This window comes from Acomys russatus, chromosome 17, assembly GCF_903995435.1.
Source record: "Acomys russatus chromosome 17, mAcoRus1.1, whole genome shotgun sequence".
Taxonomy (NCBI): domain Eukaryota; kingdom Metazoa; phylum Chordata; class Mammalia; order Rodentia; family Muridae; genus Acomys; species Acomys russatus.
The window spans coordinates 61315341-61431367 of NC_067153.1; the positions used below are offsets into that span (position 1 = coordinate 61315341).

Below are 116027 nucleotides of genomic sequence, written 5' to 3' on the forward strand. Positions count from 1 at the left end.
GCACGGGGAACGACCACCTGCAAGGCCACCTCTCATTTCACTGTCTGCACCTGGGTCTTTTCCTCTGCACTGATGCCCTTGCCTTTAATCTCATGGCTGCTGCGTCAGTCAGTGTCTGCTGCTGGCCTGTAGTCTGTCCCTCAGGCTGTAGTATGTCCCTTTCTATTTCCTAGATTTGGAAGAACATTTTAGCTCTGATTCCAAATGTGCAATCTATAAAAGAATAATATATTGGTATTTACTATAATTACAAATTAGCCAAACCTGGTGGTTCCTAGAAGCCAGCCATGGCTACAAAAATGATACTCTCACTCAAAAAACAAACAAACAAACAAACAAAACCCCAAACAAAACAAAACACAAACAGCTTTTTCCCCCTCTAGGAATTCAGCCCAGAGACCTCAAACATACTACGTATAGTTTTCTTTTTAATGACTCAGGGTTTTTGTTTTTTGTTTGTTGTTGTTGTTGTTGTTGTTGTTTTTGTTTTATCTTTATCTATGTATCTATCTATTTTTATTTAATTTACTTATTTTTTCCCAGGCAAGATTTCTCTGTGCAACACCTCTGGCCATCCTGGAACTGGATATGTAGACAAGGCTGGCTTTGGTCCACCTGACTCTGCCTCCCAAGTGCTGGGATTAAAGACATGTCCCACCACTGCCTTTAGCCAAGCGTGGTGGTGCACGTCTTTAATCCCAGCATTCAAGGAGGTAGAGGCAGGTGCATCGCTGTGGTTCAAGGCCAGCCTAGTCTACATATCGAGTTCCAGGACAGCCAGGGTTACACAGAGAATCCCTGTCTTGGAAAAAAAAAAAACACACACACACACACAATGAAAAGCAAGGCACGCAACTCAATGTTAGCACTTTTGCCCCTTGCCCAACATGCACAAGGCCTTGGTTTTGAATCTAGCACCATAAAAACCAAAGACCTATTTAGTCCACTTACAATGAGCTAACACTGCAAATCTAAAAATTGAAAGTCTGACTGTACCGTTAGTGAATCTATACAGAAAGAAGTTAAACTTCTGGGACCTCCTTGTGTAAAAGTGTAAAATGATACAGCCCCTCTGGGGAAAGTGCTTGGTGGCTGCATAGAAGCTAAATATATGGGGCTGGAGGGATGACACTGAGCTTCAGAGCACCTGTTACTCTTGCAGAAGACTTGGCTCTGTTCTCAGGACACATGGTGACTCAATAGCCTCTAACTCCTTTCAGGGAAATCCTCTGCCCTCTTCTGCCCTCCATGGGTACTGCATGCACATATATACATGTAAGCAAAACACACATGTACATGTATATATACTAAATATATATATTTAATGTTAAAAGAAAATAGTAGGGGCTGGAGAGATAGCCCAGAGGCTAAAAATCTTTGGCTACTCTTGCAGAGGGCCCAGGTTCAGTTCCCAACACCCACATAGTGGGGTTATCAGTTACTTTTCTATTGCTGTAATAAAACACCATGACCAAAGCAACTTCCAGAAGGAGTTTATTTGGGCTTATACTGGGAACTAAGTACTCAAACATCTGAGCCCACAGGGACAGTCCTATTCAAATGCCACTTTCGCCCGGCTGTGAGTTTAAGGCCAGCCTGGCCTACAAAGAGAGTCCAGGACAGGCAAGAGTAACACAAAGAAACCCTGTCTCGAAAAACCCAAAAAAACAAAACCACTTTGGCTGGAAACCATCTGTAACTCTAGTTCCAGAGGATTCAAACGCCCTTTTCTGGACTCCTCAGGCACTGCACACAGGTGATACACAGACACACAGGCAGGCAAAACATGCATACACTGAGTGAAAACAAGGGTCTTTAGAAGCTAAGCATCTATCTTTCATAGAATACAGTCGTTTGTCTTTGTTTCATCTGTTTTGGTTTTGGTTTTGGTTTTGGTTTTGGTTTTGGTTTTTCGAGACAGGGTTTCTCTGTGTAGCCTTGACTGTCCTGGAACCTGGAACTCACTGTGTAGACCAGGCTGGACTTGAACTTACAGAGATTCACCTGCCTCTGCCTCCCAAGTGCTGGGATTAAAGGCGTGTGCCACCACCGCCCAGCTTGTTTTGTCTGATATTGACCCAAAAGAAGACATACATACATATGCCCAAAGACTTGTAACTGGAGGGATGTGAATCCTGGTATTTGATCACAGAGCCAGGCAGGTCTCTCAGCCTGATCTACACAATCAGTGTCAGGGCAGCCAGAACTCCATACTGACACTGTCAGAACAAATAAACAAAACAACATCTGGGAAAGATGCACAAGTCCTGCCAGGCAGTGGTGGCGCATGCCTTTAATCCAGCACTCAGGAGGCAGAGGCAAGCGGATCGCTGGGAGTTCGAGGCCAGCCTGGTCTACAAAGAGAATTCCATGACGGCCAGGGCTACACAGAGAAACCTTGTCTTGAACCACTCCCCCCAAAAGATGTACAAACCCACCAATAGGTGAGGAGATAAATATCTCCTGTCATCCATATAGTAAAGCAGTGGACGCTGTGCTATAGCACAGCCGAATCGTAAAACAGTCCTGCCCAGTCAAAGAGGCCAGTCAAAAAGTGAGTATGCTGCATGGTTCCACTTACATAAAATCCGAAAACCATCCAAATTAATCTATCGTGATAAAAGCACACCAGCGATTGCCTGGGGTCGAGGAGGATGGAGGCAGCAGGGTTTACAAAAGGGTGTAGAAATGCTGGGGGCATAGGGCCATGATCATATTCCCGGTCAAAATTCACAAAACTCCAGTTTACATATATTTTATGCTTTTCTATGTGTTCATTATGCCTAAATAAAACTATTTTTTTTTTTTTAAGGAAGCTGGGATGTGGTGGCTTATATCTTTAATCCCAGCACCCAGGAGGCAAAGGCCAGCCTGGTCTACAGAGCGACTTCCAGCACAGCCAGGGCTACACAGAGAAACCCTGTTTTGAAAAACAAAAACAAAAAGGAAGGCAGAGTGATGTTCATTATTTTGTGTTTGAGAAGGGAGGGTATGTGGTGTGTGTTATGTGTGTGGTGGTGTGTTGTGTGTGTGTGGTAGTGTGTTATGTGTGTGTGGTGTGGTGTATGTGTGTATGGTGTGTGTTATGTGCGTGTTATGTGTGTGGTGGTGTGGTGTGTGTGTGCGTGCATGGTGTGTGTGTGTGGTGTGTGTGTTATGTGTGTGGTGGTGTGGTGTGTGTGTGTATGGTGTGTGTTATGTGTGTGGTGGTGTGGTGTGTGTGTGTGTGCATGGTGTGTGTTATGAGTGTGGTGGTGTGTTATGTATGTGTATGGTGTGTGTTATTGTATGGTGGTGTGGTATGTGTGAGTGTGTGTGTGTGAGTTTGTGTGTGGTGTATTATGTGTGTGGTGGTGTGGTATATGTGTGTACATGGTGTGTGTTATGTGTGTGGTGGTGTGGTGTGTGTGTGTGTTTGTGTGTAGTGTGTTATGTGTATGGTGGTGTGGTGTGTGTGTGGTGTGTGTGTGTGTGTGTGGTGTGTGTGTGTGTGTGGTGTGTGTTATGTGTGTGGTGGTGTGGTGTGTGTGTGGTGTGTGTTATGTGTGTGGTGGTGTGGTGTGTGTGTGTATGAGTTTGTGTGTGGTGTGTTATATGTATGGTGTGTGTGTGTGTGTGTGTGTGTGTGTGTGTGTGTGTGTGTGTAGCGTGGGGTGCTCCTAGGGCCTTATGCCATGGAGCTAGAAGAAGAAGAAAAGTATGAGTTCCTAGAAACAGTGAAGGAGCTGACCTGAAGCTCCGCCAGGACACGGGAAGAAGCTGCTTACTCATGAGAATGACACATCTATGATAGCTTCTTTAGAAAACTCCCTAAATGGCCAAGAATGACCTCGAGGGGCTGGAGAGATGGCTCAGAGGTTAAAAGCACTGACTGCTCTTCCAGAGGTTCTGAGCTCAATTCCCAGAAACCACATGGTGGCTCACAACCATCTATACTAAGATCTGGTGCCCTCTTCTGGCAAATAAATTTTTTTTTTTTTATTAATTTATTCTTGTTACATCTCAATGTTTACCCCATCCCTTGTATCCTCCCATTCTCCCCCCCCCCCCATTTTCCCATTATTCTCCTCCCCTATGACTGTGACTGAGGGGGATTACCTCCCCCTGTATATGCTCATAGGGTATCAAGTCTCTTCTTGGCAACCTGCTGTCCTTCCTCTGAGTGCTACCAGGTCTCCCCCTCCAGGGGACATGGTCAAATGTGAGGCACCAGAGTATGTGAGAAAGTCATATCACACTCTCCACTCAACTGTGGAGAATATTCTGACCATTGGCTAGATCTGGGAAGGGGTTTAAAGTTTACCTCCTGTATTGTCCTTGGCTGGTGCCTTAGTTTGAGCGGGACCCCTGGGCCCAAATCTGCCTATCATATTGTTCTACTTATAGATTTCTAGGACCCTCTGTATCCTTTTATTTTGCTATTCTCCCATGCATCTCTCATTTAGAGTCCCAATAGGATGCCCTCCCCTCTGTCCCAGTTTCCTGGTAAGTGAAGGCTTTCGTGGGACATGCCCCTTGGGCTAGTATGCAGATATAAGTGAGTATATACCATTTGAGTCTTTCTGCTTCTGGGTTAACTCACTCATTATGATCATTTCTAGCTCAATCCATTTATCCACTGGCAAATAAATCTTAAAAAAAAAAAAGAGCCGGGCATGGTGGCATGCACCTGTAATCCCAGCACTAGGGAGGCAGAGACAGGTGGATCACTGTGAGTTCGAGGCCAGCCTGGTCTACAAAGTGAGTGCAGGACAGCCAAGGCAGGCTACACAGAGAAACCCTGTCTCAGAAAAACAACAACAGAAACAACAACAACAAAAAAGCAACAACAACAAGAATGGTGGCTGCAGGGCATAGTGGCATATGCCTTTAGTCCAGCACTCCGGAGGCAGAGGCAGGGTGATTGCCAGCAACCACATGGTGGCTCACAATCCATCTATAATGAGATCTGGTGCCCTGCGGGTGTATATGCAGGTAAAGCACTATATATAAAATAGTAAATACATCTTTTTAAAAAAAGAAAAGAAAAGAAGAAAAGAAGAGAAAAGAAGAAGAAGAAGAAGAAGAAGAAGAAGAAGAAGAAGAAGAAGAAGAAGAAGAAGAAGAAGAAGAAGAAGAAGAAGAAGAAGAAGAAGAAGAAGAAAAGGACATGCCTAAGAAAAAAAAAATGACCTTAGGGGAGCCATGGTGTTCTGACTTACTGGAGGTTAAGTGTAGACTAGGACCCCCCACCACCACCAATTGTCCTGAACTGGCCCTTGCTTGTCTTTTCTGTCCTGGTGCTACACTGAGATTTCAAGCTATTTTGTATCTTCTGTGCTCCACGCCCTGCTCCCTAACTTCAGAAATACTGACCCTGGGGGTGGAGGGATGGCAGGTGGTTTAGGCCCTTCTGCTGAGGACTGGGGTTACTTTCTCAGCATGGCAGCCCATACAACTGCCTACAACTCCAGTTCCAGGGGGTCACGCTCTCTTCTGACCCCTGTGGTACCAGGAACACATTTGGTATATATAATACATGCAGACAGACACTCATACTCATAATTAAAAAAAAATTGTTTTTGTTTGTTTTTCAAGACAGGGTTTCTCTGTGTAGCCATGGCCGTCCTGCACTCGCTTTGTAGACCAGGCTGGCCTTGAACTCACATCAATCTGCTTGCCTCTGCCTCCCAAGTGCTGGGATTAAAGTCGTGCGCCACCACGCCCAGCTCTGTGACTCTCTTCTTACCCCCTCTCCTGATCTCTCTTCTCCTGGCAAAGTTAAGCATAGCTACCATTTTCTTATGCAAGTTTTATTTGTTTTTTAAAATGCATAGGAGCCGGGCAAGGTGGCACACACCTTTAATCCCAGCACTCGGGAGGCAGAGGCAGGAAGATCACTATGAGTTCGAGGAGGCCAGCCTGGTCTACAAAAGTGAGTCCAGGACAGCCAGGACTGTTACCCAGAGAACACCTGTCTCAAAAAACAAACAAAAACATTTTTTAAACTTAAAATTCATAGAATGTTATAAAGTTATATTAGCAATACTGTGCTGTGAGCAGTGTAACTAATGTGTGTAATAATTAACAGCCTGGCACCAGAACAGCTACGCCCAGAGCTCAAGTTAGGTTCCGACACTGGGCAAACTACTTAAGCCTTTTCTAATCTGTAATAGAATTATTGTTCCTACCTTGAAGGGTGAGTGCAAGGACTAAATGTTCTACATATAAAGACCATGAATATGTTGAAAAATGTACCCAACAGATGTTAGCTGGTGTTGTTATAAAAAGCAAAACCAAAAAAGAAAAAAGAAAAGAATTGAAGGAGAGATAAACATGGGTTTGGTTTTTTTTTTTTTTTTTTTTTGCCTTTTTTTTTTTTTTTTTTTTTTTTTAGATCACAAGTGGGGGATGACAAAAAGACTTGTAGACTTGTAAGAGAGCAGGTGATGTTTATCCCCTTAGAAGTCGAACCATTGTGCGGCAGAGATTGGTTGTTAACCAGCTAAAAAAAATCCTTAAACAAATTCTGAGAGGAGGTATAAATGTGAGCCAAAAACAGGAGGCAGGGCCTTTAGAGACTTGGGACAGTTTTGGCTGTTCATTGCTCCTAAAGAGAAGGGAAGGCTTCGGGGCTCTGGGCTCTGGCTGAGGTTCCAGGTTCTGGTTGCTCCAGGTTCCAGCAGAAGAAATCCCACTGATTACATCAGGAGAATCGTTCCTTGGAACTGATATCCTTACAGTTTCATTATTGTGTTCTTTAATCTTCTTTTCCTATTGTTTAGGTTAGTCGGGTTATAAGTGAGATACTCTTGGTAATAAGTTGGTAATAAAATATAATTGTTAAGAAAATTGAGTCTACGAGCCGGGCGTGGTGGCGCACGCCTTTAATCCCAGCACTCGGGAGGCAGAGGCAGGTGGATCGCTGTGAGTTCAAGGCCAGCCTGGTCTACAAAGCGAGTCCAGGATGGCCAAGGCTACACAGAGAAACCCTGTCTCGAAAAACCAAAAAAAAAAAAAAAAGAAAGAAAGAAAGAAAGAAAGAAAATTGAGTCTACAAAATATAATTTAGTGGTTTGGCTCAGTGGTAGAAAGCCATGCACAAGGCCTTAGCCTTGAGCTCCAGCACTGTAAAAAAGATAAATAAAAACAAAAATGAAATTATATATATATACTTTTTTTCAAGACAGGGTTTCTCTTGTAGCCTTGGCTCTCCTGGACTCACTTTTGTAGACCAGGCTGGCCTTGAACTCACAGAGATCCGCCTGCCTCTACCTCCTGAGTGTTGGGATTAAAGGTATGCATCACCACACCTAGCCCCCCGCCCCAAATTTTTTTTTTGGTTTTTCGAGACAGGGTTTCTCTGTGTAGCCTTGGCCATCCTGGACTCACTTTGTAGACCAGGCTGGCCTCGAACTCACAGCGATCTGCCTGCCTCTGCCTCCCGAGTGCTGGGATTAAAGGCATGTGCCACCACGCCCGGCTCAAAAAATATTTTTTAATTGTCTTAGATTTGTTTACTTTTTATGTGTATGAGTGTTTTGCTGCATGTATGTATATGTACCACGTACATACCTGGTATCCATGGAGGTGTCAGATCCTTTGGAACTGGAGTCACAGAGGGTTGTAATGCCACCGTGTGGGTGACGGGAATCAAGCCAAGCTTGTGCAAGAGCAAGAAGTGCACCATCTCTCCAGCTACACACACACACACACACACACACACACACACACACACAAATATTAAGAAGAAGAATAAACTGTCAGGTGTGGTACTAGGTGCCTCTAATCTCAGCACTCAAAGGATAGAGACAGCCAGATCTCTGTGAGTTCAAGGCCTGCCTTGTCTCTGTAATGAGAACCAGACCAGCATCGAGCTGGGTGCAGTAGCACACGCCTGTAATCCCAGCATTCTGGGAGGCAGAGGTAGGTGGATCTCTGTAAATTTGAGGCCAGCCTAGTCTACAAATCTAGTCTAGGACAGGCTACATAGAGAAACTTTGATTAAAAAAAACAAAAAACAAAAAGAGCCAGGCAGTGGTGGCGCACGCCTCTAATCCCAGCACTCAGGAGGCAGAGGCAGAGTTTGAGGCCAGCTTGGTCTACAAAGCAAATCCAGGACAGCCAAGGCTACACAGAGAAACCTTGTCTCAAAAAAACAAAAACAAAACAAAGTGAATCCAGGACAGCCAAGGCTACACAGAGAAACATTGTCTCAAAAAAACCAAAACCACGCCTTTAATCCCAGCACTCGGGAGGCAGAGGCAGGCAGATCGATGTGAGTTCGAGGCCAGCCTGGTCTACAAAGTGAGTCCCAGGATGGCCAAGGCTACACAGAGAAACCCTGTCTCGAAAAAACAAAACAAACAAAAAACAAAAACAAAAAAAAAACAAAAGAAAAAGGAAAGGAAATTTGAAAAATTGAGACAGAGGGTCATTATGTGTTTGCAAGGCTTGATCTTGTGGGTCTGAGTGACACCCACCTCTGCATCTTTAGTAGCTGGGCCTACAGGAACATAGCACTATTCCTGACTTACAGATACTTACAAAAGTCCAACAGCTTGTAATCGCAAGGTTGTAATCTGCCCACTAATGGGAAACAGATAAGGGTCTCAAGTTACAAATAAGAGGAAGTTACAAAGCTTAAGGGACTTTCCTAAGCCTTTAATTTTGTCTCCCCTTAACTCACATCTGTGCTCTTTCCAAATGATTAGAAGCTCCACAGATGTGCCCCCAAAGCCCTTTCGGTACAGCAGCTCTCCAGCTTTCTCCTGCTGTCGTCTGATCTCTCCACCCAGCTCCACCCTGAGTTTAGGGTGGCCAACTGTTCTAGCTGGCCTGTCCCAATCCTAGCAGTGGGATTTGGCATTCCAGGGTCCTACATTCCTTGCCAACTTCGAGCCCAGGCAAATGGATAGTTGGTTACACGTGGCTCTACCAGTGGATCCTAACTTGAGCCTGGACATCAGACATGAAGAATATCCAGAGCGGTCTGGTGGCAGCCATTCCCTGAACGAGCACTCCGCCTATAGCACACAGCTTCTGTGGAATGTTGCCTAAGCCTGTTTTTATGATTTCTGAAAAAAACAATTTCCAGGATCCTATGGGGAATGACATATATAAATTAGCTTGATATTCTGCTGTTGAAAAATAGCAGCTAGGTGGACTGGAGAGATGGCTGAGCAGTTAAGAACACTGGCTGCTCTTTTAGAGGTCCTGGGTTCAATTCCCAGCAAAGGCATAGTGGGTCACAACCATCTCTGTCTGATGCCCTCTTCTGGCCTGCAGGTGTACATGCAGGCAGAACACTCCTCCATGAAAACAAATAAGTAGGTTTAAAAAAAAATAATAGCAGCTAGCGTTGGAGTCTAAAAATAGACAATGGTGTGGAAAAAGAAAGATTTTTTGAATCTTGTGAGGTATTTATTTATTTAATTATTTATTGGCTTTTTGAGACAGGGTTTCTCTGTGTAGTTTTGGCTGTCCTGAGCTGGCTCTGTAGACCAGGCTGTGTTGGGACATTAGCGGCCTTGCCTCTAGGTTGCCTACCAACCTGTGACATCATCACAGGCCGACCACCACCAGGTGTGTGCTTCTCTCTCTCTCCTCTTGCACTTTCTTTCTTTCCCTCTTCCTCCTCCTCCTCCTCCTCCTCCTCCTCCTCCTCCTCCTCCTTCTTCTTCTTCTTCTTCTTTAAAGGTTTTTCGAGACAGGGTTTCTCGGTGTAACAGTCCTAGCTGTCTAGCTGTCCTGGACTCACTTTTGTAGACCAGTCTGGCACCACCAGGCCTGGCTTAGAGAGTATTAGCCAGCCATCGACTACATTGGGTGTTTGGGATCCCAGTGTTGCACTGGGTTTTTGTCAACGTTAGCTGTTAAACACAAAAAGAACATGTTCTAGGCTGACATACTTGTTAACAAGGACAGCCAGGCAGAAGCAGAACCACAGAAGCCAAGAGCGAGGTTAGCACATTTAGAGACGTTTCCAGAACTGTGGACGTTGATGGATCAGGCCTTTATTTCAGTTCTGGCAGGTGGTACTGTCTGCGTGCTGAGTTTTACAGCCTGACTGGCAATTCCGTCATGGCATCAGTTGTGCTAAGGTCTGGAGCCCTGTCACAATGCTGAAGGCTGCACGCCTTTAATCCCAGCACTCGGGAGGCAGAGGCAGGCGGAGATCACTGTGAGTTCGAGGCCAGCCTGGCCTACAAAGCGAGTCCAGGACAGCCAAGGCTACACAGAGAGACCTTGTCTCGAAAAAACAAAAAACAAAAAACCCAATGCTGAAGGCATAGTGGCATGTTGGCTCCACGGAGGTGGGGGCGGGGGGAGCATGTGGCTAAGACTCCTCACTTCCTCACAGCTTAGCGGAATAAGGACTGAGAGAAAGAGAGAGAGAGATGGAGTGGGGGAAAGCTAGAGAGCTACAAGTAGGGTCTAGCTGCAACACCAGAGACCTAGGCCTCACTTCCTAAAAGCTCTGTAGCTTCCCAGAACAGCTCCACCAGCTTGGGACCAAGGGCTCAAATATGTGAACCTATGGGGAATATTTTTCAGGAAAACCAAAATGCTACCCTTTAAAAGGTATAAAGTAATTTCCCACTCCTCAGCAATGAGAACAAAGCTATAGATTTTGTTTTGAAAAGGTTTGCCTAGTTTTATTCGTGTCTATAGGTGTTTTTCCTACATGTATGTCTGTGTGTTACATACATCCACTACCAACCAGAGCTAAAGGAGGGCATTGGCTCCCTGCAACTGGAGTCAGAGACACTTGTGAGCGGTCATGTGGGTGCTGGGAATCGAACCCAGATCCTCTGGAAGAGCAGAGCCACTGAGCCATCTCTCCAGAATTCATTTTCTTTTAAACTCTAAATTGTTTATTTTGAGATAGGGTCTATGTAGCCCTGGCTTGCCTGGCACTCACTATGTAGATAAAGCTGGCCTCCTGGGGATCTGCCTCCCTCGGGCTCCGCCTCCCTCAGACTCCTGGGGCTCCGCCTCCCTCGGGCCCCGCCTCCCTCAGACTCCTGAGTGCTGGGTTTAAGGCCTACACCATCATGCTTCTTAGTTTTTTCTTGTTAATTTTCACTTTCGTAACTAATTTGGATCTGGCAGGGACGATCCTGATGTTTTGCCGGGGTCCAGCCTCGGGTGAGGTCAGGGCCTGAAGAAGGGTGGATGCAAGAGCGTCAAAGGAGAGATGAGTCAGGCACCAGGACCGGGAGGAGTTGTGCAGCCTGACTGACTGGCAGTCAGAGTGTTTATTTATACAGAACTTGGTAGGCAGGGGCAGATGCATGTTTTTCCAAAACATAGATCATATCGTTTTTGTCCTTGGACATGTGTTTTAACTTCCTCTTGGTCATAAGTTTAGTCATTATTGATAAGCCATGACAGAACAGAATTATCTTTTACAATCATTTTCCTTCATCAACCCCACAACCAAACTTTTAACAATATTGAAGTTTCAAGGGCATATTTTGCCAAAGCATGACAGCCTGTTAGCAGGCTGGTAGCTCTTGTGTTTTCAAGGGCACTAGACAGAAATTCTCCAAGCCAGCCCGGGCAGACTGTTGTGTCCCAAGCAGTGTATTATCAATTTTTAATAGTCAGGGTGCTAATTGTCTTTAGGCCCAAGAAAAATCTATAGGCCAAAGTTGTTGCAGTTATTATACAGTTTTTGCCTAATACAACACTTATGTTTTATATATTTGTAGAATTTGGGGTGGGGGGTTGAGACAGGACCTTTCTGTGTAGCCTTGGCTGTCCTGGACTCACTTTGTAGCCCAGGCTAGCCTCGAACTCACAGAGATCCACCTGCCTCTGCCTCCCGAGTGCTGGGATTAAAGGCGTGCGCCACCATACCTGGTTTGTTGATGCTCTTTTTTTAAACTCTGTTATTATGGGTATTGAAGCCTCTACCTCCCTTCCACCAACCCCTTAACCCTGGGTAAGAGAGTGAGAAGGCTAGTGTGGGAAAGGCGGGCACAGACCCCTTTACTTCTCCTAGCTGTCTAGGGTCCATGGGTTCTTTAGGGGCGAGACCTATCTCTGTTAACAGCAAACACAGCAAGCAGTCTCCTCCCAGCTGCTGCACTGAAACGTTTTTCTCTATCTATCTACAAGCCACCATGCCATCTGTCTCTGGTCGCGCCACACTGCTGCACATCATGGCCACACGCCACGCTTTCTCTCTCCAGGCTCTCCTATTTGTCTTCTCCAGCGTCTTAGACCAGGCCCCTCTCCATGCTGCATGAGGCAGGCTGTTACCAGCTGGCAAAAACCATGCCCTGCATGAGACAATTATTAGCTGTGAACAAACTAAACCCCAAACTAAAATCCCACACTTGGGATTAAAACAAAAACATAACTGAGTTTACAAAAAACCCAAAACTTCCATTCCAGCCCTGCACGAGCTAACTTTGCTAGGGAAGGCGGGTTGTTAATACTTTGTTCTTTTTATCGTTTATCCATACCATTCTTTGTCCATCAGTATAAAGAGGAGGCTTCTGATTTGCTCTGCTGCCAACTTCTCGCCTACAGAACATTGTTTACGTTTTTAAGTTTACTTTGTTCTGAGGATCTTGTTCCTGAGTAAGTGCAGAGGCAGTGAAAAGAGGATCTTTGAGTCAGACTCACAAGGGGTCTCTGGCATAACTAATTGAGTCACAACCTCCAGGGCATAAGGAGGACCTTCAAGTAGGACCAGATAAGGATATCTCCCTAAAAGTGGGAGGGGTAGAATGGTCTGGACATTCCTGGGGACTCTTAGAAGCAATGTTCCTGGGAGAGGGCAAAACTGATTCATAAGAAAATTTCCATCGGGGGCTGGAGAGATGGCTCAGTGGTTAAGAGCACTGCCTGCTCTTCCAGAGGTCCTGAGTTCAATTTCCAGCAACCACATGGTGGCTCTCAACCATCTATAATGTGATCTGATGCCTTCTTAGGCAGATAAAACACTCATATACAATAAATAAAATAATAAAATCTTAAAAAAAAAGAAAAAAGAAAAAGAAAATTTCCATCAATCCAATATCCCCAAGTTGTACAAACAATAAAAGTCCCCCCAAATATGCAACACATAGAAATCAAGGCCAAAGTGTGGGGGATCACACCATAGCGATTGCATCACTCGGCTCAGCTTTGCTGGAGCATTGTCAAACAGCTGTGCTGGCTTTATGACTTTCAGTGTTCCCATTAGATATGGCTGTGCCAATGTTTAAGTTCAGGCTTCCAGAGGCTTCAGATCCTCCTGCCTCTACCTGTAGAATGCTTGCTCGCTTCCCCCACAGCACCTCCTTCCTCTCCCTCCTCTCTCTGTCTCTCTGTCTTCCTCTCCAAGGTTTCTCTGTGTAGCCCTGGCTGTTTTGGAACTTGTTCCATAGATCAGACTGGTCTCAAACTCAGAGATCTGCCAGCCTCTGCCTCCTGAGTGCTGGGATTAAAGGTGTGCGACACACACACACGCACTCACATACACAAAAGCTCCCTCACACCCCCTCTCCTTTTTCTCTTTAAATTATTAGTTCTTTCACTGGTTGTCTTCCTGCTAGGGACACGCCCTAAGAGGGAGAAAAAAAAAAAAAAAAACCTGCCTGCTCTTTGACTTCCTTTGGCAAGATCTCCAAAGAGCTGGTTAGGACTGTAAGACCAGGTCTTTGCTGCCCTGTCACACCTGACCTGCTATGCTTTATAAAGAGCCACCCACTTCCATGCAGATGGACAGGGAAGTGAACTTTGTAGCCTGTTTGCTTTGGACTCCGGGACCACCATGTGGCCTTAGAGCCTCCAGGCAAGGGTCCCTGGACAATGGTTGGACCTTTAAAGGCGCTCTAAAGTTTAAGCTCCATTATATTCACTATTAAAAGGTCCTAGGGAAGCTGAGAATTGGTGGCGCACGCCTTTAATCCCAGCACTTGAGAGGCAGAGGCAGGTGGATCTCTGTGAGTTCGAAGCCAGCCTGGTCTACACAGTGAGTTCCAGCACAGCCAGTGCTGCACAGAGAAACTCTGTCTCCGAAAAACAAGAGGTTTCCGGGAGGGAATTTTGGTGGTCTGCCTCGCTTTTCTTCCTTGCCATTCTATGAGTAGCCAAAAACCAGCATCTTGGGACCTTTTAGTGTCACGGGGGTTCTCACTTGACAGCCGTCTCAGGCAGACACACCCCACATCACTTTCTCCACTCGGTGGACATCAGACAGACATCCTTTCTTCCTATAGGGAAGAAGGCGGAGGCCTATCGCTAAGGTGCCGGTTGGGGGCCACAGTCTTGATTGACAAGGGAATTAGCCGATGACGCTGACGTAAGCGGCTGCTGTTTATGAACGTACAGCCAATGGTGAGGCAGCAGTGTAGCCAAGGGCCAATGAGAACTTGCCTGGGCGGGGCTTCTCGGGGAGGTGGGAGGGGCGGCGGTGGGTAGACTTCTAGAGCCAACCCCCAGAGACTCAGAGCATATCCGGTTTTAGCAGAGCTGGGAGGCTCCCGAGTGGCGTGCTGAGAAGGTACGTGCGAAGCTGGGACTAGGCAGCCCCGGAGTGACGGCTGCTGAGAGGGCGAGAGCGGGACTGTGTGGTAGCTTCCGTTTTCCGACAGTTGAGCCCCGTAGGGAACCAGGCCCGATCTGCGACGAGATCGAAGGGAACTGGGCGGGGAGGGACGCGGAGGAACTGGTGCCGCGCATGCGCAGCAGCGGGGGCGGGGCGGGGGCGAGTCTGCGGGGTCTCCCGGGCATTTGGGCCTGGGTTTGCGGCGAAGGCCTCTTAGCCAACCTCCTTGGCGCCCCTTTCCACCGTCTTCCCCTCAGCCAAGTCCAGGGCTTGAATTCGGGACAGGTTCCCTCCCGCCCCAACCCCCCGCCCACTCCTGACTTTTAAGGTAAACGAAAGGGAAAGCGCTGTTGTTTGTGATCACTCCCTCCCCCCCCCCCAACCCAGCGATCGCGGCTGGGCTGTGCGTTCTCGGGTTCCTCCCCCTCGCCTGGGTGAGCCGTCCGGGGTCGGGGACTCGATTTAGGCCTGGCTAGGCAGACTGCCCTGTCACGGCGGGCCGGGTGATGTCACACTCCTCTGTGACACGCGAGATGCCTTAGTTACTTGGAAGCCAACGGTAGAGGCCGGAGGTGGGACGCCCCGGGCTGTCCTGGCTCGCCAGTCCCACGGAGCAGCCCCACTCTGATCTGATTGGTTACCTCTGGACAGGTGAGGTGGCCTTGATTGCTTGGTCCTGTGGGAGTCCCAAAGTCTGCTCCGGAAGGGCGGCGGTGGGCAGTTTTTTTCCCTTGGCCCGACTGACTAAACTTCTGATAAGTAAGCTTTGGCCTTTCCTTCCGTCCCTGCCCGCCCCCCTCTTTCTCTTTATTTCTTTTCTTTTATTCCTAACAAAAACAAGTTATCTCGTGCCAGGCCACGTTGCATTGCCTGTCCAGTTAGGCTGTTGGCCAAACAGCAACGAAACCACTTTGAACTTGAGACTTTTGAAGTAAACAAACACCTGTGAATGTGTAACGCTATAGAAGAGCTGACTGCCCTGAAACACAGACAAGGATTTTAAGGTTGAAGGTCAACGGCAGACTTCCTAGTTATTTATTGAGCTTTATGTGTAGTTAATTTTGAGACTCTATGGTTAGTTTAAGAGATACGGTTGAAGAAAGATTTTCCTGAATTTCATAATCACGTTTTTTTCAGGGCTTCTGCAAACACATGTTTGTAGTTGTTAGATTTATTTTCTTTGGTGTTCCTTCTTTATTGTTTTTGTTTTAGGGTTGAAGATGATTTGACAGTTTGTCTTTGGTTTTCCTGCAGTGGAGAATGGCCTGGGTCCTTGAGAAATGTAATTTGTGACTTGGATCCACATATTCCTCCCTTCCATCATATGGAAATACAGTTTCCCACCCTCCTCTCCCTGGTCTGAATGAGGCTTTGCTTTCCTAATGACTACGAGAAGGAGAAATTAATTCGGATACTTATCATTTCCAGTTTTTCCTCCTTGTAACAGATCTAGTTCGTGTTCTTGATAGACGCTAAAAAAAATACACAAGCGTGGTAGGAATCAACATATGTTTTGGGGAGTTATGAAACGGCCTTATTGAGAGCTTGCTTTTCACTGTGGGCGAGGTGGCAGTGTGCTGTAAAGGTCAGGAGACCCGAAGCTGCTTCTGACTTTTGTTGTTCTAGCCTGCTGATGCTGGTCAAATAGGTACTGATGTCAGTTTAGCACCTTACAGAGAAATCATACACGTTTTTTCTTATTGAGAGGGATAATCATTTGCTACAATTGCAGAGGTGGGTGAGATTAAGTGAAATTGTTTTCTCAAGGTTATGTGGTAAAAAGGTGGGATTTAAAACTCTGTGTCTGGTTCTCTCGCCTATATTACATTGCCATTTAAAAAAAGAAAATTTTAATGTGGCACTCTAATAGGGTTTTGTCTCGGTGTATATAGTTTTACAACTAAGCTAGCAAGTCAGAGAAACACTGTACACATTTAATTAAGTACTAGGCTGTGAATTCCCTGTGCCACCCCCCACCTTATGCCCCTTAATTCAGCCATCTTGAACCCTGCCCCTGCACATCCAGAAGGGATCCCATTGATAACATATTATCGTTGGAGGCAGTGCACTGACCTGAACAGTTTCATTTTATTTCATAACCACCCAGGGGTATTACTCTCCTTTGGGGAACCAACCACTCATAATGTTCTCTCTTCTAAGTTTTCTTGCTACTCTGTCCTGCATTTGGATCCTGGTACAAATGTCTTCCAGCTCATACTGATCTGTTCTGGGAGAGTTTCTAACCAGATTTCATGGTCCGTCTCCTAAATACAGCGTTCAAGACTGGAAAGAAAGGCTGTAGCAAGTGGATTACATTTGAGTAGTTTGCACTCTGAATGGGCTAGCTGAGGAATGCTGAAGTTCAGGACTCTCGTTCCTAATAAATTTTTGCTCTTTTGTATTGGGGGGGGGGGGGGGGGAGGTAAACAAGGTGTTATGGGGGAGGGATTACTGCCTTCTTATGGAAGGTTATGTATTTAGAACATTGAAACCTTACGCTTCTCTCCTGCCCAAGAGTTGTGGTTTTAGAGATGGAGATTTAGTGGTTTCAGAGTTGGTTCAGAAAAGAAAGTAATTTGAGCCAGGCTTAATGGCACACACCTTTGATTACAGCACTCAGGAGGGAGAGGCAATCTGATCTCTTCAAGTTCAAGGCCAGCCTAGTCTATGAGTTCCAGAGTGGCCACAACTAGAGAGAGAGACCCTGTCTCAAAAAAAAAAAAAAAATTGCACATGATAGGCATTCCTTCAGCAATGACTGTTTTGGTTCTGAGGCAGCCCTCTCCAGAGATAAATGCAGTGGTCGCTTAGCCCCTGGATTTGGTTCAAGTCAGAGCTCAAAGGCTCCAAGCTAAGGACAGCAGGTCTGACCCCAGGGTTGGATGGCCCTTTCACAGGGTCACATATCAGATACTTAACACCACGATTCGGAGCAGCAAGATTACAGCTATGAAGTACCAACAAAATACTTTGATGGTTGTGCTCCCCACAACGTGAGGAGGGTTGGGAACCAGCCACTGTGGCGTAGGATGTCTTGAAGCTGAGCTGACCACCTCCTAGGACAGCAGGAAGAGCATCAAGCTAAGAGTGTGTTCAGCTGTAGCAGACTGCCTCGCAGCTATCACTTAGTAGTTGCAGGAAAGGTAGGCCATTTCAGCAAAAGCAGTTTTAGCTAGGACTAGGTTTTATCAAGTCCTTCAGATTCTTAGACTTCCTCCTCATCTACTTAACTACTTTCTTGTGTAGAGAAGTATTAATAAGTCTTCATGATAAAATTATAATTCTCCCAGTGGTAGGTAGGGCCTTTTACATGCTGTGGAAGCAGTCCTCATTGAGCTTGAGTGCCAGTGCTGCTGCAGGGCGTGCACACACACATGTAGATAATAATCTTTTGTTTTAGGGCTAGGGTAAGAAGGGTGCCTGGAACGGAAACAAGGGATTTAGCAAGACAGGACAAGCTTTATCCTGCCAAGCAAAAGGAGGTCACAGAAATACCTGGCTCTTTCTTGGTAAAAACTGTGCAGTAAACGTAGGGGTGTTTGTTGTGCATGCCTGTGTGTTTGAGTCCTGACCACTGAGTGTAGGGCCTTGATCACATCAGGCAAGCGATCTGTCGCAGAGCTGTGCCCTCAGGCTGGGATGGTTTTGTTTTTAGTTTTGTTTTCAGTAAGTCCCAACTATGAAACCCAGGACACGGCCAAGAGCTTCCTAGCCTGTTCTGCCCTCCAGAATGCTGGGGTTCAGCTCTTGCTTTTTACTTTGTAGTTTGGGGTGGCTCTGGCACAGGAGGCCCGCCCTGTCATCATGGTTTTGGTGACACTTAAACAAAACTGTAGCAATATGTGCATAACAAAATTTGATAGATTCTGTTAGTATTTGGAGTTCCTGCTGCCTTAAAGATGTAGGCTTAAAGGCAGACAGTAGTGGTACGTACCCTAAATCCCAGCAGGTATATCTCTGTGAGTTTGAAGCCAGCATGGTCTACAGAGCAAGTTCTAGGACAGCCAAGGCTCCACAGAGAAAACCTGTGTGTCTGTGTATGTGTGTGTGTGGCGGAGGGAGATACAGGCATAAAATGAGGCACTTAGTGAAAGGCTTTTGGTTGAAACACCTGGGGATTTCGGGGTGTTGTTTTTGTTGATTTGTTTTGGACTTCGTTTTCTATACATACAGTATAAGCAAATCTCCCATGACCCCAGAAAGCGCTGCCATTTAATTTTGTGTAAACAATCCCTCATGCTACTTCAGAGTTGAGTATTTCTAGAACTGGGGATCTGTTCCTAGGTTTCTGTATAAACTAGAGCTCATGATGAGATGGACTGGAGAGACGGCTCAGCGGTTGGGAGCATTGTCCTGCTCTTCCAAAGGTTCTGAGTTCAGCTCCCAACAACCACATGGTGGCTCACAGCCATCTATACTGGGATCTGATGCCCTCTTCTGGTGTTGAGATGTACATGCAGAGAGACACTAAGCTTCTCTATATAGCCTGGGCTACCCCTCAAAGTTAAATTTATCCTACCTTTGTCTCCCAAGTGCTTATATTACAGAGGAGTGCCACCATACCTGGCTTGTTAATTTTTGTAATAGTTTTAGTTGTATATCAGAGATACAGGGAGTTTTGGAGCAGTTTGGACTCCTGCATACACTGGGGTGCTGTTTGTTTTTGTGGTAGCTGGGGTTGAGCCTAGGGATTCACTGTGCTCAGCAAGTGCCCAACCACTGGGCTGCACTCCAGTCCAGTCTTTCCTCCTTGGCAAAATGTAAAGTATGTACGTAGTGTTCTGCCTGCGTGTACACCTGCAGGCCAGAAGAGGGCACCAGATCTCATTATAAACGGTTGTGAGCCGCCATGTGGTTGCTGGGAATTGAACTCAGGACTTTTGGAAGAGCAGAGAGTACTCTTAACCTCTGAGCCATTTCTCTAGCCCCAAAGACTGCATCTTTAAAAACAGAAAAATCCAACAAATTGTCTAATACAGAAGAGGATCTGGTGCTTTATAAAAATCCTACTTTACTTTTTTGTTTTGCTTTGTTTTGTTTTGTTTTTGGAGACAGGGTTTCTCTGCATAATAGCCTTTGCTGTCCTGGACTTGCTTTGTAGACCAGGCTGGCCTCAAAACTCGAGATCAGCCTGCCTCTGCTTCCTGAGTGCCAGGATTAAAGGTGTGCGCCACCACGCTCGGTGCTTTCCTGCATTTTAACATTCTAAAAGGAAATAGGGCACACACATTAAGTATATAAATATTACTCCTTTAAAAAGAGTTTAGGCTGGGTGGTGGTGACATACGCCTTTAATCCCAGCACTTGGGAGGCAGAGGCAGGCGGATCGCTGTGAGTTCAAGTCTCAAAAAACCAAAAAAAAAAAAAAAAAAAGAAAAAGAAAGAGAAGAAGGAAAGAAAAAGTTTAAAGATGTTTATTACTGTGTGTGAGAGAGACAGAGACACGGGTGTATGTGTGACCTTAGCATTTGTGTGGAGGCCAAAGGACACCTTGTGAGAGCACTCTTCACCGAGGCGTCTGAGGAGGAACCTAGGTTGTTGGGCCTGCAGAGCAGGTGCTTTTGCCCAGTGAGCCACCTCTTGGACCCTTCATTGCTCTCCCACCCGCTCTGTGACAGTATTCAAATAGAGGTAGTTAACATATTTTGATTAAATTTTGAAATAGGCTGGATGTGTTGCCGAACACCTTTAATCCAAAACAACCAGGGCTACACGGAGAGACCGTGTTGTCTAAATTAAAATAGGTAGTAAAACAAAACAAGGGACCTTTTAACCTGGTGTGGCCCAGGCCTTGGGGCCCTGAGGACTGAAGGGCTGGCTTACAAGTGAGAGCACATCTCAGCACTGCAGCAGGGGGAGTCGGGAAAGCCAAGTGTTGGCATGCACACACACTTCCCTTCTGCTTTTTTCTTTTTTTAAGCTGTGTATGCAGATGTGTCTATTTACCACATGTGTGCTTGGTGCCTTCAGGGTTTAGAAAAGGGCATTGCATCCCCTGGAACTGGACAAAGCTGTAGGTCAACATGTAGGTGCTAGGATAGAGCCTGGTCCTGTGAAAGAGCCCTTGCTAGCCTTTGTTTTTTTATTTTATTTATTTTTTTCCTGAAACAGGATTTCTCTGTGTAGCCACCCCCCCGGCCCCCCCCCCCCCCCCCGGCTGGTCTAGAATTCACTCTGTAGACCAGGCTGGCCTCTAACTCAGAGATCCCCTCGCCTGCTTCTGCCTCCTAAGTGCTGGGATTAAAGGCATGCGCCATCACAGCCCTTGTCTTAATGTTTTTTGTTGTTATTTGGTTTTCGTTTTGGTTGTTCAAGACAGGATTTCTCTGTGTAGCTCTGACTGTCCTAGACTTTGTAGACCAGGCTGGCCTTGAACTCACAGAGATCCACCTGCCTTTGTCTTCCCAGTGCTGGGATTAAAGGCATGCAGTACCGTGCCCGGCTTTATTTTTTGTTTTGTAATCAACTGAAAGCCCCAGAAAGATACAGGCAGTACCTTCTGGAACATTTCAAAAGAGCAGATTGGGAAAGAAGAGTTTCCGCCTTTGTGCTCTGTCAGTCTCCTCAGAAGGTCTGCTTACATGACTATTGCCCCTTTCTGACTAACAATCCCCTGGGTGTTTAAGGGCTCCTTCCCCTGTTGGTGCTTGAAATTGGAGGCAAGAGGTACTTCAGCACTTGTATGGCGAATACTGAGAAACTTGGCTGTGTAGGTTGCAAGTCCTCTCTGGGGATGTCATTAGGAGTGTTAATGGACGCCTTAAAGACACTTTCCACTTGCTGGAGTGTACTGTCCTGTAAGTGTGCTCTCTGGAGAATGCACTCATCAGGGTTGTGGAAGGCTGTGCTTGGCCGTGCAACAGCCTGCAATCGTTGCACCATCTAGATCAGGAGGGCACAGAGGCTGGTGACCGGGAGAGGAGAGCAGCGGCTTAGTGGGTTCTGCAGCTTCTCACCAGATCTCTTCTTAAAAGCTGAAGTGAAGGAGTCAGGTAAGTAGGGTTGTGACGAGAAAGGATGCAGTGTGAGAGAGCCAGCAGTCACCTTTGTGGTGTACCCTTTGAGGGAAGAGAGCCTCCACAAAGCCTGGAGTCCTGGGAGTGTGCCCTTCCAATTCCTCAGAAGTCGATTGCAGGTCGGCTCTTCCTCCTCCGCCCTCTGGCTGATTAAGAATAGAATGGGCACTGTGTATTTAGTGAGAACTTGGTGGGAGGTAGGAAAGATGAAAGCTCTTGATCAGCCTGTAGACTGCTGTGTTGACTTAGGATTGCATGTGAGATACAAGGAGCAGACTTTAATCTGGCTTGATGGCATTGGTGTGATATAACCTGGATGTGGTTTGGTTGGGTTTTGGGTTTTTGCTTTTAAATTTTTGTTCTGTGAAAAGCCGAGCGTGGTGGCGCACACCTTTAGTCCCAGCACTCACGGAGGCAGAGGCAGGTGGATTTCTTTGAGTTCGAGGCCAGCCTGGTCTACAAATTGAGTCCAGGACAGTCAAGGTTACACAGAGAAACTCTGTCGTAGAAAAAACAAAAAAGAAAAACCTCACCATAACTAACAAAATTTCTGCACTGCCCCCTCCTAGGGCCACAGTGGAAAGGGGGTGGCAGACGCTCTGCTTCCGTTCTGAGATGGCACCTCACATGTTGGGATGGGGGGGGATATGAGTAAGGCCTGTAATCAGATGATAACATTGCATCATAAGTTTTCTGGTTTTGATGAATGTTTTCAGGATGTATGTATGTATGCATACATGCATATATATATATATATATTTAAGTATTAGAGCATTTTCTCTACAGTTTAGGGAAAACTTTTAAGTCTTTATATTAAATATTGCTATATGCAGAGGAAGGGCAAAGCAGACATTAATATTTAGGAAATCTGAAGTGAGAATAGCAGGGGGTCTGATTAGGTGGCTCTGTGGTAATGTTTCCATGGAAATGTTAAGGACCGGAGTTTGAGTCCTCAGAACCCACCAAAAAGCCAGGCATGGTTCCTCCTACCTGTGATCCCAGTGCTCCTGTGGGAGATACGAATCAAAGAAAGATCCCTAGAAGCTCACAGGCCAGCTAGCCAGTATTGAACAACAAAATGACTATCTCAAAGTGAAGGTGAGGCCCAAGACCCAAGGGTATCGTCTTCTGGGCTCAGCACAGCTGTGGCAAGCACATGCTCACAGCTGCACACATTACCATTGTGAGAACATACACACCAATACATAGATTTAAAAAAGGATATGAGGGAATATTTATACAATTACAATCTTCCTATAAGAAAGGTTCTAAGGAAGCCATGTGTGGTGGAGCACACTTTTAATCCCAGAACATGGGAGGCAGAGGCAGTCAGATCTCTGAGTTTGAGGCTAGCCTGGTCTACATAACAAGATCTAGTCTAGTCAGAGCCTCTTGTAAGAAAGGTTTGGAGGGAATGGGAGAGATGACTCAGCAGTTAAGAGCACTTTCAGGTCTTTGAGATCTGTTTGGTTCCCAGCACCCAAATCAGGTGACTCACAATGCACTATATCCCCAGTGCCAGGTAACTCAGATGCCCTTTTCTGGCCTCCTTGGACACTACATGCATGCAGTGCTCATATATGTCACATGTATATGTATGAAAGGTGCTTATGTTCTTATATGTCCTGGTGTCTCTAAAATCAGTGTTTCTCCTTGCTTCTCAGTGCAGGCTCTGCTGAACAGACTTTGGAACCATGAACATATTTGATCGGAAGATCAACTTTGATGCCCTCTTAAAATTTTCCCACATGTAAGTGATTTCATCTTTTCTGATCATACCGAGCTTCTTCGCTTAGTTGGGTAACATTTGTATGTATCAGTACACTAAGTGGCTAGATTCCAGAGAAGCCTAGCATAAGTGTGTCAGGCTCTAGCTCTAGGGCTGTTGGGTAGTCACTGGCAAGTCATGGGTTCCAGTTTGAGTACTGAGTATCCACTGAAGAGTCTGCGAACCCATTTTCCAAACATTGGTTGGTTTTTTTTCTTGTTGTTGGTCACCCCCCTAATCCCCACCTCCACCCCTCACCCCCCACCTCCGAGATAGGATTTCTCTGTGTAGCCCTGGCTGTCCTGGACTCACAGCGATCTGCCTGTCTCTGCCTCCCGAGTGCTGGGATAAAGGCGTGCGCCACCACGCCCGGCCGTTCTTTATTTTATTGTTATTCCCAAAATATGCCAAACTGTTTATAATACAGCTTTTGCTTACTCCTCTGGCAAGGGAGAGATAATTTATAGCTTAGAGTTAAGTCCAGATATGACGTGTTACACTTCTTTCTAGAACTCCCTCGACACAGCAGCACCTAAAGAAGGTCTATGCCAGTTTTGCACTCTGCATGTTTGTGGCGGCAGCAGGGGCCTATGTCCATGTGGTCACACATTTCATTCAGGTAAGAACAGTTCTGTCTGGGTACAGTGGCACTGACTCTCGTTAGGAAGGAGACAGCTTATCAGGGTGGCCTGTCCCTGTGCCCTCCCTGATGTATTTATCAGGAGCTTGATATCAGAACTCAGCCAGCCAGTAACTCTGGACATTATTAAACCATTAGGCTATCTGGCAGCTGCTTCCCTCTAGAAACTGAACATAGAAATCTCTTGCACTGAAGGCATGTGGCTGGTGTCGGCTGACATACAAAGCCCCCGTCCTCAGACATAAGCTAGGTGCTTGCGCTCCTTGGCGTGGTAGCTGTCCCACCTTTTCTTTGTTGCCTCCGTGGCTGGGGCCCCCTTGGAACAAAGCATATATAACTGTCACCTTCATGGTTGGGCGAAACCGTCAGCTCACTGTCCTATGGAGAGGACTTTGGGTTGGACCAGCAGGACTGGAAGGGCATTTTAAATTTTTATTTAAAGAATATCCAAAAAGCCGGGCAGTGGTGGCACACCCCTTTAATCCCAGCACTTGGGAGGCGGAGGCAGGTGGCTCTCTGTGAGTTGAGGCCAGCTTGGTCTAAAAAGAGAGTCCAGGACAGCCAGGGCTACAAAGAGAAACCCTAACTCTAAAAACAAAAAAAAAGAATAACCGAAAAGTTTAAAGTTCCCCTAACAGCCAAGGTTTAGAGTGCCTATGTTTAGCATAAATACAGAGGTATATTGTGTTGACATTTGCCACTGTAATGAGTTGTCCTTTTGTCCAGGCATCTCCTGCCAAGGGTTATGTGAAAAATTGCTTCAGGCACTCAGAGGGCAAGGCTTTGATCCTTGAGTTCAAAGCAAGTTCTAGGTGGTTCTGTTTTCTGGTTGGGCTTTATTTATTTATTTTATTTTATTTTTTCTTTCTTTCTGTTGCTTGTTTGAAATAATGTGAAGTGCGGTCTGCTCTCAGTAGGTACAGACTGCTTGGGGACTGTGGGCTTTGGCGAGCAGGTAAAGCAGTGAGCATTTGAGTCACCTTCCCTGCCACTCCCTGCAGGTTAGGGACAGGCTTCACTCGTGTACCTCACAGGCTTCCTGCCACCTTTGTGCTCTTTGTTCGCTGTGATTGAACCTAGGGTTTCATGCACCCTCTTTCAGCCTGGTTTATACTGTCTCCTTACGTAGTCCGAGCTGGAAGTTCGGCCTGTTTCTGCTCCTCAGTGCTGCAGTAAAAGTGTGTACGAACTGCCTCATTTTATATTTTTGTTGTTGACTTTGCTAAAACAACATGGTGCTGAAGTGCCATCTAGTATGGTGGTTGCTTTACTTCAGGGGGAAGATATGCTTGTCTTACCAGCTTTGTGAATCAACAGCATATGACAAGTTAGTGCCCTTAACAAGAAAAACAAGCTGGGCAGTGGTAGTGCACACCGTTAGTCCCAGCACTTGGAGGCAGACAGGAGGATCTCGTGAGTTAGAGGGCAGCCTGGTCTACAAAGAAAGTTCCAGGATGGCCTGAGCTACATAGAAAAACCCTGTCTCAAAAAAACAAAAAAGCCAACACATAAAGTAAGGCTATGTATTAGTCATCTTGTGAAACTGTAACCAGAGGATACTGAACCCTCCCAGGGAGCGCTCCACTGGGTGGCCTTCAGCTGCTCTCCGTGGTGAGGGTGAGCTGTGTGTCCAGTGCCAGGAACCTGAGTGCCTCGGATTATCCTCAGTGGGGCCTCCTAAGATCTGGGGTGGGTTTTCTCTTTAAAAAGTAAAAAATAGGCCGGGCGTGGTGGCGCATGCCTGTAATCCCAGCACTCGGGAGGCAGAGGCAGGCGGATCGCTGTGAGTTCGAGGCCAGCCTGGTCTACAAAGTGAGTCCAGGACAGCCAAGGCTACACAGAGATACCCTCGAAAAACCAAAAAAAAAAAAAAAAAAAAAAGTAAAAAATAGCTGAGTGATTTTTAAACCTCTAGAACCCCCAAGCCTCTAATCCCATCAGCGTGTGCACACAGCCCTGGGTGTGCCAGCGTGTGCGTGTTTCTTCCTTTAACCGCTGGGTCCTAGAACAACTCAGATCATGGGCTCTTTCTTTGTGAGTCACACCCCCCACCCCCTTTTCTTTTTTCTTTTTCTTTCTTTCTTTCTTTTTTTTCTTTTTTTTTTCTTTTTTTTTCCTTTTGGTTTTCAAGATGGTTTCTCTGTGTAGCTTTGGCTGTTCTGGACTAGCATTGTAGACCAGGCTAGCCTCGAACTCAAAGAGTTCCACCTGCCTCTGCCTCCCAGAGTGCTGGGAGTGTGTGCCACCATGCCTGGTTCCCTTTTCTTTTAAGTGAACAAAAAGGGGTCATTTCCACTTGTTTCACAGATGGAATGTGCTTCTAGCACCTTTCAGTTTGACTTGTCTTTTCTGTTTGACGTGGGGAGTTCTATAGCTGATGGACCGTGAAGAGCCTTTGCCCTCCACCCTGTCTTAGCCCTCACCTTCAAGGCTTCAGGCTTCTCTCCCCCATTCTCTGAGAACACACTGCCTTTTCCTCTGCCTCTAGGTTAAGAAGCAAATGTTAGAAATGTCAGATGGCGGTTCTCAGTAGCTCGGACTGGAGAGATGGCTCAGAGGTTAAGACCACTGCCTGCTCTTCCAAAGGTCCTGAGCCCACATGGTAGCTCACAACCATCTATAGTGAAATCTAATGCCCTCTTCTGGCCTGTAGGTGTACATACAGGCAAAACACTGTATACATATTAAATAAATCTTTGAAAGAAAGATGTTTCAGATGAGTGTTTGGACTTCCTACGCATGGCTCTTTGAACTGTGTCTTCTGACTGGCTCCACAGGCTGGCCTGCTGTCTGCCTTGGGCTCCTTGGGCTTGATGGTGTGGCTGATGGCAACACCTCACAGCCATGAAACTGAGCAAAAGAGACTGGGACTTCTCGCTGGCTTTGCTTTCCTGACAGGTACGTGAAGGGGTTGTCTAATGGGGCAGGAGGGGGTGTTGATACCTAAAGTACTTACACTAAACCCTGTGTAACTGACACATGTTTTTTGTCTGTACAATTCTTTCAGAACAGTTCTCTCTATAGAGTTTCTAAATTCCATTACACTGCTGTGATTTCTCCCTCCTGCTCTCCTTGACTCACCAGTTAGTCTTATTTGAAGTTTTTGTTCTGTTGTGTTTGTGTTTGTTTCTGCTTTTGCTTTGTAGCGCCTCCTTGTTTCATGCAGTCCATCTTGTACATAGGGTTTAACACCTTGTAACTAGCAGCTTTGTGTAGTTGGCCCTTTTGGCTACTTTATTTCAGTTCCTAGATCTCCCACCCTTCTCCACTCAATCCCTTCCAACCCCCAACACTGGGTAGGTGATAAAGAAGGGGACAGGGGTAGACCTCTTTAGACGGTTCCTGCTGATTGGGGCGTCAGTTCCTTGGGGATCAGAGTGCCGGCGCAGCAGGCAAGCACTAGCAAAAGCAGTATCAGGGAGCAGCAGCCATCACAGGCCTCCCAGGGCTCTCACAGTTACACCCTCTCAGGAACCCCCAGAATTCCAAATGTAAACTCTGTGCGGCTGGTGAAAAGCACGCCCTCCTAGAATACTTGACAAATCGTGGAAGCTGTGCACAGTGTGAAGCAGCCCCGTGTCCTACAGCTCACATCGCATGTCTAGGTTGTTGGTTGTTGGTTTTTTAGGTTTTATTGTTTTTTGTTTTGAGACAGGGTTTCTCTGTGTAACAGCCCTGGCTGTCCTGGAACTTGCTCTGTAGACCAGGTTGGCCTTGAACTCAGAAACCCGCCTTTCTGTGCCTCCCAAGGTGGTATGCATCACCACCACCTGGCATATAATTGGGTGTTTTGTTTTGTTTTGTCTTGTTTTCTTGTTTTTCTTACTTAACCTCTGAGCCATTTTTCTAGCCCAGGTTCTTGACTCTTTAAATGGTAGACATGAACTAAGAGAATCTGGAAAAGTTCATCTCTCTTGGGAGTGGAGGTGCACTCAGGCAGATCTCTGTGAGACCAGCCTGGTCTGCAGAGTGAATTCCAGGACAGCCAAGGCTACACACAAAAACCTCTCTCAAAAAGAAAAAAAGCACTGTAAAATGCATTGTGCTCATTATGGATCTCGGTGACAGGCTAATTTATGCAGTGTTATGGAGATTTTAGAAGGGGTAGGCTCAGGGAATGCTAGTTTTTGAAGCTGTTAGGGGTAGATTCTCAGGAGGGGAAATACAGTAGAGGAGGTGTTGGGTGGAACAGTTGCTCTCCTGTTGCCACATGGTCACTCACAAAACTGGTCTGGCTGCCCGTCACTGCCGAGGGGTTGGTTGATCCTGTGGGGTTGTGAGGTTGCTGCCGCCAGGCCCTGCCTACTGTTATCCTGTTCTTAATTGTGGTCTGGCCCACAGTACAGTCTCAAAAATAATGACGTTTGACATTTCTCCTTTTTTATTGTTCCTAACTTCTACTCTTCTTGAAGACACCCATGGTTTTGAGCTAAGAGGACATATGTTTATGAATTAATTTAGTTATATGTTCTCTTGGAAACAAAAGGATAGAGTAAATGGAATTGTCTTGGTTCCTATGTTTGTTTTGTTAATATGAGCAGCCTTTGGATGAGGGTCCTCTTCAGAACTGACGGTAGTTTTGTGTTTCCCAGGAGTTGGCCTGGGCCCGGCTTTGGAGCTGTGCATCGCTGTCAATCCCAGGTAACTATTGTTTATGTCTTTGTACCTTTATGAATATGCCTTCTAAATGCAGGCCACAACAGGCTAAGTTGAGGCCTCACTCAGCTCATGGCCTTTTCTTTCCCAGCATCCTCCCCACTGCCTTCATGGGCACGGCCATGGTCTTCACCTGCTTCAGCTTGAGCGCACTCTACGCCAGGCGCCGGAGCTACCTGTTTTTGGGAGGTATGGACTGGGACGACGCTCTGGGCCCTGCTCTAGCAGCTCTGTCACTAGGCCGCCTTTTCCACCTCGGGTCTCAGGGGCTCTTGGGTTAAAATAAAAGCCTTCATAAGCCAGGCGAAGTGGCGCACGCCTTTAATCCCAGCACTCGGGAGGCAGACGGAGGTTGGTCTCTGTGAGTTCAAGGCCAGCCTGGTCTACAAAGTGCGTCCAGGACAGCCAGGGCTACACAGAGAAACCCTGTCTTGAGAAACCAAAAAAAAAAAAAACCTTCACTCGGGGGAGACGGTTAGAAATAGCCTCAGTGTTGGCTGGAGAGATGGCTCAGAGGTTGGGAGCACTAGCTGCTCTTCCAAAGGTCCTGAGTTCAATTCCCAGCAACCACATGGTGGCTCACAGCCATCTGTAACGATGCCCTTGCCTTCTCCTGCAGGCAAAACACTGTATACATAATAAATAAATCTTTTTTAAAAAAAGAAAGAAAGAAAGAAAAGAAATAGCTCAGTGTGACTGCTTTGCTCTGCTTTGGCTTTTCTCATGATACCTTTGCTGTGTCTTACAGGTATCTTGATGTCAGCCATGAGCCTCATGTTCCTGTCCTCTCTGGGGAACCTTTTCTTCGGATCCATTTGGCTATTCCAGGTGAGATTTAATGTAGAACTTTAATGTAGCACCTATTAGCCTCACACAGTTTTCTTACATAATTAAATCAAAGGCGGTGAATCCTCAAGAACACTGACTTTGCTGGGCGGTACCTGCAGCCCTCCTGAGTCTTCCACACAGAGGAGGACACAGGGTTAGACGCAGCTCAGAACAGGCTTTGCTAGGCCAGATTAATGACCTGAAGGAGTGGAGCAGAATTGTGTTTAGGGAGGTCGTCTTCTGGGTTAGCACGCGGTATGTTTTCAAAGCAGGCAAGAGGCAGAAAACCAGCTGTTTTCCCGCTACTACAACAGCCACGTGTAACTTCCTCTCTCTCTTGTTAGGCAAACCTGTACCTGGGGCTGCTGGTCATGTGCGGCTTTGTCCTTTTTGATACTCAGCTCATTATTGAAAAGGCTGAGAATGGAGACAAGGATTACATCTGGTAAGTGTGAGAATCCCATAATTGCACGTACGTGTGAGCTGTGTTCATTTAAGAGGCAAGATCTCATGTGGTCCAGGCTGGCTTTGAAGGCACTATATAGCTGAGGATGACCTTGAACTTCTATACTCTGCTTCCCGGGTGCTGGGATTATAGGTGTGCACCAGCAGTGTGTCCGTGCTGAGCTTGGCCCCTGGCGCACAGCAGCGGGAGTAAGGGGCTACATTTCAGCGGAGTAGGAGGGTGTGCACAGTCTGTTCAGGGCTCATCACTAGTTATTGGCACTTGGTAGTTCAGGTTCAGACTTGGTCTCTGTTCAAAGCACAATCTCCTGATGCCTGGGGGATTTGTTGAGTTGAAAGAATCCCAGGCTGTTACTTGGTGGGTGGGGTGTTGGAGAAAGTGACTCCCAGGTTAGTGGTTATCTGGGGGCTCCCCGGTACAGGGGATGAGGAGGTGCTGCGAGTGACCTAGTTCTTGTCTTTCAGGCACTGCATCGACCTCTTCTTAGACTTCATCACACTCTTCAGGAAGCTCATGCTGATCCTGGCTTTGAATGAGAAGGTCAGTCAGCCTGCGGCCAACATCTGTGTGGATGGGAGAGTGTGAGAAGTTGGTTGTACACTATAGAGGGCAAGTGGGAAGGGCAGGCCCCTCAAGCAAGAAAAGACCAAGTAAAAACACTTTTAAAATCTAAACTAATCCTTGAGGTGAGTTTCAGATGGCAGACAATTTGGTGCCTCTGAAAGCAGCACATGTTAAAGTTACGAAGATTGTTAGGACTCAGGGAAAGGTATTGTAGAAGACGTAAAATGACAGTTGTCTTTTATGAATGTCAGAAGTAGATCTGTTTATCTACTTGTTAATCTCTTTCCGTTTTTAAACTTCTATGAATACGTATGAGTACCTGCATATATACATGTATACTGCATGCATTCATGTGTACTGCATGCATTGGGTTTCCTGGAACTGGAGCCTCCATGTGGGTCCTGGTAGTCAAACCCAGGTCCTCTGCAAGAGCAGCCAGTGCTTTTCACTACTGAGCGGCTCTCCAGCCCCATTCATTTATTAATCTTAATTTCCTCCTCTAAGAAGCAGTTTATTAGTCAGTCGAGTCCAACAGTAGAGAAACCAATGAACCTGTGAACTTTGCTTTTATCAGCCTGAGTTAGGAATGTATGACAGTGAGTGCAGTGGGCTGGAGGTGGTGACAAGATGGCGCTGGTGGTTCTGTCTGGCTGTGCACAGTGGATGGTGGAGCAGCGTGAAGATGCGCAGGTCCCCTCAGCTGCTGAGCTCTGTCCTTCCATCTTCACCCAAGGCTGGAAGGGCTCGCTCATGCTGAGTTTTCCTCCACATCCTTCGCCAGCACTCATGCACTTGGGTTTGTATGTCAGGGGAAGTTAACTAGGTGATTTTTTTTTTTTTTTTTTTTTTCATTTGCAGGACAAGAAGAAGGAAAAGAAGTGAACTGGCCGCCAGCCTTCCCCGCGGGACTCTTCTCCCTCTGCCCCTCGTTTCTTTGCGCCATCCCAGGTGCCGTGTTCTGTGATAATGAAAAGCACCAGGAAAGCTTTTGTACTTTGTGGTTTTCTCTATTTTGAATTTTTTGATCAAAAAACTGATTAGTGACTATAGTTTGGAGTTTGGCTTCACATTCCTGGGGTTCTTCCACTCCCTTTTCTGTCAGCTCATCCATAGCCGCTTGCTCTGCTCAGGCAGCCAGTCCACCAAGATGAGAAGCCAGGAGCAGGCCCCTGCACTCCGCAGGCCTCCACAGCCGGCCTACACTGCTGCCGCCGCTTGGGCCCTGTGGTTGGTTCTCACAGTCCCAGCGAGACTGAGCCGGGGGAAGGAGCTTGCCTGTCCTGAGTTGTCCGCCTGCCACAGAGTGGACTCAGGCGGGTGCTTTGCTTCCCCGGCTGCCTAATTCAGTCTGGTAAATGCCTTTCTGCCTTGCCATGATGAAGGGAATATGGATTTGTGGGTGCTCTTTTCCCACTCGTGAGCAGCCCTCAGAGAATTTACCTGCTTCCCATCTGTGGGGTGGGAAGACTTGAGCACTGAGGGAAGACCAGCCTGACAGGCGCTCATGAAGTGGTCTGAGGAAGCACGACAAGGTACAGACAGCAGTTCTCAAGTCTCCCTAGCGCATTTTTCTTTGCTGGTTTTTAAATTTTTCAGCCTTTGTTACTGATTGGCCTCCACTAGGTGGCTGTGGTTAAAAGTCCCCGGGGAAGATAGGAAGGAGCGGGCTTGAGCCTCAGGGCTAACTGTGTGGAGCCTTGTCAGGCTCAGGTAAGGGCTGCAGCTCGGGGACTCTCCACCAACTGAGCGCTTCCAGGCCTGCAGGGTCGCTGAGGTAGGGCTGTGGTGACTTGAAGGCAGCACTCTAAACAGCTCTCAGTGCATTTTTGTGTGTCATCCTTGATGCCAGAGATTTGAGGCAGTAGGTAATGTTCACTAACAGACGCACTTTAGTTATTTTGGTTTCTTCACCTGTTCCCATAAGGTTTTGGTCTTCTGGGCAGAAGCCCAGTGACCAGACTGTGGGCCACCATAGTCTGCACAGAAAGGTGGCACCCGGAGTGGTTGTGACCCTGGCTACCAAGCCACTGACAGCCCATTACCAGTAGGATGGTGTCTTGGGCTTTTCCTGCTCACAGCCTGCTGCCTCCGCCCTGGCCTGAACTTACCTACCGGACATCAGCAACTCTCCAGAAAGATGATTCTCTGTGAGGCCTTGGGAGCTGACTGGGTTCCATCTCTTGAAGCCAGACTCCACCTCTTGTGCTTTTTTGCTTGGGATAAAGGAGTTTTTCTTTAGAAACAGTGCCAAGAATGATAAGATGCAAAACTACTTTTAAAGAAAATCCTAACAGGTTTAACGTAGCTGTCACTGTCGTTTCCACTTTGTTCCCCAGCTTTGGTTTTTCAGCTCAGGCTGCGTTCTCTAACTCATACTGTGAAGACAAAGGTGTTTTTGATTAAAAAAAAATATATATATCTACATAGTCTTAATTTGTAAAAAATAAAGAAAATTCCTTAACCTTTCCTGATGTTTGTTAAATCGAGGCCAGGCTGGGTTGGGGTTGGGAGTTTGCCGGACCCAGTGTGTTCTCCACATAGAGACAGAAGCAGAGACCACACTTAGGCCTTCCTGCTTGGGAACCCCAGGATTCCACGGCCATCTCCTTACCTGACCTTTGCTTTGGTTGTCTATGGTAGTGGCTGGTATAGTTAGGGTGTGTACCAGCTTCAAGGTTGGGGGGTGCAGAGCACTCATCTGCAAGTACATGTGCTCACCTGTGGGCAGGCTCCACCCCAGGTGCACCAGTGACTGAAAAGCCCTAAGTGTACGTGGGACATGAGGCCAGTCTGCTCCGCTTGCCCTGTTCAGCTGACACAAGTTCTATTCAGTGTAGGCCGGAGGATAGTTCTCTCACCCATCCATATTGCTTAGTGTGACCTAGTTGGGCCCCACAAATCACCAATCTGAATTATTTTTCTGTGCTGTGATAAAACACCGTGACCAGGGCAACACAGAGGCAGAGGGGCTATCTGAGCTTATAGTCACTGGAAACAGAATCAAAGCCTGCCTCCAGGGACAGACCTCCCAGTGTGATCACAAGCTCCAGCTGAGGGCCACATCCATCATTCCTACAAGGCCATGTTCACACTGCCACACATGAACCATCCTAGCTAAAGGAGGACGTGTTCACACCGCCACACACTGACCATCCTAGCTAAAGGAGGACGTGTTCACACCGCCACACAATAACCATCCTAGCTAAAGGAGGACGTGTTCACACCGCCACACACTAACCATCCTAGCTAAAGGAGGACGTGTTCACACCACCACACACTAACCATCCTAGCTAAAGGATGTGTTCACACCGCCACGCAATAACCATCCTAGCTAAAGGAGGACGTGTTCACACCGCCACGCAATAACCATCCTAGCTAAAGGAGGATATGTTCACACCACCACACAACCTTCCCAGACAACCTGGGAAGACTCATCACATGTCTTCTCACTGAGCAAAGGCTTATCTTATCCTAAGGACTTTAACACAGTGTTCTTCTTGTGTGGGAAGGAGGCACAGGCATCTTTTGCTTCACGAGTTGAGCCCCTGGAGCCGAGGTGACTGTTGTAACTGCTTGATACGGGTGCTGGGAATTGAGCTCGGGCCTCTACAGAAAGAGTGCTTCTGACTGCAGGGCGTCTCCAGCCCAAGCACGCCACACTGACAGCTTACAAGATGTCACATGCTTACGGATGTCACGTGCTCCAAAGTGACTTGTAAGTGTGCCTGTGAGGCGGTTGTTTTTTAAACACCATGTCCTTCATTTTTAAGTGCTTTAAGCTTGTGGGGGGAGGTGCTGTGGCACATGTTTGTGGTCAGAAGACCACTGGAGTGCGTTCTCTCCACCTTTCTATGGGTCCTAGGCATCTAACTTGACCCACTGGGCCATCTCACTGCGCTGCCAAAGAGGGCGACAGACACATTTACTACATGGGACCAAGTTACTTCAGAGTCCCTGTCTCTCTGTACAGGTAACGCTGAGGAAGGTTCTGAAACGCTGCCATCCTTCCTGTCCTGGGCTAAAAGTTGCCCTTCGGGTGAGAGGGAGAAGTGCATCGATTTCAGCAAAATCTCTTCACCCCAATGGCAAGAGCAAACACCCTTGTCAGCTTCCCTCAGCGGCATGAGTGGGAGTGTTGCCCAGCCAGAACCAGAGTGAGGACGGCGTGTGCTGCAGCAGCCTACGGGGGTGCTTCTGCACTGGAAGGCCTTCTGCAGTACAGTGTTTGGATTGGGGTGTCTATATCCCAGTGTGGGCCTCTATTAAGATGATTCCCAGCCGGGTGTGGTGGCGCAGGCCTTTGATCCCAGCACTCAGGAAGCAGAGGCAGGCGGATCGCTGTGAGTTCGAGGCCAGCCTGATCTACAAAGGGAGTCCAGGACAGGCAAGGTTACAGAGAAACCCTGTTTCAAAAACATCAACAACAACAAAAGAAGGAGGAGGAGGAGAAGAAGAAAGGAGGAGGAGGAGAAGAAAGAAGGAGGAGGAGAAGAAAGGAGGAGGAAGAAAGATGGTTCCCTATTGGGCAGTCAGGAGGCTTAGTGGGTCAGCGCTTACAGTGCAAGCTGGGTAGAATTCAAGTCCTCAGAACTCCTGTGAAAGTAGAATTGGCACAGGCAGGCACTGGCAAGATGGCTCAGAGGTTAAGGGCACTGGCTTCTCTTCCAGAGGATCCGGGTTCAATTCCCAGCACCCACATGGCAGCTCACAACTGTAACTCCAAGATCTGACACACACACAGGGGGTGGGGGAGATGCAGACAAGCCACCAATGCACATAAAATAAAAATAAACTTTTTTTCGAGACAAGGTTTCTCTGTGTAGCCTTGGCTGTCCTGGACTTGCTTTGTAAACCAGGTTAGTCTCGAACTCAGAGCGATCAATCTGCCTCTGCCTCAATCCAAGTGCTGGGATTAAAGGCGTGTACCGCGTCACTGCCACCACTGCCAGGCCAAACTTTTTTTTTTTTTTTTTTATCCAAGACAGGGTTTCTCTGTGTAGCCTTGGCCATCCTGGACTCACTTTGTAGACCAGGCTGGCCTCGAACTCACAGCGATCCCCCTGCCTCTGCCTCCCGAGTGCTGGGATTAAAGGCGTGCGCCACCACGCCCGGCCAAACTTTTTTTTTTTTTTTAATTGCCTGTGGCATGGGCAGCCCCTGGGAGGCAGAGATGGAATCCCTGGGGACAAGAAGTTGCCTGGGTAGAATGGCAAGCTGTGGATCTGCCTCAGTAAAGTGCAGGGCAACTGAAGCCACCTGAGTTCAGTCAAGGTGTGATGTAATGAAGATGTAATGTCCCGTGCCAGCGCGAAGGCTTCAGGCTAAGGAAGTGACAGGTGCCACTCAGCACAGACGGACAGCGCAGGGGTTGCTGGCTTTAGGAGAGCGGAGCCCCATCACCTTAGTCTAGGGTCAAGGGCCAGCCCAGGCTATATAGTGAGTTCTATGAAGGACATCTAGCATCGGTCAAAAGGACTCCGAGGCAAACTGCAGGAAATACTGCTAGCTCCACATGAAACAATTTCAGCATCAGTAAGAATTATAATGGGGCACAACTAAGAAGAAAATGTTTTGTTCTGATTTATTGGTCATTTTGGGTTTTTGAGACAGGGGTCTGCTGTGTAGTCCAGGTTGGCCTTGACTCCATGGTCGCCCTGCTCCAATCTCACAAGCGCTGGGATTACTTAGTTCATGTGTATGAATGTGTTGCCTGCAGGTGTGTGTATATGTGTGTATGCACGCATGCACGTATGTATGTGCACCCTATGCAGACCTGTTGCCAGTGGATGTCATTGAGGATGTTGGATACACTGGAATTGGATTTACTTGCTCCAGCTTGCTAAACTGCCTAGGATGGCCCTGGCCTTCCTGTTCCTCCTGCCTCCACTTCCCAAGTGGTGTGACTATAAGCATTTGCCACGACCACATCTGGTTTTATTTGGGGTTGGGGTTTGAACCTGGAGCTTTATGTTTGCCAAGAAAGCACTCTACCAACTGTACCAGCTACACCCTCAGCCACAGCATTTTGTGTGTATATAATTTTTTTTTTTTTTTTAGTTTGGTTTTTGGTTTTTCAAGACAGGGTTTCTCTGTGTAGCCTTGGCTATCCTGGACTCACTTTGTAGACCAGACTGGCCTCGAACTCACAACGATCCACCTGCCTCTGCCTCCTGAGTGCTGGGATTAAAGGCGTGCGCCACCACGCCGGGCGCCCCAAAGCAACTCTTATCGTCACGGCGGGAAGCATGGCAGTGTACAGGCTGGCATGGTACTGGGGAAGGAGCTGAGAGCTCTACATCTGGATCCGCAGGCAGCCAGGCGGAGATGGGTACTACCTTGAGGATTGAAGACCCCAAAGCCCCCCTCAGAGCCTACAGTGACATACTTCCTCTGACAAGGCCACGCCTACTCAAAGAAGGCCACACCTCCTGATAGTTCTACTCCCCATAGGCTAAGCATTCTAACACAGGAGTCTATGGGGGCCATGCCTATTGGAGCCACCACTGTATGTATATGTATGTGTGTAGTGTGTATGTATGTGTACATACATGTAGGTATCTAGCGCAGAGCCACAGGCTCGCTCCTGAATTACTACTGGAGAGAAGGGCCCAGCCTCTACAATACTATTTGGCAGCTTCTTGTAAAAATCAAATATAACTTAGACTGTTAACTCGGGACCCTTATGAGACTGATGGGAGTATTTCCTAACTGCTAAGAGGTCACTTAAAAGAGGGCTGCAGGGGGCTGGAAAGATGGCTCATTGGTTAAGTGCACTGGCTGCTCTTCCAAAGGTCCTGTAGTTCAATTCCCAGCAACCACATGGTGGCTCACAACATCTATAATGTGATCTGATGCCCTCTTCTGGCCTGTGGGTATACATGCAGGCAGAACACTGTATACATGATAAGTAAATAAATCTTAAAAAAAAAAAAAAGACTGCAGAGTGCCGGGTGTGGTGACACCTTTAATCCCAGCACATGGATTGCTGTGAGTTCGAGGCCAGCCTGGTGTACAAAGTCCAGAAAAGCCGGGCGTGGTGGCGCACGCCTTTAATCCCAGCACTTGGGAGGCAGAGGCAGGGGGATCGCTGTGAGTTCAAGGCCAGCCTGGTCTACAAAGTGAGTCCAGGATGGCCAAGGCTACACAGAGAAACCCTGTCTCGAAAAACCAAAAGAAAAAAAAAAAAAAAAAGAAAAACAAAGTGAGTCCAGGACAGCCAGGACTACACACAGACCCTGTCTCGGAGAAAGAAAAAAAAGAGCCTGCATTGCTCTTGCCAAGGACATAAATTCTGTTCTTAGCACCCATGCCACACAGCTCACAGCTGCCTTTAACATTCCCAGCTCCAAGGGATCTTCTTTATTTATTTATTTATTTTTGTTCTTTGAGTTTCTCTGAGTAGCCCTGGCTATTCTGGACTTGCTTTGTACACCAGGCTGGCCTCAAACTCACAGAGATCCACCTGCCTCTGCCTCCTGAGTGTCACCATGGCTGCCCCAACCGCACCCCTTTAAGGCACTTATATTAACCATTTAATCCGGCAATAGAAAAATTAGGTATCTGAGAGAAAAAGAAACTACATTCTCACAAAAGCAGTATACCACCCCTCATGCGTGCCTGCGTGTGTGTGTGTGTGTGTGTGTGTGTGTGTGTGTGTGTGGGCGCGCGCGCGCATGCGCATGCCTGAGGAAGCCTGAGTTGTCAAATCCCCCGTGGAGCTGGAGTTACAGGCAACTGTGAGCTGACACGTGTGAGTGCTGGAAATCAAAGTCAGATCCTCTGCAAGAGCGGTGTGTTCCTCTAGTTGCTGGGTTGTCCTTCCAGCTCCTTCCTCCATCCTGAGACAGGGTCTCTTACCGCCCAGACCAGCCTCAGACTCTCTACGTAGCTAAGGACGACTTTGGGATTCTAATCTTCCTGCCTCCCTCTTACCAGTTCCGGAATTACAGGCGCTCGCCGCCGCTATGTTCTGTCTCACGCAGGGCTGGAAACTGAACCGGGCTCAGGCTTTGTGCCATTTTCAACAAGTGTTCTGCCAAGTGAACTTAGCTCCAGCTTTAGTTCTAATAAATAACCTAAAACTGGAAAGAATGAGTTAGTCTTCCTTTTTGTTTGTTGTCTTGAAACATGGTTTCTCTGTGTAGCCCAGGCTGGCCTGGAACTCACAGCGATCCTCCTGCCTCTGCCTCTGGAGCCCTGGAATCAAAGGCATGCGCCACTGTCACTGCCTGACATTATCTCCTGTTGTTGCCTGAATAAACAAACTAAATTCTTTCTACGGTGTTGACTCTGTTTCTTAGCAATTAAACTTTATTATGCAACCCAACTAGCTTAAACAAGAAGGAAAAAGGTTAAAGGGACAAAAGAGTGAACCTTCCGGTAGCCGTTCCACGGGACGGATCCTTAGGTGTCTCTCTGGCTGGCGTGCTGATCCAGCTTGTCCGCTGCCCCTGCACGCTCTCCCTGCAGCTGACTTTGTTATTCTCTCTTCCCCAACTCCCTCAGTCACGTGGGAAGGACCGGCTCCTTCTCCCGGTGAGGGTCCATTAGAAAGACAATAGTCCAGGTGGAGTTCCCAGGTCTGCTTCCTGAATTCCAGACCCAGGATGGCTCCACTCAGTCTGTCACAAGGTTTTCATGGGGTGCCCCAAGGGTAAAGCCCGCCAAGACTGCCTCCACCTGTGACGAAGCTTACTCCTTCCCACACTACGGAAATTAACCGTGGCATATGCAACGACTTAGACGCATCCGGATGCATTTCTGTCTTATGACTTGCAGAAGGCTGAGGATGTGAGGGCACTTTACAGGGGAAAGCGGAGAGGGGCACACTCTCACCACTCTGAGGCCCCACGAGCTGATTTAGTGGTTGATGTTGGTGCCTTTACCACACCCTGGTCCTCAGCGCCACTCGCACTCAGCATCCACCCAAGGACTGCCCAGTGCTTCCGACCTACTGGGTGCCCAGTGAGAGTCTGTTGTGGATGCAACAGAAGGCATGAAAGAACAGATTTGGACAGGTCACCTGCAGATGTCCTGACCTCACAGGTTGGCAAGAGAGAGGAACATGGCAGAGCTGTCCAGCTTCATTGCCAGCCCATCCAGCATTGAGGTTGGCTGTAGGAGATGTGTCTCCGTGATGCGAGGCTGGAGGGGAGAACTGGCAGCGATAGTCCCAGTCCTGTGGCGTGGGCGGGAGCTTCCATTCTTATACTCTCTGCGCTTCCTCCGAAGCCACCTAAAGGCGCCATCTTCTAACCGCTCGGTGGCAGTGCAGCCCCGCAAACAGTGAACCTGCCTCCCTTGTGCCATCTACTGGCAGCATTTTCTCAATTGGAAAGAAAGGAGTCTTTTTTTTTTTTTTAATTGTTGCTTAGAAAAAACAGGAGGTTTGGTATCTTAGTATCAGCGGCCATGTACTTTCAGGCCTGAAGAGACCGCAGCAGGAGCAGGAAGGTGGTCATGAACTTAAGGCAAGCCTGGGCTACACAGTGAGACCTTGTCTCAAAAAGAAAAAGAAAAAAGAAAAAGCCGGGTGTGGTGGCACACGCCTTTAATCACAGCACTCGGGAGGCAGAGGCAGGTGGATCTCTGTGAGTTCAAGGCCAGCCTGGTCTACAAAGAGAGTCCAGGACAGCCAGCGCTACACAGAGAAACCTTGTCCAAAAAAAATTTTAAAAGACAAGAAACAAGAAATAAAAATTACTCCAGGGAGCTCTCCTACCCTAGAGAAACACCCTAAGTCTGACACCCTTGTGCTACCTGCATGTCTTCCACTAGACAAGGACAGAAAATTTTTTTTGGAGGGTGGGGTGTTTCAAGACAGGGTTTATCTGTGTAGCCCTGGCTGTCCTGGATTCACTTTATACCAGGCTGGCCTCAAACTCACAGCGATCCGCCTGCCTCTGCTGGGATTATAGGTGTGTGCCACCACGCCCGGCTAAGGACAGAAATTGAATTTCTTCTTTTCCTTTTGTTGGAGGTTTTAGGGTCTATTGGGGTTTTGTTTGTTTGTTTGTTTGTTTGTTTTTCTGAGACAGTGATCTGCCTGCCTCTGCTTCTGCTTCTCCAAGTGCTGGGATTAAAGGCATGCGTCATTGTACCCAGCTTCAGAAATGTAATTTATTTTTGTTTTTGTTTTTTTTATTTTTGGTTTTTCGAGACAGGGTTTCTCTGTCTAGTCTTGTCTGTCCTAGACTCACTTTGTAGACCAGGCTGGCCTCTAACCCGTAGCGATCCGCCTGCCTCTGCCTCCCGAGTGCTGGGATTAAATGCATGTGCCACCACGCCTGGCAACAGAAATTTCATTTCTTGATGGCTCTCCCACTGTAAGGCCCTAGCTGCCTTCCTCTGCACTCGCTCCTCCACAGCTCACTTTGAGACACCTCTGCGCTTCCTTTGACCACTTTCTCCTTCACCTCATCCAGCACCATGAGATGAGAAATGCTCCACTGTTCAGACCACAGCCTCATCCTGGCTCATCCCTCCATCTCTCCTCAGCTGTGTTTTGCTCTCTGCGGGAGCCCAGCAGCAGTTTCTTTTCTCCTCTTCCTTTCTCTTCTTCATTTTTCAAACTCAGGGCATTGTTTCTAAGCAAGGTTCCTAATACTGAGTGAGTACCCCAGTGTGTGTGTGTGTGTGTGTGTGTGTGTAGTTTTCTGGAGACAGTCTTTCTTTTAAAAAATATATTATTATATGTATGTGTAAAGAGAAATGTTAATTCAGAACAAGACTGTTCTGGCAAGAGATCACATCCAAAGACCTTCTAGGTCAGTGTGATCTGGCTGGAATACAAACACACCTCTAATCCAGGAGACAGAGGCAAGCAGATCTGAGTTCAAGGCCAGCCTGGTATAGAGCAAGTATCAGGTAAAGAAAAGCTTAGGTCCAGGTCTTTAATCCTAAATGAAGGTAAAGTTATTTTGTAGAAGGAAGCACCCATGTTTGAAAGTGATGTCTAATTGAGTGACAGAAAAAGTGACAAATCGGAAAAGATTTGACAGAATAGGACACGCCCAACTCTCAGGACAAGAGAGAGGAAAGGGAAGCCACTTGAAGAGGCAGTTTTACCAGGACAGTAATAGAGAGATGGGTGGCAGAGAGAGAACTCAGGTGAAGACGGAACAAGCCAGAAAATGAGAAGAAGCCAGAAGATTGGAGCAGATTGCTGAGTTAGTTTGAGGCCAAACAGAGCAATTCCGGGCCGAGAGAGAAGCCAGATTAAGTAAGAGCTGGGAGCCAGAACAGCTGAGTTGAAGCAGTCAGCCCAGAGCTCATTAAGCAAAGTCTCAGAGGCTGAAAACTTTCTAGGCCTAGGTTAGATTGTATGGAGGCTAGAAGCTTCCAGGCCTAGGCCAGCAGAAGGTAGTAAGACTCCCAGACAACAGAGAATAAAATTACTTTACATATATGCGGGGGGGGGGGTGGAGTGGGGGGGGGAGCTGGGGAGGGGGACTCAGAGAGGACAGAGATGTCAGATGTCTCTGGAGCTGGAATTACAGGTGGTCGTGAGCCATCCAGTGTGGGTACCAAACTTGGGTCTTCTGGAAGAGCCACGGTCAGGTCAGTCTTCCCTACTAATCCATCTCTGGCCCCGGTGGTGGGGATGCGGGGTGTCTTGCTTTGGCTTTGCGGTTCAGGCTGGCTTGGAACGCTCCATCCTCCTGCCTCCACCTTCCAAATACTGTCTTGAGTGTGCTTTGGAGCCAGGTGAGTCTGGCTTGAATCATGGCTCGTCTGTAGGCAGCCTTCAGCCTTTCTAGTGTTTCAGTCCTCACTGCTCTACCAAACCGGGGCAACAGGCTCACCCACATATAAGGGTTGCACAGAGGATTAGCGGAGTATCCACAGGCATGGCTGAGGTAGCACCAGGCGCACTGTGAAGAGTGCGTGTGTTTGCTCTTGTGTATTTTCTCTGAAGCCAGAGATCACCTCTAACGCCCTTCACTCACCTCAGCTCCCCCATCAACACCATTTACCTTGGATTCAACCCACAACCTTCCTTTTCTAAACCTGAAACCCATGTCTGCACCCCCTCCCATAGCCACTCACAAAACCCCCCTTTTCCCACAGCCTGGGGCCACAGAGACTCATAGCCTTCACCCACCCCTCCTGTGAAGATGGCATGGGAAACTCCATATCCCATCCTCAAGGTATGAAGGTATCACAGGCTTAAACAGTGCCCTGGGTGAACTGGAAACATGGCTGCCGTGTTCTGGCTCCTCCCGTGACACGCGGCGAACCTTCCCTGGGCACTGCCGGTGTCTAGCGCTCAGGTCTTTTATCAGCTGGACTCCCCGTGACTAACCTCTTCTCTGAAGTGGGCTTGCAGCCTGTGGCCCCTCCAGCTCTGCTATCCTCACGATTCGGACACTGTTCTCAAAACTTCTGTTTTCAGTACAGAGTCTCAGGTACGTGGTCTACATCGCCCACTAGGCCTCTCCCATTCCACTCAGCTACTTTCTTTCTTTTCTTTTAATTTTTTGGTTTTTCAAGACAGGGTTTCTCTGTGTTAGGCTTGGCTGTCCAGGAGTCACTCTGTAGACCAGGCTGGCCTTGAACTCACAGCGATCCGCTTGCCTCTGCCTCCCAATTGCTGGGATAAAAGGCTTGTGCCACCACACCTGGCTCTGCTCGCTTTTTAAAAGATGTAATTTTATTATTAGCATGGATATATATGTGACGTGTGTGTGTGTGTGTGTGGGGGTGGTCAGAGGATAACCTTCAGGAGTCGGTTCTCGCCTGATTTTATTTATTTATATATTGTTTGTTTTGTGAGACAGGGTTTCTTAGAAAAATACATATATAAATATATTTGTATATATTTACATATTAATATGTATTATAGTTTTATTAAGTATATTTATGTGTGGGCAAGTGTACACAGGAAGGTCAGGAATCTGCAAGAATCTGTTCTTTCCCACCGTGTGGGTCTGGGGAACCAAATCCAGGTTGTCAGTCTTGGTGGCAAGTACCCCTGAGCCATGAGGATTCTGACAGTTTCTGAAACTGGGTCATGAGGGTACATTATGTAGCTCAGGAAGGCCTTGAAATTCTGAGCCTCTTGCCTCTACCTCCCAGATGCTGATGTCACAGGCGTTAACACCCCACACCTGGCTTCCAAAAGATGATTTTTTTTTTCTTCCTTTTCTGGCCTTTTTGAGACAGGATTTCTTTGTGTAGCTTTGGGTGTCCTGGAACTCACTCTGTAGACCAGGCTGGCCTCAAACTCAGAAGAGATCTGCCTATCTCTGCCTCCCAAGTGCTAGGATCAAAGGTGTGCACCACCACTCCTGGCCTTGCTTTCTTATTTATTAAGACAGTCTCTTATTGAACCTACAGCTCACCATTTGACTAAATTGACTATTTATCAAGCCCTAGTATCTGCCTGTTTTGCCAACCCTGCCCCCCCACTACTGGCACAGAGGTTACAGGCATACGCCTTCAAGCCTAGCTTTTATTATGTAGGTGCTAGCTAGCTGAAATTAGGGTTCGCATGCTCCCACAGCAAGCACCACACCCTGAAACTGGAGTTACAGATGGTGTGAACCAGCCCGTATGTGTATGTCTTCAATAATTAAAAAGTTAAATAAAAAAGTCATTGTTTACCCTAAAATCACAGATTTGCCCACATGTACTTACTGTGAACTTGTGACTTTAGGAGATTACTGTATTTTCCAGCATATAAAATGACTTTTTTTTTTTTTTTTGTTTTTTCGAGGCAGGGTTTCTCTGTGTAGCCTTGGCCATCCTGGACTCCCTTTGTAGACCAGGCTGGCCTCGAACTCACAGCGATCCGCCTGCCTCTGCCTCCCGAGTGCTGGGATTAAAGGCGTGCGCCACCACGCCCGGCTTAAAATGACTTTTTAAGCCCGGAAAATCCATGCCAAATTTATAAACCGGGTCCTGACCTGCAGCTTGCTTCCCCTTGCTTCATCTGTCAGGTGCATATAGTGGGGTGCCAAGGCCGATTCCCCGCTCTGTGTGGGAGTATGAAGCAGGGAGGAGCAGGCTGCACACATCTTCCTGTACCTCAAGAAGGAGGAGGACGAGGAGGAGAACAGCGTGAGTACGGATTGGCTCTTCACCAGACCCGCCCATTCGACTTGGGAGGGTCTTCAGGGGGAGTGTGGGCTGGCACTGGCTGTCTGCCGGCATTTAATAAAGCGCCTGGTGTCTGTGCCCTGCCTGCAAATAGACACATGGCTGGGTCTGCTGCACAGGGTGTGTGTTGGAAGAGGGGTTGTCTTTACGGTGAGTATATTCCAAACTCTGTATTTTTAACTGGAAAAGTTGGGGGTCATCTTATTTGTCAGAAAATACAGTTTATACACTTGAATTAACTCAGGGAATAAGGTGGGTGTCTTGCTGCAGAGTGTGACCTCTGCTGTTGTTTTGGGGGGTAAAAGGAACAAAACAATACTATTTGTAGAGGGGGAAAACAGAAAAAAAAAAAAAAAAGAAAGAAAGAAAGAAAGAAAGAAAATAAAACCACTGGCAGGCCTGAGAAGAGCTCAGTTCTCTTTGGGGGAGACTTCCTGCAAAAGGGAACGTGCCTGTGAGTGGGGCCAATGTTCTTCTTACCAGGTTTTTGCCTGACTGCCTTTCCTGGGGAGGGCAGGTGTCTGGCAGTCTGAACTTCCTGTGTTTGGAAAACCCAGCTGAGGTCTTACACTAGGAGAAGGCAGTCGAACATTCACCCATTGTTCTTGAGAAAGGAGTGAGGTCACAGTAAGTTTACAAGCAGCTGTTGCAAACTTAAGACTCCACATGCTCTGCCTCAGCCAGGATTGAAGAGGTTTTAAGCCAAAGCCTTCCTTGATGTCCAAGAAACTGGGTTCCCTAGAGTATCAATTAACTTACCCATATGTCCCCCCCAGTTGTTTCAGTTGGAACTGGGTCCTTGTTGGGGTGGGTGCAGTCACATGGGCTGTGGCTGACTATGGGACCAGAAGCCTGCAGGACATCTGGGAGACCCATGTGGCCAGGGCTGCTTGGGGCACTGCTGTGGCCCACGCAGCCATCTTGCCCTGGGACACTTCTCCGGTCCACTAATCCTGACCCAGGGCCCAACGCAGCACCTGGTATTTCCAAACTCTCAAGAACAGAGCCCAGAGGTGTGCTGAGCAGGCCCAGCATGAATATGGAGGGACCCTTTGGTCTTAGCTTTGAATGGAAGGAGAGGAGACTCAAGCACCGCCCCCCCCACCTCCCCTCCCTCTCCCCCGCCTCCCTTCCCCCACCCGCGCTGTGCCAAACTCCTTTCCAGAAAGGAATGGGTCCCTGAAGGCCAATGTGGATCTACCAGGAAATGATGTAACACATCAGGCTTAAGCCAATAATGGGCCAAGAAACAAGCCAGGAGGATGCAGACTTCCTTTAGCCCCTCAAGGAAGAGGCAGGGATATGGTGAACTTACACAAAACTGCATGATCAGACCCTGTTTTGGGTCTTGTTAATTTCTTCAGCAATGACATCAACTAAGGGAAGATGGCAGAGGCCAGACGTGGGATGGAGTGCCGAGAGTAAGGGAGAAAGTAACTGACGGGACCACCTGGCCTGGCAGGACCTAACGTAGAGATGAGGAAAGCCAAGGTTTGCAGTTACAGTTCTGGAACACAAGCTTTGGTGATAAAGATCTTGGGCTTCAAGTCTGTTCTCTCAAGCCGTCTAGAGATGGTTTATCAGGTACAAGGGAGCGGGCACTGGGCAGCATGGTGTGTGTGTGAGAGAGAGCATTCCTGTTAGGCTCCTCCCTCTCTGCCTGGGTAGTCACTGACACAAAGCCGGTGAGGTCCCAACCTGACACGGAGGGGCTTGAGCACAGGGTCAACATCCTCTTCTTCATCTTCCTCTCCCAGCCTGCCCACCCTTGTGCCCCACCTGGCCCTGATCAGGAACATTCACCCAACTTCAGTTCTAAGCAGAGTCCCTTTCTCAAACCCCTAAGTCACCTCCTAGGGGAGTCCAGCCGGCTTCTCTGGGGGAAGGGCAGGCACACAGCCTCATAAGAGCACCTGGGATTCCCTTAGCTTGCCCCACCTGAGGGGTTACACAGAAGCCAGCATACAGAGAGATGCTGCCGCACAACAGTCACGGTGGTGGGGAGAGGCCTCCACGCTTTATTAGGGATGCTGCAGAAGCAGAGCAGCCGCTTTTCAACAACAGATAAATTAACTGCAGTGCGGGTCGGGCGTGGGGACTGGGACAGATGAAGACAGACAAACAGACCCCAAGATGTGGGGAGAGGGGGCAGCACCATTCAGACAGCAGGGAGGACCAGGGCAGAGAAGGCAATTTGTCCCCCTCACTCCCAAACTCTGTAAGCTTGGGGCTTCCAAAATCAGCCCCATGGGGGCTTCGGGGCAAGGTTGCAGCCAGGTTGGGCAGAGGTGGGCAGTGGCGGGCACGGCTGGCCCAGCACCACAAGATGGCTCAGCCTGAAGTGGGAGCTGGGACAAAGCAGCCTGGAGCCCCCAGTCCCTTAGAGAAGAGCCTTACTCTGGGCGAGTCAAGGGAGCAGGGGTGAGGTCTCTCCCTGAGCGGAGCATGGTTGTTTCAGCCACAGCAGCGGTGGGATATGCCAGGGACCCCCGTCATCTTATCCACCTTCTCCTTGGTCCCTTCAGATAAGCGTCACTGGCTCCGAGGCATGGAGCATGAAAGCAGGCCCGGTCTGGGGTCCCTAGCTCCAGAGGAACTGTGGTGGCTGCAGTTTCTCAGCCCTGACTCCCACAGGAGGATAGCGAGTCGTAGAGTGAGTCACTTAAGGACTCTGAGGTCTCCAGCCCCGGAGCGCCCCCACTGGCCACTCTGCCTTCCTCGCCCATGTCTGATGTGCTGGGGGTACGACTGCCCCCAAATGCTGGGCCCTGAGGCATTGATGTGCGGCTGGGATCCAGGCTCTGCTTCCGGTCCACAGGCAGGGCCTAGAGAAGAGAGGACTGGTCAGAGAGGCATCATACTCCCCGCCCCACACACACACTGCTGAGGGGGCCACAGAGGAAGGGTTCTGCGGAGTAATGGATGTCCTCTCTCCAAAATAGGATGGCTAGGCAGGCTCACTCTCACGCTCTGGATGTGCTGGCTGTACGCACCTTACCAGACACATCTGTCTTCCAGAATCCCTCCCTCCAGACCTCTTTCTTCTCCCTACTGTTTTTTTTTTTTAAATATTTATTTATTTATAATGTATATAGTGTTCTGCCTGCATGTTCACCTGTGGGCATCAGATCACATTACAGATGGTTGTGAACCACCATGTGGTTGCTGGGAATTGAACTCAGGACCTTTGGAAGAACAGACGGCACTCTTAACCACTGAGCCATCTCTCCAGCCCATCTTCTTCCTACTGTTATCTTACCAAGGGGGCCCTAGGCAGTCCCTCCAGTTGTCGGGGTGGGCACAGGAAGGGGTCACTGCAGCTACCAGCTGCTCTGGTGTTCGGGAAGGTCCAGTTCTTGGCCAGTGGGACAGGTGGTGGAGGGCCTGGGTCTTCACAGGGATCTGTCCAGCAAGAAGGGGAGAGTGGTGCATCCGTCCAGCTCTGAGGATCCTCTCAGGGCTGTCTTACCGCCTACTGGGACAACTCACCATCAGGGCAGGTCTGATGGCTCCGGTGGCCGGGAGGAGCAGTGAGCAGTCCAGGGAAGGCTGGCACGCTGGGGTGCCTCCCAGTCACCAGCAGCTCTTCTATACCTGGCACCTCCCGCTCCAGTGTGTGGGCACGGCGAGGGACTTTGGTGAGGGCTGGGGGCCGAGCTGGCGGGGGCTCCAGACGCAGCGACTTGGTCTTGGGGAGATTCTTGCTGGGGGTTCCGCTGCTGCTATGATCTGGGGGCGGGAAGGTCCCGATGCCACTGTCCAAGGTCCGAGTTAAGGAGCCGCAGGCTGTGGAGGAGAGGGCACACAGAAGTATGGGGCTCAGGCCCTCGGTTCCCTCTCCCAGCTTCAGGCCATCCCACAGAACTCACGCCGCCACCTGCGTGACTCACCCTCAGCTTGGCACATGGAGAATTATTCCTACACAGCCACCAACAGCCAGGGCTGGGCACCAGAGTGCCACTCCAGCCCTGGCACTGCTGCGGTGACAGCGACTGAAGTAGGAAGGGGACCCTGCTGACCTGTGAAGTGTGTGGTGGACACTGGCTCGGCCATACTGTCCTCCGGAGGCATCTCGTCCCGCCTGCCTGGCTCACTGCTGGGCTGTGTGGGTACAGGAGACCTGAGTGTCCATTCCAGTGGCCCCTCAACAAGTCCCCACAGTGCCTCCGGGGGGATGGGAGGCCAGGCGGAAGGCACTGTGCAGACTAGCTGCCTCTAGGTGCTCAGAAGGACAGAGCCAGGCCCTTGGCATAACCCCTGCTCAGGAGCCTACCTTTCCAGACGGTTTGCCGCAGCCCTGAAGTGGGCCTACCAGACCGTTCCGGGGCCCACAGGCAGACCAGGGGCTCTTGGGGTCAGCGGATACTGGTTGGAAATCCCCATACTCAGGCTTGGGCTCCCGCCAGCTCTTGGTGGGCAGCTCTTTGCCATCCACCCTAGAGACAACAGGACAGGGGGACATGAGGGAAGCTGGCCTGTAGCTGGCTTTAGGTGTTGAAATGTCCAGTTACTAATGGTGTTAAGGCGATAATGCTGTTGAGCAGCACCTGGCAGAGGCAGGTGGAGCTCAGAATTTGAGGCCAGTCTAGTCTACACAGAGAGTTTCAGGACAGCCTGCATACTGAGACCCTGTCTCAAACAAATAAAAAATGAAAATGCTTTCAGAGGTAGGGCCTTTCTGGAAGTGACTGGGATTAGGCATGGCCAGCAGGGCACAGATCCCTGTGACTGGTGACTTTCTAGGCGGGAGAGACCAACAGAGCCTCACGTGCACACTTCCCCTCTTCCGTGGCATTCTGGCTCAAGGCAATCACCACATATGGCCCCTGGACCTCTAGAACCACAGACCAAAAGGAACCTCTTTATAAAAAGTAGTTTGTTGCCGGACGTGGTGGTGTATGCCTTTAACCCCAGCACTCAGGAGGCAGAGGCAGGCGTATCTCTGAGTCCTGGACAGCCAGGGCTACGCAGAGTAATCCTGTCTCAAAACACTAAAGTAGTTTGCCTTGGATACACCTTTAATTAGGGATGTAAAACAGACTATGTATCAGCCACGAACCCTCCAATGGTGCTGGCCCTAGAGAGGCGTCCACTGCTGCCCACCCTGGGGAGAAGGACACCTCCTGAAGCTTATGACAGGCACGATGGGGGAAGGGGGAGGGGCTGGGAGGGGGGGTCAGGGGAAGCAGAGAAACAGGAGGGGCAGGGAAGAACAAGGGAGCCCACCTTCAAATCTTCCTGGGGTCACCGTACCCTAGCTCACTGGCAGGCCAATTCACACTCAGGGCCCTGCAGTCCAGGGCTGCCGCCCTGAGATTTCTGAGGACACGGTAGCTCAAAATGAATGCCCTTCTCGGGGCCTCAGTCCTTCAGCCTTTTTACCCAGTTGGCCTAGGCAGGGTAAAGCCTGTTAAGTGGGTCCCCTTCCCTACACCACCGACACCCTTAGTGGCAGGAGTCAAAGGGGTTCTTCTTTGGCCCTTCCCTGAGATGGACTTTCACCGCATTGGCTTAATTAGTGTATGCAGGCATTTGAGGGGCTCCAGGGGCAGACATGAGGTGGGGGAGATAACATGTCAAAAGAGTTAGTCTTGCTGGGCCAGACACTAGCCAGCCGGTGAGTAGGAGACGGGGTGTAAACTCTAATTCTGAGTCCTAACCTTCCTTTTCAGCCAGGTCACCAGTGTCTTAGTGGCACTGTACGCCCCTTGGCCTCTGGGAAGCCCCAACTTCCAGGGAGACCCAGCACGCTCCATCTCAGGCCCTCACCTGTTTAACAGCTGCTGCATGAAGCTGTCTGCGCCCTGATACATGCCGGCCAGCTGGCTTTGCATCTGCCCCAGGCCTTGGTTGGGCACCGTGGCAGGGCCCCCAGGCCGTGGGCGGGCTCTGCTGCTCAGGTAAGCCTTCTCTTCCTCCAGTGCCCGACGTAGGTCTTCCGCCTTCGCCATCAGCTTGGAGATGTTGAGGCTCTCAGTCTCCAGCTTCCGGGCTTCAGTCTTGACTTCTTTCCGGAGCGGGGAGCCCCCACCAGCCCCTTCCTTGTTCTTTGTAGCCTCTGCACGGCGGTTCAGTGCCGGCAGCTTGCTCTTTTTAAGGCCGAACCAGCTGGCAATGCTGCTGGTGTTGCGGTGTTTGGGTTCGGAGCCTGGAGCCCGTTCCTGACCTTGAAGGCGCAACACGTTTTCCTCGATGCCCTTCATCACCTTCTCCTCGATGGCCGAGTGCGGGGCTGGCCCTTCTGAGCCCTGGCTCGGATCGGCGGGGCCGGGTACTGGGGATGTAGGCTGGCCAACCGTGCTGCCGCAATCCGCCCAAGGAGGGCCCTTCCCTTTGTCTGGCTTGGAGGGCTCCTTGGTGCCTACTGGTGCCACAGGGCGGGGAACTACCTTGGTGGGTGACTTGGAGGGTAACTTGGTTGGGCTGCTGTGAGGGCTCTTGGGCTTGCCCAGGCTAGGGGCTGAGGTTGGCACTTTTACAGGCGTGCGTGGCACCTGGGGACACAGGGCCCCCGCTAGCCGGCTCTTGGCCAGCTCTACTTTGGTGAGGCAGCTCCTCGGTGAGACGGGGTCCAGATCCACTCGCGCTCCCATGGAGTGGGAGGAGTAGACTCTGGCACCAGCTTCCGTAAGTCCCGGTTCTTGCTGCTTCAGGCTGCTTGTGCCTAAGGCCACTGCTCCCCGCAAGATGCCCTTAGCTTCCGGCTGTTCGAGAGGCCTCGTGGCTGGAGGCAAGTCTCCAGTACTCTCACCTGACCGCCCTAGTGCCCTGGCCTTCTCAGTACTAGGCCGGACTGGCGTTCCGTTCCTTTCTGGACCCAGAGGCCCCTCGGGGCCTGTCTTTAATTTCCCAAGGGCTGCCAATCTGTCCCGAAGAGGTGTGTGGCTAGGATCACCAGGTCGCCGCCCTGATGCCTGGCCAGGCTTCTTGGATGAGCTGCTTGGGGTCCTGCGGCTGGGATGAGGAGACTCCGCCCCTGCCTTGTCCAGACTCTTCTCCTGGGAACTCCCATAGGGGCAGGACTCTGGGAGGCCAGGGCTGGGGGCCCCAGGGCTCCTAAGGACCTCAGGGGTCTGGGGTACCTCCAGAGTCAGTTGTGAGTAGGTGGGTACCTGCAGCGGGGATGGAGGTGATTCTGGGGAAGAGCCCCTAAAGGTGCTCCGGGAAAGGTCCAGGATGCTCTCAAGGCAGGGAGACACTACTGGTCCTGGAGAAAATGCAGTGGACATGGCTGACTGGGAGGGTCTGAGCTGCACAGAGTCTGGTATTGCAGAACAGGGTGAAGGGCTGCCAGGCAGGCCCTGTGCCCCGTCTGGGGACAGCTCTCCTCCACCGAGACCCCTGCGGGCCAGCAGCGGGGAGGGGCTACCATCTGAGCCACTGTTTCGACAAGGAATTCGAGAACTCCGGGGAAGCTGGGGGCTGAGTTGGGGACCTCCTGGGCTGGGGACCTTCTCTGAGGGTGGAGGCAGCTTGAGAAACTTGAGACCTCTGGCTGGAGAGGGCAGAAGGGGTCCCTGGGCTTCCCCGGGAGAAGGGGGCCCAATTTGGAGCTTGCTTTTCACCTGAGATGAAGAGGGGAGATGGCCAGGCCGTGAGCCCAGTGGGGCATCCCCTGCACCCACGAACATGCTGAGGAACGGAAGGGGCCCCTGGCCCTCTGAGGTAGCACCAAAGCCCAGCCTGGTGGCCTCTGAGGTGCTCCCACCCCAAGCTGACTTTGGGAGGCCTTTGGACTTGGATACCTGTGGGGGTCCTGGGTCTGGTGAAGATGGCTTCCCAGAACCTGGGTGGTCGCCATTGAGAGGGCCTGTAGCCCCAGCCAGGAAAGCCTGGAGGTAAGTCTCTGTGTCCTCAAGGAGTTGGCCCAGGTTTAACTGTTTGCGGGTCAGGGCACCTAGCAGGGTGTCGGGGCTGGGGGCCTCGTTGGGGTCACCTGCTTCATCAGAAGAAGACGAGGAGCTGCTGCCCGGAGCACAGTGTGAGGCAGAGCAGGGGCCCTGGGCTGCTGGTGGGGCCCTGCCAGGAGCCCAGGGTTGTCTGATGCCTTCTTCCCCAGAGCCTAACAGATGCTCCCAGTGCAGCAGTGCTCCCAGGCTCCCAGGGCCGAGCAGCAGGTAGGGTGCCCAGGGTGAGGGTTCAGACTGTGGTGGACCACAGAGCTCGCCGTTGATGGGCTCCGGGGAGCCAGGGCCCTGGCCTGTGGGCTGCCGGGGGGTGGCGGATGAACACAGAAGCAAAGGGTCAGTCTCTTCCAAGGCTCGCAGCACCTCTAAAATCCGAGCTTTCTTCCGAAGAAATGGGGACAGGGCATCCAGCGCTGGGGGTGGAGTGGGTGGGGGGCCTGGGCCTCCTGGCCGCAACTGCTGCTCCCAACACACCTGGGAGAAGAAAAGGCTTGAGGGGGAGCCTGTGCGGCTGGTATGTGAGGCCCAGGCCATAAGATAAAAACATATTCCTAAAAGTATGCTAGGAACACTCTAACCTGGCCGTGTCTGTCCAACAAGCGAATCTACAGCGCTTGGGATATGATGGTTCGGCTTCCTCAAGGATCGCTGAGCCCTTCCTGGCTCGGCTGTCTTACCTCACATTCAAGAGTGGTTGGGTACTGTCCGTGTGTCGTGTCTCCCCCCCCCCCCCCCCGTCCAGCCTCCCATCCCTGCTCCTCTTTACACTGCCATACTGACCAGCTACAGCTCTGACTTCTGTGGTTGTTCTAGGATGGAGGGAGGGTCTGCCTGTTTTTCTGGCTCCAGAAAGAAGTTCAAAAAGAGGGTGTATCATAGCTGAGACCTATGTCACTCATGGCAGGCAAGCCCGGGCCTTTCCCAGTCAGAGCTGACCCGGCAGGCAGGAATGCCGGCAGGGGGGACCTGCAATGTTACTCAGCCCTTTCTTGTACAGTGGTTTAACTGCATGTGCTCTGGAGCCACCTAGTTCACGTGACCTTCAGCAAGCCACTTGACCTCTAGCTTTCCTGATGTCAGCAGTGACACAGGACAGTGATTATGTTTGGCCTCCTAAAATAAAAGAGCCCCAAGGTGTCCTGTAGAGTTAGTGTCAGGCATGCGAGAGTCTGCAAGCGCGCCCTGTGATTCCCGCTGCATGACGTCACGCATTTGCTTGCAGGCCACGGCAGATGGGAGAGGTGGGCCTGTTTTTCTTGGTGTGAGGCTGCCGGCTGGGGGCTCACCCTTCCAGCCTGGGCAGCCCTCCCCCTGAGACTTGGTAAGACACAAACGCCAGTGCCCACTCCTACCTCTCTTTGTCCAGCACAGTGTCCTAAAGGCAGTGAGGTGGCTGGTCCCTCAGCAGCGTTAGGGGACGGCGAGGCTGCTGGTTCTGATGGCGGCTGGAGTGGGGTAAGTGGGATCTGCAGAAAGAGTGGAGAGTTGCATAGTTGTCACTGCCCCCCTCACAGAGCCAGGCGTTGTGACCCACAGTGTCCCTCCAGGGATATCTCACTGTTGCCCTTGTGATGATGAGGCAAGCCTGAGAACAGACAATCTGGGGCTAGTCCAGGTCTGGGAGGCACGAAAATAGATTAACACAAAGGGTTTGGTTTGGAGGTCCAGGCAGAGGACAGCAGCAGGTTTGACCCAGCCTGTCCTGGAGCCAGCACTGTGCTTTCCCTTATAGCAAAAACTACTATGAAGGTCCCCTCCTGTTCTGGCCACCTGGGATCTGAGGATGCAGAGATGGAAAATGAAGGCCAGCCAGGTGCAGTGACTCATGCCTTTAATTCCAGCGCTCGGGAGGCCGGGAGGCCGAGGCAGCGGATTGATGTGTGTTCCAGGCCAGCCTTGTCTACAAAGTGAGCACAGGACAGCCAGGGCTGCACAGAGACACCCTGTCTCCAACAACAGCAACAACAGAAAGCCAGGCACAGGGGCATGCCCTTGTTCACCACTTTGCACTTAGCAAAAGGACACTAACAGGCCCTCTGCAAAATCACACAGACAGACAGACAGACAGACAGACGCACGCACGCACGCACGCAGGCAGGCAGGTAGGCAGGCAGAGACAGAGAGTAGTCATCCTGTGTTCCCCGGTTGTCTCATGTGAAGCACTTACTCTAAAGATTATACGAGGAGCTAGATGGTGGTGGCGCACGCCTTTAATCCCAGCACTCGGGAGGCAGAGGCAGGCAGATCACTGTGAGTTTGAGGTCAGCCTGGCCTACAAAGCGAGTCCAGGACAGCCAGGGCTACACAGAGAAACCCTGTCTCGAAAAACCAAAAGAAAAAAAAAGATTATACGAGTAGTGTGTAACACACCCTTCCTATTTTTGCCACATCACTTGGTCCCTGAGAATTTGAGTTTTTGCATGTTGAATGGGACTGAGTTAGCTTTCACCCTGTACTCTCACCCTCCTCCCTCACAACCTTCAAACCCCTGTGGCATCTGGGCCTCACCTTTGGCTATTCGCAGCCCAGACCTTCCCACTTCTGGCCTGGACAGTGCCTGGCATTCCAACGAGTCCCCCTTGACCTTGTTCAGTGGCTTTTTAGTCTTGCACAAGGAAGCTAACACATCCTTTTCCTAAAGCACTTCTGTGCAGCGAAGCTTCCTTTGCCGGCCCGCTGTCTGCTGTGGCTCTCCTACCTCTCTAGCCTGTGGCCTCCTCCAGACAGCAGCTCCAGCGTTTGTTACTCACCACGCTTTCACACATTCTTCATCTAACCAAGCTGAAAGCAACGCCACCCTCTTGGTGTTCCTTCCATGGGGAATTCCTTCTCCACAGCCATCTGGAGGCTCCTGTCAGTCTCCTTCCCACCCCACACGGGTCCAATGTGTGTGTGTGTGTGTGTGTATCCCCGCACGCACCCATGCACAAGAGTATTCACAGGCACTCAAGTGTGCACGTAGGAGCTTGTTCTTGGGAGCAACTGCCTTGTTTTCCTGCGACAGGGTTCCCCACTGGGGCGTGGGGCTGGCTGGTGAGCCCTAGACACTGTCCCGCCTCCATCTCCTCAGAGCTTAGGTTGTAAGTGCAGAGCATCGTGTCCGGCACTTTACGTACGTGAGGTGCTGGGGACTAGACACAAGCCCTAACGTTTGCCCAACAAGTATTTTACCCTGGAATAAGCCATCTCCTCAGGCCTCCTAGTCCTCTGAGGGCTAGCTGCCCCGATCCAGCACCCTGGGATAGCAGTGCTGGCACACTGTAGCATGGCTGTCCACTGAATGCCTCTTAGTGGTCCTAGCCTTCCAGGGCCCCACAGGGCCTACACAGGAATGCCCACATGGCTTGGGATTAGGCTCAGTTCCTCAGGCGTTGGCAAAGGCGTGGCTCACAAAGAAAGCTTAACAAGTGTCTGCTCAATGGAGCTTTAACCTAGCGAAGCACACCCTGGGAGTCTCATTAATAATACCACACTGATACCACTTACTGCCTTACTGTGAACCGAGCACTATGTATTATCTCATTTAATCCTTGCAAGGCTGTGCAATGTAAGTCTTTTTGTGCCCATTTATAAGGGGAAAGCCTGTAGTTTATATAGTTTGATACTTTGCCCAAGGTCACACTCAGCTAAAAAAGCAGTTCAGTTAGAAAGCCAAGCCCAGTTTGCTTGAGGCCAAGGTTTGTAATTTTCCATTGCATCATGGTGTACCCTGGAGGAGAGACCTACTGGACCAAAGCCTCAGTGGTCCCAGAGCTCATTTAGGTTTTTTTAAAAAAAAAAAAAAAGCGACTAGGGCTGAAGAGATGGCTCAGGTTAAGAGCACTGTCTGCTCTTCCAAAGGTCCTGAGTTCAATTCCCAGCAATCCCATGGTGGCTTCACAACACACCCTCCTCTGGCCTGCAGGCAGAACACTGTATAAATAATAAATTTAAAAAAGCAACTTAAGGCTGCTCTCTGTCCACCAACCAGTCTCTGACATGAGGGAGCCTGGCAATGGCTAGCCTCAGGGGTTCTGACTCCCACAGGGTCTCCTTTGCTACCTGGGATCCAGCTCGTGAGGAATCAGACACCAGGCTGGATTATTCAGACAGACAGGGCTCTGCTGCTCCCTGTTAAACTACTATTTTCCTTGTCAAAATGGGGGAAGGTGCTGTCTGCCTCAGAAGCAACCTGCTGCTCTCTCCCTGACTTTCAGGCCGCTCTCGTTTCTGTGTCTTACTCCATCCTTGGAGTTCCTGACAGAGTGACATCTATGACAAATTAACCCAATACTCATTCCCAGAGCCTCCCAGCGTTCCCAGGGCAGGTGGGGTCCAGTGCCTGTGAAGGAGCAAGGCGGAGGCCGGTATGTACAACCATCCACACTCAATTACCAGGGTGAAGTGCCTTCCTTGTCCTCTCTGTGACACGCAGCTCTGGCTCCTTATGCTTAGCCCTGCCCTGTCCCTGGCTAGGAAGAAGCCACGTCAGTGGCCACAGAGGCCTCTAGGGAGCTGGAAATAACTGCATTTGCAGTCTCCACCCAACTCCCCACACAAGGCAGGAGCAAATTCAAACTTTCTCTGTAAGAACGGGTAAACTGGGAGTGCGGGCCGTGCTTATGATCTCAGTACTTGGGTAGCTGAGGCAGGAGGATTGCCTCAAGCTAGAGGCCAGCCAGGGCTGCAGAGTGAGACCCTGTCCTCCTCCAACAACAACAAAAAATGCTGCCCATATGAGTAGGGAGAACCTGAAAACAGGGTGGCAGCTAAGTTTGTAAGCAACTCAGTTTTCCCGCAGCTAACACGCAAGCCTGTTAGTTTGGGGGGGCCTTCCCTGCACCACCACAGGCCCTGTGTTGAGGACAGATCACACCCTGCTCCTACGACGTGAAGCGGACAGTGCCAATGCCAACAGGGCCTGCAAGAGAAGCACTTTTTGCCCACCTGAGGGAGAGAGCCTTTGCCCACCTGAGGGAGAGAGTCTTTGCCCACCTGAGGGAGAGGGCCTTTGTCCACCTGAGGGAGAGAGTCTTTGCCCACCTGAGGGAGAGAGCCTTTGTCCACCTGAGGGAGAGGGTCTTTGCCCACCTGAGGGAGAGAGCCTTTGCCCACCTGAGGAAGAGGGTCTTTGCCCACCTGAGGGAGAGGGCCTTTGCCCACCTGAGGGAGAGGGCCTTTGCCCACCTGAGGGAGAGAGCCTTTGCCCACCTGAGGGAGAGAGCCTTTGCCCACCTGAGAGAGAGAGCCTTTGCCCACCTGAGGGAGAGAGCCGGTCGTGAGCTGCAGCTTCTGCTGCAGCAATGCGCTCAGCATCTGATTCTGCCGCTCCAGGTCAAACACCCTCTTCTTCAGCTTGATACACTCCTCCCGCAGGTCCTGTCCACCCAGGAGGTACAGGAAGCAAAGGTGAGGAGGCAGGAGAGGGACAGCGAAACAAAACGACCTGACTTCCCACCCCAGCCAGCTGTATTCCCGGCTACAGCCTCGGGGGAGAGTCCTCCGGGCTTACTACCCTAATGGATGGTAAAGGCCAGTTGCTGTCGAGCCGGCTTCCTCCCTCCTAGAGAAGACCATGTCCAAATAAGGCCCATACGATACATGGAAGACCCTGAAGTCACAGTGATCCACAGAAAACATCTCAAGGCCACTCAGGCTCAGTGTCAGGACTGCTTTGAAGGCCATCACAGCCTCAAGAAACCAGCTAGGCTCAGGCTGAGGGAAGGCGCTGAGTCCAAATCAAAGTTCCCACAGCTCAGAGACCCGCCCTTACCTAGCAGTGGGGGAGGGGGAAAAGGGAGGGAGAGTGGAGGGGTGATAGGGAGCTCCCCCAATCCCTCTTCTCTAGTTCCTCATAGAGGCTTGGCTGAGCAGGCCTCTGGAATCCTAGGGCAGGGCCTCCTAACTATACCCTCGGTCTATCCATCGTGGGGCAGTTGGGTGGGGGCGTGAGACACTTCCTAAATCCACTCACCTTCTGGTTCAGCAGTGCCTGCACCACATGGTTGGCAACCTGGGGACAGAGTGATGGGGAGCTGAGGTGACAAGTTGGACCTACCCACCTCCACCCCCAGCACTGTCCTTTGGCACACCCCACAGACCTCATCCAGGCAGCGCTCGTAAGTTTCCCGCTGGCTCTCATTGGCCTGGGCAAGCGCTGAATTCTCTGCCTACAGGGGTGAGGTAAAAAGGGGGAAACTGTGAGGCCCATTCGTAACCTTGGGAGATAAGGAGGCAGAATGGACGAGGTCTGTCTCGGCCCAGCGTCATCTGTTTTATCTAGCAGTCTCTGTGACCCCACCACAGTCCCTGGAGCCAAGAGGGCCATAAAGGTGGGGAGAAAAGACACTTGGGGTGTAAGAAAGCTCATCTCTTGGCTGCCACCTGAGCTGGAGAGTGAAGAGGCAGGAGGTGCTTCCCCGGGGGAACTTTCCTAGCTCCACACGGAGCTCAGGGGTGGGCAGCCCCGACTCCCATGGTTCTGCCCAGCACCTCGGCCCCACCCTATCTCCACTGCATACCTCCAGCTCCCGGAGTCGGTGCAGAAGTTCCTGGCAGGTGCTGAGCTCCATGCTGCTACTGTCGCCAGCCACTGGCCTCAGGTTTCCAGTGCCTCCGGCCGGCTGGTCCATGGCCTTGGGTGTCAGGCCCTGGGAACAAGAGAGGGAAGCCCTGGCAGGCTACTCGCAGGCAAGAAGAGAAGTAAGGCGGGGGTGGGGGTGGGAGTGTGGTGTGTGTGACAAAACTCTTTGGTGACCTCTGCTACACTTGTGACAATGCAACAACTCAAGGTCAGGCTGGGCGACTCTTGTTTATTCTTCCTATCTTGGGAGAGAGGCTGTGCTACAGAAAGCCCAGCTCTTGCCCATATCCTGCACTAGAGGCCTAGAGCCCAAAATCTCTGCTAGGATCTGTCACAAACCGGCAAGGACTCAATGTCCCTAGTTACAAAGTAACAGCAACTTCAGCTAAGCTCACTCACTGCTGACACTTAAGTCTGCCAAGGGGATCTGAAAAGTCAAGATGCGCTGAGCAGATGGCTCAGTGGTTAGGGGCGCTGGCTGCTCTTCCAGAAGACCCGGGTTCAGTTCCCAGCAGCCACACAGAAGCTATGCTTTGTCTTCTGGACACAGCAGGAAGCCTTCAACGCTCACTCTTCTGGCTCCAAATGACCCAGGCACGCTGAGAGAGCTTCAAACACTGCCACCAAAGGCCCAGTGGGCCAGCTGACCTCTCTGCTGGTACCCTCTTGATGCCACGTGCCTCTTGGCTTGGCCATGTCTTTCTGTTGTTCCTGGGCACGAGAGCCCTGTTTAGGCCTGATGCGACTTCTGGCAGTTCTATAATGGTCCCCCGCCCAAGGCTGTTAGCTTCTGAGCACAAGGGGACAGTGCTTACTTCCCTGCCCAAGCTCACACTGTTCTCTGTGTAATCTGGCATGCAGGGGACAGTTAAAGACTCGTCCACCCTGGACCACACAGGCACACAGCGGAGCTCTGACGGGCACCGGGCTACGTGCTCCTCCTATCAGCAAGGCTCTTGCTGTTGCTGTTACTTGAAATGGCAAGTGTTCATGTTTCCTCTGAGTCCCATCACACTATAGCCTGAATCTGAGGCATCCCCCGTGGGTTCACCTTGAGCACTCATTCCCTGCCTGGTGGTGGAAGCAATCTTTAGGACCTTCGGAGGGTGTAGCTCCGTCTCTAAGCTAACGTTCCCAGCTTCCTGGCCAGTAGGTTGTGAATGGTTCTTACCTCAGACTCTCAACGCCATAGACAAAGCCACTTTCCACTGTCTTCCTTTCCAAAAGCCAAAATAAACCCTTCCCCGCTAAGTTGCTTCTCTCAGGTGTTTTGGGCACGGTGACACAGAAGCAATGGATATATCGCAAATGGGGAGCCTTAGCGGGAGGGGGGGCAGGCCCCTTAGCCTCCACTGACATCACCATTGCTTCCTCCTTGCCCAATTAAAGCCCCCATAAAAGGGAATTAGATTTTGGATCACAGAAGAGGGAGCCTCTCTGCATCTGAACCCCCACTTTCCTCCACAGTGCGGCACGGTGCTGCCTCTCTCGTCCCCAGCCCCTTCTGCAGTCCCTATCGCCAGCATGCACAGGTCCCAGGCCCCTCACCGGTCGGTCTCTGTCCCTCACCGGGCTGGCTCCTTCACTCTGGCAGCCAGACTCGTCGCTTCACCTGTAAAGAAACGGGAGTGATATCAGTGATGCCCCCGCCCCCACCCCTGAGGCCCCCACTACACGGTGGGATCTGGCTGTGTGCCAGGCACAGGGGCATAGATGTGAATAAGTTGAGAGCTCTGCCTTTTTGCTTTCAAAGCTTCTACTTAACAGACAAGGTAGACAACACTGGGCACGAGGCACTAAGGCCTGCACTGGGTCTAGGTGAAAGCCCAGGATGGGAGGGATGGGCAAAGCATCTGAGCGGAGGAGAGCCAGTGTCAAGGACCCCAGCTTCCAGCAGAGGTCACTAGCCCTCAGGTGCCCCCCCCCACTGTCCCATGTGACGTTTTAGCACCTGCAGTCTTTAAAGCCTCAGGATCATAGGAGGAGACAAATGCTATTCTCAACGCTTGTAGTTGAGAGCAAATGCAGGACTAGCTGCCCTGGCACACACCACATCTACCCTGTGTGCACTCTCCTCTGTACCCTTGCCTCAGTTTCTCTGACAACCTTGGCTGGGGTTACCAGCTCTCTTAGCATAAAGGATCTTGCTGCAGTCACACGGCTAGTGCACACAGCACACTGGACGGGCATGGCTGGCCCCCCTCTTCCGTGGTCTCAGCTGTACACACTCAAGCCTTACTGTCAGCTACATAGAACAACTTGCCCGCAAGCTCTGGCCAGCCCTGGCACAGACCGCTGTATGCGATTCCCAGCGCCTGTCTGCTGGGCCGACCCGGTTCAGACGCTGACTGCAGAGAACTACTTGCCTGGCTGAAGAAGCGGAGGGTGGGGTGGGGTGGGGGTGAGGGGGGTGGAGAGCTACTCAGTACAAAGGGCAGCTGGAGGACATGATGAGAGAGGATCCAGTGTCCAGCACGAGCTCACTGGACACTCCTGACAGGACCATGTGCTGAGCAGGCAGCACAAAGCCTGCTGTGGGCTTGAGGACAGCGAGCCTGAATTCCAGGGCCCCACACTGGGGTCTTAGGTGCAGGGCGCCTAGTCTGGCCTGCTCTGTCCTCTGAGGACCTCCCCTAGCTTGTCAACACAGGGCAGGCCCAGTCTTCCTGGGGCTCTGCCTTATACACTAGAAAGGAGTCAGCCAGCAGTTCTGAGGCCAGGAATAACAGGCAAAAAGAGAAGACTATCTGGTTTTTTTTGGGGGGGGGACCAGGGGGGGAGAGGAAGGGCAGTGCCAGGGGCCTTAGGGCATGCCAGGTGGGCTTTTTGCCACTGAGCTACAACCCCAGGTCCAAAAAGTCTTTCTTCTTAGTGTATACATGCCTTCCACAGTGGGCAGGAGCTTCTGAAAACAGAAAAGGAAGAACTATGTATTCCCCCCCCCCTTTTCAGACAGGGTTTCTCTGTGTAGCCTTGGCTGTCCTAGACTCGCTTTGTAGACCAGGCTGGCCTTGAATTCACAGCGATCCACCTGCCTCTGCCTCCCGAGTGCTGGGACTAAAGGTATGTGCCACCACTGGCCAGGTAATATTCATTTTTAACATTCCACAAAAATATATAGTCCTGCCAGTTGGAGAAATGGCTGATTTGCTGCTCTTGTAGAAGACTAGGGTTCAGTTCCCAGCACCCACATGAGAGCTCACAAGCACCTGTGGGGTTCATCACCTTCTCCTGACCTCCAAGAGCACTCTGCACACCATGGTACACTTACACAACTAAAGAAAAACACTTTCTGGGTGTGGTGGTGTACATGTTTAATCCCAGCAGACAAAGGCAGGTGGATCTCTATGAGTTCGAGGTCAGACTGGTCTACAAAGTGAATCCAGGACAGCCAGCATTGTTACACAAAGAAACCCTGTCTCTGGGGGGCGGGGGGTAAGAGAAAGAAACACTTATATGAATAAAATAAACATAATAAATCTGTAAAAAATTAAAGTCTGGGCTGGAGACGTGGCTCAGAGGTTAAGGGCACTGACTGCTCATCCAGAGGTCCTTAGTTCAATTCTCAGCAACCACATGGTGGCTCAAAACCATCTATCATGAGATCTGATGCCCTCTTCTGGCCTGCAGGTGTACCTGCAGCCAGAGCACTGTATACATAATAAATAAATCTTAAAAAAAAAAAAAGAGAGAGTCATTTCACTGCTGCTTTAAAAAGAAAATTAAAGTCCTTTATTATTTTAAAATTGTGAAATGAGCTAAGTATAACTTGATTGCTCTTGACATTATCTCGTTTGATATATTTAGAAATGGGGGCCTGAGAAAAAAATGAAAACAATTTTAGTAAGTTACTTCCCTTCCCATATAGAAACATAAGGGCTGACTCAAAAGGCCTCAGGTTACACTCACCACTCAACAGTTCTGCCCTCACCCCTGAACTCCTGAGGAGCCACAGGAAAAGCCTGCATTAAAACTTGGTGGTGGGGAGGATGGCATCTGCACCTGTGTCTACACACATGTGTGGGGCCAGAAGGCAAGCAAAGTACGTTTTTATTATATTTATTACACTTGTGTGTCTGTGTGAGAGTATATGTGCCCGAGGACACCTCGTACCCAGAGGTCTGGGTATTACCCCCCCTGCTCCAGGCTGTGGCTCTGGATGACAGTGATCACCAGTTTTCTCCTCCCCCCTGCGCTTTGTTTGCCCCACAGCAACCCCTGGGAAGGAGCAGTTGGCAAGTATGCACACGTTTGTGCACTGGGAAGGAGCGTGAAGGCAGTGGGATCAATAGGGCAGGGCCCAGCGTCCAGATTATAAGGCCAACGCCAGGGGAGGCCCAACAGCTGCGCTCGTCACGTGACGACAACACCCAAAAGGACGACAAAGGTGATTTACCAGGATGTCCCTTCATAAAACCATAAAGAAGCATCTCAAGCGGACACGAGGGCCAGAGCCTGAGGCCACGGGACATTCACATGTTGAGGTGGAGACAACACATCCCAAAGGCGGCCACTACTGCTCTCTCCACGTATGAACCCCTACTGATGCAGAGGCAGGGTCCCATGGGGACGTCCTGGAGACTTGAAGGGTCTGAGCCACCTGAGAGTGACAGTCTCTCCTGCAGCCCTCTCTGCAAGTGTCGCCTCAAGGAGAAGTGTGAATCACCCCCACTGTGGGAGAAACACTGCTGTACCCTTCTCCAGAGGCCGTGGCCGACTCAGGATGGAGCCAGTGGCTTCACATCAGAGAGCAGGAAGCAGTCAGGCTATTCCTGAGGAGCCACAGGAAAAGCCTGCATTAAAACTTGGTGGTGGGGAGGATGGCGTCTGCACCTGTGTGTCTACACATATGTGTGCGGCCAGAAGGCAAGCAAAGTACGTTTTTATTATATTTATTACACTCGTGTGTCTGTGTGAGAGTACGTGTGCCTGAGGACATCTCGTACCCGGAGGGCTGGTCAATGGATACATAACTTCTGTGAGTTGGTTCTTCGCTTCTAGCATGTGGGCCGAGGTTGACAGGCTTGCTGAGAAACAACTTAACACCCTAATGCCTTGAAGGCCCTGGAGTTGAAGGTTTATAAGAGAAGCTATGTGTGATGGCACAAGCCTGGAACACTTAGGAGCTCAGGTGGACGTGTCATGAGGTCAAAGCCAGCCTGGGACACATAGTGAGAGGCATTTATTCTTAAAAACTGAAAGATTTTTCAAAGAAACTTCCTGTGGCCCTTTAGGGAATACCAGAATGCACTGCGACAGGCTTACCTCCAGCTCTAAGCCAAACCCAAACAGGAAGTCTTCCCATGATGGGTCACATTAAACAAAGGCAGCGTAAGTCTTTCCCGACCCCACGCCCGGCCAAGTGCTCTCCTCCTCCCAGTTGCTGGGGAAAACCCAGGCTTGGATCCCAGGATGACCCAGGCTTCAAACACCCCTGTGTGAGGCTCTGAGGTGGCTGAGTTCGGAAACTCTTAACTTGAACTGGAAGCTTCTGCCTGATTTACAGGGGAAGTGACCACATTGGGGAGGGAGGAAGGGAGGGCAAGCAGAAAGCTCTTAGGCAGCAGGGGGAAACTGCCTAAGGAGTGTCTAGGCAGCCAGGGGTGTGGCTCACACATGTATCCTTGATGTTGAGGCAATGGTTCTGCAGGGAGTTAAGGAGAACCTGGGATATGCAGTGAGATACAGCACGCAAGCTTGGGACTAGAGTGAGACCCTGTCTTCACGTACCCCTGCATGCCAGAAGAGGACACCAGATCTCATTATAGATAGTTGTGAGCCACCATGTGGTTGCTGGGAATTGAACTCAGGATCCCTGGAAGAGTAGACAGTGCTCTTAACCTCTGAGCCATCTCTTCAGCCCCCGAGACCCTATCTTTAAAAAGCAAGAGAGAGAGGGGAAAAAAAAAAAAAAAAAAAAAAAGCAAGAGAGAAGGGCAAGGAACATGGTGCTCTTACACAGCTTACAAAACAGGTCTTCAGAGCACACCATTAACTGCAACACTTGGGAGTTCGAGGCCAGCCTGGTCTACAGTGTGAGTTCCAGGACAGACACAGCTATAGAGAAACTATAACTAAACTATAACTCAAAAACTAAAACTAAACTAAACTAAACTAAAATAAAAGTAAAAAGCAGCAAGATAATGAAAACCAAAACCAAGCAAAGGAAGTTAAAATGGAAACTAACAGAACGGTGGCTCATGCCTAGAACCCACTGGCTAGAAGGTGGGGACAGGAGAACCAGGCCAGTCCGGACTACAGAGGACCCTGCCACAAGCAAAGAGAGAAATGCCTGGGTAACCCGGGGACTTTTCTCAATGAACCTTCATCTTCCAATCCCAAGCCAGGCCCTGTGCAGGCAAAGCATTAAGTCTTCAGCCCTGAGTACCCTGGGAGGGTAGGACAGGCAGAAGTTTCTGTATCTCAAGAGATCTTGCTGTGCTGGCCTTTGGTCAGCCAGGAAAAGTAGAGGGTCTGTGTCCATCCCCTTGCGTACATGTGTGCCTGTGTGTGCGTGCACACACGCGCGTGCATGTGCGAAGCCTGGTCGCCTGGTCTCTATCTGTCCTCACGTGGGCCATAAGCCAAGGCCTTCTGGCCCCGACGAGGCCCTCACTTCCCAGCTGTTCCCCCAACAATCCTCCTGGGAGAGAAGCCAGGGGCAGGAGGAGAGGGCAGCTGCAGGGAGGCAGAGACGACAGGGACTTTCTTAAATTAAAGAACTGTCCGTGACACCAGCCAGTTCAGCTCCCCTGCCAGCTGCTCTCGGAATCTGGCCTGTCACACCCAGGAGTCCACTTGTCAACAGCCACCTTCCCACCCACAGCAGGCACACACAAGCTGAGAGTGTCCCTGGGCTGCAGAGGGTGTGAGCAGGGACAGGGCAAGACCTGGCCCAAAGTAGCTAAGAATTCCAACCAGACTCACCCCTTCCCCCAGGGAAAGACAGGCAGACAAGGGTACCCCCAGTGCCCCTCCCGCTTCCCGCTCTGGTCCAGAGACACAATGGTTTTTCTGCAGGAACACATACTGTACCTGCCCTCCAAATCTTTCCATGGGTTCCTCCAAACCAGGGGACAGCAGGAGTAGGCCCACCCTACTGTGCAGGGCGGGGCGCCCGCCGTTAGCTCCTGATCATCCGCATCTCAGCTCTCAGAGATCTCAGTCCAAGACAAAACCCAACAACAAAAATAGCAGCTGCTGGAGGTGGGGAGACCGAAGGGGAACCACACAATGGGCTTAGTTATAGGACCACACACCAGGGGCTCAGCAGCCAAGCAGGCAAGGCCCCACTCCCGAAGGCCAGCCAAGAGCCAGCCCAGCCCAGCCAAGGAGAAGGGGAAACCTCAGAGCAGAAGGCAGAGGCGCAACCTAGACTGGCTCTGCAGTGTAGTGGCTGAGGCTTCAGGCGATGAGCCTCTCAGGAAGGAACGGGTTCTTTCCCACTGCGCTGTTCTAGGATGGTAACTCTCAAAGAGTGGTCTGGGGACCCAGGAGCCTTGCCAAGGAGCCCCCGAGATCACAACGACTTTTACAGCAGTAAGACACGCGTGTGTCCAGAGGCACTTCCCGAAGAGCGCTGCCCACGACACAACAGACAGACACGGAAGCAGATACAAAGATCTCGCTGCTTTCTACCAAGTCAGACACTGAATTTGCAAAACTTGAAGACACTGACTCTGTCCACTTCTTTGTTTCAGAGTATACAGTTATTTTTCATAAAACATGTTATCACGTCTGCTATTTCCTACATTTTTATTTTACTTTGGTTTTTCATTATTTGCGTTTGTTTTGAGACAGGTCTCACTATACAACCCTAGCAGAGTTGGAACTTGCTGTGTAGACCAGGCTAGCCTTGAACTCAAGAGCTCTGCCTGCCTCTGGCGTGTTGGGATTAAGGGCCTAGGTATGCTCTGTTGTTTTTGTTGTTGTTATTGTCTCTGTGTGTACACACGTTTTCCTTTTGCTACATGTGTGAAAGTCAGACCCAAAGTGGCTGTTTCTCGTCTTCCACCGTGTGGGTCCGAGGCATCAAACTCAGGCCAACAGGCCTGGTGGCACGTGTCTCCACCTAGCAAAACTATCTATCTATCTATCTATCTGGTGTGTGTGCGTAAGTATATGTGTGTGTGTTTGTGTGCACAAATGAAGATGCACGTGTGGAAGTCAGAGAGGACTGCCTTTGGGCGTCAGCTCTCTCCTTCACCACAAGCTTTCTGGAGATCACACTCAGGCTGTCAGGCTTAGTGTCAAACGCCTTTACCAGGGTAAGTTTCACTGAACTTACTTTTTCAAAGATTTATTTAGTGTATATGAGTGCCCTATTGGCACATACATCTGCAGGCCAAAAGATGGCATTAGATCACATTATAGATGGTTGTAAGCCACCATGTGGTTGCTGGGAATTGAACTCAGGACCTCTGGAAGAGCAGTCAGTGCTCTTAACCTCTGAGCCATCTCTCCAGCCCATGGAGCTTTTTTTTTTTTTTAAGATTTATTTATTTATTTATTATGTATACAGTGTTCTGCCTACATGCACACCTGAAGAGGGCACCAGATCTCATTATAGATGGTTGTGAGGCACCATGTGGGTGCTGGGAATTGAACTCAGGACCTCTGGAAGAGCAGCAGTGCCCTTAACCTCTGAGCCATCATCTCTCCAGCCCATTGAGCTTATTTTTAGGTGAATGAAGTGGACTTTTACAACTCTCACTTCTAGCACGGCACAGGAAGGCAGAGAGGGTCCTTCCCACTGCTTCCTGCCTATCGCGTTTCTATCTTGTCACAGCCCTAAGAGCAAACTACATCACACACCAAAACGCTTGAGAATCAAGCTTGGTTTTTTTGTTTGTTTTTTGGGTTTTGTTTTGTTTTTTGGGTTTTGTTTTGTTTTGCTTTGCTTTGCTTTTGCAGTACTGGGGATCAAAGGATCAAGGGATGGGCACTCTACCATCCCGGTTACTGCACAGCCTGAGGATCACCTGTCCAGAACAGAGCTCGCCAGGACTGAGGGAAGTTCAGTTTGTCACTGTCGCCATTCCCTACAGGTGGGGAAGGCAGCTAATCCAACCGAGAAAGTAAGCTCTACCTACCCATCTGTCTATCTATCCACCCACTGTCTATTATCTACCTATCTATCCATCCATCCACCTATCTGTCGTCTATCCATGCATCACCTGTCTATCTAACAATCATCCATCCATCCATCTCCTATCTCTCTCTCTACATGTCTTTAGTGTCTGCAGTAGCTGAGCTGGCCTGAATTCCTGTCCCTCCTACCTTCCCACCTCCCTAGCTGTGAGATTCCAGGGATGCACAAGCCAAGCCCAGACTGAACCCAGTTTTGAAAAGCCCCTGTAGCTCGTGGCTGGAGACCCCAGGTCCGCTGGCGGGAATATCCTGAGCAGTGTCCTTCCCGCAGGGAATGGGAGAGGGACAGGAAAGGACAGATACTCACTCCTGTCCCCAGCTTTTGTTTACCTTTCTTACTTTCTCTGCCCCAACCAAAGGGGTCCCTGTAGCCGTGCTGTGGGCCCCAAGCTATGCGTCAAGGCCTCCAGCTGGAACCACTCTCTCACTCTTTTTTTTTTTGTTTTGTTTTGGTTTTTTGAGACAGGGTTTCTCTGTGTAGCCCTGGCTGTCCTGGACTCACTTTGTAGACCAGGCTGGCCTCGAACTCACAGCGATTGGCCTGCCTCTGCCTCCCGAGTGCTGGGGTTAAAGGCGTGCGCCACCACACCCGGCTCCGCTCTCTCACTCTTGAGATTCTTCTCTCCTCGTCTCAAACTTCTGTCAGCTGCCCGTCCCGTTTCCTCAGCAGCAGGGATCCCCTCTAACCTGACAGGACATTTTTGTAGCCTTACAAGAAACTTTTCACCAGGCATGGCAGCACACATCTTTAATCCCAGTGCTCCAGACGCATAGCAGGAGGGTCGATCTGCACTGAGTTCCAGACCAGCCAGGGCTACATGTGAGACTCTGCCTCAAAGCAACAAAAGGAATCCCTCCCTGGACTCATTACCCATTAGAGCTGCCCATCCCTGACAAGGCCAGTTCCGCCTTGACTGATACCTTCCTGTCTGTTTTCAGTATCTACCTTCTGAAGGCATTTCCTACTCACTTTTTATTTTATTTGTCTATTTTTACTTTATGTATATGAATGCTCTAGCTGCATGTACATCTGTGTTCCAGAAGAGGGCATCAGACCCCAGTACAGAGTGAGCCACCATGTGGTTGCTGGGAACTGAACTGAGGGGAGCTGGCCCTGGTGGCTCTGCCACTGAAGAGCCAGTGGGCTGACCAACTCGGCTTCCACCCAGGCCCAGATCCAGCGCTTTGAGTTGGCCCACCCCAACATCTACCTCATCCATGAACTGCTGGAGCACACAAAGAGGCCACAGTGGGTGAAAGGGCCTGTCCTTCAGCTTGCTGCACCATCTCCACCACACAGCGCAACAACAGGAGATCTGAGGGGATTTGAGGTGAGGATCCAGTATTGATGGGGGAGGGTGAGGATAGCAGAAGCCGGTGATCTATTGCAATGAACATCTGAAAGTAAGGCTGTTTGGGCCAAAGGGTGCTCTGTGTGACACACAGCAGCTTCCCCAGAGAGATGGCTTTTTCCTTTTTTTTTCTTTTAGAGAGGAGCTTGCCAGGGTGGAAATGATGGGACCGGGAGATGAGTAGGATTGGGCTGCAGGATGTGAAATTCACAAGAAATCAAAAAAAGTTAAAAACAAAAAAACAAAACAAAACAACGGCTGGGCGTGGTGGCACACGCCTTTAATCCCAGCACTTGGGGCCAGGCTGATCTACAAAGCAAGTCCAAGACAGCCAGGGCTACACAGAGAGACCCTGTCTCAGGGTGGGGGGGGAACCCTAAAGAATAAAACCAAAACAAGCGCACAGAGGCTGCATCCTCACCTCTGCCTTGCTCCTGCCCTCAGTGGCACCAGCAGTAAATCCAACCTACACCACCCAGTCCTCGCTGCCTTCTTCCTGCACTCACTTTCCCAACCTTTGTAGTAGAATCCCCATCCCATACAATCCACCCATTTAAAGTGCTGGGCACGGGGACAGGAAGTGGGGATGTGGCGGGGGATTAGCACACTGCCTCAGCAGGCTCACAGGGCACAGGCAAGAGACTCTCATGCTGAAGGCCAACTTGCCATACTTGAGACCTCGCCTCGAAGAACATCTACAAATTACAAAAAATATAGACAGTTCAGATAAGGTAGCCAATCACATCGATTTTAGAGCATTCGTTCTTGCCTTTCTCCTTAGCAGCTCCCACCATTCTAGCCCAAGGGAACCACTGTGTGTCTTGTCTTCATGGGCTTCTTTACTCTGGACGTTTTTTTTTTTTTTTTTTTTTAAAGATTTATTTATTATTATGTATATGGTGCTCTGCCTGCATGTACACCTGCACACCAGAAGAGGGCACCAGATCCCATTACAAATGGTTGTGAGCCACCATGTGGTTGCTGGGAATTGAACTCAGGACCTCTGGAAGAGCAGTCAGCACTCTTAACCACTGAGCCATCTCTCCAGCCCCTACTCTGGACGTTTTGTTCGAGTGGAACCACATACTAAGCAGCCTCTTGCGACTGGCTCCTTCCACTGTTACAGTGTGTTCAGAGTTCACCCGCGTTGTGAGCCTTACTGTTGCCCATTCCTTTTACCCACATTTTGTTCAGCCACTCACCCACAGGTGTACACTAGGGCTGTCTCCACTTTTGACTTTTATTTTCCCTGACTCAGAGTTTCTCTGTGTAGACTTGGCTGTCGTGGACTCGCTTTGTAGACCAGGCAGGCCTTGAACTCACAGAGATCCACCAGCCTCTACCTTCCAAGTGCTGGGATTAAAGGTGTGCACCAGCACCGCCTGGCCCTTTTGACTATTATAAATAATATAACCTATGGGCAGGTTTCTGTGTGGCTGCATGTTTTCAATTCTCTTAGGAACCTATGAGGAGTGGACCTGCTGGGCCACGTAACCTAGGTTTAGTTGTTCAAGGAGACAGCAGACCGCCTTCTATGCAGACACAGCATGAAGCCTGCGATTTCTTCACATCCTAACCCTGACTTGTTCCTTGGTTTTCTGACCTAGGCTCTCAGTAGTGTGAAGCGGTGCCTCCCTGTGGCTCTGTTCTGCTCTGGGTCTCACCATGCTGCGCTGGCTGGAGCTTCCTATGGCCACAGAAGACCCTGGCCTTGAATTCACAGCGATCCTTCCTGCCTCTGCCTTCTGAATCCTAGGATTAAATACCAGTTCTTCACCATGGTTCTGCTTGATAATTCCCAGGTGATTTACAGTCTTGGCCATTATTTAGGACTCATCCCCCTCCAAGATTTAATTTCTTTCTATCTATCTGTTTTTTTGAGACAGGGTTTCTATGTGCAGCCTTGACTTTCCTGGACTCGCTTTGTAGACCAGGCTGGCCTCGAACTCACAGCGATCTGCCTGCCTCTGCCTCCCAAGTACTGGGATTAAAGGTGTGCGCCACCACACCGGCTTCTTCTTATTTATGTATATGGATGTTTTCCGCATGTTAAGTGTATATATCATATCGTGCAATGCCCAAGGAGGTTAGAAGAGGCAGTCAAATCCTCTGGAACTGGTGTTACAGGTGGTTGTTAGCCAGCATGTGGGTGCTGGTAACTAAATCTGGGTTCTCTGGAAAATCAGCCAGTGCTCTTAACAACTGAGCCATCTCTCCAGCACCCGCCCCCTTTTGTTTTGTTTTGTGTCTTGAGACAAGGTTTCTCTGTGTAGCCTTCTGTCCTAGACTCACTTTGTAGACCAGGCTGGCCTCCATCAGCCTGTCTGCCTCCCCGAGTGCTAGGATTATAGTCGTGCGCCACTGCACCAGGCTCGGCATCCGATTTCTAAAGTCTCACTTGGAAAAATGTTTATTTGATTCTCTGTCCATTTTCCTTTTTTGTTTTTTTGTTTGTTTGTTTTTTTGAGACAGGGTTTTTCTATGTTATCTTGGCTGTCCTGGACTCACTTTGTAAACCAGGCTGGCCTCGAACTCACAGAGATCCACCTGCCTCTACCTCCTGAATGTTGGGATTAAATGTATACGCCACCACGCCCGGCTCTCTGTCCATTTTTAAATTGGGTTTTCTAGATAGACATCAGCATTCTTCACATGTTCTAGAGATAAACCTCTTAGTACATATAATTTGCAAATATTGCACTCCATTCTGTGGGAGAACAGTTAACTTTCCTGAGGGGATTTTTTTTGTTCCTGGATGTTTCTCAGCTTTTCAACCTCTCCTATTACTCTGTGGGTATGTGTTTGTGTTTGCATATGCGTATGCGTGTATGCATGTGTGTGTATGCGTGTGTATGTACATATGTATATGCATGTACATAAAAGATATAGCAGCACATTACAACTTGTGTATTTTTCTTTAGCAGAACAATTTTTAGATGAAATCACAGTATTTATTCACATCCTATGTGCTTTTCTATTGCTGCCCCAGAATCTCACACGCTTGTCAGTCACCAGGAAATGGTAGCTCTTTAAATTTTGCCCCACCTTTCATGACTGGACAGTTTTGAAGGGAACTGGAGCATTTGGAGACTACCTTCCTTACACAGGTGCGTCTGACACCCTTGTTGGTCATGCTGAGGTTACGCTGGGGGAGGAACAGCACAGATAGTGTCTTTCTCAATCCCTGGTCACTCAGGTCCAAGGGTGCTTTAACCTGGACCTCTCAGCCACGTGGGAGTCACTAGCAGTGTCTTTGCTGCACACACAATGGCTGCTTTTGTACTTGGATATAATCCTCAGCAACCAAAAGTAATAATAATAATTTTAAAAAATGTAAAGCCTGGTTCACAGCCTGGGGTCTGAGGCAGAGGCAGGTGGATCTCTGTGAGTTTGCAGCCAGTCTACATGGTGAGTACCAGGTCAGCCTGGTCTACATGGTGAGTACCAGGTCAGCCTGGTCTACATGGTGAGTACCAGGCCAGCCTGGTCTACATGGTGAGTACCAGGCCAGCCTGGTCTACATGGTGAGTACCAGGCCAGCCTGGTCTACATGGTGAGTACCAGGCCAGCCTGGTCTACATGGTGAGTACCAGGTCAGCCTGGTCTACATGGTGAGTACCAGGTCAGCCTGGTCTACATGGTGAGTACCAGGCCAGCCTGGTCTACATGGTGAGTACCAGGCCAGCCTGGTCTACATGGTGAGTACCAGGTCAGCCTGGTCTACATGGTGAGTACCAGGTCAGCCTGGTCTACATGGTGAGTACCAGGCCAGCCTGGTCTACATGGTGAGTACCAGGCCAGCCTGGTCTACATGGTGAGTACCAGGTCAGCCTGGTCTACATGGTGAGTACCAGGCCAGCCTGGTCTACATGGTGAGTACCAGGTCAGCCTGGTCTACATGGTGAGTACCAGGTCAGCCTGGTCTACATGGTGAGTACCAGGTCAGCCTGGTCTACATGGTGAGTACCAGGCCAGCCTGGTCTACATGGTGAGACTCTGTTTCTAAACAACAACAGCAGCAGCAACAACAACAACCAAAATAAACACAAAAGCCTATACATTTTCCTTGCAATTAATATTTTGGAAAGTAATACATTAAGATTATCTAACCAGCTGTGTGATGGTGGCGCAGCCCTTTAATCCCAGCACTCGGGAAGCAGAGGCAGGTGGATCTCTGTGAGTTCAAGGCCAGCCTGGTCTACAGAGTGAGTCCAAGACAAGCAAGGCTACACAGAGAAACCCTTGTCTTGTGGCGGGGGAAAGAAGGACAAAGGGCCTGAGATGACTGTTCTCCCTCAGCGTCACTACCCACCAGGGAAGTCGAAATCAAAACTACAATGAGATATCATCCCCCATATTATCACAGCTTTATTAAAAAGATGAAAGAAAACATGTGGTGGCCAACACTTGTACGTATGGAGAAGAGGGAGTACGGCTAGGAGAAATGAAAAGTGGTGTGGAAATAACCCATGGCCCAACAGTCCCTCTACCGAGCACACAGGCAGAGCACATGCAATCAGTAAGCCAAAGAGCTACACACACACACACACACACACACACACACACACACACACACACACGTTAACTGCACATCAGACACAATAGCCAGGATACAGGATCAGTCACACACACACACACACACACACACACACACACACACACACACACACGTTAACTGCACGTCAGACACGATAGCCAGGATATAGGATCAGACACACACACACACACACACACACACACACACACATACGTGTTAACTGCACATCAGACACGATAGCCAGGATACAGGATCAGTCACACACACACACACACGTTATCTGCACATCAGACACAATAGCCAGGATATAGGATCAGTCACACACACACACACACGTTAACTGCACGTCAGACACAATAGCCAGGATACAGGATCAGTCACACACACACACACACACACACACACACACACACACACACACGTTAACTGCACGTCAGACACAATAGCCAGGATATAGGATCAGTCACACACACACGTTAACTGCACATCAGACACAGTAGCCAGGATACAGGATCAGTAAACATGTGAAAGATAAGCCAAATAAGACACACAGCATGCTGGATTACCAGTCAGTCTTTAAAACAAAGGAAATCTTGTCACTTGTCACAACATAAAGAATCTGGAGGACATCGCCTTAAACGCAAAGTCAGTCAGGTGCACGAGGTAACCGCCACACGCTCGCCTTTGTATGTGACACTGAAAACAGTGGACCTCATAGAGTTCAGAGTAAAACGGCGGTTACCAGGGGCTAGGGTTTGAGGATTGGACAGTGGCGGTCAGGGTCAGGATGGGTCAGTCACACAGGAGGCTATGCTAATCAGCTTGATTTAGCAGCTCTGAAAGCGTACAAAACTATACTATGTGGAACTGGGCCTGCTGGCACAGACATGTAACCTCAGCTATTCAGGAGACAGAGGGAGGAGGATTTGAGGCTCGAGGCCGTTCTGAGCTGTAGACTGAGTTTAAGGCTAGCCTGGATGACATGGTGAGGCCCTGGACACTTACCTAGCATTCATCAGGCCCTAAGTTCAACTATAACAGCAAAACACAAGCAGCAAAAAATATAATGTAAACAGGGCATGGTGGTGCACACATTTAATCCCAGCACTTGGGAGGCAGAGGCCGGTGGATCACTGTGAGTCTGAGGCCAGCATGGTCTACAAAGCGAGTCCAGGACAACCAGGGCTACACAGAGAAACCCTGTCTTGAAAAACAAAACAAAACAAAATTTAAAAAACCAAACCAAAACAAAAAATATAAGCTGGGTGGTGGTGGTGGCGGCAGTGGCACACGCTTTTAATCCCAGCATTTGGGAGGCAGAGGCAGGCGAATCTACAGAGTGAGTTTTAGGACAGTCAGGGCTACATAGTGAGACCCTGTCTCAACAGCCCCACCACACACACAAATGGGAAAACTGACAATCAGGTAGGAAGTGAGTCACGTGGCAGTGAGTGTCCACTGTGGGGCTCCAGCCTCTGGCCTCTGGTGGCAGTGAGTGTCCATCGTGGGACTCTGGCCTCTGGTGGCAGTGAGTGTCCATCGTGGGACTCTGGCCTCTGGTGGCAGTGAGTGTCCACTGTGGGGCTCCAGCCTCTGGCCTCTGGTGGCAGTGAGTGTCCACCGTGGGACTCTGGCCTCTGGTGGCAGTGAGTGTCCATCGTGGGGCTCCGGCCTCTGGTGGCAGTGAGTGTCCACCGTGGGGCTCTGGCCTCTGGCCTCTGGTAGCAGTGAGTGTCCACCATGGGGCTCCAGCTCGGGCCTCTGGTGGCAGTGAGTGTCCACCGTGAGGCTCCGGCCTCTGGTAGCAGTGAGTGTCCACCGTGGGGCTCCAGCCTCGGGCCTCTGGGTTTACACGATGCTATTCTGTCTTAGTTTCCTATTCAGAGAGAACTGTTGTGTTTAAAGCAGAGAAAGCCGGTTCCTGAACCTAGATCGCTTCTTAGAGCGTTAGCCTAGGGTTCCCCAAGCGCTGCCTCTGCTCAGCTTTCTAGAATCCCTTAGAATGAAACCTCGATTGCCCTGGACCGCGTGCTGGAGCACCAGAGGACCTGACCATGGACGGCTTCACAGAGCTACATACAGAGAACTCTATCTCAAAAACACCAAAACTCAAACCAAACCAAACAACAAACCCCACAAAAAGCACTGTATCTCACACCCCGTAATGCTCACATATTTTATTTGTTGATTTTGTTCGCCTAGGCAGCAGAAGTCCACATATAGAAGAAAGGAGGCAGGAAGAGTTGGGTGCACGTGCAAACAGAACGGCTCGGTGCAGCTAGACCTGAGGGTACCCAAAGGTTGGTATTGTCCACGTTCTGACCCAGGGCAGACACTAACTCTTCTCTCATTCCTGGGCAGGAGTCATCATTTTTTCTAAGAGACTGAGGTGGGAGAGGGAGAGTGTTTGCTGCAGCTCACTCACGAGGATCTGTGTTTGCAACCCAATACACACACAACATGGCCACCTCTGCTCGTAACCCCAGCATCGAGAGAGTAGAGACAGGTGGATCTCAGGAGCTCACTGGCCAGACGAGGTAGAAGCAGTGAGCTTCAGGTTCAGTGGAAGACCCCAATCTCAAGGGAAGGGGACAGAGCAGGACAGACAGACCACCAGTGTCTTCTGCCTTAGGAACATGTACCTACACACACAGGCACTCACCAAACACACATTAAAAAGGGTGGGGAGAGACCGGGTGTGACTGGAGACATGCGCTGTGCATTTCAGGAAGGTCAGAGGCAGAGGCCCCTGGAGGTGACAGCAGAGCTAACTGGTAGGACAAGCCATGGCTAACCTCTCTTAGATAGTGACGGAGCCTGGATGACTGCTGGGCTGGCTGTTCAGGCTCACCCATAGTCCCAGGGATGCAGTCAGGTACCTTCCCAGATCCCCACACTTGACCCCAGTACCCACTGATCCAAGCCCTGTACCTAGGTCTCTTTCTAAAGGGAGCAGCCTCTGGCCAGGCTTCTGTACCCAGGCAGCTCCAGCAGGTCAAGCCCAGATGCCCCTCCTAAGCAGCCAGCTCAGCCCCAGAGGAGACAGAGTCTATTTCACTGGCAAGCTCCCAGTTTTTGCTCTTTCCCTTCTGCCTACAAATGGAAGTGTGATTTCTGGATTCTGAGTCTGGCTAGAGCTGACCCGAGCAGAGGCTGAGAAAGGCCACACCCTCCTTTGGCCTTGATTTTACTCTCTATAAAATGGGAATGATATTTCATCCACATTTCTGCCAGCAGGGCACAGAAGGCCGGTATGGTGGGAAGGTCTGTGGTTGGTTAGAGCCTCCTGGCCTCGGGAGGACGCTGCTGTGGCCTCTGTGGCACTCGCGGTGCCTTTTTTGGGGGACTCGGCAGCTTTCTTTGATGCTACTGTTCTCAAGGCCTGAAGGCTTTCCAGGAAAGCAGTCGGGGAGGAGAGGAAGGGACAGCAGAGCCAAGAGTGTTAGTCTTCTTCTGGGGAGGGGGTGCAGGAAGTGAGGTGCTGTCTACACAGGAAACGAGAGGCAGACACCCCCCAAACTTCCCGTCAGCCGCTGGAGGGAAAGCAGGTTTCAGCTTTGGGAGAACAGTGGGCCCAGGGTTGGGAAAACAGAAGGTGCAGGTCAGGGTCAGGGAGAAGGATAGAAGGCACTATTACCACCACCTGGCAGATGAAGAGGAAGTCTCTGCCTTGGACACAGAAGAACTCAAGGGCCTCGGACGTCCCCACACTTGGGAAGTGGAGAGAAGAGCAGCGCAGAGGCAGGCTGTGAAAGGCAGCCCTCTAGCTCTCGTGCCGCATATCTCCACCCTTGGCCTGGCGTCTGCCTCCAGCAGTGCCCAGCCACACAGATCGGCACGCGCCTCCGCTCACATGAACACACACCAAGCTGAGGCAGGCCCCGGGAGGACTTACTCTTCCAGAACATGCCTTCTTTAAAACTGACATAGACTTGTAATGACTTATGGGGTACAGTACCATAATTTAGTACGTGTATATGGTGTGTGACAAGCCCGCAGGGGCTGCACATGGGGGGCCTGAGATGGGTGCTATGTCTGGAATATCTGGAAACCACTCCCCAGGAAAGCCTCACTTTCAAGGTGATGCCATGAGGAGCCGGGGTCACTGAGAGATGATGATGTTGGGGTGGTGTCCTCTAGGATGAAACTAGTGCCCTTAAAAAAAGAGGCCAGCAGCTGGCTATGGTGGCTCAGTGCCCGTAATCCCAACGCTCAGGAGCAGAGAGAGAAATATTACCAAAGTTCAGGTTCAAGGTCAGCCTGGAATACAGTGTGAGATCTGTCTTGAACAAGAACAGAAACAAAACACAGAGGCCTAATTACAGCCTGGCTCTTCAGACTGCTTTCATCTTTCATCTGTGTAACTTCTAGAAGAACCTCTAGGTGCTTTCTAGCACGCGAGGATACAAAGAGAAGACTTTGTCTTCGAGAACGTCTGTCCCACAAGCCCGATCTTGTCCTTCTCAGCCTACAAAGCCATCAGAAATAACTGTCTGTGGTTGTAATTCTAACACTTGGAGAGCTGAGGCGGGACGGTTCCGGGTCAGGATAGACCGGCGACACAGTGAGGTCCTTCCTCAAAAAAGAAAAGAAAGAAGGAAAGAAAGAAAGAAAGAAGAAAAACAAGGGAGAGATACTGCTCAGCAGTAGAGGGTTTGCCTAACACACCAGGGTGTGACACTCAGAAAAACAAGCCAGCCAGATCCTGACGTGAGAAAACAGTAAGTGGCTCTGAGACAGTGGGATGACCGTGAGTGGTAGTTCTCGCTGTATGGCTTTTAAAAGCCATTTTGGTTTTTCAGTTTTGTGTGTGTGTTGGGGGGTGGGGGGTGGGGGAAATCAAGTGAATAATAAAACTCTAGGCTGGGCAGTGGTGGCGCATGCCTTTAATCTCATCATTTGGGGAGGCAGAGGCAGGCAGATCTCTGTGAGCCTGAGGCTAGCCTGGTCTACAGAGCAAGTTCCAGGACAGCCAAAGCTACACAGAGAAAATCTGTCTTGAAAAACAAAAACAAACAAAAAGAAGAAAAAAGGAAACAAAAACCTCCAAGCTGCAAGTATAGCACAATACCTCTCACGCTATAATCCTAGCATAGAGCTAGGTAACACCTGCTCTTAAAAATCTAGTTTTTGAGACAGGTCTCACTCTGTAACCCCATTATGTAGGCCAAGCTGGCCTCAAACTCAAGAGTGCTAGGATTAATGGCATGTGTCACCATGCCTAGCTAAAATAACTTTTTTTTTTAAGGTTTTATTTTGTTTATTATATATACAGTCTCCATCTACATGTACACCTGCAGGCCAGAAGAGGGCATCAGATCACATTATAGATGGCTGTGGGCCACCATGTGGTTGCTGGGAATTGAACTCAGGCCCTCTGGAAGAGCAGTCAGTGCTCTTAACCGCTGAGCCATCTCTCCAGCCCCTAAAATAACTCTTGAAGTGTTAGAAGGAATCTGAGGTTGGGTCCAAGGCTTTAACCCAGGATTTGGGAGGCAAAGGCAGACAGAGCTCTTGAGTTCGAGGCCAGCATAGTCTACAAGAGTTACAGGACAGCCAGGGCTACGTGGAGTCTGTGGATGTGGCAGGGGAGTACAGCCCTTGTCTGGGATGTGGGTGTTTTTTGTTTTTGTTTTTTGAGATAAGAGTTTCTCTGTGTAGCCTTGGTTGGTCTGGTCTTCCTTTGTAGACCAAGCTGGCCTCGAACTCAGAGATCCGCCTGCCTCTGCCTCCCGAGTGCTGGGATTAAAGTTGTGAGCCACCACGCCTGGCGGGATGTGTTCTTAAGTCCCTGGGTCCAGTCACTGGCACTCCAAAAATAAACGCAAACAGAGAGTAGCTTACAGGTGTAACCCCCCTTTTTGGGAGGCTGGAGAATTAGTGCAAATTCAAAGCCATTCTGGGTTACATAGTGAGTTCCAGGGGGCCAGCCTGAGCTACAGAGTGAGCACTTGTTTCAAAACAACAACAACAAACCAATCTGAAAAGCTGCCTGAGTAGGTGTCATTTTGAGACAGTCTTGCTGGAATCACAGGCCTGCAGTATCATGACAGCTAATAATGTTCTAAAGCTTCTCCCGGCTGTACCCATCTCTATCCCTGTACGGTATGTAGAGAAAGCATGCCAGGAGTAGGCGAGACGATGTATGGGGGAACACTGACCATGGGGCACCACAGCCTGAGGCTTTTACACCCCTCCCCACTCCCATCTGTGGTGTGGGCCCAGCAACCACTACTCAGAAATTGTCAAGAGCTTCTTGTAACCAAGTAAGAGCTGTGTTCTAACTAGACCAGTGGTTCTCAACCTTTCTAAGGCTGAGACCAAACTCTTTAATACAGCTCTTCACTTTGTGATGACTCCATCAAAGAGGTTTTTGTTGTTGTTTGTTTGTTTGTTTGAGACAGGGTTTCTCTGTGTGGCCTTGGCCATCCTGGACTCACTCTGTAGACCAGGCTGGCCTCGAACTCACAGCCTGCCTCTGCCTCCCGAGTGCTGGGATAAAGGCGTGCGCCACCACGCCTGGCTCCAAAGAGTTATTTTCGTTGCTACTTCATATCTGTAGTTTTGCTACTGTAATCAACTGTGAGCCACCATGTTGGGTGCTGGGAATTGAACTCAGGACCTCTGGAAGAGCAGCCAGTGCTCTTAACTGCTGAGTCATCTCGCCAGTCCTTATGAATGGTAATGTAACATGTGTGTTTTCTTTTCTGATGGCCTTAGGTGACCTCTGTAAATAGGTCATTCAAACCACAGGTTTCAAACCTTGGGAAGGCAGCGGCATCTAGTCAATGGTGAGAAAAGCAGACACCCCCACCTACCCTCCACACACAACTTTGGGCCTAAGAGATAGAAGGTTGGTCACGGGAGACTTTTGAGTCAGCTGGACTCCAGCAAATGACTGCTGGAAATGGCCTGCGGGCAGTTTCTAGGGGGTGTGTCTCAAAAGATCTCTGCACAAAAAGGACCAATTACAGTTCCCATATCAACCCAACTTGTGTCGAGTGAATCTGCCTTTGGAAACTTAGCTGTCCCCCACCCACCCACAGAGCCCAGGACTCCCCAGGTGTCCTAGGGTCCTTCACAGCTTGCCCCTAGGGGTCAGAAGCAAATTTAGGCTGAGATGGAAGAGAAGTGCAGACCTGGTGGGGAGGGGGGCGTCTACTGCTGGGGCCCTGCAGGCAACAATAACTACAGCAACACCAACCAGATTCTCCTTCCTTTCAAAAGAGCTGTTTTTGTTTTGTTTGAAAAACAAAACCAGTGCTCTAGATGGAACCAAGGCTTTCTAAGCTCTTTACAGGGTTTGCATCTCTGGCCCTGTAATTTTTTTTTTTTTTTTTTTTAGTAAAAAGCTTAGTTGAGTACTGCCAAACGCCAAGAGCGCAAGGAACAGCAGCACAAGGCTCAGCAGGGTACTGTGCCTAACCAGGTTCTTCTAAGCACCCACTAGGTCTTTAGAAATAACAGCAATGACAACTCACCTTAATAACAGCCTGGGCCTCCTCAGACTTCTTTCATGTGAGTAACTCCCAGAGCTGAGAAAAACGGTAATTACGGAGCGGGTGCCACACCCCAAACGGTGATGTGTTATTAATTCACGAGCCCTTGCTGGGAAACTGAGGCCCAGGGAGAAGGATCTTGCTCCAGTGGAAGCAAGGTCCACGTGCTGAGAGCTCTGCTGGGCACTTGGGAACTGGAGGTGCTAGCTCCACCCCCTGTAGGTTTGGGAAGATGCCAAAGGCAGGTGCATTCACTCCAGAGGTGGGCTGGGAAACAGGTGATATGTGTCCCAGGCTCACCCACGAGGCTGCGGCAGGACCAGGTGGGCACCCCTTTGTCCTTGAGCCCCTGCCCCACTCTCCTGGAGAACAGGGAAGCAGGCCAGCGGCTACCCGCAGCATCCCTGAAATGTGCTCAAGGTAGGAGAGGGCTCGGTGGTCCAGACAGTATAGGAAGAGGAGTGGGGCAACTGGCAGCTGGGCATGGGGATCTAAGCAAGTCAAGAAGCGAGGAGACTCGCAACTACAGCTCGTGGCCTGGCGTTTGTAAGGCCCTGGGTTCGGTCCCCAGAACAGGGGGAAATGTCACTGAAAAACTGTCTTGGGAGCCGGGCGGTGGTGGCCCACGCCTTTAATCCCAGCACTCGGGAGGCAGAGGCAGGTGGATCACTGTGAGTTCAAGGCCAGCCTGGTCTACAGAGTGAGTCCAGGACAGCCATGGTGTTCAACTCGTGAGCTCATTCCACAGCAAGCCTCGTGTGCTCGCTCCTGTGGGAAGCGACAGAGGACGCCCGGATAGCCTGATAGACAAGAAGGCAGGCGGGAACTCACAGTGGACCTTTCCCACTCGTATCGAAGGAGGGAAGCCGTGAGAGCTCAAACTACGGTAGCAGAGAAGAAGATTCCGCAGGATCGCTTACAGCCTACTGTGTGCCCGGCACTGTGCCAACGCTAGGAAGAAATAAAACCGAATGTCCCGGGAAACCCGACAGGCCAAGGCCGGAAGCCACCAATGGTCAAGTCCTCTGGTGCTCCAGCACACGGTCCAAGGCATTTGAGGTTTTGTTCTAGGGGACTCTAAGTTTTGCTTCAGCCAGCTAAAAAGCTGACCAGAAGCGCGCTTGGGGAACCCTAGGCTACCGCTCTAAGTAGCTATCCAGGTGGGGGTGAAGGGTGGGGTGGGGTTGGGGGGATGTTGAGACAACGAGTTCCTACTGTCCTGAAACTCACTGTGTAGAAACCGTAGGCTGGCCTCACAGTCACAGAGATCCACCTGCCTCTGCCTCCTGAGTGTTGGGATTAAGGGAGCGGCCCACTATGCCCAGCTCAGTTTCCCCAGTTTTAACTTAAAGGTGGGCCTTGGACTGGATTTTCTCTCAGATTCCTCCTAGCCTGTGGAAGCTCTACATTGTTTTGGTGTGGTGGCAGATCTCAGGTTGATTTACATAAATTTGCATGTTCAATCAAAAAAAAAAAAAACCCTCAAACTCCAAGTATAGAAAATCCAATCAGTCCATTAGCGCAGCCAGACAGGCTGGAGGAGCCTACCAAGTTCGGGCACCGGGTTGTCAAGGCAGACAGCAGACAGTGGTAGCGATGGTACTTGGGGAAGAGGTGGGGGTGGGGTATGGGGGCAGAGGGAGGCAGGAGTGAGAAAGAGCACCTGTTCTGAGAGACACAGTTCAGGTCTGCACATCATCACAGGGCCCCGGGCTGGCCAGCCTCAGAGCCATTCCTCAAGATGGGATTGCTGCGTCTGCCTAGCAACAGCTGCGCCCTTCACTCTGACAGGAACTCTACCACTAACTGCTTTCTGGGAAACTGACCTCCGTGGGAGCTCCCATTATCCATTTCAAGGGCTTCACAACAGTGGAGGAGGTTTCTTAGGCTTTAACAGGCAAACTGTCTGCTGAACCTCCACTCACAGGGTGGCAGAAATGTGGCTATAGGGCTCCTGGAGACCTAAGAGAGCTGACAGGGTGAACGGCAATGCAGGAGAAATTCCAGGGCCTTTTTTAACCACCACACTCTCCTACAGTGTTCCTCTTCACCTGGGAGACCAAGGATGAAAACAAAGAAGCCTTCTGGCTCTTGGGCTGGGAAGCAAGCCCTAACCTGGAGCGCCAGAGTCCTGAGAAATCCCTACCTCAGAGAGGAGCTGGGGCTGGGGGGGGGGGGGGGGAAGCAGGCCAGTGGCAGCTGCTCCTTGCTGCTTGGGAGCTGGGGTGAGTACAGAGGTGCAGTGTGTAGAGGCAGCAGGTAGGCTAGGCACTAGCCGTGGGGCCCTCCTTGCCCCCTTCCCACAAGAGGGGTGGATGATTGTGCTGGGCGCCCTGACTCCCGTCAGGGAAAACAAGTCCTAACAGCTGGGAATCTGCCTGCCCCGCCAGCCCTGGGCTGCCTCCTCCTCTCTCAACCCCTCCCTCCCCAAAGACCCAGCTCAAAGACTAGCCCAGTCAGGATGTCTCTCCCTGATGGGTGGGCTGAACCTGAGCCAGCAGGAGGAGTTCATCCCCCAAGGCACCCGGGCCAGCAGAAAAGGAGTATTCACAAGGCAGAACCAGGTTCTGTTTCTCCCCATCCAAAATTCGAATCGTGACCAACTGTGATCCAGTGTTCCAGCTCTCTTAATGGAGGCACCCTGCTGGAAGACCTTCCCCCCCCCCACCCCCATCTTGAGTCACCTCCCAGTGGGAGGAAATTTTAGATCTCTCTGGTCCTACAGCTGAGTTTTGAAGATGAAGGAAACTGCGCCCAATAGAAGCAAAATAACTCGCTCAAGGTCACAGAGCCCAGAGCTCCTGCCTCTGGCCACTCTGGCAGCAACTCAAGAGTATACACAGATGCTCTCCACCTTGTGATGGAGTCCATCACTCTGTCTACAGCCCAGGACAGCAGCCCCCACCCCCACCACACCCCGTCTAGGCCTTTCCTCTCTCCCAAAGTCTCCATCAGGAGAATACTATAGAGCCAAAGACACCTTAGGCACAGACCACAGGCACTGCGAACAAAACCCAACGATCCATGCGGGGAATGAAACCCCACTCATCTCACACTGGGGATGGGGCTCAAAACTCTGAGAGCCAGGCTTTCAGGTCATATGGGGGATCGGTGGGGGCGGGGGTCCAGGAAGATAAAAGAGGGTGTACAACAAAGCAATTGTGCAATGCTCACTTCCCCTCGAAGGCCGAAGCACACAATAGTTAGGGATTTCTTCCCCGCGGGTCCTCAAGCCAGTCATGGTCCCTGGCCTCTGTCTCCAGCCACTTCCTCTGGCTGACAATTGTGTTTAGGCAGAAGGGCCCACTGGAGAAGGGGAGAGAGAGCGCCCGTGGAGTGGGAAAGCAAGAGATTGCCTCTAAAGCTAAGGAAGCCCTGAAGCCTGTAAGATCTCCGGCTCCTGAGGAAGGCCGGTCTTTAAAAAGCAGCTGCTGGGCAGGCTGGGTGGGTTTGACTGAGCCCTCTGGAAAACCAGACCTATGAGGTGAAGGCCTTCTGCGCCCTTGGGACAGCGCCAGGGCTAGAGAGACAAGAGGGGCCTTCCGCCCAGGATGAGGGAGTTGGGGTCCGAACAGCCGCTTTCCTGGGCTTGCTAAAACCAAGGGAATGTCAGGCACAAATAAATTCTCTGCATTCTTTTAGCACCACAGCCAAAAACCAAAAAGCCTTTTCAGTCGGGGCTGCTGGGTCCTCGCTCCAGCCCAACCCTCTCCTTCGCTCAACCTCTATTCAACGTGCACCTTGTCGGTCGGGTTCCCTCCATCCCATAGCCCCTCAGAGCCTCAGCAGGGCTGTTCCCAAGACCCGGTCACTCCGCCTTTCCCCGCCTCCCCCACGCCCTACAGCCCCGGGCCACAGGGACTGCAAGGAGTGCGAAGGGGCGCCCCAGGCTCCAGTCTGCGCCTGCGCTTTGGAGAGAGCCCCCTCCCTCCGCAACCCAGCAACCCAGCACGGCTAAACGGTACCGGGACCGTGGGATACCGGTAGGGTGGGATGCGCAGTGGGGGCAAGGTCAGTGCTTTCAAAGAGGGAGGGAGACCCGCCACCGGAACATCCCCCCACTCCCGAAAGTTTCCCTTCCGGGGCCACCGAGTGTGCGCGAGGGATGGCGCAGGGGGCGGGAGGGGGTGGGGTGGGGGTGGACAAAGTCACAACAGGACCCCTCCAGGGAGAGTACGGCGGGAGGGACCGGCAGGCGTCGAGATGTGGGCCGGAAGCCTCGCTGCTCCTTCAAGCCAAAGCTGCCACGAGAGCCTTTCACTCCACACCCCGCGGCCCCCGCCCGGGGCGTACGGCTCCCCCCACCTCACAACCCGTTAAACGCCAAACAGGCCTGAACTTACCGAAATCAGGTGCTGAGCTCCGCAGGCCTGGTCCACAGGGTCCATGGCTGCATCTCGGGGGCGGGCGGCCGAGGGGGGGCAGAGAAAGGGGGGTACCGGAGCCGCCTCTTGATGTCAAGGCTTTAAAGGGGCCAAAGAGCCCCGCCCCTCACCCAGACCCTGCCTCCCTCCTCCCGCGCAGCCAATCCAAGCTCACCCTGGGTGCGCGCCCCTCCCAGCTCTGTCCAGATGTTCCCAGGACGAGAGCTAAGTCTGCCCGGCCGGCGCGCGCCGCTTCCGCCCGGGTGGGAAGGGCCTCCCCCTCCCCCCTCCCCCCACGAAGAAACACGCTTCCCCTAGGCCAGGGCTGACCTGCAAAACCTGCCCAGTGTCGGGGATGCCAGGCTGGGCCGAGTGGAACTAGAATGGGGGCATTTAGAACAGAGGAAAAACTAAGTGGCTTCGCGCGGGCCCACGGGCATGCGCGTGTGCTTCCGTGGGGCTGGGCGTGCACGTGTGTGTGATTGAGAGCGTGTTTGTAATTTGCCTTTCTGCATACGCGTTGGGTTTAAGTCTGTGGCTTAACACAGAGGCTTGAATGTCAGTTTGGCCTTAAGTGCTCCTTTTTCCATCTCTAGGTCGCGAGCTTCCCAGAAATTTGGAGACTGAGAGCGAGGAACAGGCACCTCTTGTAGAAGCAGTGCTGCTTTAAGAGGCAAGGCAGACCCAGCTGTGGTTGCTCACGCAAAATCCTCGCACTTGTAAGGCAGAGGCGGGCAGATCTCTAGTGCAGAAAAAAGATACTGTCTTGGTTGTTAGCCACTTCCTTTGGGGAGGAGGGACGCCAGTTCAAACCACTGGGATTGAGGAACTAAGCTAATTAACCCTTAGGTTGCAGGCCCTTGCAACCTAAGAGCGCAGCACTATTCTCGCTGGCCTATTTGTTGTTACTGTTTTGTTGAGACAGGGTCTCCACATTACCCTGGCTAGCCAAGAACTCGCGATATAGGCCAGGCAGCCATCGAACCTGCCGAGATCCTATCGCAACACTTATTTGCCTTTAAGTGGATACCAGATAGCCCTCACAATGTGCACCGTACTAACTGGCCTGGATGTGCAGGCTCTGGTTCCACACGGGGATTCAAAGGTATCTTTGGACACAATGTGTATTTTATTATGCTTCTGTCATGGGTGTACAGGATGAAACTTAACTTAGTCCAGTAAAAGAACGTAAACCACCGGGCATGGTGGCGCATGCTTTTAATTCCAGGACTCGGGAGGCTGAGGCAGGTAGATCTCTGTGAGTTCGAGGCCAGCTTGGTCTACAGACCGAGGTCCAGGACAGTCAAGGCTACACAGAGAAACCCTGTTTGGAAAAACAAACAAAAAAGAATACAAAAACCATAAAGGAAATAAGGTGGTCAGGTTGTCTGGGATTAATGTAAGAGTTCCTCTCTGAAGAAGGCATCTTTTTTGTTTTTGTTTTGTTTCTTGAGACAGGGTTTTGACTGCCCTGGACTCTCTTTGTAGACCAGGCTGGCCTCGAACTCACAGCGAACCACATGCCTCTGCCTCTGGAGTGCTGGGATTAAAGGCGTGCGCCACCGCACCTGGCCTGAAGAAAGCATCTTAGAGTGGGGTTTTGAAGACAGAGAACTTGAGTAAGATCTAGGCAAGAATAAGGGCAAGAGAGAGGCAAAAAGCTGCTGGCAGGCATGGGATGGCAGTGCACCCCCTTGGTGGGAAGTGGGGGAAGTTACTGCAGGAGGCATTGTGGAGAGGGGGATGAGCGTGTAGATAAAGGAATCACTTAGGATTTACACACAAACAACGCCTCAGGGTGTCACTGTGTGAGTCAGTGGGTTTCAAACACTCTGTCCTCCTGTCTCAGCCTCCCGGATGTTAGTTTGGATTGTGGGTGTGCCACCAAGCCCAGATCATTACACAAGCCAAGCAGACACTCTATCCTGGAGCCAAATCCATGGCCTTCCGTTCGCTTTTCACCCTATTTCTCCATGCCCGAATGTGGCATCTTTGACAGCACAGGACTGAGTAATCCTTGCCCAATCATCCAACAGTTATTAAGTAGGGACTGATGGGCTAGTCCTGGGAGCCTGACAAAAATCAGACCTTGCTCTCCCTCAGAGGGCACGAACGTCCAATACAAATGATGTGTCTGTTGTATTCCAGTGCCTCGGAAATTTTGTCTGTCAGGCGTTTTTAACTATTTTGGAATGTTTTCAAGTAACTGAAGTTTTGGAAGCAAACATCTAAGCTGGGTTCTTTTCGTCTATGTTTCTATCCTTATTTAATAAAGACAGGCAGAACATTTGTCCATGTCCTCGCCCTCCCCTCGGGCTCTCGGACACTCTGTATTTTGGTGATCAGATGTGGGCAGACTTTATGCTTTGCATGCCTTTATCCTTAGAGATGAAAGGCGAAACTCTAGCAGTTCCACGATTATTTTCCTTGATGAGGCTTACTACATACATTTTGATTGAGTTTTACTAACCACTTTATTAAAACTGTGAGGTCCCAAGGTCGATTCTCCAATCAGCAATCACGCCCTTTCCTTGGTTATAAGACGAGCTAGCTTCTTGGGTGTCTGGGGCTGTAGGCTACTGTTTACAAAGCATTGTGGTGGTGTGGCAGAGCTGTGCACATAGTAATGATGACGTCAGGGAGCCACACCCTCACTGCTCACATGTAGCACACTCTTACTGGTGTTTAAAGAGTGTTTTGCCTGTCTGTGTACCTGTGTACCACTTGGGTGCTTATTGCCCACAGAAGTCACATGAGGGCATCACATCCCCCTGGAACTGAATTGTGGATGACTGTGAGCCACCTTGGGAGTGCTGAGACTTAACCCTGGTCCTTGGCAAGAGCCATCTTCCCTCATTCTCTGCCTTAATACTTTGTGGTCGACCATTTGATGTTGGGTGTCCCCCGTCCTCAGAGGTTGATGTCACAGTCACTTTACTGTCATTGTTGTCATCTTGGTTGATAAGATCGCCCAAGTTTAGAACTCCTGGTGGTCAGGTTGCTAACTGGCTTATTCTTCAAGCTGGACCAACTCCAGGTCACAGTCTAAATGCTACCTACTGCCCAGTAGGAGGAAGAAAGCTGGCTGGCTCGTGTTTGGCTCATTTTCTCCAGAGGAGTAAAAGCCTTGGCCAAGATACTTTGAAACCTCTCACCTGTACGATGAAATGGATCTGCTCCCATTCTTGAACTTCTCTTTGGAGTTGGAGCCAGTGGTCCAGGCCTGGAGTCCCTGCTGTTCAGGAAGGTCACAAATTCAAGACTTGCCTTGAGTGAGTTCAAAGGTCAGTTTAGGTCACTAAATGAGACCTGCTCTCAAAATAAAAAGTAAATAAAGGGTGAGTGGTAGAGTGCTTCCTAGTATGTGTGAGGTCCTGGGTTCACATTTTCCCTGAGCTTTGATTATATGCCAGGCATGGTGCATAGTGTTAGGGTAGGCCCCAGGGATGACTGTGGACACGTAAGCAATGTGAAAAGTGTACTTAGTCCATAGTGTTAGGGTAGACCCCAGGGATGACTGTGGACACGTAAGCAATGTGAAAAGTGTACTTAGTCCTAAGAGCAAGCGGAGTGTTTGCATGGTTTTAAGTGAGGCCTGGGAGGAGAGCTGGAGGGTTACATGATCAGATTTATATTTTCTGGGGGCTTTTTAGGGGGTTATTCTTGGGGTTTTGTTTGTTTATTTTGCGAAAGGGTCTCACTGTATAGCCCTGGCTGTCTAGGAACTCTCTATGTAGACCAAGCTGGCCTCAAACTCACAGAGATCTGCCCACCTCTATCTCCCTGTGGTGGGATCAAAGGCATGTGCTACCACCCCTGGCTTTAGATCTGTATTTTGGAAGGATTGCTGTGATTACAGTTTGGACAGAGATAAGACTGAAGTCAGAGACACAAGACAGAAAATATTTATAACAATTTGGGAGAAAGTGAGAAGTGATGTGGTCTCGGTGAGGAAAGTAACACAAGCCCTTGGGTGAGTGCTCCCTTCCCGGCCGCTGCCTGTCCAGGGTGAGTGCTCCCTTCCCGGCCGCTGCCTGTCCAGGGTGAGTGCTCCCTTCCCGGCCGCTGCCTGTCCAGGGTGAGTGCTCCCTTCCCGGCCGCTGCCTGTCCAGGGTGAGTGCTCCCTTCCCGGCCGCTGCCTGTCCAGGGTGAGTGCTCCCTTCCCGGCCGCTGCCTGTCCAGGGTGAGTGCTCCCTTCCCGGCCGCTGCCTGTCCAGGGTGAGTGCTCCCTTCCCGGCCGCTGCCTGTCCAGGGTGAGTGCTCCCTTCCCGGCTGCTGCTGTTCCTCAGGCGAGGATACAGATATGCTGCATATTAACCTCAGTTCTTAAGACAGGACAAGTTCCCCGAGACAATCTTTATCTGGGCAGTATTGTACCATCCAACGCAGAACATCGCACCACCATGCGCAAAGGTTGGGATGCTAAAACTCATCTCTACATACGACATGAAAGCAGAAGAGCAACCTGGGAAAGGAGGAGATGAACAGAAATGGAGGGAAGTCTGGCATGAACGGACGCACGCGGTCAGTCAGGAAACATGTCTTCATGATGCCCAGCAGTATGTACAATGAATATATACCAGGGGGAAAAAGCTCAAGGTGGGGCAAGATAAACGGCTCAGAGGTTAAGAGCACAGGCTGCTCTTCTGGAGGATCTAGGTTTGATTCCCAGCACCCACGTGGAGACTTACAACTCTCTGAGACTCCAGTTTGGGAGAATCTGGTACCCTCTTCTGGCGCAGCAGACACCAGGCAGGGGTATAGTGCACAGACACACATGAAGGTAAGGCATCCATATGCATAAAACCGTCAAAAAAGGTTGGAAGGAGTAACGTAGGCTTTCATATCAATAATGTTGAGGCTCGAGACGATTTGGACTAAAGAAATCTATGATTCATTAGAACTGGGGGCAACTGCAGCCACAGAGTGGAGAGGATCATGCAGAGGACGGGGTGCCGGGACAGAGCCCCAAGGAATGCCGATTAGACAGGGCGTCCAGAGGACTGCCATCACCAGAGCACGAGCCAGCTGTGCAAGGAGCAACCAGTTCCCACAGCCTTGGAGGTGGGTCCAGACAGACGTTCCTGTTGACTTTAGCCTCGCACCACCGGAGACCGGCAAAACCAGATTTTGAGCGGTTGGGAAAGATGTACATAGTAAGTAATGGAGACAGGAAGTGTTTAAATCTTCCAAGAATCTTGGCTGTGCTGTTAGAGAAAAAAAACGAAACAAAAAACAACTAGGCAGATATAGATGAACGAGGCAACAGGGTGTTCGTGAGAGGTGTTTTTAGTCAGCTTCAGGAAGGCAGGGTTTAATTTCGAGGAGGATCAAGAGCGATGCCATCTCAAAGTGCAAGGACAGAGACCACGTCTGAAAGTTGACCTCTGACCTCCACATGCACCCATGGCACAGTGTCTGTACACACACATTTTCAAAGTAAAAAAACCAAAAACAAAGTTGCAGTGCAGGGCTGGAGAAACGGCTCTGTGGTTAAAAGCAGGGGCTGCTCTCCCGAAGGTCCTAAGTTCAAGTCCCAGCATGAGCATAGTGGCTCGCAACCAACTATACCCATAGTTCCATGGGTTCCGATGTCCTCCTTGGATGTACGAGATGTGCATTCAGATAAAGCATCCGTTTCCGTAAAATACACACAAAATAAATATTAAAAACAAAAACAACATTGCAACAAATAGTGGCCCGTGCACTTGGGAGGCAAAGGCAGGTAGATTTATGTGAGTTTGAGTCTAGCCTGGTCAACATAGAGTTCCAGGCCAACTAAGGCTATATAGTGAGAGCCAGTTGAAAAACAAAAACATCGAGGGGTGTGGCTACTTAGGAATGGCACTCCCAAGTTTTCCTCCAGCCTTCATATTCACACACATGTTCATGTGCACACGTGTGAGAAACCCTGTCTGGGAAAACCAGAGAATAAAATAAAATAAAAGTAGACAACACTCACACTAGCAGTCCAACACTTAAGAGCCAGGGTGGTGAGTCTGAGGCTAGCCTGAGCTACACGACAAGATTCTATGTCAACAAAACAAAACAACAACAAACAAACTAGGGCAGACAAGATGGCTCAGCAGGTAAAGGTGCTTGCCACCAACTTGATAAACTGAGTCTGATCCCCAAAACCCACAAGAGAGAACTAAACTCCTGAAAGTTGTCCCGGTGGCCACATGTGCCCCCCATGTCAATAAGCAAATGTGAGAAAGATACTGAAAAGACCATCCACATTTCAGGTAATAGAAAAGCAACAGCGAGCCGGGCGTGGTGGCGCACGCCTTTAATCCCAGCACTCGGGAGGCAGAGGCAGGCGGATCGCTGTGAGTTCGAGGCCAGCCCTGGTCTACAAAGTGAGTCCAGGATGGCCAAGGCTACACAGAGAGACCCTGTCTTGAAAAACAAAAAAAAAAAAAAAAAAAAAAAAAAAGAAAAAAAAGAAAAGCAACAGCAACAAAATCAAAGCACCCACACAAGCAGGCTCTGACCTACTAGAGATCAGGGAAAGCCTAAAATGGCTCATTGCTGGACATGGACAATGCAGCCAAAAAAAAAAAAAAAAAAAAAAATGGGAAGTATTTTTGTTCTAAAGTATATGCAGTCATCTTTTTATTGTGTACACATATGTACACATGTGGGTGTGGGTGTGCACACAAGGACAGGGGTTGATGTTGGGTGTTTTCAATCAATTCATCTTTCCCCCCGCCCCCAGACAGGGTTTTTCTGTGTAGCCCTGCCTGTCCTGGACTCACTTTGTAGCCAGGCCAGCCTCAAACTCACAGCGATCCGCCTGCCTCTGCCTCCCAAGTGCTGGGATTAAAGGCGTGCGCCACCACGCCTGGCTGTTTTGCGCCAGTCTCCATTTTATTTTTATGTACATGGGTGTTTTGCTTGGGGTTTTTTGGGGTTTATTTTGGTTTTGTTTGTTTGTTTGTTTGTTTTTGATTTTTCGAGACAGGGTTTCTCTGTGTAGCCTTGGCTGTCCTGGGCTCACTTTGTAGACCAGGCTGGCCTCGAACTCAAAGTGATCCACCTATCTCTGCCTCTCAGAGTTCTGGGACTCCAGGTGTGCACCACCACACTCGGTGGTGTTTTGCTTGTATATAAATGACACACATGCCTGGTATCCATGGGGATCAGAAAAGGGCCTTGGATCCCTAGGGCTGGAGTTGCAGAAAGTTATGAACTGCTAGCCAGGTCCTCCAGAAGAGCAGCCAGTGCTCTTAAATCTCTGAGCCATCTCCCCAGCCCCTCATCATCACTTAAGAAACAACAACAACAACAAGCTGGGCGTGGTGGTGCACGCCTTTAATCCCAGCACTTGGGAGGCAGAGGCTGGTCGATCGATGTGAGTTCGAGGCCAGCCTGGTCTACAAAGAGAGTCCAGGACAGCCAAGGCTACACAGAGAAACCCTGTCCCCTCTACCCCACCCCCTGCCCCAAAACAAACCCCACAACAACAAACCAACAAAACCCAGGAGTCTATCAGTGCTGTACCAGTCCAAGAAATGAATCCTTCATTGTTCACTAGTCGATGAGCTCTTACTGGGATGTAATTAACATGATCAAGCAAGTTGTCAATCAGGCTTGCTAGTTGACACTGTAGCCTCAGCATTTGGGAGACTGAGGCAGAAGCGTTGCCGTGAGTTCAAGGTCAGCCACAAGGCCCTATCACAAAAATAAACACCATCCCAAGCATTTAAAATATGTCTTATCTGCCTTTTTCTTTCTTTCTTTTGGAGACAACTCTATGTAGTCCTATCTGTCCTGGAACTCTCTATGTAAAAAAGACTGGCCTCATACTCACAGAGATCCACCCGCCTCTGCCTCCCCAGTGCTGGAAGTAGAAGTGTGTGCCAGCATGCCTGGGCTAGCCTGTCATTATTTTCCATGAATGTCTTTACTGATATATTCACAAATGAGATCTGGTGCCCTCTTCTGGCGTGTAGGCACACGTGTGGGCAGAATACTGTACAAAAAAAAAAAATCTTTTTTTTTCTTTTTTGAGACAGGGTTTCTCTGTGTAACTTTGGCTGTCCTGGACTCACTCTGTAGACCAGGCTGGCCTCAAACTCACAGTGATCCACCTGCCTCTGCCTCCTGAGTGCTGGGATTAAAGGCATGAGCCACCACCGCCCTGCCACAAATAAATCTTAAAAACAGATTATAGCTGATGGACAGCTCATTCTCCACACGGGGAAGGGGTGGGGGAGAGTGTGTGTGGGGGTTCTGCCTCTGACATGAACTCTGGTGCCTGCATTTGATCCCTGCCCCTTGCGGGGAGAGGCCCTGTGGGAACACAGAGGAAGGATGTGCAGGCTAACCAGATGAGAGCTGAGCGGCTGTGGTCGGACAGTGGGGGAGGAGGACCCCACCTGTCAGGTCTGGGGGAGGGGAATAGAGTGGAAAAGGGAGGGAGGGTGGCAAAGGAAGACGTGCTTGAGAGGAAAACAAGACGGACAGACACAGATTGGATGCAGTGTACGGGATTTAAATGGCATCCGCAGGACTTGCTGGACTTTGCACCTGTTTCAATGTGAGAAGGAGACAACCGAAGCTTCTATCGCGATAAAAGAGCGTCACAACGGGGCTAAGATTGAGTTTGGGAATGATCAGTTTGCTTTTGGAATATGTTGAAATATGATAGATTTGAGGTGCCTAATAACTAGTTCAGGAGATAACGATTACAAAACAGGAAAATACTAGTTTGGGACCCTGGGGGTGAGGCGGCGGCTACCAGTTTAGGAGCCATTAGGGTGTGGTTAAGTTAAAGGAACAGGAACAAAAGGTCTTTCTTTGGTAAAAATACTCAGGAGGCTGGACGGAATGCTAAGCCATAAGATTGTCTCTTCTCTTCTCCAAGAAACCACCCCCCACTCCCACCCCGTCTCAAAAAAGAAACAAACAAAAAGATGGTCTCTACCACTTGTGTCAGAAGCAAGGTGCCTGCTAAAAGCAGAACCTTCACTGTGGATGTACTTAATGCCATAGAGCTTAACAATGGCCAGCGTGGGGGGTGGGGGTGGGGGACTATGGGGGGTTTGGGTGGGTGGTCAGGACCTTGGACGAGGCACTGGCTGCTCTTGTAGGAGTCAAGAAGCCATACACCCACGTGGTGGTAAACAATAATCTGTCCCAGGAGATCCCATGCCCTCTGCTGGTCTCTTTGAGAACTGCATGCACATGTTACAGATAGACACACCGACAAAACAAAATTAAATTTAAAAAAGTTTTTTTTAATGGTTACCATGGCAATAAAGGAACACAAGGCCAGGGAGCCTTTAATCCAAGCACTTGGGAGGCAGAGGCAGGAGGATCTCAGTGAATTCAAGACCAACCTGGTAAATTATAACACACTCTGGTCAAGACTACATAGATACCTTGTCTCAAAACAAACAAAAATCTCAATGCTCACGGGCAGAGTGTGTGCAAGGTCCTGTGTGTGGTTGACTCTTAGTCCAAAAACTGAAGAGGGAGGGAGACGGGACAGGAAGGAGAAGCAAGATTGCTGAGCTGTACTGCAGACCCAAATCACTACCCACCTCAGGGTTCGTAACTTAAAGCTTATTTATTTTTGGTGGGGAATGAGAAGGCTAGGAATCAAACCTTTTAAGTAAATGCTCTGCAATTACACTTTACCTCAAGCCCTAAATAGCTTTTGTCACCACTTTGTTTTTGTTTTCTTTAAAGACAGGGACTCATATAGCCCAGGCTAGCCTCAAACTATGTAGCTGAAGGTGCCCCTCAACTCCCGATCCTCTCGCTCCTGCCTGCCAAATGCCTAGATTACAGGCAGGCCCCATACCCCCAGCTTCTGAGTATTTTTTTAAATGCTAGTTAGCATTTCTTTCTAGTATCTGTGAGTGCTGTGGTAGAGACCTGGCCTGCTCTAGGAAAGATGCCTTGGTACTAGCCACTTGTAGCCAGGGCAGCACCTTATCACAGATTTCATTGAGGCCTTGTCTCAAGGCCTCAGGCTTAGGAAGTCCAGAAAATGCCCACAGAAAAGTCAGATTTATGGAGCTCAAGGATGAACTCCGTGTTATTTTTATTTTTCATTTTTATAAATAACGCGTTGGAGCTGGAGATGAGGCCCGGCGATAGACCATTTCCTGAACACACACAAGTAGCAAACAAAAGTACTTCCAAAAGCAGTTTTGGTTGGGTGTGGTGGCACACACCTTTAATCCCAGCACTCAGGAGGCAGAGGCAGGGAGGGATTTGTGTGAGTTCGAGGCCAGCCTGGTCTACAAAGCGAGTCCAGGACAGCCAAGGCTACACAGAGAAACCCTGTCTCGAAAAACTAAAATGAACAAACAAAGAAAAAAGCGGTTTCATCTCCCAGAACCACAGTCTCCATCCGGACTGCCTAGCTCACAGCCCTGCAAACGCATCTGCCCGGCCCCATCCCCTTCCAAACACGGGAAACACAGGCAGTGTTGAGTGGCTTGTTCCCGACGCTTTGCCACAGGCTCCCACCAGGCCTCCAGACTGCCTGATGGCTCCGGGACGCAGGAGCAGTTCTCAGTACAAAAGCTCCGCAGTCTGTCTTTGCTGGTCTCGCTGCTCGGTCCTACTGGCTTCAGAATCTTTTCTCGGGGATGCAGGGACTGGCTGAGTCTCCGTGGTGGCGTGCCTCGCTCTGAAGAGCAGAAGGCTTCGGTCCCAGCTGGTGGTGCCGAAGCAGCACACCAATTCCATGTCGTGGTCCTGCGTCAGGATCCGCACGACCTGGCTGGCCATATCACCCCGGATGGCGAGAGCGCGGAAGTGATCGAACTTACTGAGGCCCAGCTTCCGGAGGCGCCGTGCCGCTGCCCGGTAACACTTCCAGGGCTGGGGCTCCACCAGGAGGTAGCTGCAGAGAGAGGAGACGTGGGCCAGGAACGCGCACAGGCCTTGGTCCCCGTGGTTCAGATGAATCCACATGGTCACCGACATGCAGAACACAACGTCGAATACGGAACGCCCGAACTGGCTTAGGAAAGAGTTCACCGGGGCCTCCCTGTTCCTTTGGTCCATCATGTCCAGGGTGATGAAGGTCAGGGCGTCGGGGAAAGGACATTCTTTTTCAGCCCGCTCCACAAGGGCTGGGTCTATATCACAGCACAGGAGGCGGAGTTCTCTGGAGCAGGTCTCTCCATCGCTCGGGGAGAGGAAATGTCTGTATAGAGCCACACTCAGGTCCTAGAGGAATCCAAAAGAGCCCTGTCATCGCAGCTCTCAAACAGTGAGAGGAAAAGAAATCTCTCATCCGTTGAGGCTGCCACTTACCTCTGCCTGTACCGGATGTGAGGCTCTTTTTTTTTTTTTTTTTTTTTTTTTTTTTTTGGTTTTTCGAGACAGGGTTTCTCTGTGTAGCCTCGGCCATCCTGGACTCACTTTGTAGACCAGGCTGGCCTTGAACTCACAGCGATCCGCCTACCTCTGCCTCCCAAGTGCTGGGATTAAAGGCGTGTGCCACCACGCCCGGCCCGGATGTGAGGCTCTTAATGCTCTAAAGAGGACACATTTTTTTTCATGAACAGATCAGAGGCTACAGGCTGTAATGCACCCGCCCTATAACCTACATTCTATTTTAATTTTTAACCTTTTCCTTCCTTTTTTTTTTTCAAGACAGGGTCTCTCTGTGTAGCCTTGGCTGTCTTGGACTCGCTTTGTAGACCAGGCTGGCCTCGAACTCACAGTGATCCACCTACCTCTGCCTCCCCAAAGTGCTGTGATGAAAGGCTTGCGCCACCCCCGCCCAGCTTGAGTCAGTCTTAATTCAAACTCACTATATAGCTGAGGATAGCCTTGAACTCCTGACCCCCTGCCTCCGCCTCCTGAGGGACACATGATTACATGCATGCAACTATGCCTGACCACCTGTACACCGACACTGACAACAGACTGAGCTGTTGGAAGTTATAGTCCAAATGATGTGGCAGAGGCAGCCCAGAGCCCAGAGCAGGTTTTCAGCTTAAATGATTTACTGGCAAACTCAGGATCTTTTTCTGGGTGTCTCATATCCAAAGGAAAGGAGATGGGAAGTTGAGTGGTATCCCTGATCAGGAAGGCAGCGAATAAGAGCACTGTCTTGTAAAAGTCTGTTCCTCAGATGCAGCCAGCAAAGTCTGGGTTTTAAGCAGTTCTCATCCCGCCTTCATCTCTACAGCCTCCATTTCTCCCGTGGGAGCCTGCTGCACCTCCTTCTGAAACCCACTCTACTTCTGTAGCCATCACTTAAAAAAAAAATTATTATGTATACCGTGCTCTGCCTGCATGTACACATGCACACCAGAAAAGGGCATTAGATCACACTATAGATGGTTGTGAGCCACCATGTGGTTGCTGGGAATTGAACTCAGGACCCCTGGAAGAGCAGTCAGTGCTCTTAACCTCTGAGCCATCTCTCTCTCCAGCCCTGTAGCCATCACTCTTAAAAGCCGCTGTGACTCTTTCTAGCCGAGTGTAATGGCACGGCCATCTTACGATGCGTCTGACTCTCGCCCACTAGCAGTAGCACGGGTCACACAGAGCGGAGGCCACTGAGATGTCCACTAGCAGTAGCATGGGCCACGTAGAGCGGAGGCCACTGAGATGTCCACTAGCAGTAGCACGGGCCATGTAGAGCGGAGGCCACTGAGATGTCCACTAGCAGTAGCACGGGCCACGTAGAGCGGAGGCCACTGAGATGTCCACTAGCAGTAGCACGGGCCACGTAGAGCGGAGGCCACTGAGATGTCCACTAGCAGTAGCACGGGCTGGTCAGTAAGACGGAATGTTAGGAACAGCGTCACGCTGAAGAGCTTGGCTCAATGCACCAAAATAGAATATTTCCAAAAACATACTCCTGAGTGGAAAAATCAAGCCACAGTGAAAAGATGTGGCAAGTCTCTTGTCTTGTTTGTTTGCCTGGTCCTCCGCTTCTGCCTCCCAAATGCTGGTATCACAGGTGTGTGCTGCCATATCGGGAACACAAGCTTTCCTTTATACAGAATCCCAAAGTGGGAAAACTGTATCGTTTGGGGTTAGAAAAAGAGTAAGATACAAGTGAAAGCAAGACAGTAAGTCGAGTTGTTACCTGTGGCTGAAGAGGCCTTTTATAAGTAGGCAATGGCATATAAAGAACTTTTTGGGGTACTGACAATGCTTGCTTTATTTATTTATTACTCTGACAATGGTCATTCATAAAGTGCAGACTTATGTTTTATGGACTTTTTATGAAGGCATAGAATAATTCACCAAAAAACTCTGCATTTTAAAAATTACGGATTGAAATTTGGTATAGTGGCACACACCTTTAATCCCAGCACTCCAGAGGCAGAGGCGGGCGGATCTCTGTGAGTTTGAGGCCAGCCTGGTCTGTCGCAGAAAAAAAAAAAAAAAAGAAAAGAAAACTTAAAAAATTATGGATGAGGGTTGTTTACTTATCTGAAGTCACACATTAAGTTAATTCTCTTATACCAGGCTTTTCTTTCTTTTCTTCAACTTTTCTATTTTTAAATTTACTTTTTTTTTTAATGTGTATGCATGTGTCTCTGTGCTTACATATGCCATGTGTGTGCAGGTGCCAAGAGGGGCCAGAAGAGGACATGTGATCCCCTGAAACAGGAGGTCCAGGTGGTTGAGAGCTGTCCAACAAGGGTGCTGGGAACTGAACTCAGGTCCTCAGAAGAGCAGCCAGCACTCTGAAGAGGCAGCTAGGCCGTCTAACAAGGTAAACGAGCCACCTGGGGTCATTTTAAAAACATACGCTGACGTAAGAGACAGGGGCAAAGGCCAAGATGCTGCCTTTGTAGTGAACTGTGAAGTCACACTAACACAGTAGTTCAATGTAACCCTTGGAGGCACAAGGACCCACACCACACGGCAAAACTTCCTCCTCCCTCAATTCGCTTCCCTTCTATCTGACCCTGTGTGCTTGAGCCTGGCATGGCCTGCACACTGAGGGCGGTGTGGCCACGCAGAGCGACTCTGTGTAAAATGATAAATCAGTGCACACAGGAACAACCACTTTAGTCAACTGGAACTGTGTCACCTCTACTGTGCTTTTATATGCACTGCTTTCAACTTTAAAATCTTTGAGTGGCTTCCCGGTTCCTTTCAGGAGATCTCTTTTTATCCCCTCTAATTTCCTGTATTATGGTGAAGTTTGCACCAGACACACCCAGTCTGTATCCAGAAGCTCTCCTTAGCTGAGTCCCTTAAGGTCTTCAACCATCCACCAGTGTCTCTTTTATTGTAGTTTTTGGAAACAGAGTCTCATATAGCCCAGGCTAGCCTCGAACTTTCGAGGATGTCCACCCTTTGTCTCTACACCGGAAAAGCCATCACCATAGTAAAGGACTCCATAAACCCCCTACTCTGGAGTGACTGCGGTGTGGAACCTAACTTTGGAACCATTCGCAATCATGGGGCAAGACTGCCTGCCGCACACAAGATGCCCACTAAGTGGCTATAAACAGGTGAGATTGGCATTTTCTTATTTTGCATGTGGTTTGACTATAATCATTACGTTCCTGAAAATACTTTGCGGTGGTAAGGGTGGCTGAAAACCTCCCTCCTCTGGCAGAATCATATATTTTCTTTCTTGATCCTCTCTACTGTTCACCGTTGTACTGTGTTAGCACAAGTTTAAGTAAATTATGTACCTGACTCCAGGTCTGCCTTGCACCGGATATTAGAGCTTTAAGTTTCAGGCATGATTCTGCCACCCGGGATCTTGGTGGATTCTGGGAGCCCCAGTCTCCAGCCAAGGCCAGCAAAGCTGGGGGAGGCAAATGCCGGAAGTCCAGATTAGACCGCCCTCCTCCCCCGCGGTCCGGCGGGAATTTGGAATGAACTGTAGATTACTCAAAATTCCTGACTTGGTGGTGGAGCCCCAGGGGTTGGGTGGGAAGTGCACACGTTCTGTCACCGCTATACTTAAAAAGCCCACTTCGGGCAAGTTTTGATGCCACGCCCGGGCCAGCACCACCGAGGACGTGGAGGCTGGGCAACTGCTGGGCTCCCGGCGCTCCGAGCCCTCCCGCGTCACTCACCCCGGAGTTACACCCCACGTCGAGCCCCAGGATCGGCCTCCTGTCGGGACCCTCGGGAGGGAAGAGCTGCCGAAGAAGCTCCGGGGGCAGAAGGCGGAGCCTTTGCTCGGGAGGGTGGAAACGAGAATAATGAGGGAAATTTCCGAACGGGGCGGCCCCGGGCTTCAGAGCCGCTGGATTCTCTTCTTTCACGGCCTCTTCATCGACCCCTCCTGCCAACCTCTCTGACGCTGCCATCAGTCTTGGTCCCTTGGTCCGGGCGGAACCGGAAGCCCGGAATCTGCGGAGGGAGAGCGCAGCGGGCCAGCGCGCATGCGCCTCGGGGAGAGGTCGGAAGTATGGGGAGCCTGAGTAGGCGGGAAGACTCGTGTCTAGTGCGGGTTTGCGGTATCCTATGAAGGCCGTCATCATCCCCTCTTATTAACGAAGTTGCCCAAGTTGAGGTTGAGACTTGGGCCAACTGACCAAAGCAAGGATTTTGCTGAGGTCTTGGAAATCAAGTTGGTACAACTTCCTTTCCTTTCAAATGCACAAAGCGAGACCCAAAGGAAAGAAATTAGTTCTCTGGGGGGGGGGGGGGGATGTCTGTGGCATGCGACAGGGTCACACAGTGAGACTGTGACACAGGAACGTGCTCCTGGCTTAGTAAAAGGTAGCTGGAAGCTATAGCTCACTTGAGGTGCCAGACGCTCTTGTGGAACAGGCAGACATAATAACTGTAGTCTCCACCCCAGAGGGTAGACAGCATTGATGCTTTTCAGCCTTGAATCTCATATACTTATCATAAACCCTGGTGCAGAGACGTTCAGTAAATATTTGTAGAATGAAAACTATACAGGAAGCAAATAAGTGAGTGACTAAATCATCATATCTACTGGGGGTGGGGCGGGGGCGGGTGGAGAAAATGGGAGGGAGAAAGTTAAATTGAAAGATAAGGCGAGAGGAAGTTAGACAAAAAGCAGGCTGAGGGCTGCAGAGATGGTTCAGCTGGGTTAGCATGTGGCCTTGCGTTCCTATCACCAGCAGCCGCCAGAATACGCTGGACGCCTGTAGTCCCGGAGGTGGGGAATCAGAGACCTGAGGGTCCTCGGGGTTTGCGGCCTAGGCAGCCTAGCTGACTTGGTGAACTCCAGGTCCTTTGAAAGATTCTTTTGCAGGATATTTGATCCCAGTGTGAACCCCGAGATTGTGAACTGTAAAAACCTGTTTCTTGTTTGGCGTGGCTCAGCCCTAAAACATGCCTTTAACCCAAGAACTTTCTGTTTATTGTAAACAGATGGTTATGGTGGGGCTCAGCCCCAGGACACACCTTTAATTCAGGAGCTTTCTGTAACAGGATTAAATAAAGTTAACCCTAGGTCAAGGGGCCGAGCAAGAAACCAGCTGACAGGGATTAAGTAAAAAGGTGGGGCTTTGAGAGAAGAGTAGCTGAGACATCCTGGAGAAAAAGAAGGAGCTCTTTGGCTTTTTTTTTTTTTTTTTTTTTCCTCTGAGACAGGAGCTGAGTAGGAAGGTCAGCTGGGTGCTTTCTCTGCCTCTCTGAGCTAAGCAGGTTTTCACCCCACCTGGCTCCTGAGTCTTCACTGGTAAAATTGAACAGTTGGGATTTAAAAAAAAAAAACAAAACCAAAAAATAATGTTTTGGCCCTCTAAGGAGTGGAGTGGTACAATTTCACAGACAGAGCTCCAGCTGCGGACAAACTGAGCCGCTGTTAGGGTTGCTAAGTCATCTGGACTAGAGGAGAGTTAGGGATGGGAAGAACCATAGTAGATAGAAGGCTTTAGGACCCTGTGCAGTGCGACTCCAGATGCTTGGGAAAAGAAGCAGAAAGTGAAAAGCCAAATGGCTTGGCTGAAACTGTCCCAATACCACTTACGATCATTATCATTTTGGTGTTTTATACTTTGTTCTTAATAGCTATAATGGCTCTCTGGACTCGCTCAAAGGAAAAGTGGATTGATAAGATTTAAGCCTTAGAAGGAAAATTAGAGAGATTTATAAACAAGGATAAGAAAAACACCCAGACACAGACAGAGGAATTTAGACAAACCTTAGAAAGACCTTTAAGTCAGGCGGTGGTGGCACACGCCCTTAATCCCAGCACTCGGGGAGGCAGAAGCAGGTGGATCGCTGTGAGTTCGAGGCCAGCCTGGTCTACAGAGTGAGTCCAGGACAGCCAGGGCTACACAGAGAAACCCTGTCTCGAAAAACCAAAAAACAAACCAAAACAACAAACAAACAAACAAAAAACAAAACAAAACCCCAACACTGCTCTAGATGTAATCAAGGACAGAACAGCTTCAATAAATAATACAAAAAAGTCAAGGAAGACCACAAATATTTTGGCAAGCTTCTATAAATGATCATATACCTAAGTGAAAAATAAAAATAAATGGCATTAGAACTGATGGTTTAGTAGACATAGACAAAGATGTATGAATCATTTCACCGAGGGGTTGGAGAGATGGCTCAGAGGTTGTGCTTCCAGAGGACCTGAGTTCAATTCCGGACAACCACATGGTGGCTCTCAGCCATCTATAATGAGATCTGGTGCCCTCTTCTGGTGGGCAAGCATGCATGCAGGCAGAACACTGTATACATAATAAATAAACGAATCTTTAACAACAACAACAACAACAAAAATTCACTAAAATCTTGGCCTCCAGATTGCTCTCTACAGGAAATAAATATCCAGCCTCTAGGGATTGGACCTTCATCTCAGACAAAAGGTGCGAGTGGGTCGAGTGCATATGGCGGAAAAGACTAATAGGAAAAAATTAAAACCTGTCCCAGGTGCTGTTAGACATGTTTAATGCCCTGATCTGACCTAGATGTGTACAGCCAGGCCACACCCCCAGGTGATTCACGTGCTGGGTGGATGTAAGAACACAGGACCGTGTTTCCACATATGTGCCCTGAGTGGTGTCTATGCCTGTGACTACACACTGTGGGGTTTTTTGTTTTGTTTTTGTTTTTTGTTTTTCAAGACAGGGTTTACACACTGTCTTAATAGCCCCAAATCAGGGCTATTTCCAGTTTGGCTTACCTTCGCTGGATGCCAGGCATGCCCGTGGCCACTGCTGTGCCGTCCAACACAGGGAGAAACTCCAGTGATGGGAAATGAGCTTCCATAACCGACTGCAGTAAAATGGCAGCTTCTGAAACCTTACAGAGCCCAGTGACTCCTTGACTGAGTCTTGGAAAGTCCTCAGACAATAAAGACCTCGGAGCTGGAGCTTGGCCAGCTGCACCGGAAGCCTGCTTTTGCCCTTCACAGGATATTACTCAGAGTCCTTTAAATGAAGAGGCAGATGCCTCACTGACAGTTTTGGTGGGAGTATGATTTAGTACCACCACCATGAAAACCAGTATGGAGGTTTCTCTCTGTAGCCTTGGCTGTCCTGGACTCCCTTGGTAGACCAGGCTGGCCTGGAACTCACAGAGATCCACCTGCCTCTGCTTCCCTGAGTGCTGGGGTTACAAGTGTGCACCACTGTGCCTGGCCCAACACACACACACACACACACACACACACACACACACACACACACTAAATAAATAAATAAATAAATAAATAAATAAATAAATAAACAAAAATAGAATTTTAATTTGGGCAGTGGTGGCACACGCCTTTAATCCCAGCACTCAGGAGGCAGAAGCAGGCAGATCACTGTGAGTTCGAGGCCAGCCTGGTCTACAAAGCAAGTCCAGGACAGCCAAGGCTACAGAGAAACCCTGTCTCCAAAAACAAACAAACAAACAAACAAAAAAAAAAATCCAAAAAAAGAAAAAAGAAAAACCAACACACACACACACACAGAGAGAGAGAGAGAGAGAGAGACACTAAATATAACCCTAACAGTGAGAGGGCTGACACAAGATTAGTGCTATGAATTTGAGGTGAGCCTGGCCAAGAAAGCAAGACCCTCTCAAAAACAAGCACATAGGAAAATACATCCTAATCTGCAATGGCCATGGGCATTTTTAGCATCCAGTGAAGGTAAGCCGAGTTGGAAATACTCCCATTTGGGGCTATTAATACAGTGTGTAGTTACAGGCATAGTTTCCACTCAGTGCACATGTGTAGAAACACTGTCCTGTGTTCTTACATCCACCCATCATGTGAATCACCCAGGGTTGCAGCCTGTATGTACACATCTAGGTCACATTGATCAATATATTTATCAGAATGTTAATGAGACATCTGCACTGTCTTATTTTACCGCAGCAGTATTCACAATAGCTGGTGTACGGAATCAATTTAGGTATCCCTCAGTGAATGAACTGACAGAGTATGGCTTATGTCCACACTGGATGATGAGGATGCTGATGCTGATGATTTGGTTTTTGGAGACAGGGTCTCTCTGTGTAGCCTTGGCTGTCCTAGACTCACTTTGTAGACCAGGCTGGCCTCAAACTCACAGTGATCTGCCTGCCTCTGCCTCCTGAGTCCTGGGATTAAAGGTGTGCGCCACCACGCCTGGTCCCACACTGGATTATTGTTTGTCCTGAGAAGAATCACATCCTGTCATTTGCTCCAGCATTATTAAACTGAAGGGTAAAAAGTTGATCTCAGTGGTAGAGAGCAGAGTAGTGGCCAACAGAAGCTGGAAAATGTACCAGCAAGGAGGGTGTGGGGACAAGACTGCTACTTAGTACATGATGAGGATGAGGATGAGGATGAGGATAACAACAAAGATAAGCTACAATCAGGGAGAAGGCACATCTCTCAAGAGGATTTGCATGTAAAGTATATAAAGAAGCCTTGAAACTCTATAGTAAAAACTCCCAATAAAATTAACTAAAATATGCAAAAGATTGGGAGACAGCTCACTGAAGAGGATATGCCAAGTCAGACACACACACAGAAAGGTTTTTAGATGCATTATTCTTTGGGGAAATATAAAACTCAGACCTCCATGAGACAACCCTCCCCATCAGTTAAGACAGGGAGAATGTGAAGAAAACGTTTGCAGTACCATATGCTTGTGCGGTTCGGAGGGCGAGAAACTGTTCTTGGTTGGTGAAGATGTCATATCGCATAGGCACTCTCAGAAATATTTTGACAAGATCATTTTTAATTTTTTACTTTATTATTATTATTATTTTACAAGACAGGATCTTGTTTCCTAACCCTGGCTGGCCTCAGACTTGCTAGTTTGTTTGGTTTTTGTTTGTTTGTTTGTTTGTTTTTGTTTTTCAAGATAGGGTTTCTCTGTGTAGCCTTGGCTGTCCTGGACTCACTTTGTAGACCAGGCTGGCCTCGAACTCATAGCGATCTGCCTGCCTCTGCCTCCCGAGTTCTGGGATTAAAGGTGTGTGCCAGCTTGCCTGGCTGTTGGTTCCACTCTTACCCCATATAGCTGGACTTAATCACTCAGTCCCCTGAATGCACAGAAGAGGGGGCCCGTGGCTCACACATGCTGTTTCCTGGGGCCCCGTGGCTCGCACAGGCCATTCCCAGTGCCTGAAATATGTCCTTCCTGTCGTAGCCAGCAACCGCTCCTTTCCCCAGTATGACCTCTTCTCTGAAGACTTAACTAACCACTTTTCTGTTTTTTATTTTTTTATTTTTTGTTTTAATTGAGCACTTCCTTCTGATACCGGGGGTAGGCAATTTATATGGGGCTGATTTGGCAGATAGTTTTGGAGGGTTACAGTGCCAGGGTTTTCTTGGCTCTGCTCAGGGCTCTGTTTACATCATAGCTGGCATCGTGGTAGGGACAGCACACAGCCCGACAGCTGCGATGGCTTGGCTGATAGTGTAGTAACCTATTTCTCTTTTCTTCCTAGTTTTTGAGACAAGGTCTCATTCTGAACGTCCAGCTGCCTTGGGTTTGCTATGTAGACCAGGCTGGCCTCGAAATCCACTGAGATCCACCTGCCTCTGCCTCTCCAGTGCTGGGATTAGAACACTGCTATGGGGCCAGGCGTGGTGGCGCACGCCTTTAATCCCAGCACCCAGGAGGCAGAGGCAGGAGGATCTCTGTAAGTTCAAGACCAGCCTGGTCTACAAAGCAAGTCCAGGACAGCCAAGGCTACGCAGAGAGACCCTGTCTTGAAAAATCAAAAAACCAAAAAACCAACCAAACAACAACAACAACAACACAAGAACACTGTCACAGTAATCCTGTCACAGGGAATCCTGTCACAGTAATCCCTTTGAAGAGCAGAGCCTCCACAGCCACATCGCCATGGGCTGCACCTTTAAGGTCTTTAAGGCCAGTTCAACTTTGTGATGCTGCAGCCTAGGCTTCTGGGACATGGGCCTCTGAGGAACATACTTACCAAGGAATTATGACCATATCCAGTTATTGGTGTCCTCAGGGTCTGACTGTGCCTGGTAGCTATGGATATGTCTCCTAAATGAGTGGTTGCTGTTTCGGGGGAGGGGTTGGACAAGGTTTTATGTATCCTAGGATGGCTTTATATACCTCCCACACCCAGTAGGATGTCTTTTTATAGGTACAAAAAGACTGGGTTCTTAGCATGGGCGTGCACATCCTTAGTCCCAGCTACTTGGAGTTTTGGGTAAAAGATCACTTGAGCCCCAGAATCAGAGGCCAGATTGGACAACATAGTGAGTCACCATCTTAAAAATCAGGGTGGTGTGTGCTGGAGAGGCAGCTGCTGAGGACCCAGGTTCAGTTTCCAGAACCACACGGCAGCTAAAAACAACTTGTAACTCTAATTCTAGGAGATCAAATGTCCTCTTCTGGCCTCCATGGGCTCCTGGACACAAGTGGCGCACATGCGCGTGTGTGTGCGCACACAGACACACACACACACATTTTAAAGGTTTTTTTTGTTAAGATTTATTTACTTATTATGTATACAGATTTCGTTATAGATGGTTGTGAGCCAACATGTGGTTGTTGGGAATTGAACTCAGGACCCTTGGAAGAACAGCCAGTGCTCTTAACCTCTGAGCCACCTCTCCAGTCTCTTTATCGTATTTCCTAAACTTCACTCCCAGATCAGGACCTTTTTCAGGCATACATGTTGCTGTGAGATGCTGCTAACACGGGACTGCAGCCTGGGACTGTTCAAGCTTAAAGCTGACCATCAAGCTCTGCTGGTCTTCTCTACTTGTCAAAGAAACATACCTAAGAATTAGTCATTTGTGCCGGGCGTGGTGGCGCACGCCTTTAATCCCAGCACTCAGGAGGCAGAGGCAGGCGGATCGCTGTGAGTTCAAGGCCAGCCTGGTCTACAAAGTGAGTCCAGGATGGCCAAGGCTACACAGAGAAACTCTGTCTCGAAAAACCAAAACAACAACAACAACAAAAAACCCAACAAAAAAAAAAGAATTAGTAATTTATTAATATAGTGTGACATTACTAAAAAAACAAAGTGTTTCAAAACGATCTTGATTCCAGTATCCCCAGCACCAGGTGCTGGACAAAAATTAATAAAAACAATGTTGACCATAAACAGAAGAAACGCATACATATTGATACCAAGCCAGTAACTTAAAAGCGATGATGTCTTTTACTGTACAAACTGTACCCTGTATTGTTACATTCAAAGTTATAATTCAGATTATTACACTATCTGTACCTGTAGCATGTACTCTTTGTCTCTGTTTGTCAACCGTCTTCTGTTCACCCATTCCCAAAAACCTGTCCCCACCTGAGCTGGTCGGTGACAGAAATGCTTCACAGCCTCCTATGGATGTGTCCTTACTAACCTCCCCGTTACTTTTCTATCCAAACGAACTGTCAATCAAAACTGACCATTACAGTCTCCTCCTTGTCACCTTGATACCAACATGCACCTATCTGAGTGACAGCATGCCATTCCTGACTGTCACTGTGGGTGTCGCAGGGTCCCCTGCCCCGGGTTCGCCGTCATTTCTCCTTTTGTGCTTGCCAGCGCTCATTCACAGCTTTTCCTCGCCTGGTTAAGTTTTACCAAATTCCGTGCAAAATAACTACGAAGACTTAGGATGCAGATGGCTGTGCTGTCTTAAAAACGGTCTTACTGCCACTATTGGTTTTTCGGTGTTAGGCTTTTTGTCCCTGTGGCCAAATTCCCTGGATCAGCAGCTCAAGGTAGGACAGGTGTGGCCACTCATTGCTTCGGTGGCAGTGTTGCCCTGTGGTTGGCTGGTTCCATTTCTGTGAGCCTGAGTAGGACTGACCATCATGGTGGGAGCACACAGTAGGGCAGCTCCCCTTGTGGCAGGCAGAGAGCAGAGGGAAACTGGGAGATGCTGGGGGCAAGTTCTAGCCCCAAGTCAGCATACCATAAAGAGGTCTAGCCCCGAGCCAGCATGCCGTAAAGGGGTCTAGCCCCGAGCCAGCATGCCGTAAAGGGGTCTAGCCCCGAGCCAGCATGCCGTAAAGGGGTCTAGCCCCGAGCCAGCATGCCGTAAAGGGGTCTAGCTCCGAGTCAGCATACCATAAAGGGGTCTAGCTCCGAGTCAGCATACCGGAACCCTGTTGGGAATTAGACTGGAGACCATTCCTTTACATTCTGGCAGTGTACCCCCATGCACCTATTTTCTGCATCTAGGCTTGACCTTGTACCCCCAGAATTTAGCACCACCACCTGGGAATCAGGTTTTCAGCACAGGAACCTTTGGGGGGTATTTCATATGTAAACCATAATACTCTCTGTAAATGTTTACCCACTTCACTTTTTGTGGCTGCTAAATGTTTAATAGAGTGGACACCACAATTTGTTAAACAGTCCTTTATTATTTAATATTTACTTTTCCCAACTTTTACTCCTATGAACAATATTTATGTGAACAACCCTGTTCCTTTTGGGAGATTGTTTATTTAGAATTAACATCTAGAAATGTGATTTCTAGCCAGAGAATAAATCGTCTTTCAGAGTTGTTTTCCAAACACAGCTCTGACTGCATTACTCCTGCACTTACTTCTTTGTCTTCAGTGCACCCCCTGCCTGTAGCATTGAGCTCCCTTCCCAGGCAGGCATGGTGGGTTCTCCTAACAGCCTGCCCTTTCTGCAGGCCTAGGTCCTAACTCCTCACTCCTGTTCCAACTACACGAGGCAGCTAGCCATCCCTCTGTGTGTGTGCGTGTGTGTGTGTGTGTGTGTGTGAGAGAGAGAGAGAGAGAGAGAGAGAGAGAGAGAGAGAGAGAGAGAGAGAGAGAGAGAGAATATGCACACGAGTGTGCAGATGCCTGCACAAGTGTAGGCCAAAGCAGGCCATTGGATGTCACCATCTAGAGCAATGGATTTCAACCTTCCTAATGCTGTGCCCTTTTAATACAGTCTCTCATGTTGTGGGAAAACCCCCAACCATAAAATTATGTCATTGCTACTTCATAACTGTATTTTTTGCTATTGCTATGAGTCATAATGTAAAAATCTGACATACAGGGTTACTGATATGTGACCTTCAAAGGGATCGTGACCCATGAGCTGAGAACCACTGCTCTCAATCTTTCTACCTCATCCCTTTGAGACAAACTCTCTCACTGAACCAGTAGCTTACCATTTCTGCTAAGCTGGCCAGCCAGTGAGCGCCCAGAACCCACCTGTCTCTATACCCCAGTTCTGGTGTTTCAGGCATGCCCAGGTTCTTCCAGCTTTCCTGAGCAGTTTTTAGGAGCCCCTTAGGAATCTTACTCCCCAGTGCCTCCCCTCCCCCATCCCCAGCACCCCAATTATGAAGGTTCATCACTTCCAGGTACCACATTGTTTCTGTTGCTGCCTGGCAAATGACTTCAGACGTAGCAGCACAAAGCCACACCAATTAACTGTGTTCATAGAGTGTATGGATTTGGAATTTGAATGGGACACAGATTTGTCCATGTGCCATGGTGTCGTCAGCCTCAACCTGGAAGACTCAAATGCCTGGGGCCAGGAGCAGCTGAAATTAGAGCAACCACTTCCAAGGTGGCTTCTTCCCTCATCCGGCTGCCACCTTGGCAGGCATGGCAGGAAGGCCGAGCCCCTGGCAGAGTAGCAGCCCATGGTTCTCCTTAGCTCAGTGGCCCCAGGGCGTTTGAGCATCTTATAATGGCTTGAGATAAAAGGAAACCAGCCCGAGGCATTGGAGGTTGGCAAGGGACAGCAGAGACTGGCTGCTTCTGCCAGCTTTTGTCCAAGAGAAGGCTTGAGAGAGCTGGGCTGTGATCTGGGGAGAAAGTGTCCTAGCCGTTCATGGGGGGTGGGCGGGCATAATCTGGGAGATGGCAGACAGCTTTTCTGGGAGCAGACACTCAGGCGATGGATGGTACACGTGAGCTTGGCCAGGTTACAGATTTGTCCAGCCTTCCTGGGGGCCTGGACAATGGGAGCGAAGGCTCTTTCAGCCATCAGGGAAGGGGCGTGTGGAGTCAGCTGTGACCCCAGAGGGAGAGTTGTGGAGTGGACCGGGCAGTGCCCGCTTGGCTATGTCCAATTCCTAAGCCCCTTTACCTGTGAATGGGGTCTGGAAACTGGGTCTTTTTCCAGAATAAGGATGCGGAAAGGAGCCCATCTCCCTGGACGTGCCCCAGGCTGCAGGTTCAGACACAGGCTTGCCCAGTGAAGGGAGGACGAGGAGAGGCAGGGAAAGAGACTGGAAGGTATCACAGCTGCCAGAGCCTCCGGACAGAAAGAGCACAGCTCAGGCCTCCACAGCTGCAGTAGGACTGATTATTATTGTGCGTGCGCGCATGCGCGTGTGTTTTGTTTTGTTTTTGAGACAGGGTTTCTCTGTGTAGTTGTGGCCGTTCTGGACTCACTTTGTAGACCAGGCTGGCCTCAAACTCACAGAGATCCACCTGCCTCTACCTCTGCTAGGGTTACAAGTGTGCCCTACCACAGCCAGCTGACTTCTGTTGTTTTAAGCTGCTCAGTTCGTGATCACTTGTTACAGCAGCCCCAGAAAACCACTGAGGGCAGTCTGGGATGACCTGGGGAGATAGAGGGTTGTGGAAACCAGGGAAGCCCGGGACTCCCTGTTCACTCTCCCAGCTAGACCTCTCCATCCATCCCAGAGGTCTCCTGCCCTCCTGGACCGGCTCTTCCTAAGGGTTCACCATGAATATGTACAGGCCAAGCAGGGTGGGACACACACAGAATCCCAGCTCCAGGCGGCAAGACTGTGAGTGTGAGGCCAGTCTGGGGGCCACATGGTTAAGACTGTCTAAAACTAAAGGAAAAATGGGAAGGAAGGAGGGAGGGAAAAAGGAAGGAAGGAAGAGAGGGAAGGAAAGGAGGAAGGAAGGGTGTTTACTTAGGACTTGAGGCTATGTGGTCTCAAGCTGCTGTTTCCTTCCGTTTCTTCACCGCTATGGTACGCTTTGCACACACAGGATATTTTTCCTCTTCACCGTCCCCTGACTCCTGTTACCACTTCTTTCCCTGTCCCAGATGAATATATACTAAAATTTCGTGTTTTTTTTTTAAAGGATAATAGTCCTCTCACAGTGTGATTATGTCCCCTCCCCCACACCAGGGTACCCGTATACCTTAGTCAGGGTCTCTATTGCTGTGATGAAACACCAGGACCAAAAGCAAGCTGGGGAGGAAGGAGTTACTCAGCTCACATGTCCACATCACTGTTGATCACTGAAGGAAGTCAGGACAGGAACTCAAACAGCAGGAACCTGGAGGCAGGAGCTGAAGCAGAGGCCATGGAGGGATGCTGCTCACTGCCTTCTTTCCCATGGCTTGCTCAGCCTGCTTTCTTACAGAACCTAGGACCATCTGCCCAGGGGTGGCTCCACCCACATTAGGCTGGGCCCTCCCCCATCATTACTACTTAAGAAAAAGTCCTATAGGCTCCTCGTAGCCTGATCTTTTGGAGGCATTTTCTTAATTGAGGTTCTCTCTCAGCTGACTGTAGTTTGTGTCAAATTGACACAGACCCTCCAGCACACCATGGGAACCTGCTGACGTAATCACTGACTGATTCACCTTCTGATCTTATTCCCGGGTGGTAATCTATGTGTAAGCTTGGACTGGTTACTGAGAGTTTTGCTCCTAGGTTTTCTCTTATGCAAATGAAGGGGTTGGAGTAGATCTCCCTCTCCCTCCCGCCCCTCAAATGGTGGTTCCCCATGGGCGGCAGGTTGCGTGGCTCTGGGGAGCACAGGATGGCCTCCCCTTCCCTCCCCTCCCCCGCAGCTCAAGTGTTAGAGATTCAAAGCTGCTGCTTTTGGGGGAGGAGTGTTCAGATACTCCATTTTAAGGGAACACTTTTGGAAGCCAGGCACACACTCATAATCCCAGCACTCAGGAGGCAGAGAGGCAGGTGAGTGTGAGGCCAGCCTTGTCTACAAAGTGAGTCCAGAACAGTCAAGGCTACACAGAGAAACCCTGTCTAGAAAAACCAAAAAAGAAAAAAAGAAAAAGAAAACACTTTTGCTCAAAATAAAGACTAATCTACCAGAAGGACCCCGAAAAGGGCAGGTGCCTGTGGACAAACAAGGTGGGGTCAGCGTGCAGAAGGCTCCCAGGAAAAGATGTGCAGAGCAGAAAGACCCCCCCCACTGTCCCCAGAAAAACAAAGATGGAGATTCCACGGAGCTTCTGCATGAAAACCATCCCACTGCTGTGACACTTCACACCCTACCACCCCACCATCGTGACACTTCACACCCTACCACCCCACCACCGTGACACTTCACACCCTACCACCCCACCACCGTGACACTTCACATTCTACCACCCCACCACTGTGACACTTCACACCCTACCACCCCACCACCGTGACACTTCACACCCTACCACCCCACCACCGTGACACTTCACACCCTACCACCCCACCACCGTGACACTTCACACCCTACCACCCCACCACCGTGACACTTCACACCCTACCACCCCACCATCGTGACACTTCACACTCTACCACCCCACCACCGTGACACTTCACACCCTACCACCCCACCACCGTGACACTTCACACCCTACCACCCCACCACCGTGACACTTCACACCCTACCACCCCACCACCGTGACACTTCACACCCCTACCACCCCACCACCGTGACACTTCACACCCTACCACCCCACCACCGTGACACTTCACACCCTACCACCCCACCACCGTGACACTTCACACCCTACCACCCCACCACCGTGACACTTCACACCCTACCACCCCACCACCGTGACACTTCACACCCCTACCACCCCACCACCGTGACAGTTCACACTCTACCACCCCACCGCCGTGACACTTCACACCCTACCACCCCACCACCGTGACACTTCACACCCTACCACCCCACCACCGTGACACTTCACACCCTACCACCCCACCACCGTGACAGTTCACACTCTACCACCCCACCGCCGTGACACTTCACACTCTACCACCCCACTGCCGTGACACTTACGCTCTACCATACCACTGCTGTGACACTCCACACGCTCTACAAAGCCGGCGGAGGCCACAAGCAAACAGTTCAGGTGTCTTTTTTTTTTTTAAGACTTATTTATTATTTATACAGTATTCTGCCCAAATGTGTGCCTGCATACCAGAATTAATTATAGATGGTTAGGAACCACCATGTGGTTGCTGGGAATTGAACTCAGGACCTTTGGAAGAACAGACGGTGCTCTTAACCTCTGACCCATCTCTCCAGCCCCCAGTTCAGGTGTCTTAGTAATTGTTTTATTCTTATTTCCAATCAGTCACAGATCCTGGGCAGGTGAGGCCAGAGGAGGGCACACAGGAGAGACCCTGGGGAGCTGAGGCCAAAAGGGCAGCAGTGTCTGGCGTCTGGTGTGGCACAGCCCCTGTGGTGGGTTTCTGTCTTCCGACACTCAGGGAAAACTCAGGGCAAGGGACTTAGAGGCAGTTTTCTGCAGGCAGGTCAACTGTGTCTTGAGAGATGTGACAACCACCAGATTAAAAGGTGCTGTCAGTGTCTTCTGGAAAGACAGGTCTAAGACGGACCGAGTCCGGCTCCAAGTCCTGCCCCTCGCTATGGCCTGCAACCAGGCATGGATTCTCTGCCTGCCAAGCCAGACTCTGCTTTTCCTCTAGCAGCCAGAAGGGGGCAGCAAAGCCTGTGAATAAAGTTCCCAATGTGCCCCTCTCTGCCTTTTGGAATATGGGTGCTTGAGGGATCCTGCTCCCACAGGAGAAAGAACCACAGATCTTAATATGGTGGCTTCCTTGGGCTATGCCCAAAGAGCTGTTCATGAACCCAGGAGTTGGTGGGGAAAATGAGAGACGTAATGTGTCTCCTTCCCACCTTCACTGTCCGCGCCACCTCTGGCCTCACACCACAGGGTTCTGGCTTCCTCAGGCCTTATGAAATCAAACCTACCCCCATCAGAGGTGCGGCCCTACCCGAGCCAAATGTGTGAGGGGCCAACAAGAGTCCTTCCTCCTTCACAGCTTGACGGCCGGACGCACCTGCCCCGCTTCGGTTTCCTGTAATCCTGCTTTCCTCATAATCCTGCATTCTTGTCCCCTCCCTCCCTCCTGCTAAGACCCACCCAGGTGTTCCTGGGACTCCTTACTGCCCCATCAGGGGTCGACACCAAGGCTTTCTCCTGCCCTCAAGCCAGTTCGATGGCCAGCTGGGTGGCTGACCGAAGCAAACCCTGCTGGGCCTCCCCACCTCCACCAGCCATCTTGGAGATCGCTGTGACTTGTGCCAGGTCACATTACTTATGGCTAAGGGCTTGCCCCTCCTCCATCTTTTTGGAACTTAGCCTTGGAAAATTTTCTCAACCCTCATTTCTCTGCATAAATTGTCCCGGAAGAGGAGGACTTGGACAAGTGGATTCTGGGAAGCTGGCCAGTGGGGGAGTGGGGGAGGGGAGAGGCCTTAAACCTTTCTAGAACTGAAGTGAGAGATGAGGAGAGGCACTCCAGGTGGGCAACTAGACGAGGTGCCTCTCCCTGTCCCACACTGGCGTGGGGACTTCCACCTTGCAGATACGAAAACAGTGTCACAGACAGAAAGGTGTCCTTGCCCAATGAACACACCGTGTGTTGCCAGCGAGGCCCGAGTCAGAAGCCAGGAGTCCTGCCTCCCAGCTGACTTCCAGGGAGTGAAAAACCTCAGCCAGTATCTCAGGATGCCAGGCTGGGTGACAAGAAGGGACCACAAATCCCCAGAGATGTCAG

The 116027-nt window shown here is 50.0% G+C and overlaps 3 protein-coding genes across 3 annotated transcripts; 1 reads left to right on the forward strand and 2 right to left on the reverse strand.

Annotated features, from left to right (window-relative positions):
- The first annotated feature begins 14391 nt into the window (after positions 1-14391).
- Tmbim6 (transmembrane BAX inhibitor motif containing 6) lies at positions 14392-31475 on the forward strand. Its single transcript, XM_051160331.1, has 10 exons — positions 14392-14482; positions 23208-23293; positions 23822-23930; positions 26729-26849; positions 28544-28592; positions 28699-28796; positions 29356-29435; positions 29780-29880; positions 30366-30441; positions 31324-31475. Exons 2-10 carry the CDS (start codon positions 23238-23240, stop codon positions 31345-31347), a joined length of 714 nt encoding a protein of 237 aa, XP_051016288.1. The 5' UTR covers positions 14392-14482; positions 23208-23237; the 3' UTR covers positions 31348-31475.
- Positions 31476-46554: 15079 nt separating this feature from the next.
- On the reverse strand, positions 46555-86054 carry Nckap5l (NCK associated protein 5 like). Its single transcript, XM_051160332.1, has 13 exons — positions 85916-86054; positions 60583-60646; positions 58973-59101; positions 58553-58621; positions 58426-58464; positions 57711-57830; positions 53825-53938; positions 50335-52946; positions 48839-49001; positions 48585-48666; positions 48055-48351; positions 47825-47967; positions 46555-47390 (listed from the first exon to the last, which is right to left on the reverse strand). The coding sequence occupies exons 3-13, from the start codon at positions 59081-59083 to the stop codon at positions 47181-47183; spliced, it is 3960 nt and encodes a 1319-aa protein (XP_051016289.1). The 5' UTR covers positions 59084-59101; positions 60583-60646; positions 85916-86054; the 3' UTR covers positions 46555-47180.
- Positions 86055-96335: 10281 nt separating this feature from the next.
- Positions 96336-101391, reverse strand: Bcdin3d (BCDIN3 domain containing RNA methyltransferase). The gene is made up of 2 exons (XM_051160333.1): positions 100969-101391; positions 96336-97129 (listed from the first exon to the last, which is right to left on the reverse strand). Exons 1-2 carry the CDS (start codon positions 101377-101379, stop codon positions 96467-96469), a joined length of 1074 nt encoding a protein of 357 aa, XP_051016290.1. The 5' UTR covers positions 101380-101391; the 3' UTR covers positions 96336-96466.
- Positions 101392-116027: the final 14636 nt, after the last annotated feature.

Excerpts from the sequence above, each read along its gene's own strand:
- Tmbim6 (XM_051160331.1), top strand. The coding sequence starts at position 23,238 with ATGAACATATTTGATCGGAAGATCAACTTTGATGCCCTCTTAAAATTT. Across the intron at positions 26,850-28,543 it reads TGGCTTTGCTTTCCTGACAG|GAGTTGGCCTGGGCCCGGCT; the intron begins GTACGTGAAGGG and ends TGTGTTTCCCAG. Across the intron at positions 28,797-29,355 it reads GAGCTACCTGTTTTTGGGAG|GTATCTTGATGTCAGCCATG; the intron begins GTATGGACTGGG and ends TGTGTCTTACAG.
- Bcdin3d (XM_051160333.1), bottom strand. The coding sequence starts at position 101,379 with ATGATGACGGCCTTCATAGGATACCGCAAACCCGCACTAGACACGAGT. Across the intron at positions 97,130-100,968 it reads ACGTGGGGTGTAACTCCGGG|GACCTGAGTGTGGCTCTATA; the intron begins GTGAGTGACGCG and ends GGATTCCTCTAG.
- Nckap5l (XM_051160332.1), bottom strand. The coding sequence starts at position 59,083 with ATGGACCAGCCGGCCGGAGGCACTGGAAACCTGAGGCCAGTGGCTGGC. Across the intron at positions 58,465-58,552 it reads ACGAGCGCTGCCTGGATGAG|GTTGCCAACCATGTGGTGCA; the intron begins GTCTGTGGGGTG and ends CTCTGTCCCCAG. Across the intron at positions 48,352-48,584 it reads GTCCACCACACACTTCACAG|CCTGCGGCTCCTTAACTCGG; the intron begins GTCAGCAGGGTC and ends TCTCCTCCACAG.